General features: G+C 44.7%; 1 protein-coding gene across 1 annotated transcript; it reads right to left on the bottom strand.

Annotated features, from left to right (window-relative positions):
* Positions 1-51379: 51379 nt before the first annotated feature.
* Positions 51380-127898, bottom strand: LOC135376496 (galactoside alpha-(1,2)-fucosyltransferase 2-like). Its single transcript, XM_064609006.1, has 3 exons — positions 127856-127898; positions 53388-53551; positions 51380-52735 (listed from the first exon to the last, which is right to left on the bottom strand). The coding sequence occupies exons 1-3, from the start codon at positions 127876-127878 to the stop codon at positions 51816-51818; spliced, it is 1107 nt and encodes a 368-aa protein (XP_064465076.1). The 5' UTR covers positions 127879-127898; the 3' UTR covers positions 51380-51815.
* Between the last annotated feature and the right edge of the window lie 16281 nt (positions 127899-144179).

Raw genomic sequence — 144179 nt, 5'->3', positions numbered from 1 at the left:
ACACCAGTAAACTACCACTGCTCTTAATAAGTGAGACCACTCAACATCATCACCAGGCTTATGTAATACATGACCCTTTCTATGCTCATACATTCCCTGTCTGAGGCTACATCTGTGAGCAAAAAGGCGCGAAACCTGGAGGCAAAGTTCTATTCGCGCTCGACGGAGGACTAGACAGAACGCCGTTACGGGAACATGATTGCATTCCTACTATATAAATGATTATTGCATTGCAGTTTAGAAAGACTATCACAAAAAATCCGTACTACGCTCAAGTATAATTTAGGAGCCTTAAATTCTACTTTCTATGGAAACTACAATTGCTCTGTTTCTTGGAACACTATTAATCAAGCGCTCAAAGTTTTTCTTTCTTCCCATTTCAGCCTTGTCATGCAGTGAAGCAGTCTCACGACCAAAATAATTAATTTACACTGAGGGTGGCGTGCTAGGAATTTCTGTCCTGCGCTCAGATGCAAGCATTTATGCACAAATACCTATAACAGCTGACTTTCTCAACACACCGTGCTCCTAATTACATGTAACAAACAAAGAGCATACAAGCCCTCTTCTCACGAATTCAGCTGTACCATGCGACTTTCTTCTGCGTAAAGTCGGTGAAAAAGGGAAAGGGCAACAAAAAATTGTGCGCACTTATGCTTGAATTGCAATGACTTCAAAAACCGAAGCATTGTGAGGGTGGGGTGATGATGAGAAATGGAGTGACGATGAGAATGATGAAGGGATGGAGGTGAATAAGGCTGGAGTCACTGTGGCTACATAATGATAACTGGTTTATTGACGAACGGGAGAGCGTGCGTCCGCACGCGAGGCAAGGCAGGAGAACACTCTGACCAGCAGCGGGGGAGAGGGCGAGGCTTGGCACTGGGGCGCCGCCAATGGTAAGCGGGGGGAGAAGGTACTACGCTCTCAACCCACCCTTCTCCGAAGAGACCAAGTCCTCTTGGTGGCACAGTGCAAAGCTTCAAAAATATAACAAGAAATGCCAGAAACTGAAAAGAGAAAAAGGTGCCAAAGATACAACATGGCTGAAAAGATAATAATTGATGGTCTAGCAGAGTTCATAGTTGTGTAGGTGACTTGGCAACCTGCTCTTACGCACTGGACGGTCCGAAGAGGGTAGATGAAGCCCTGGAGAGGCACCAGGTAGTGCGTCGCTCGTTTGTTCGCTAGGAGTGCTGGAGCTCTGCTCATCCACAGGCTGGATGGGGACCATGTGATCCACTGGTGATACAGGCGGAACATAACGCTTGATTTGTGAAACGTGGACAGTCCTTGGCTGATTCAGAATGCGTGTGCTGCTGGGAGACACACGGAGGGCCTTGAATGTATAGTCTGTAAGCTGTTCCACTAGTTGGTAAATTCCTTTGAATCGTTGGGCGAGCTTTTCGTTTGAAACAAGCTCTTGGCGACGAACCCATACAAAGTCTCCAATGGAGTAGTTATGTGGACGATGGGTTCTGTCATAGATTTGCTTGCGTGATGTCTGAGCTACTTCAGAGTTAGAAGCTGCTTCGCGTCGTTGGGACGATAGGTCCAGGATACGTTCCATGAGTGAAGACTGCTGGACGGGGCAGTGCTGTTGCAAGGGGATCTTTGGAATATACCCAAACAAAAGTGCGAAAGGGGCGAAGCCTGCGCTGGAATTCACTGTCGTGTTGACGGCAAATGCTGCCTCCTGGAGCTTTGATTCCCACGTTGAAGATTCGATTGCACACAGTTTGCGAAGCGTTGAGACCAAAGTTCCATTGCTTCTTTCTACGAGGCCGTTGCCTTCGGGTCTGTATACAGTGGAGTAGTGCAGCTCAATGCCATGAAGGTGCATGAAACGCTTTAACTGGATCGACTCAAACGCTGGCCCATAATCCGAGATGCAGTGATCGGGGGTCCCAAAAGTGTAAAAAACATGATGCAGATGGTTAATAACTTCACTTGCTGCTGTTGACTTAACTGCTACTGGAATGATGTAACGGGTAGCGAAGTCAATTACATTGAGGATATAACGCACACTGTCTAAGGCAGGCATGGTGACATGGTCCATGGCAATAGTCGAGAAAGGTATGTCCGTTGTAGGCATGTGCCCTAGCAAACCAACATTACGAGAAGTGCGACGATTGAACTGTTGGCATATCTGGCAGGAAGACACATAGTTGCGCACTGAGGGCTCCATGTGGGCCACCAATAACGGTCCTGAACTCTCTTAAGGGTTCGTTGAATATCAAAGTGTCCCGCGGAGTCATGCATGGCGCTAAGGATGGCAGGACACATTGACGCCGGTGCTACAAGGACTAACTTTCCCGAGGGCAGCTGTCGGCAAAGAAGCTCATCGAGGACCACGAAATGGGTCTCACTGTCGGCACCAGAAACTTGTTCGAAAAAGCTTTGGCATTCAGGGTCTTGGCGTTGGAGATCACGTAGAGACTGTTCAGACTGCGTGAGAGCACATGAAAGACGCGACAGATGGTCAGCAACCACATTTTGACGACCCGAACAGTGCTGGACTGTGAATTCAAACTCAACAAGATCCATGAGGATAGTTGTGAAACGACGGGAGGGTTTGACATTTCTCAAGCATGCGATTGTCCAGTTATCGGTGATCAAGGTGAACTTCTTGCCAATGAGGTAATGGCGGCACTTAACTGTGATGGTCCAGTGAACAGCTATGCATTCCCATACGTTGCTATGCAACTTGCGCTCATCTGGAGTGAGGCTTCTGCTCGCATATTGGATGACCACTTCCTGGCCATTTTGTGCTTGGGAAAGAACCGCGCCAATTGCTGCTCCTGAGGCATCTGTAGTGACAGTTGCTGGGGCTTTGGGTTCGAAATGAGCCAAAAGTGGGGCTTCGGTCAATGCACGGCGAAGAGTCTGGAAGGCTTCTTCACACTGTTCTGTCCAGGCGAAGTCAAGCGACTTGATCAAGGCTTGGAGTGGAGCTGCAACCATGGAAAAGCTGGGAATGAACCTGCGGTAGAAGTTTGCGGTCTGGACCCACGAGAGAACTTCTTTCTGGATATGTGGACGGGGGATCCGAAGCATAGCTTCCACTCGGTCAGGGTCTGGCTTTTTCCCTTCACTGGAGAGAACAAATCCAAGGAATCTGATGCTGGGGAGGCGAAAATAACACTTGTTTAACGAAACCTTCAGGCCATTATACTGCAAGAGATGAAGGACTTCATCAAGAAGGCTCTTCAAGGTTCCAAAGGAGTCAGCATAGATCAGAACATCGTCCAAATAAGCACGAATGCAATGCTTGCCAGTATGAGGCTGGAGGTCCCGAAAGATAAACTGCATGATACGTTGAAACGTCGACAGGGCATTTTTCAATCCGAATGGCATGCGAGTCCACATAAAAGTGCCATGGTGGGTAATGAAAGCGGTCTTTTCATAATCCTCTGGGCGAAGGCTCACTTGCCAGCAGGCGCTTTTTAAGTCAAGAGAAGCGAAGAATCCATATCCGGCCATGTCTTGGATGATGTCATCCGCATGAGGCAAATGTTGAACAACACTGATAGTACGTTCGTTCAAAGGCACATAGTTCACACAAAGTCGCTTTTTGTTACCCTTGGTGACGACAACGACGGGGAACACCCAGGGGCCTGTAGCATAACGTATAATGTCTTGAGACAGGAGTTTCTTTGTCTGTTCCTCCAGAAATTTTCTGTCATCCTGAGCGTAGCGGTACGGGCTGCGGCTATAAGGTGTGGTATTTGGCAAAAGGTCAATGCGATGTTCAATGCCCGTGTAGTGGCCTATATCATCTTCATGGCGGGAGAAGACTTGATGATGACCTGTTAAGATGGACTGAACTTCTGACTGTTGGCTTGGCGACAGATGAGCTCCGATTGCGGCTGGTGGAAGCTCACTATGAATTGAGACCGAGATAACACCGGTGGGCTCGGCTGACGGCTGGGCTTCGGTGTTGGTCTCAGGCATGCTGAAAGGTACTTCCTGGTTGAAGGCTTTGCAGGGAGGTTCCTGCTCAGAAAGCAAGGGATCCGTCTGTAGGCAGTCTTTAGGAATGGGAGCACCAGCAGTACAGGCAAGGGCAGAACCTCGGAGGATAACAGCATTGGCCACGCGAGGTGCAACCTTGGGGCGTGCCTGTACGATAGCGCCAGAGAAGTTATGCTGTAAGTAGGTTGGCTTGGGTGGCTGGAAAATCAATCGAGCTTTGGCATTTTCGAACCAATCTTCACCAATGATGAAGGGCAACACATTGTTGGTCAGAACTGCTGCTTTGACCAAGCCAGAGACGTTTCCGATGGTGATCTCAAGGATGGCAGTACCTATGGGCAGCACTGAGGAACCACGTACTACATCCAGAGGAGGCTGCGTCTATGGAAGGAGCATGTGGGCGGGAAGAAGTGATTGGGACACGAGAGTGAGCTTGGATCCTGTGTCCGGGAATGCGTCGTGTGTACCAAGGCCTGTGATGGTGGCCTCAAAGAAGGAACACTGTAGCTAGGAGCCATCCGTAACAGCTGGGGTGCTGTGAAGTGCTGATTGTGACGGCGGTACATTAGTTCCATGAGCTTGGGTGGGCTGAAGGAGAGCCATAGAACCAGGGCACTTGGATGCCAAATGTCCCATATTTTTACATTTGTAGCACTTAGCGGTGGAAATATCTTGTCCTCTACGAAACGCTGGGGCTCCGTATTGGTCGGATATCGCTTTGTATTTCGCTTCCTGCTCAGCTTAGGCAAGGCAGAGATACGTTGGCGACGAGCAAGCAATGAGTTCGTGATGCCGTTCGCAGGAGATGGAAGAGTGTGACTAGGGGAGGTAGACGAAGACATGCGACCATTTTGAATCTGTGATCCAGTTGTTGATGTTCACGGTTGAGGTGGGCTGTCAGTCCGTTGCTGAGACGTAAGGCGATGACAACGTCGGGCATGTAGGAGGCTATTCTCGAGGTCAGTGACGATGTCAATAAAGTCTGCAACGGTCTTTGGTCGCTGGGCAACAATTGCTGCCACAAAGTTGAGGTCTTGAAGTCCTTGAAGAAGATAGTCAATTTGCTGCTTTTCAGTCAAGGGAACTGGAGAACGGGCAAGGAGCTTGAGTTTGGCGAACGTGTAGCTGTCCAGTGATTGTCCTGGACTTTGAACGCATTCAGAGATTTTTGCTTGCCATTCTATCAGCGTGAGATCCTCCCTGAACTGAGTCTGGAACGCCGTTTTCCAAGATAACCACGTTTCGTAGTGTTTCCCTAGAGCGTCGTGCCAGTTGCGGGCCGTTCCACGAAGTTTGCTTACAGCAATTGCTCGAAGGGCTTCGTCAGACCACTGTGCGAGCTTGCGTGCGCATTCGAGTTCGCCACTGCTTCGACGAGTGACGGCGGTTTCCCTCAAAGGTGTGGATAGACTGTGACAAGTCGGGCATCGTCGTGACTTGCAGCAACGACGGAGTGACTGACTGGGGAGAAGGCTGTGAAGACTCCGACGATATTTGCGGGGGGGGCGGCAGGTGATTGTTGGGTACGAGGTTGGACGGATAATGGCCAAGCGCCTCGTTCTTCTTGTATACAGTCGAATAGTCTGCGCATGAGGGCATTTTGACGACCATGACATGATAACCCACGATGTCGCAGTTCTTGTTTGAGGGCTTCGTCCGATATATCACCAAGTTGAGTGATACTGGACAATGCGTCCCAGTTGATGAGGGACGCCATCCCGTTTAGAGGCGAAGCGTGAAGCGAAGGCCATGGAGCGGAGCGGAAAGGGCAAATGGCAAGTCACGTGGACCCGCGACGACATGAACGGGGGGCCGTATACTAAGCTGCTATGCCCGGGCGGGGAAGCCAGGCGAGGAGGATGATGCAATGGCGGGACGAATGTTCAAGTGGCGGCCATCATGGAATGTGTAATGTCCGTCTTGGGTGGCGAGGCTGCCATGGGGACGGGTAGGGTTTTTTCAGCAGGGGACGGGGATGCGGGGCCGCTAGGCTTGGAGTGGTGATTGATGATCCTCTGAGCTTGTCTACTTATCGGCTGCGGGGTTGCCCATGTTGAGATTCGAAAGTAGACTACGCCATGCGAGGGTGCAGTCTGGTTTTGGCTTGAATGACTAGTGAACGCTGGATTCCCGAAGCAGAGATCCGTGGGTCGACTGTGCCATATGAGGGTACAGTCTGGCTTGGGCGGCTTGGGCTTGAAGGACTAGTGGACGCCGGATTCTCGAGGCAGAAATTCATGGGTAGACTGCGCCATGCGAAGGTACAGTCTGGCTTGGGCTTGAATGACTAGTGAACGCCGGATTCCCGAGGCAGAGATCCGTGGGTCGACTGCGCCATGTGAGGGTGCAGTCTGGCTTGGGCTTGAATGACTAGTGAACGCTGGATTCCCGAGGCAGAGATCCGTGGGTCGACTGCGCCATGTGAGGGTGCAGTCTGGCTTGGGCTTGAATGACTAGTGAACGCCGGATTCCCGAGGCAGAGATCCGTGGGTCGACTGCGCCATGTGAGGGTGCAGTCTGGCTTGGGCTTGAATGACTAGTGAACGCTGGATTCCCGAGGCAGAGATCCGTGGGTCGACTGCGCCATGTGAGGGTGCAGTCTGGCTTGGGCTTGAATGACTAGTGAACGCTGGATTCCCGAGGCAGAGATCCGTGGGTCGACTGCGCCATGTGAGGGTGCAGTCTGGCTTGGGCTTGAATGACTAGTGAACGCCGGATTCCCGAGGCAGAGGTCCGTGGGTCGACTGCGCCATGTGAGGGTGGGGTGGAGTGACGATGATGATAATGATGAATTCATGAAGGTGAATAAGACCTGAGTCACTGTGGCTACATAATGACAACTGGTTTATTGACGAACGGGAGAGCGTGCGTCCGCACGCGAGGCAAGGCAGGAGAACACTCTGGCCAGCAGCGGGGGAGAGGGCGAGGCTTGACACCGGGGTGCCGCCAATGGTAAGCGGGGGGAGAAGGTACTACGCTCACAGCATACGCTAATAAACTAAGAAACTAAGCTTGGGTACCCAACAGAGCAGTGCGCTCCCATCAACACGCCTTGGGCTGACCTTACACACCCGAAGCCTTTTCTGAATACATTCTGCTGGCGCTGGAATAAAAGATTTATCGCGAGGGTACTACAATGTGATAAAACAGTGCGCTCACTCGGGGAATCGGTAACGGATCGCGCGCGTCGCGCGTCCAAACCACGAGAACGGGCCCGCGTTCCGCTCGCCCAGTGTTGCGGATTTGAATCCACGGATTTGATTTAAATCCGGATTTAAATGCACCGGAAGGCTGGCGGATTTGATTTGCGCAAAAAAATATGGGCAGGATTTGGATTTGGATTGAATTGCATTTTCCACTAATGATTTGGATTTGGATTCAATCCCATATTCCAGGTATGATTTGGATTTGGATTCAATCGCATTTTCCACGAATGATTTGGATTTGGATTGAATCGCCCTTTCTTCAGCGGATTTGCGCGTGGATTTCGCCAAGCTCCCTCACAAGATGCATGGATTTGAAATTGAGCGAAGCGCCGTTTCGCATTCTACGCGAATTGATGTGACCTTGTCTGAAATCTGCACACGCACTAGCGGCGTCCTCTCTCCTGAGCGACAGGAGTAGCCGTTTTGTTCCAATCACTTCCCCTCACCGCACCGAGGGAACAGCAGGTGCAGTTCTTTGAACGCAGTTAACGTTAGTCTGTCGATTGGACGGCACCTTTCCCATGGACCTCTAGCTGAGACTTCAAGCACCACCCGTTTCAAGCTTGCCAAATCATGTCGCGAAATTCTTGGTCTTCGCCATCATATTGAACGCATATAGGTACACGCATTCACGTCAAAACAAAGTAAAAACGAACAAATATATCACATCCTATCATTTCGTGATTTCGGGAAGGCAAGCCTTTCCTACTCCCACGGACAATCATGGCAAGATGTGCCACTCTTCCTCGCATACCTTTTTTTTTTCTTGATTACAACAGTCTGTACTGCGCGAGGAAAAGTTTTACAAAACCCGAAACGTCAGCATTAAAATAGACATGTTAGTACATGTCTACATGTTGCTACATGTTTAGTATAAGTATTCGTAACATGTCCCACGATTTATTAACGATCCATTTAATTGTGACCCCCAGGGTATAGTAACCAACGACCTGTGGTCTTTTGAGTACTGATGGTAGAAATCGACGCAGGCGTGTGTTTTTGGGCGTAGCTGAGCCTAGGTCTGCGATAGGAATTCCTTCACTCAGGTATTCGCCCGGTGCTAATTGACGAGGAGGTTCCTGACCCAAAATCCGCTTTTGGGAACGTGTACCATACCTACCAACTCCACACTGTTCATGCCCCGTGAAGCCCGAGTCAACACCAACACGATACGTGATGATGGAGATGGGGGTTGTGCACCGCCCCTCTCAGAGTGAGCCAGTCATCTACGATTCAATACACTCTTATCAGTATCACTTTTTCTATTTTGATGTAACACAAAAATTTAAGGGCACTTAACGAATTACGTGTTGGCAATACAACAGAAAGTGCGGCTGATTTTCGATAAAGTTTTACTATTTTCTTTCTGGATGCCTTCAACTCAACTCCCATCATTCATTCATTACATGCATTTTCGTTGGGCTTCCCTTTGCGCCTCTCTCCCACTGGCATTGCGCAATTCCGCGCGGCGGAGTGGCCAGCTGTCGGCTACGCGCCGGCGAGGAGAGCCGTCTGAGCCAACGGGGAATTAAATGACGGAGGACCAGTTTTTTTTCGTGAGGAGGCCGACGCAGCTCTGGGCTCGGGCAATGCTCGGGACTGCCTAGCTCTGGGGGAAGTACTCATGCCCTCCAAAACGCGGCCGGTGTTAGCGTCCAGCTAATCGTACGGCGGCTGGTCGCGCGTGAAATACAACATCCACATTCAACGATCCCAACGATCCGAAATGGCTGCGCGTCTTCAACATTTAAGAGGGAGCACGCTCGGCATGCCCATTGCCCGCACGGGGCGTGCGAACGCTAGAGGTGACACAGTGAGGTCGCCTTCTGGCCACTCTTGGGTATTCCATTTGAAATCGACAAGGGTGGGAAATTGACAATTTTTCATTTCCATGAAAAAAATATATGTTAGATAGCATCTCGATTGATGACAAATGCAACAATTTCGAGCTCTATCCGATGAACCGTTTCCGATATGGGGAGGCGCAAGGTTGCGGCGGCGAATGTTGGTTCGAATTTTTTCCCAACTTTGACCTCATAGCAACGTGCTTCTTGTTTTACAACATCCATCAAATTTTGCTGATAAAAACTATGAGTTCAAGACAGCACGCGGAAAAAGTCCCGTGACGACGTGAAAGTCCGGTTGTTTGTTTGATTTTGTTGGGTGCACGATATGTGTGATGAAGTAAGCAGTGCTTAATTTTGCAGTTATATGGGTTTTTGAGCAGAAATGCCGGTATCTGAGCACGGAGTAGAAATTCCTATATTTCTCTGCTCCCTAAGAAAATTTGTACGTCGTTTTCCGAGCAGGAAATAGCAAACCGCGTTTAGTTTACGTGAAATAGAAAAATGAAGTTGTGTATGCTCTGTGCTTTTCTGTCGCAGGCTTAGGACTTTTCCCCGATGAGCAGTATTTTGTATGCGATGTCGCATGTCTGGACTTGTTCAGTAGTGTCCTTCTTGTTGCAATTTTTACCCTGCGCTAATATCTTGTTGTCGTTTTGTGTTAGCCGATGAGCTTCGTAGCGATGTGCGGGCGATTTTCCCGGTTCGTTTTGTGTAGACGCTTGGCCTGCGCTCTCTTTACGCAGGGACAACGCAGCTGTGTGTATCGCATTATGCAATAATTTTCTGATAGCAGAAATGAGTGTCTTTTTCTCAGTTTATTAGCGTGCGCTATGGTTTCTTGCATTTACAGCTATTGGAGCACAAGTGCGTGCAGTGTGTGTGTGCTTTTTTTCTTATTTGTGACGTCATCATGGCATGTCTGGACTTGTTTAGCCGTGTCTTTCTCGTTGCAGTTTTACCCGCCCCTAGTATCTTGTTGGTGTCATGTGTGCAAGCCGTTTCGTAGCAATAAGCGGCGATTCTCCGATTATTCCTGAGCGGTTCGACTTAAGCCTATTCCCTGCTCACTTAAAGGGACGGTCTCGTACAGATCGAGCGATTCCGCAACTTAGCTGAAATTATATTCAAGAGTGCTACAGAAACACAGTCGCGAAGTTTCAACCAGAACAACGAAGTGGTTTTCGAGAAATTTGCAGGAAGTTGCAGCTGGATTCAACTCCCTCTCATGCAACTTCACATGTGACGTGGTTATGGGATTTATGGTGGCAGGTCGTCTATTGGGCGACCGAAGCACAATGCACAATACAGTCGGAGGTGTGTGCGCTTTGCGCTTGGAAGTTGTCACGCGCGACGGCGTAATGTCTGACAGCAAATTTAGCAATCGTGACGGGTCCCTGTCACTAAGCGGTGAAGATGAGCTCATCGGCGCCGACCGATTGAATAACGGAGACGTCGATGAACCTTTAGCTGCTGACCCTTTGCCACAACTACGTGGTTAGCCAGTGGAAGTAGTGGATGATCCGGAATCGATTGACGCGTAAGACTCATCCATAAAGGCGCACTTTTTTGCGTATATATGTTCCGCCTGATCGTGACACCATTCTAAATTGTACAAACATTGCAGGTGTGTGTGTAGCCACTGCTCGCCAAAACCAGGATATGTTGTGCGCACAATCCGGAACCTGTTTCGATCCGTCACGTACACATGGCGTTGTATTCTCCTGAAAGGTGTTGTAAGGTTTGTTTTTGTTGCGCAGCTTTTGTTTACATATAAAAATGTGTGTTTCATGGTACGTTATGCAAAATTTCAGACTTGGGCATTTCGTCATATGTATCACAACTTGGATAGTCTTCTGAAGGAAGCTGCTCTCTCCATTCCCGCAAGCGGCAGGAGGTTGTCAACGTGATAAGTGAAGGCTTTCCATTCATGCCATTACACTTGGAGCAAATGACAAAATCAAGGATAAGCTGATCTACGTCAACGTCTTTAATTACCCCTGGCCTATGAAAAAAAAAAAGCCCTTTTCAGGACCATCCCACATGTCTGCATCAATGACCATGTTTCTGCATCGAATAAGCCCTTATCATCATTGATGATTATAATATTTCATATCAAAAATACCTAGACGTGCATTAGGAATGTGCAAGATGGAACAGCCTTATTTTTGCTAATGTTATGCGATGTGTTCATGAGCCCATACTGGCTCAGATTTTGATTGTGTCAGGGGTTGCACACTAAGATGTCCAGCACGTTGAATGTACAACATTGTTTAAAAACTTTCAAAAATATCGAAAATACCTAGACGTCCATGAGAAATTTGTAAGACGGAACAGCGGTTTGGAACTTCATGTCGTCTGCCTTATTGTTGCTCATGTTACACCGGTGTGTTCATGAGCCCATATACTGGCTCAGATTTTGATTCGATATCAGGGGTTGCACACTAACATGTCCAGCACGTTGAATATGAAAGATGTGAAAATGTTTAAAAAATATCAAAAACATCTAGACGTGCACAACAAATTTGTAAGATGGAACAGCGGCTTGCAACTTGTCGACATGTCGTCAGTCTTATTTTTGCTCATGTTACACCGGTGTGTTCATGAGCCCATACTGGCTCAGATTTTGATTCAATATTGGGTTGCACACTAACATGTCCAGCACGTTGAATATGAAAGATGCGGAAATCGCTACTGAAAAATCCCATATAGGACGCATATGGTTCCTATATCAGTTTGTATGGTTCCCGCCTACAAACAACAACAACTTTATTTCGGCTTTGGAGAGTGGGGAGCTTCATCGCCACAGGTGATACTCTACCCCCCGTACATGTTCCCGTACAGATTCGTATGGGTCCTATATTAATACATATGGGCCGCGTATGAAGTCATATGTAGGCAATATGGCATTATTATGGGTACCGTACGGAGTCATATGGAGTCAATATGATACTTATGTGGGCCTCGTATGAAGTGATATGGGACCGTATACCACATATCTTTCACCCGTATGAAGTGATGTGGCAGCAATATGGGTTCCATACGACTTCGTATGTAACAGCAATAGTACACATATGGGGCCGTATGATGCACATTAGGATAGTATGGGGGACAGGAATCACACATGACACATAATTCGAAACGTTGATTCTGCCACATACTTATGATTACAATTATGCCAAACTCGTTTTTGAAATGGGCCACCTAATTGAGTCACGCACTTACCTTATAAAAATGGATTGTGCGAACCAAATTTGTGTCACTGCCCTAGAGGAATGTGCAGATAAATAAACTCACTGCTTCGTTCCTGTGTTAGGGACTAAATAGTAACGGACGGACCGAATCGGTGCAGAAATAGGATACACGCTCCGAACGACACGTGAGGTGACACACATGACTAGGTTAGGTCAGGTTGGATGAGAATACAATTAGTTACACCCTAACATGGATGTGTCCTGCTTTCTAACGTGTTCCCGTACTCAAAGTATCGATTCTTCAGGTATTTATCTGGAGTACACGGATAGCCTGCTCAAGGCTTTTGGGGACCCTAGTGGTTCACGGCAGTAGTGAGTCTCTTTCGACTGATGGTGGTGTCGCTTGATGGGGTTGTGCGTCTAATATAGAGGCCTAAAATGGTCCTATCGTGACGCTATTTGTTGTGACGGATTCCTCCCCCTTCACGAGCACGCCCGAAGTTTGTGAGAAATCCTAACGGTAGCCGACAAATGCGGAAATTTTTGGCTTCCATCAGCACATATACGACACGTTCGGAGCGCCGTCACTCCCGCAGCGTTTGTCGGATTCACGCCAAAATTTGCGTCCAAATAGGTCTCGAATAGTTCTATGAACAGCCAAATCACACCGCGGTCCGGTCTTTAGCGGTTCGGAAATTGCGGGTGAAGATGCGTTCGCGACGCTGTTTTTGCAAACTTTGGGGTCATTTTTCGGAAGGAAGCTCGCGTCCAACGATGTTCATTTTTTGGGAACCTACTCTACATGACATACCAAACGTAAAAAAAATTGACCGCAGCTCTGTAACTTTAGCGGTTCTCCAGTTATCGGTTTCCGTGTTTGCACTCCTCACAATACAAGGGATGGGCGGCCGCATTTTCTTAAAACCGCCCCAGTTGCAGCTACATAGTCGTGTGAAACATAGTTTTGAAGGTCTGGACGCGCTCTTTTCAATCCAGTATGTCCTGTAGGCCCGCAAAGTTTCGTTCTTCAGGATAAGATATTGGCTTTGCAGTTTTTCGATGCCGGCCTGTCTCGGTAACGACCACCGGAAACGCTTCCCGCTCTTCAGTGTTGTAACTTGCTTACCTAACGCCCGATCAATCCAAAATTTTGTGTGTGCATGCTCCGTACCCTCCACTACAACTTTCCTATTCTGCCACCCGTCAATTTCCAGCTGTTAGGGCGTCATTCCGAAAATTCCTGACGCCGACCCCCATTCCGCGACATTTGTCGCAGTGTTTGGGTTCGAACCCCACGGCAGATCCAAACCTCCCTCTGATGGGCACACGCACTCAAAGCGGGCAAGGCGTAGGAACTTGCGACACCTTTCTATCCCTCTCCGTTCTCGAGTTACGATCCCGTGGCAGCGGCGGCTTACTTATACATGGGGCGCGGGGCATTTTTTTCGATATCGGGTGTTTCTTGGCGTAGAAAGGTGAATCAGGTCTCGTTTCGACGGGGAAAACGTCCTCTTTCCGATAGCATTGCTGTCGTGCTCGCGCCGCTTTCCGTTCTCTTGATATAGCACGAAGAGCATCGTGACAGTGGCGCCCCCGACGCCATCAGGCGCCCACAGCTCCCCATACAGCCCATAGTTTGAGATAATTCAGGCAACACTGGACATACGACCAATGAAAATGCGTCGTGATGCCTAGCAGCCAGCCAATCAGCAAACTCTCCGTTTGGCTCGCCTTTCGGCCGGCCCTGGCTACCATTGACTTCTACTGGTTTTCATACCTGGCGCCCGTTATTCCAAAATAACTAAGACATCTTTGATTTGCTAAATACATATTTATTGATGCAACATATGGACTCAAATGTTTGACTCATATATTCACCGTGCGTACAGGACGTTTCGTTCGTTGAATAGACTGCAACCAAACCAAGTTCGAACTTGCAATAAAGCACACCCACAGTCTACTTCTGGAGGCGAGCGAAGTCCACGAGTGGGTGCGTTTCACAGATAAGCATCTTCTCATACTGGCGATGCACCGAAGGTCACACAGTCACGGGAAATACTTGTGTCGTTACGAACCCTCTCTTCTAAGTCACTGTATTTGAAATTGCGACTTCGCTCGAAAGTGTTCCTCACGCGTCAGCTCACCAAGCATTCCAGTTCCGACCCGGCTAGAATGTCCGTAGGTTGATACTTTATCGGAGATCAGTACATGGCCAGAGTCACTATAACTCACAAACAAACCCGCGAATACACTTCCTCTTTGGTCGTTGTGGTCAACCGACATCGGCGAGCCGCGGAGACGCAGCGACCTTGCTTGGAGCAGCCCGCCCGGCCGACTGCCCAGACTGCCCGCGAAAAGTGAGCTGTCAGATATTTCGAAACTTTGTCAACCAATCCCGGAGCGCGCAACCTCCTTCGGCCAATGGGCATCCGTCATGATGCCTGACGATGTAATACCACGTGACTATGACGTGATTTTATTTTCTACTGCCGCAAATGCGGGGAGCTATGGAAGCCTGGCGTGACGCCAGTCCTCCTCAGGTACCCGCGGACGCGGCTGTAGAGTATGTACCACTGCGCCCATACACCATGTTGCAAGCCCATTGGCCCATTGGCGTCTTGACCTCACCGTCGCGTCAGCGTCCATCGCTCATCGGCTCCTCTGGAGTGTTGATGCGGACACCCTTGGCAGCGACCACCTACCTGTCCTGGTCGGCATCCCGCATGGCCGCCGATCTTCCAGCTCGCACTCCGTCAAGCGGACCGACTGGCCACGATTTGCGCGAGTGCTCGAATCTTCCCTTGCATATGACGGGCTAAGCAATGCGCAAGACTTCTGTCGCGCTGTGTCCACCGCAACCCAGGAAGCAACCACAGTGCACCGCGTCCCGCTTCAGTTTTCCGCTACAGACGCGGAATACGAGCGGCTCCGTGCACTCCGGCGACGCGCAGAACGGCGAGCACGGCGCACCCTCCTACTCCATGACCGGCAGGCTGCGAGACGGATTCAGAAGGCTGTTCAGCGACGCCTCCAGAAACTCACACGGGACCGTTGGCGTAACTTTGCATCGTCCCTATCGCCCCGCACACCTCTGTCTCGTATTTGGGGTGTGCTTAAAGGCCTTTCGACACCTGTAGCGCAACGCCACCCGTTCCGCTCCTTGTCTCTGGCCACATCACGCACCGAAATTGACGTTGCAGAGGACTTTTGTGCCCGCCTCACCGCCCTGCCTGCTTCAACTCAAACTGCTACTACTCCGATGCCATCTACCAGCAACACAGTCCTGGACTTACCTTTTACACTAGAGGAGTTAGACTCTGCCCTATGTGCCTCGCCCCAACATACCTCCCCAGGTGCAGACCAGATCTCATACAAGGCGCTCCAGCACCTTCCGCATATGGGGAAGCAGCACCTCTTACGATTCTTCAATGACAGTTGGCAGCAGGGGCGAATACCCGAGGAATGGAAATTGGCGATGGTTGTCCCCTTGCTCAAACCCGGCCAGTCGCCCCATCACCTCGACTCCTTCCGCCCGATAGCCCTTACAAGCTGCGTGGGTAAAACTCTGGAACGAATGATTTTCACCCGTCTCATCTGGCACCTTGAGAGTGCCCGTTTCTTCCCGGAAACAATGATGGGCTTTCGCTCAGGCCGTTCGTCACTCGATAGTGTCATTGCTCTGGTCAGTGAGACGCAGCAGGCTCGCGCAGACGGCTTCCTGACCGCTGCTGTTTTCCTGGATATCAAGAAAGCCTATGACAGTGTCCAACACAATGCAATCCTTACGGCTCTCCAGGACGCTAACGTAGGGGTATGCCCCCTATCATGGATCCGGGACTTCCTCACAGGCCGCTGCCTCTTTGTCCGCACTGCTGACGGAGATACCACCTTGTATCCCGTTCACCGAGGCGTCCCGCAGGGAAGCGTACTCAGCCCCCTCCTGTTCAACATCATTATGGCCTCCCTCCCTGCACAGCTGCCCAGCCACACCCACATCACAATCTATGCAGATGACATTTGTATTTGGACCTCTGCTCTTCGTCGTGATGTGATTCAACGCCGTCTACAACGCTCCCTGAACACAATCTCCAACTATCTTGCCGACCGCGGCCTAGCCATCTCACCCGCCAAAACTGTCGCCATGGCCTTTTCGCGGAGATCGTTCCACAAATACCCACTCTTCATCGACGGTTCGCCCTTAACCTTTGTGAAAACCTGCCGTTATCTGGGCTTCACAATCGACCAAGGCCTCACATGGTCATATCACGTGAAGGCGCTTGCCACGAAAGCCTCCAGCCAGGGCAATGTCCTCAAACGTATCGCATGTGCGTCCTGGGGCCCGTGTTGCCAGGACCTCCACCGAGTTCATACGGCTCTTGTTTTGGGCACACTGCGATACAGCCTCCCGATCCTTCATGACCTCAGCCGCACACGAGAGCAGGAGCTCCTGAACCTCCAAGCCCGCAGTCTCCGTGTTTGCCTTGGTGTCCCTCGAACAACGGAGACATATTCCGTACTCGCCGAAGCTCATGAGCACCCTATACCCATTCTGCGGGACTCAGCCACCCTTCGCGTCTACGCCCGCTGCCTGACGCAACCCTCTCATCCTCTTCGCCGCATTGCTGTGAGCTGCCCTGCATCCGCTTTTGCCAAAGCAGTTGCCCGCTTACGAGACTGTCTCCCGTCCTCGACACCTGCCACTACCTTTGCGCCAGCAATGTGGACCTTAAAACGGCCTCCCATTCACGCCACTATACCAGACTTTCCCCGAAAACAGGCAATCAGCCCTGTGGTAGCCCAACAACTCGCTTTGGCCCATCTCACCTCTACCCATCCCCATTGCCGACAAATCTTCACCGATGCTTCCGTAATGTCTGACGCAGCGGGCGTGGCCTTTTACGTTGCCGATACAGACCATGAACAGGTCTACAAACTGCCCTACCCCATGTCGTCCACCGAGGCTGAACTGTTCGCCATTCTTACTGCCCTAGAATATATAACTGACTTGCCACCTGGGAAATGGGTCGTCCTCACAGACAGCAAGGCGTCTCTCCTCCGCTTGATGTCGGCCCGCTCCAACCTCATACAGGGTACACCCAGCTTGATCATTCAGAGGTATAACGGACTCCGTGCCAATGGTCATGCTTTGTCCCTTCAGTGGGTGCCCGGTCATGTGGGCCTGACCGGTAACACACGCGCAGACGCGGCTGCTAGACGAGCCGCCGCAGCTGTTACCCCTGCCACTGCACGTCCACCACTTACACTTTCGGCTTGCCATTTAGCTATTCGCCGCCGGTGTGCAACCCGTGCCCAAGCATTTAGATCACAAGCAGTCGCCTACAACAGTCACGTGCAGTCCATCGACCCCTCGGTTAGCTTTTTCATTGCGTGTCGCTGCAGTCGTCAGGACGAATCATTGCTGCACCGCCTCCGTCTCAACGTTGCCCGCACCCCATTGCTCCTGTACAAAATGGGCCAATCCAGCTCCCCCTTGTGTTCCAGCTGTGGCGAGGTGGGCGACATTGCTCATTGTCTTCTGCACTGCCAGCAGCACATCCCGCAACGGCAAGCCCTCCATCGCCGTCTAATACAGCTGGGCTACAACACACTGTCCATGGCCACCCTCCTCGGTCCCGTCCCTCGGCCTACTCAGTGGGCCATCACCACAGCCCTGCTCCGCTTCTTAAATGACTCTGGCCTTGCGTCTGCCCTCTGACTGGACGTTCTTCGAACTTTCCTTCGTGCCTGTGCTGCACTGCACTGCGTGCCAGTTTTTCTGTCATCTTTTCCTTTCTTTTATTTCTTTTGTTTCACAGTTCCTTTTTCTTTTCTTTTCTTTTCTTTTCTCTCTCGGAATAGCAAGCTGGCAATAGCCTGGCTGACATTTCCGTTTTCCTTTTCACTATTAAACATATCCCCCCCCCCCCCCATTGGCCGAGACTGTGCGCGCGCTCCGATTGGTCGAGAACGTTTTGAAATCGCATTTTGTACGCGCGCATGTGCGTACAGCGTCTCGGCCGTTTCAGCATAGTTTTGAAATAGCATGGCCGGCATATCGTCCTATGTGTTCGGTGGTGTCAATCGACAGAACAGTTTGCAGAAATATGATCGCGGGTTTATTCGTGCGTCATTGTGAATCTACGCGTGTTGTGCTGTTTTTGGACACAACTATTATCCCACGAACAATTTGTCAACTGCGCTGCGCTACCGGAATGCTTCATGAGTTGGAGCGTGAAGAACAAGTTCGGGCGCCGCTGGATTTCGAGGACTGTCAACAAAGGCAGGATTACGTGCCACACAAGTGCTTTTCGCTTCGCTATAATGGATGCACGGCAGGCAGCGAAAGAAGATGCTCATCATGAAATGGTACGCACTCATGAGACTGGCTCGGTATTAGGCGTTGAACGGTGTGTTCGTTGTGCTTCATGCTCTTTGTCTCAGTGTGTCAGCAACGCAGTGGGCTTTGTACGCACAGTACACCCATGTATCAGATCTTTGAATTAGTGCTTTGTATCAAACAAATCTTTATTTTACCCACAAATCGCTTTAATTATTTTGAGTACCGAGTAACGGCGGCAGGCCTGAAATCCAGTAGAAGTCGATGGTAGCCATGACCGACCGAAAAGCCAGCCAGACATGGAGGCTCGTGATTGGCCGACTGGTTGTGCATAATATCCACCACGTCGCAATTTCATTGGTCGTGTGCCCAGTGTTGTGTGAATTATCTCAAACTATGGGCTCTATGGGGAGCTGTTGGAGCCTGCTGACGCCACACGCCGCACTCTGCATCCGCCACTGCTCAGTCGACGTTGGAGCGCAGGAGGTGAGCGGTCGCGTGTTGTCGTCGTTCCTGTTTCGGGTGTTTCGTCGTAGCGTTGGTGGCTCGGACTGTTTTGACTGTGTTTGCGCATTGCTAGTGATGGCTGGACCTGTTTCTGTGTGTGTACACCTTGGAAGATACGTCCAGAAGCCGTTGGATTTCGTGAATGGAAGGTTAGCTGTGAGGCTGTTGTGCCATGATTCATACACCTTTTGCTTGGTGACATTCCTAGCATGTGGGTTCCTATTACTTTATACACTCAGTGTGATTGCTACCCTCTTGATTCGTGTTACCTTATGCTCAACTCAGTGTGCTTGTTGCCGTAGTCGTTAACCGATATCGTCACTTAACATCGGGTGAAGCTGTCACATGTGATGCTCCAGTGGCCTGTTACTAATGTGGAATCTTTGAATTTCAGACGCTTTTGACAGATTTGTTTCTGTGCACAAGACAAATGGGCTGTCGCTCTCCCGGCGTGGGAAATGCACACACACACATCGCTGAGATCTTAAAAGACAAAGTAAGTTAAGCTACAGCTCACTGCAAATCTTTTTACTGAGCTGTGTTTACTGCGAAACAGGCAGGGTGTGCACTTCACCCATGCAACTCCAGCATCTGCTTCATGGCAGTGCAAGCTTTTACAACCGTGCCCTTGAATGTAACACGCCAAATAAACTGGATAACAGAGAAAAGTTTCCTGGTTCTTTTGCCACTATGTTCGCGTAAAGATATTCAGCTTATCATACATACATTTTTCTAAGATCTGTACTGCTTTCACAATGTATCCTCCCCTTTGGTGCTTTGTGTGTAGGTGGATCTTGGTTCCCCACTATGTGTCACTGGGTGCACCCTGTATAATCTTCACTCCGCATCGTCATACGACCGCTACCCGACCAGCGGCTTCTTCAACGTGGTACATAACCTTATGCTCTCTGGACCTCTCGTATAAGCGGTCTCATAATTCCATTGTGGCTCACACAATCATGTGGATATATGGGTCACATGAGAATTGTATGGGACACGTTTATACGGGATTGTTGGATATGGAGATTCCCGTATGGGTCATACGGGCCATATGAGGATCCCGTATGGTCTCTATAACCCATATGTCCATATGACACATAACCCCATGTTCAATAATGCCATATATATGGGACCGGTGTATATTCGATATGGTTTTTTTCAATAGGGATGTTTAACAAATATCAAAAATACCTAGATGTGCACGACAAATTTGTAGGATGGAACAGCGGTTCGCAACTTGTCGACATGTCGTGCTTATTTGTGCTCATGTTACACCAGTGTGTTCATGAGGCCATACCGGCTCACATTTTGATTCGATATCTGGGGTTGCACACTAACATGTCCAGCACGTTGAATATGAAAGATGTGGAAATATTTAAAAAATATCAAAAACACCTAGATGTGCATGACAAATGTGCAAGATGGACCAGTGGTTTGCAACATGTTTACATGTCGTCTGGCTTATTGTTGCTCATGTTACACCGGTGTTTTTATTAGCCCATACTGGCTCAGATTTTGATTCGATATCAGGGGTTGCACACTAACATGTCCAGCACGTTGAATATGAAAGATGTGGAGGTGTTTAAAAAATATCAAAAATACCTAGATGGGCACGACAAATTTGTAAGGTGGAACAACGGTTTGGAACTTGTCAACATGTCGTCAGTCTTATTTTTGCTCATGTTACACGGGTGTGTTCATGAGCCCATACTGCCTAAAGTTTTGATTCAATATCAGGTGTTGCACACTAACATGTCCAGCACGTTGAATATGAAAGATGTGGAAATGCTTAAAAAATATCAAAAATACCTAGACATGCACGACAAATTTGTAAGATGGAACAGCGGTTTGCAACTTGTCGACATGTCGTCAGTCTTATTTTTGCTCATGTTACACCGGTGTGTTCATGAGCCCATACTGGCTCAGATTTTGTTATCAGGGGTTGCACACTAACATATCCAGCACGTTGAATATGAAAGATGTGGAAATGTTTAAAAATATCAAAAATACCTAGATGTGCATGGCAAATGTGCAAGATGGAACAGCGGTTTGCAACTTGTCGACATGTTGCCAGTCTTATTTTTGCTCATGTTACACCGGTGTGTTGCTGACTCAGCTGACACCCATGCTGGCTCAGATTTTGATTCGCTGTCAGCAGTTGCAAGCTAACATATTCCAGCGCGTTGATTATAAAGGTTGCGGAAGTTGAGTGTTTATGTAGTCATCTTTTATTGTCCCTTGTTATAATGTACGTCCACAGCACTGACCAATTGTGTTAAAATTAGGTTGTTGGTATTGGGTAGTCATAATGATGCTCAAGCAGCAAGCTCTGAGCAACCTGTCGTCCTGTCCTGTCAACAAGGTTGTCTTGTCTTTTGCTGCTTGAACATCATATAATCACAACACTGATTTGTGGATATAACCTACATATTTATATTATGCAATACTTTTCTCACATCAGCAATGTGCAGGGAAAAATTAAATAGAGCCGTGAAGCCTGCGAATTTGAATTGTTATATTTGTGACCCATTAATAGGTGTTGATTCTGGCACAGGAAGGAGTGCCACTCTCATCAGTTAGTGTCAGCTACTGAAGGGGTACAAGACAACATTATTGAGCATAGTTTGGCGATATACTGCTCCGGTAGGTACCTTAGAGAGGCTATGTGCAAAGCAAACTGATGTAGCCTGCTGGATCAAGCACTTCCTCCTCGCAATACTACCGATGTACGCGGGACTGCAGTTTCGTGGGGTGCCGACAATTTCTGTACACGTCACTTTTGGCTATTATCAACAAAGTAATACCTACCTTTCAATACTGCGTATCCAGTTCTTTGGACACCGTTGCCGCTAACAGTTGACTGCGTGACGGTCGATAGGTTTTAGTTTGAGCTGCGTCCGGCGCCGTCCCATACATATCGTGCTCGCAGAACGTCTCTTACCTTATATGCATCGTGAACGAAACGTGCGGAGTACACGCACGCGTGTGACAATCAGACCTTTTGTTGAAGATGCTTCGAGTATGTGACTCCCAACAGGTGCTTTTCTATATCCACTTTCGTCACATTGTCGTCGACGAAAGAGTTGTTATACACCCGGGTTACGTTTCCACCACTTCCATACGGAATATTCTTTTCGCAGGTAAGACGAACTAGAAGTGCTCAAAATACCGAACGATACGAGACAAGTTAGTAGTTAGTCAACTGCCTTTATTAGGTGGAGTCATCCACGTAAACTCCCGCTCGAAATGAAGATGCGAGACGTATTGACATTGTTGTTCGGCCACATTTTACAATACGTGTCTTTCGTTTGACCAGACACCATGCAGCAAATTTATTGCCGTCGCCGTGATCCTCGAGCACCTTTTGGAAGTCGTCTGCTCTCACCGCTGCAAAAAGGCGCGAGAGCAGACGATTTGTTCATCCAATAAGCGGTCTGCCATCGTAGCGGATATCGCTGTTGCCAACAGAAATCGCGATATGCTGGCGCTGTTCTTATCAACTTAATTCGTTTATTTAATAACCGTGACGATTCTGGACGAGCGAATTCACAGTATTACGTTTTCAGCAATGAGGAAGCGAATGGTACGCTTTGTGGATAGGCCAGGGTGTACGAGACCGTCCCTTTAAGGAAATGTGTGTATCCCTGTCCCGTGCTTTCTTTACGCAAGGGCAATGCGGCTGTGTATGTGGCATTATGCAAGAATTATCTGGTGGCAGAAATGGGTGTCTTTTTCTCAGTTTATTAGCGTGCGCTACGGTTTCTTGCAGTTAAAGCTATTGGAGCACAAATGCGCGTAATTTTTTGCGGTTCTTTTCTCCTTTCACTGCTTTTACTCAGAATGTAGATGAGGGGAAACAGTCAGCATCGAGGTAGAGCAGAAGAAAGCCGCTTGGCAAAGGAGAGTTCATGAGAATTGAATTTGTTTGATTTTTTGTTATATGTTGTTGAGTGTCAGTATTCACATTGCTCGATATGTTGATGGAGTAAGCTGTTTGCATTTGTAGGTATTTGTGCAGAAATGCTGGTATCTGAGTGTGGAGCAGAAATTCCTATAAAGCACGTCTCCTTGTGCATTCCTGAGCTGCTGTCTGTGTGTGCGTGCTTTTTTACTTGATTTGTGACGTCATCATGGCATGCCTGAACTTGTTTAGCAGTGTTGCAATTTTACCCGCCGCTAGTATCTTGTTGTTGTTGTCGCCTTGTGTTAGCCGCGTAGCGATGTCCGGTGACTCTGCTATTATTCCTGGGGTCTTAAGCCTTTTCCCTGCTCGCTTAAAGAAATTTGTGTGCCCTAGTCCTGTGCTTACTTTACGCAAGGGCAATGCAGCTGTGTATGTAGTGTTACGCAAGAATTATCTGATAGCAGAAATGGGTGTCTTTTTCTTAGTTTATTAGCGTATGCTTCGGTTTTTCAAGTCATTGCAATTCAAGCACAAGTGCGCACAATTTTTTGTTGTCCTTTCTCTTTTTCACCGATTTTACGCAGAAGAAAGTCGCATGGTACACCTGAGATGAGGGTTTGTATGTTTTTTGTTTGTTACATGTAATTAGGAGCACGGTGTGTTGAGGAAGTCAGCTGCTATAGGTATTTGTGCAGAAATGCTTGCATCTGAGCGCAGGACAGAAATTGCTAGCACGCCACCCTCAATGTAAATTCATTATTTTGGCTTGGCCGTGAGACTGCTTCACTGCATGACAAGGCTGAAATGGGAAGAAAGAAAAAATTGGAGAGCTTGATTAATAGTCTTCCAAGTGACAGAGCAATTGTAGTTTCCATAGAAAGTAGAATTTAAGGCTCCTAAATTATAGTTGAGCGTAGTACGGATTTTTTGTGATAGTCTTTCTAAACTGCAATGCAATAATCATTTATATAGTAGGAATGCAATCATGTTCCCGTAACGGCGTTCTGTCTAGTCCTCCGTCGAGCGCAAATAGAACTTTGCCCCCAGTATTTCGCGCCTTTTTGCTCACAGGTGTAGCCTCAGACAACGAATGTATGAGTATAGAAAGGGTCATGTATTACATAAGCCTGGTGATGATGTTGAGTGGTCTCACTTATTATTTTAAAGAGCAGTGGTAGTTTACTGATGTTGTGATTCTAATGACCATGATGTGCCTTTGGGGTGAAAATCGCTAATATGCACGGTGTTTTTTTGTTGAATTTTAATGTAAGAATGAATATCATTAAGAGTAGGACAAAGGAAATAATCTTGCGATTCAATAAACAATAGGAGTCTTTGTCTTTGCCACTGTCTTCTTCAGACAGGATGTGATGACGTCACGCAGTCTGTAGCAATGCATTGACCGTTACTGAAAAAAAATGTAGCAATAGAAAAATGATGTGGACTGTCCTGGAGGGATTTACGATGAGCACTGTTCTTCGAATAAGAGGAATGCGTGTGTTTAGAAATAGTTTGATGTTGGTTTTCCGCTTTGTTCAAGTGTTTCTCTTCGCTTTTCCCCCCTTTTTGTTTGACAAACATGCGCTGACATGCCCTGACCTGTTCTGTCATGCTTTCCGTCTGCATGTAGTTTTTTTCTTTTTGACAAGGAACATTCTTATCTTGACGATAGTGCTGCCCTGAATGGAAGTAGTGCTAGAACGATTCTTAACAATTTTGCGATTCATTTAGTTCAGAGGGTAACCGCAAGGAGGACAGGTGCGTGGCTTTATCCAGTCAAGGAACAAAGCATCGAAATGCAACAACTCAGGGAAAAGAGGCGCTGACGCCAGGAATCGAACCTGGGTCTTCTGATTCCTGGCGTCAGCGCCTCTTTTCCCTGAGTTGTTGCATTTCGATGATTCCGGGCGTATGAGGCTTACATGTTTGTGTCGTCCCTAAGTGTGGTCTGCCTCGACCAAATCTCGTTGTCTACCGAACAAAGCATCATTATTCAGTTATCTTCCTGGCTCTTGGATGGTACCGGACATGTCTCGATTAGCTCGTTGTATGTAGCCATTGATGGTGTTAGGATATTTTGTTGTTTTGTAAGTCTCATTTAGTAAGACTTTGGGAATGAAATGCTTAATTCCTACAATCAGCTTTCATGCATGGTGTTTTTCTGCAATAGTTTCCTATGCAATCGTTATAGTAGAATAAAGGAAATAATCTTGGGATAGGGATTCAATAAATAACAGGTCCCCTGTCTAGAGCGTACGCGTCCTTGAGGCACACAGGTGCATGATGACGTCATACGGCGACTTTATTGTTTCAGGTGGACCTTGTCCAGAGGAGATGGGTTGGACATTAGTGGAAAAAACAGTGTAGCCCTGAGACAATAGGATGACGTCACGACCAATGAGAAAGGTCTGCAGACGGCGCAAGGAATCACTTCTCTCTTGGACACTGGCGGGTGTGAACAAGTTAATTCTGTTCCTAGCAATTGCGATGGCCGTAACTGGAGGAGCGTAGCTTCAGTGGGACTCCGTTTGCCTCTGATGGGTTATGGATGTGTGGTTGGTCACTGGTGAATGGTGTTCGACGATGTAGGTGGATTTTGTGACGAGCGGATATACAATGGGAGAATGCGGTGTATGTGAAAAATGATGGTGAGTGTCTTTTTCACTCTGTTCAAGTGTTTTTCTGTGTTTGCTTTCCTCTGTTGCCCAGCAGTCGCGCGATTTGTCCTCGTGTAATAGCGCTCCTGACATGCCCCGACATGCATGCTTTCCTCTGTTGACGCATCTAGCTTTGTATTTTTTTCTTTTTTGACAAGGAACATTCTTGTCTTAACGATGTCGATAGTGCTGCCCTGAATGGGAATAGTGCTAGAACAATTCTTAATAATTTTGCGATTAAATTAGTTCAGAAATCAACCGCAAGAGGGACAGATGCATGACTTTATAGAGGAGTAAAAAGCATTACGATTCAGTTCTGTGCCTGGCTGTCGGACGGAATAGACGTGTCGTTCTGCGCTCCTCGTGAGTGATGTGTTGTGTAACTAATTCTTTCGCCAACTTTGTCCCCGCTTTGTTTGCGATTTTCATGCCCGTGCATGACGGGCGCTGGTTGCTGTTGTACCTGTAAGGGCATCCCCGCCATGTTCTATCTTCCGCGAAAGCTGCCTTGGGAACGAGAGTAGCGCTGGCGTGATTCTTAATAATTGTGCCATGAAATTAGTTGAGAAAGTAACCGTTAGGGGGCTGCTGATGCGTAACTTTATAGAAGAGAAAAAAGCAGTATGAGTCAGTTCTGTGCCTCGCTGTCTGATGGAGCAGTCGCATCGTTCTGCGCTCCCCATGACTCCTGTTGTGGTGGGCTGATTTGTTGTGTAACTAATTCTTTCGCACTTGATAACTTTGTACCCCCCTTTTATGATTTTCATCCCCGTGCACGTCGGGCGCTGGTTGCTGTTGTCCGAGCATCCCCGCCATTTTCTGTCTTCTTCTGCCTTGGGAACGGGAGTAGCGCTAGCGTGATTCTTAATAATTTTGCCATGAAATTAGTTGAGCAAGTACCCGCTAGCGGAGTGCAGATGCGCGACTTTATAGAGCAGAAAAAAGCATTACGATTCAGTTCTGTGCCTGGCTGTCGGATGGAGCAGTCGCATCGTTCTGCGCTCCCCGTCACTTCTGTTGTGGTGGGCTGTTTTGCTTCTGTGCCTGATTCTTTTTGTTGATAGCTATTGATGGTTAGCATCTTTACTCTTGCTTTCACAGCCTCTGTATTACGAGTGTTTTTCTCCTTGCATGTCCAGAGCTGTCCCAACCTGCCCAGACATGCCATGATGACGTCACAGCTGACGTCACAGGATGTCCAGAACTTGTGGTCATAGCTGAAGATGCTTTGCAACCTGCCTCTGTGCTCCGTCGCCCAGCGATGGTCAGCGGACGTTCCGGACAGCTTTCTTCAAGATGGCGTCGTTGATCCTCAACTAAACTCCTTCTTTCCACTCTATCTCTATCTATTTTTTTTCTTTTTGACGGACACAGGTTGCTGCCAACTCACAGCTGGCCTGAACACGAATTAGACGCTCCCCAATTAGTGTGATGACTTATTGGATGATGCTGATTAATGTGGGGGTCCTAATTAACTCTAATTAATTAATTAATCGTGTTTAAGGCTAGTTGTGGGTTGGCGGCAGTCTGTGTGCATTCCATAGTACTTGTATTATCTATCTAATCTTCTGAACCATATGTGTGGCTGCATACGAAATTATGCAATTAAAAGTGGCAAAAAGCAATGCTAGACTCTACCATCATTGTGCCCCCTTAACTTTTCCACATTTATGTCGCTCGAACAGGGAATATCTCACTAGAAAAGACGACATTTGTGCATTACTTGGCAAGCAAATAAGTATATTTATTTACATTTTCCATCAATCAACAATGTTGTGACCTGGTGAAAATATTAATGTAAATAAGGAAAGTACTTACAAATTATTCGTGTGTACTCAAATGCAGATATGACAATTCTCTTTTTGTACCTCAGCACAGTACAGTTACAAAATTAACAAACTGCACAGGGGAATCACATAAAGCTCCAATAATAGGCTGGGCAATCAAAGCTCCAAAAGACAAAGCAGTTCAAGAAAAATCTGAATAATCGGTTGCCATTGTGATATGTACTACTATGTATGGTTCATGAATAGAACATGTTACCTCATTGCATTGCCTTCATGTGAGTACTAGAACAGGCAGCTTTCCAGGTCGCTCTTTTCGTGTTTTTCTATGGTCTTTCTTTTTTTTTTGCAATAGCGAACATGGCCATAGTGAAACACAAGCAGCCAAGGACAGGATGAGACATCTACAATGCGACTGCTAGCTCTCAACTGATATATTTATTAGCAGACTCTGGAATATACACATATATGCTGCTAAGGAAATGAGAATTTAACCAATAGAATAACAGACAAGAAAAAAGGTTATATATCTTCCCACTCTCCTCATTCTATTTCACAGGCAGCCCTAGTATCATTCTGAGTGTGCCCGTGCATCCCCTTTGACATAACGTATCTCGGACAGAAACAAATCCAACAGTGGACTGCTTACATATGCAACTATCTTGGATTTCTCTAACCACTTGTTGTTTAACCGCTGCCTTGAGCTCTGTGTTCTGGCAATTTAGGCAGCATCCGGAGTCCCTGCAATGTGTTGACATGTTTCTCGAGGGCAACAAAAGTCTGTCCTTGGCTGCCTGTGTTTCACTATGGCTCTCAGATACAAACTACCCCATTTCAACACAGTAGGAAACACAGATTTGTAAATAGCATATCTGTTTATTTTCACTGTACATACCCCCCATGTAAAGGATCATAGTGCGATCTCTACATCTTGTGCGATAATGTCAGGAACACAAAAAAAGCTAGATTTGAAACCACTCTTACGTCGTTGTAGTAGTATTTGTGTGAAGCTACGCAATTCCTGTCCTGCAAATAACTTAAACCACGTGTTTCATCTATCAGCATGGTGATCCCCTGAAAAGCAATTCTCACTTGGCTGGAACTACCGGTTCTGAACACCTATCCCTGATATGTGTAGCCATCAGGGAGCAAAACCAAGGGCTGCGGTGGAAAAGACAAACACACACGGGTTATGTTCTCACTGTGTATCAGCTGCTCTGGCTACTAAGAAGAACATGTTCCAAATTAATATAGCATGGCTTGACACGATACGCTGCGAAAGCTAAGAAATAAAATTAGTAGTTAAATGTACAATACATAAACGTTTGCCATAACATGACAGTTTCCTTCCTGCATTCATGCGCTACTATTCATCCGCTTAAAGAGTGTACTGAATTTTTTTATAGCATTACACGCTCGTTTGACAGAATTTGAACAAGATTACATAGCACACGATAAAAGTAGAGTGAACATAATGTGCAGCTTTCCATCCCCGCTTAATGGCCGCAGCAGTAATGCATGAAGGCCACTGCTAAGTTGTGTTGAGAAACACCACTTTCTGTTTGCCTGTCTAAATGAAACGTACCTGACCTGAACCAAAGTAACCGTTCTGAGTCTGGAACGCACAAAGAGAAAAACGCAACACACGCCACAACATAGGCAAATGAGCAGTGGCGAGCACCTTGGGACAAAGTCAACAAATAATTCACCAGAAGTCAAGAGTGCCTGAAATGTAACATCTGTGACTGGTAGCAGGACGGTCCACGTTCAATTCCTGGTGCTAGCACTGACTGACTTTTTCATGAATTATTAGTTGAAGTTTCGATGTGCTTGCGAACATGAACCATTCCTCAACCACTGTATCCTCATGAGGTGATGAGGGTTTGTCATCCCAAAGAGACTCCCATTCTTGCATGTGTCCTTACGGTTGCTCACCACTGCAGAAGAAAAAAAAAGGATTTAATGACAAGAAAGGGATAGTCATGTTTACCCTATAATGATTGTGCACAACGGAAAGAAGACTTTCGCACAGAAGGCTGTACTTCTTGAGGTCTAACATCAAGTTACAAAATTCCAGAATATATAAGACATGTTGCAAGGTAGAAAACAAGTAGAGTGAGGGTTGGTACAAATATACAAATAAAAATACAAACATAATATAATAAAATAAAAGAGTGTACGACGCCATCAGTTGAAAACAGACAAGGGATGAGTTGTGTAGTATAATACATGAATGACTATGGCGGCCAGATAAGTACTTGGCACAAAAGGCATTCAGGGGCGACACATTCATTGAAACAGTGCTACAGTGTCTTGTCAACTCACCCCTTGCCGTCTTGAAACTGATGGAGTTGTACCCCTTTTTATTTACTTATACAGGGTGTCTCAGTTAAATCCCCGGGCTAAATAATTCGCGAATGGGTGCACCAATTGAAGAACTTTCTGTCCTATACCACCTACAAGCCGCGCACCATGTGAATGAGGGCGAGTGGCTCAGTATTTAAATCAAAATTCAAATGAGTTTCGTGAAAAACATGACTTCTAAAGCAGGGCGCAGTCGGCATTAAAATGGGTACTACCCCTTTTGGGACCTTCGGTGGACACCTTTTAGAGAAAAATCTGTCACCGAAGCGGGTCATTTGTTGGAGTAATTAATTGGTTTCGGTTTACATATTTTTGTCGCGGCTGGTCGCGGTGAAGCGCAAAAGGATGCTCTTCCACTCCCTTATCCACCAACGAATTACGTGTTCTTGAGCTTACTTCGCAAAGGGGAGTGCTGAAGAAAAATGGAAAGCATGTGATATCAAGGTACTATGTGATTATCTGTGTTTCGCCCGTGCGATCATAACAGAGAAAGGGCGCATATCAGTCAGATAAGCGATGTGGGGACTGGCGTAGCCTGTCTGACGCTGTTACTTTTCCTTCAGCACTCCCCATTGCGAAGTAAGCTCAAGAACACGTAATTCATTGGTGGATAAGGGAGTGGAAGAGCGTCCTTTTGCGCTTCGCCACGACCAGCCGCGACAAAAATATGTAAACCGAAACCAATACATTACTGCAACAAATGACCCGCTTCAGTGGCAGATTTTGCTCTAAAATGTGTCCACTGAAGGTCCCAAAAGGGGTAGCACCCATTTTAATGCCGACGGCGCCCTGCCTTAGAAGTTATGTTTTTCAAGAAACTCATTTGAATTTTTATTTAAGTAATGAGCCCCTCCCACTCAGTCACACAGCACGCAGCCTGTAGGTGGTATCGGACAGATATTTGTAAAAAAGAAAGTTCATCGATTGGTGCAGGCGTTCGCGAATTATTTAGCCCGGGGATTTAACTGAGACACCCTGTATATGTTTGTATATTTATTTTTATGTCTTTACCAACCCCCGCTCTCTGCCTTACAATATGTTTTATATATTCTGGGATTTTGCAACTTCACGTTAGACATTAACATGAGCAGCCTTGTGCTTGAAAGTCTCGTCTCATTAAAATTTAGATCCTCTCAACATTCTTTGTGTTGTGAATCTCTATGGCAGGATACCTGCACATTGCTGTTCTACGTATTGTGACTTTGCAGTAAGATTATGGACTTTGGATAAGAAGACTACACAGCACTGCTCAGATATTTTTGCGTAGTGAATATCATGTATGCAGTATGCACACAGTATTTGTGCAGTGGACTCACTAAAAATGTAATGAATGTGGCAGTGCCCACAGTAACGCAGCAAGTTCAACACATTGTAGAATCCATGAATTTTAGCTGACATGCCAATCCAGTACCACTATCCAGTGTGAAGTTGTGACAAATAAATAGTTCCCATTTTTCTTAGCTCTCAGAACACAGACATTGAATTAATAAGAGTAGGCAATGTTAACATGAATTCTGGGCTATTCTTAAATCAAACATTCACAGATAGTAAAGGCACCTTCCTCAATGGACGTTGATGACAGTGAAAATTCTAAAACGCTATCAGAGACGACATCAGCTTCTGCGTGTCAGAAAGAATGTGTTTGTGCAAAAGACAAATTAACTGAACTAACGTAACGTACCTTCTATATCAGACAGAAGTTTGTACAACCCAATCAACAGGAACCAGTGTCCGGACAGCAAAAGTGCTTGAGATAGCAGCTAAACAGAATGGCAACCTTTGTTTTCCACCCTTAAAGCACAGGATGTAACGTTGAGGGCAGATTGAGTGGTGTCAAGATGGGGGTCTGCATGAGGGCGCCCATGAAAAGTGGAACATAGGTGAATACTCAAATTATAACATCATATTGTCATACCTGTTGGTGGCAGCTAGACTGCAACTAACGTGTCAGCAATTTGTTCATGCACCAGATGCAAGCCACATCCTACTTCATTTCCGCCTTCAGCGTGGACACCAGTCAGGACACCAGACCAAACCTGGTGTATTTTTCGACTGGGAATGGCAGTGTCCCGTAGCCGGTGAGTGGCTGAGGACTCATCCAACGCGAGTTCTGGGTGTAAGAGCGATTTTACGGTAAAATCCGGTGACGTTCGACTGCTTATACAGCTCTAATCATTTTATTTTACTATACATAAGGGAACCTCTCGAGCTCAAAGAGCCCGCCGTGCCAGCATAGCTCATGCTGACAGACAGCACCCCCGCTGGATGCAGAAAAACGATTCGCCGTCGGGCTCAGGGAAGGTGGAGCCACGGAAAATGCAGGGCTCGCTCTGGCTGCAGGAAAACGAATTATCAAAGTCCCGTTACCGCCGAATGGCCGAGTGCTCATCCAGCAACTGCTGTGAAAGAAACTAAACCATTTGCGATAGATTTTTGGGAGTATACGAAGGCGGAAAAATGGCGAAGCCCGCTAACGGCTGGCCTCCCCCTGGCGCCCTTGGCGGCCCCTGCGCACTTCTCCTTGTGCTCTGTATCGTGGATCCTCACACAACAGTTGCGTAATTTTCCATTCTTCTGCGGGACGCGATGCACTAGAGCATAAAGTGGCTTTTTGTCCTGGTCCTAGCCGCTATCTGTGGGGGCTTCGGAAAAGTTCCGCGACCGGATGGACCTAATCCCTAATTGGCCACTTGCGCGCGTCGTCTCTTTCATCGCCCAACGCCTAAATCCTCGGCTCTAACGGTTTCTCGTAAAGGCATCGTCGCAAAAGTGATGACGTAAATTGGAGACCCATGCATCCGTCACACAGAGACCCTGATGTACGGACGTATTGAAACGCTACAGTGCGGAATTTAGACTTTAGGCGTACCTATTCGTCTTGGACTACGAGAGGAGCGTCGCGTTTCTTCTGTTCGACGCCGCTCTGGCTGCCGCTCGCCAAACGCCGCGCCAGGACGCTGGATAGAACGCTGGAGAAACGCCTCATGCGGTTGGGCCTTTGACGTAGCCTCTCCGCTGTCATAGTCAATACTTCACCAACTGAAGGATACTCGCCGAGCTCTGCCTCAAGTATTGCCCTCTGTTGGCTTAGCTCACGATGAAGATGAGGGTAACTTGAGGCAACCCTTCATGTTACGCGAAGCAGATGTGTGAGGACTAGGGACATGGCTCAACAAATCAGGGTATAAGCTGATTTCTCCGAGAAGTGCAGAACGAAATGCTAGAGATGCGCTGTTTGAAACGATGATTAACGACAAGGCTTCTGACGTAAGCACGTAGGAGCAGCTATCCTTTTGCCTCGCACACCCTGCCCCATCTACAAAGTGTACCATTCGATTCCTCATGGCTGAAAACGTACTACCGTGAATTCGCTCATCAGGGATCTTTACGGTTAATAAATAAAGGAATTAAGTATATGAAAACAACGCCAGCATATCGCGTTTTGTGTTGGCAACGGCGATACGGTGGCAGATCCATACTTTGATGAAGAAATCGTTTGCTCTCGGGCACTTTTGCAGCGGCGAGAATAGACGACTTCCAAAAGCTGCCCGAGGATCATGGCTACGGCAATAAATTTACCATATGTGGTCCAACGAAAGACACATATTATAAAATGTGGCCGAACAACAGTTTCAATACGTCTCTTCCCTTTTCGAGAACAGCGGGAGTTTACGTGGATGTGATGTGATGCGAATAAAGAAAAAAAAAATGGGGATGTGAGTTTACGTGGATGACTACCTAATAAAGTAACTTCACACTTTATTTACGAACTTGTATCGTACCTTTCGGTATTTTGAGCATTCATCGTTCGTCTTACCTGCGAAAAGAACATTCCGTATGGAAGTAGTGGAGACGTAACCAGGGTGTAGTAACTCTTTTGTCGACGACGGAAGTGGTTATAGAAAAGCAGCTGTCGGGGGCGACATACTGGAAGCATCTTAAGCAAAAGGTCTAATTGTCACACGCGTGTTCTCCGCACGTTTCGTTCACGGTGGTAAGAGACGTTCTGCAAGCACGATATGGGACGGCGCCGGACGCAGCTCAAACTAAAAGCTGTCGATCGCTGCGCCAGGGGCGCGAAGCTGTAGTAGAAATCTATTGTACCTGAAAACTCACGTGACCTCCGGAGCTGAACCAATGACTGAGGACTAGCCACCCTATTTTTTTATTTTTTTATTATGTCGCGTATGACGTAAATGACGTGTCATGCGTTTCTCTCTCACTACTCCCCTCCTCTCTGCTCTGCTTCCCGTCCTCTTTTGTTGTTCCTTGTTTTTCTTCCATTCACTGTTCTTTTTTTTTTGTTCGCGTTTGTCGGAATGCAGTGGGAGTTACAGAAATACGACTGAGCCTTGGTTGTTTTTGTCACGTGAAGTATTTTATTGTGCGACATGCGGTTATACAAAGCAAGACGTATACAGCATGACTGCGGTAACGAAAACAACATGACATTAATATTGCTCCGGAATTTGCTTGAAGAAGCCTGATAATGTCGGACTGCCTCTTGCACTGGGGACTGCTACTGGGGGCTGGAGCTCAGTGGCTGCAAGATGAAAATTAGTATCAGATATACAGCTATGCATGTGAAAGTTGCAATTTAAATAGAAAGTATAAAGGTGCTATTGAACGCTAAATATAAGAACGGTGGTTGGGTTGTGAGAAGCTCGTAGCCATGGGGTGTGATGAACGACCTTAGTACAAAAAATACCTTTTATTGCGCTACTTCACAATGATATATTCATGCCGAATAGCCCGAGAAACTTGGCTTTGGCGCTATACGTACAGAACAGCTACTAAGTCAACGTCGGAGGAAACTTGTCGAGCGAAATCACCGAGAGTCAGGCTTACAGTAGCGTCATACCTTTATATGGTACGACGTGAGCGGATGTTTAATCATAGCATTTAGATGATATTGTTTCACGAACATAAATATAGTCTACCATCGTATCTGCAAAGCTACGCTGTCTGTCTCGGTCACAGCGTATTCCGGTCCCGATTTACGGACTGTTGAACAACTTATTTACGATACACGAAGTGTTGTAAGGCAACAAGCAATGACAAACGACTCACCTGTCGGCAGTGGTTGACCGGGTATCGGGTACGAGGCGTTCGGACTCTCGAATCGTTTCTACACCTAGAAGCAGAGCAGAAATGTTGCGCAGGCATCTTCCCTGGCAGCTGTGACTGTTCAAGGGAACTCACATGATACAGCTTGCGTTTTTAAACAGGAAAAATCATACTCCAACCCAACCACTACACAACACGAGCCGTCTGAAACGGACGCCGGCGACTCCGTGGACGCCGGTGCCAACCGGCACAGACGCCGCGCTGTCGCCTGTTTGAGCGCTCGCGAACAAATTTGAAAACGGCCAATCATCGCTCAGAAAACGAATTCATCCTCATGGGAACCAATCAGTAATCACTAGCCACCGAATGTCTCCATGACGTTCAATTTATGACGTTTTCTCACGTCCGATGACGCGAAACGCATGAAGCGCCTCACTTTATCCGGCAAAGGAACTGGCGAGTTTCGGGCCCTTCGCTGCGCGGTCAGCTGCTAGCGGCAACGATGAAAATAACTGGATACGCAGTGTTGAAGGGTAGGTATTACTTTGTTGGTAAGACACCAAAAATGATGTGCACAGAAAGGGTCGGCACCGCACGAAACGGCAATCCCGCATATTGCGGTAGTATTGCGAGAAGGAACTGATTTATCCAACAAGCAATGGCAAGTTGCTCTCCATACACCCAACGTTTGCCCAACGTATTCCCCCTACCGGAGCAGTGTATCGCCAAACTATGCTCAATAGTATTGTTTTGTACCCTTTCAGAAGCTGACACTAACTAGGCACACTGGCGGGGGTATTGCAGGATCGGCTCACGGTTGTTTACCACATAGACGTCGGTGCCGTCACGACTATAGTAAAAAAATACGTATGGAGGATAGAGGATTAAGGACGGAGATGCGCAGAGGGTGCATGAGTTCGTCGGGGAGAGCAAAGTGTTAGATGGCCTGGCTTCTGCAGGAAGAGAATAAGGTTTCCTGCTTTAGCGGAACGTTAGGCAGAGGAACCTCCGGGCTAGAGGATGTCCGCTAGCGTGCCCGATCTGAAGCGAGGGTCATTGGTTTCGCGCCCAGTATGGTATGCTGTGCAGTTTCGCCGGATGTGTACGATTGTTTGAGGTGGTCAGCAGTGGCCACAGCAGGCGTCACCCCTATAGCCGATATTAAATAGATAGTTGAGAGTTGGTTAACGCAGAACGAGCGCAGAGCCCATGGACCATAGTCTGCGTGCTTCGAGGAAGATTTTTTATGGGAAGAAAGGGGCGATGATGGTGCATGATGTCCCGTATGCCAGGGCGGCGCAGTTCAAAGCTGCTGATCGGCCATTTGCCTGTCAGCGTTGTCCGGAGATGGCAAATTATTGCTGCAGCCCAGGTGTGTCGGTCCGGCCTTTCGTTGCCGCCCACACCGACGTGGGACGGGATCCATTGGAAGAGATATCGCCTCCGGTTTGTTTATGCTGAGCGCACGATCGTCTGATGCTTCACGCTAAGGTGTTGTCACACATGGGCTTTAGCACGTCCAATAGAGTGCTTCTCGAGTCTGTGAGTGGGACAGCCCTGACGAACCCTAGCACCCGGGGCGTGACCAAGTTATCTAAGTACCCTCTAAGCTCGGAATCGTGATTGTTTGGATTTAATCCACATGGATTCTGTCCAATCGATTTTTTATTTTATCCACACAATTTCACCCGTATTTTTTAGAGATCTTCCCCAATGTGATGTGAGAGACAATCTGAATTCGACATCACACGGCAAACTCCCGGTTTATTTTCTTGTTTGCAAAAGCCCAGATACGCGCAACATTAGCTTTTAGCTTTTCTAGCTTTGCAACTTTTTAACTTATAACTTTTCAGATTGAACTTTTTCCCACTTTATTCTACTTCTGCCCATTCCGGGGGAGACTTTCTTCCGCTTCCTAGATGCACTGTACTTTACCGAAACACGACAGCTACTCCAGGAGAGTAGGATCCACACCGTTCAATTACGCATGCATGGAACTCCACTTTTCGGGAAACAATAGAAACTGATACAATGTTGCTGGGACAGGCAGTTCCGTCAGCAGAAACTATGAGAGGTCACCCGAAATTAAAAACAGGAATGCGCGTTTGTTTTGCTCTTGTCCAAAAATAGCCCAAAATATTGGTATGTTATCCAAAGAAGCCCATTGGAGGGGATCGTTTTAAAAATATTCTGATTTTTTCAGCCCTGCTCGGAATGAATACTAACGGGCTTTTCTTTAGCTCCCAGTTAAGGGACGGTTTCGTACAGCCGGGACGATTCCGAAACTTAACCAAAACTAATTTCACGAGTACTGTACACATACAACCGTCAAAGTTGGGTTCCACAAGGGGATCTACAACCGCACCACCGCACCTTGGGTTGAGGAATCCCCATTGCTCTCGAAATGGGGACACTCAGGCATATACCTCCGCGAGCGGAGAATGTAGTCCGAGCACTGACTGTGGGGTCTCCCATAATGTGGCGCACAATCGGATACGTGGAAGCGAAGTCACGTGCTTTCTTTCCGCGAGTATTTAATGCGTTTTTTTAAAATAAACACGTACTCCTTCTCCATGTACGTCGTTAGCGACACTTCATTTCGAAGCATGATCAGTGTACAACGGGGAGTGTAATGGAAGCGCGCGTAATATATTTTTGGTCGGAGCTGCAATGCGACCGCGCGCGCCGACGGCCAGCAACTTCAGATTTGTGATTGTGAATGGGGTTGTTCTGCGACTTTTAACTTGCCTCTGAGGATTAACATAGTTGTTCTGAACCACCATGCTTGCCACTACTTAGAATGCGCGTTTTTCACCTGAGAACTGAAAGAAAATGTACGAGAGTTGCCGCGGTGCCCAGTAACTTCTGAAAGTCGTCTGCTCACGCCGATGTAGCGCGCGCAAAAGCAGACGATTTCTGTATTCTATCACGGACTTACCCGCAGGGCCAGGTCCCCCAAACTCACCTCGGAAAAGCGTGCAACGAAGAAGGCCGCCACTAGATACTCCACTGTTGCCGTTCCGGATCACTTCAGCGCGCTAAGTTTAGCGGCAAAATGTTTTTGTTGTTTCTGCGAATGAATCTAGTCTTTATATGTCCAAATAAAACGCGTATAACAACTTTCTCTGTCGTGTTTCACTTTATGGTCCCGTTTTTAAACGTGTTGAGCGATCGGAAGGATCTAGTGCACGGCTGCGTGCATCACATAGCGTACCTGTCGTACCAGGCGCCGCAGGCGCAGTCGTCCATTTCTCCTTCGGTGACAGTAGTATACGACTTGTGCCAAACTACGACAATGTTAAACTACGACATGGACCCCTGGGCCCTGCCCTGAGCCCTCAGCGTATTTTTCCCTGCGCGGCGCCTGTGCGGAGGGTTGTCTGCGCGCTTATCGGCGGGGGAGGGTTGCGCGGGCGCTCATCGTAGCGTATTTTTCAGCCTGGGCCAACTTCTTTCATCATTTTTCAATCTGTGCCGAATTTTTTCGCGACTTTTTCCCGTGCGCGACAGGCGGCGCTCGGGTGGAGGGCTGCTGCGGTGGCGGAGCGTGGCCGGAGGGCTGCATGCGCTGACCGGCTCACATTTTCATCCTGGGCCGAGTTCATTCATCATTTTTTCAATCTGTGCCGATTTCAATCGCGTTTTTTCCCGTGCGCGACAGGTGGCGCTCGGGTGGAGGGCTGCTGCGGTGGCGGAGCGTGGCCGGAGGGCTGCGTGCGCTTACTCGCTCACATTTTTCAGCCTGGGCCGACTTCATTCATCATTTTTCAATCTCTGCCGATTTCAATCGCGTTTTTTTTCCCCGGCTACAATAGATGTGTGGTGGGCGGTTTACATGCAAAGGATAGCCATACACAAAAGTACAAGTGAAAATATATTTATTAAAGTCATTAGTGTCAGGAATTATGACTCTGTGTGAAGGAGAAAAACTTAGCCAAAAAATCTGATGCAATAGCATTGATGTGGTATTTTATTAGTGATAATCACGCAAGTTTTCAAATAAGCAGAAGGAGTAGCACATTTTAATCAAAGAATATATTTTTAATCAATACGATTACAATCAAAATTAAAAGTTTTATTATAAAAAGTCTAACATGACCAGCCTAGCGGAGTTTTAATTACAAAGTTCTGACAGATGTACGTAACTTCATCCACCACAGCTAATATTCCATTATGACACGAACACGAGAGGAAATAAAATATATAACACTACATTTAACCAAAGAAGATATTCTTAATCAAAACAACAGAGGAGGAGAATAATCTATCATTTTAACTATCATAAAATCATCCTCGTGACTTAATGTAGTCGAACCACATACAACTTTCATTCTAAGAGACACATTACTTTGTTTTATGAATCCAACACAGAAAATATATTAAAAAATGAGCTTCACCGCATAGCACGCTCCTAGCCAATAACCAGCTCTAATAATGTCTGAGCTGATTTGTTGAAGACGGCAGGCGTACACCTGACAGTTATGAACATTTTCGAGCGCAATAGGGAAGATTATTCCAACATTACACAATTAATCATTTTCTTATTAAGTAAACAGCATAGGCATACGGAAATAATGAGAAACACGATCAACAGCTAATAGAGAACCAAAACCTATCACAAAAACAACAGACAGATGCAGGAAAATAAATGAAAAAAGAATCTATCAAAACGATAAACATGCACGGACGAATAGCAGAGAAAAAACTTTGAACGGCACATGATGAATAATTTAATACATCACAGAGCTAACGCTGAATAGCAGAGAAACACTCTAAACGGCGCATCTGCCAACGTGTAAACAACAGACAGGAAAACATTACTGAAACAAGATCAACAGCTAATAGAGAGCCAAAATCCAACACGTAAACAAGAGGTACACAAAGGATAAATAGTTGAAGAACAATCTAACAAAACAAGAAACATGCACGGATGAATAGCAGAGAAACACTCTAAACGGTGCATCTACCAACGGTAAACAACAGACACATGCAGGAAAATAATTGAAAAAAGAATCAATCAAAACGATAAACATGCACGGATGAATAGCAGAGAAACGCTTTGAACGATGCATCTGTCAACATGTAAACAACACACAGGAAAATAATAGCGAAACAAACTATCAAACATTACAATTTGAAATAATATATCTTTTGAACTATCATAAAATCTACCTTGCGAGCTAACAACATAGAATTTTCATCCTACTCAGGCACTATAAACATTACCTTGACAGAGCTATCCAAACACGCAACACAGCTATGCTTTACACAGTACAAACAGACTCGAGACTCGGTGGGGTCACTCTCTCCATCTATGCAGCCTGGCGGGGTCACTCTCTCCATCTATACAGCCCAAACCGAACGTCCTTTGTCAATCTGTGGGGTGGGGAAACCCTCTCTCTTTTTCAAATTCTTTCCTTCAAAAGGAAATATTCTTAGGACCGGTGTACAGAGGCGAAATTTTCGATGCGGAATTATTCGATTCTCAAGAACACAATAAGAATTCTATCAAGAAAACAATAGCACGCAAAAAAATCTAGGAATAGACTTTCTAAGCAAACGAGAAATATTATCGGCGCAAACAATACCAAACGAGAAACGATGCATTTTAATGTATTTCAAATCTGGCACAACTATTATGGATACATTATTCTCAACTCACAAAATATCAATCGAGTGAAAGTCAAATTTATTTAATGATAGAAACAATACTCATTCGAAAACGAGAATCAAATTTAATTACATATTTTTAATGATAACTTTGCAATACACGCAGAAGCCACAAACAACTCATATGAAATGCAAAATTATTGTGTTTGCTACAGCGGAAATCAACGCACACAACATTCCCAACTAATAGAATATTTTTATTAATATCAATCGAGTGATCATCTGAAACAAAGTCAAAAGCAGTAATTAATTTAGGCAAACATTTTTCGTAACCACGCAGCGCAAATATACATCACAGAAACACGTCTTTTTCATTCAGGACCCACTAGTGTAAACGAAGTGAGAGAGGGAAGCTGAGTTCCCGTACACTTTCATTAAGGTTACGCCCGCAGGGAGTAGGGGAATCCAACAATAGTCTTGGTATACAAAGCCATAAACCGACTCCAGCAAGTCAAGTTAGGGAAGGAGGGGCTCTAGTGCTGTCTTGTACATAGAATCACTGAAAGCAAACGTTTTTTCCTTACACATCACATCTTTTTGTAAATTGAATTTCATAATTCTCACGGCAGGTGGAACATTCTAAACGCGATAATAAATTTTTAATAAATAAAATTACCACCAATATGATTTAATTAAATGTCGAAGCGCACTACAAAACAGAACAGACAATTGCTATACATTGAAGAGATGGACGGATTTTGTACTCGTTAACATACGTCATGGGAGGACCTGATAGAAAGCTGCTTCGAAAAGGAGGAGTCTCGAACGATTCAATTATCGCTGCATTTCAATACGTCCTAGACATGGTCGTATTCGGAGATATGGCGCAAATTATGGAATTAAAGATGCGAGAACTTGTATGCCGAATCTACAATAGTTATAAAAATATTTGCACGTCATCATCGGAAGGACCACTTGGATTGATGGTAGAGTTTTTGAGGTTTGCTAACGAAGAATTGAAATACACTAGACCAAACGTAATTGTAATCATTGCAATGGGCATTGCATTAATCAAGAAAGCAATCAGATCAAATTATTATATACAAGCAGTCTATATCGCACGATTCATTACGGATTTATTGAAATTACACCTAACGGTTGAAATCGAAAGTACATAAAAAATCTTATCACGTAATATATTCCACTAGAGCCTCTACACATTTTATTCTACCAGTCAAGGATGTTGAATGAACAGAAGTTCAATATTGTCGTGCAAGGTCTGATGTATCATCACTTATTGAAACTCAACAAACATATCAATTGTGGTGGGCCACCGGACGATTTTCATCTAATACTCTCTTGTACGCCATTCAAGAATCTTCATACAAAGAAAGGAAGCATCAATAAGAGACTGTGCAAGTTCGTCGCAACAAAGTGCAAGTTGTTGAAGCAATACAAACACGGCGACAACATATCAACTGCGTTAATCAACGTTGGATTCAAGCGCCCAATACTCAGAAGAAATTACTTGATGTCTTCGGAATTCATCAATCAAGACAACAAACGAAAGTTCGGAGTTTGGAATAGAACTGTAATTTATCGAAATAAACAAGTGTATAATTGAAATAATAATTGTATTCTTTGTCATCATTGTAATGTATTCTACACAGCGCAACGAAAACAGCTTATGACTAGATTGAAAATTGCTAAGGAGACACTACATACAAGGATCTTCGCATGGAATCAGCGGTGGCAATTAAAGAGATTTTTACACGACCACACTCTATACAACACCGACACCCGAAGGAAAGAATTGTAGAAGAATCGATAATAGAAATTTAGTGGCATGTTACATCAATCTTTGTTTACAAAGAGGATCACTAATATTTTGCGAAAGCTTATTTTACGAATTAAATTGCATAGTGTATATATTTTCTCAGACTATTGGACAGTTGACATTACTATATTGAAAGGAATCTATTATCAAATGACGCGATGCAAGTGATGGATATGCATGATGCGCTAGCGGAGTCTACAATTCTAATCATCATAACATGCGGCACACAATTCCAATAAGATTTTGGGAGAATCGAATCACGCAGCTGTCATCAGAAATGTTTAACCAATGAAGATGTGCAATATCCATAAGATATGTAATTATAATAAATAAATATTCCTTTTGCAAACTTAACCAAAGCCGCACACATAAACGTAGCTCCAATTCACAGAACGCCCCCGAGTTTTTTCATTAGCCATACTGAAAAACTATGAGTCTACTCACTATGTCACGGCATATCATGCACTACAAATAGGAAGGACATACATTAATTTTATAAGATTTTAGATCATAATGAAACAAAACGCAAACTCCAACACCAAAGGTTCTTGTTTAAATTTTCAAAGTCAAAACTGTATACTAATCTTTCTTACAATTTTTAATATATAGATTAAAAAGCTGTCTATATAGTCACACATTGTATACAATATATTTGTTTGTAAAGTAATTGCTAAAATTTATCAGATCACATTCCGGAGCAGTGGTGACTATCGGTAAGTGTTTAATTAAAATTTGAACTGCTGCCGCAATTTACGAACTGAGTTGTAGAAAGTGTAATTTCGCAGCTTTAGCTGGCTCACTTTGATACGCGAAGGTTTTAAGAACTCTTTCACGATGACAAAGAATTTAATCGAGTGTATTGATATTTTGTATATACTCTACAACATAATGTGAATTCTCCATGACGCGAATAGTAAAAGTTACGAATATTTTTCGAACGAAATTTACTTAAAACTCGAAGAAATGATCATCCGCGCTGTAATTTGATCTGATTGCTTTCTTGCTTAATGCAATGCCCATTGCAATGATTACAATTACGTTTGGTCTAGTGTATTTCAATTCTTCGTTAGCAAACCTCAAAAACTCCACCATCAATCCAAGTGGTCCTTCCGATGATGACGTGCAAATATTTTTATAGCTATTGTAGATTCGGCATACAAGTTCTCGCATCTTTAATTCCATAATTTGCGCCATATCTCCGAATACGACCATGTCTAGGACGTATTGAAATGCAGCGATAATTGAATCGTTTCGAGACTCCTCCTTTTCGAATCAGCTTTCTATCAGGTCCTCCCATGACGTATGGTAACGAGTACAAAATCCGTCCATCTCTTCAATGTATAGCAATTGTCTGTTCTGCTTTGTAGTGCGCCTCGACATTTAATTAAATCACATTGGTGGTAATTTTATTTATTAAAAATTTATTATCGCGTTTAGAATGTTCCACCTGCCGTGAGAATTATGAAATTCAATTTACAAAAAGATGTGATGTGTAAGGAAAAAACGTTTGCTTTCAGTGATTCTATGTACAAGACAGCGCTAGAGCCCCTCCTTCCCTAACTTGACTTGCTGGAGTCGGTTTATGGCTTTGTATACCAAGACTATTGTTGGATTCCCCTACTCCCTGCGGGCGTAACCTTAATGAAAGTGTACGGGAACTCAGCTTCCCTCTCTCACTTCGTTTACACTAGTGGGTCCTGAATGAAAAAGACGTGTTTCTGTGATGTATATTTGCGCTGCGTGGTTACGAAAAATGTTTGCCTAAATTAATTTCTGCTTTTGACTTTGTTTCAGATGATCACTCGATTGATATTAATAAAAATATTCTATTAGTTGGGAATGTTGTGTGCGTTGATTTCCGCTGTAGCAAACACTATAATTTACATTTCAGATGAGTTGATTGTGGCTTCTGCATGTAGAAATTACTGTTGCAAAGTTATCATAAAAAATATGTAATTAAATTTGTTTCTCGTTTTCGAATTAGTATTGTTTCTATCACTGACTAACTAACTTGACTTTCACTCGATTGATATTTTGTTTCCACTATTGGGTCCTCAATGAAAAAGACGTATTTCTGTGATGTATTTGCACTTGGTTAGGAAAATGTTTGCCTAAATTAATTGCTGCTTTGACTATGTTTCAGATGATCACTCGATTGATATTAATAAAAATATTCTACTAGATTGGAATGTTGTGTGCGTTGATTTCCGCTGTAGCAAACACTATAATTTACATTTCAGATAAGTTGATTGTGGCTTCTGCATGTAGAAATTACTGTTGCAAAGTTATCATAAAAAAATATGTAATTAAATTTGTTTCTCGTTTTCGAATTAGTATTGTTTCTATCACTGACTAACTAACTTGACTTTCACTCGATTGATATTTTGTTTCCACTATTGGGTCCTCAATGAAAAAGACGTATTTCTGTGATGTATTTGCACTTGGTTAGGAAAATGTTTGCCTAAATTAATTGCTGCTTTGACTATGTTTCAGATGATCACTCGATTGATATTAATAAAAATATTCTACTAGATTGGAATGTTGTGTGCGTTGATTTCCGCTGTAGCAAACACTATAATTTACATTTCAGATAAGTTGATTGTGGCTTCTGCATGTAGAAATTACTGTTGCAAAGTTATCATAAAAAAATATGTAATTAAATTTGTTTCTCGTTTTCGAATTAGTATTGTTTCTATCACTGACTAACTAACTTGACTTTCACTCGATTGATATTTTGTTTCCACTATTGGGTCCTCAATGAAAAAGACGTGTTTCTGTGATGTATTTGCGCACTTGGTTAGGAAAATGTTTGCCTAAATTAATTACTGCTTTGACTATGTTTCAGATGATCACTCGATTGATATTAAGAAAAATATTCTACTAGATTGGAATGTTGTGTGCGTTGATTTCCGCTATAGCAAACACAATAATTTTGCATTTCATATGAGTTGTTTGTGGCTTCTGCGTGTATTGCAAAGTTATCATTAAAAATATGTAATTAAATTTGATTCTCGTTTTCGAATGAGTATTGTTTCTATCATTGAATAAATTTGACTTTCACTCGATTGATATTTTGTGAGTTGAGAATAATGTATCCATAATAGTTGTGCCAGATTTGAAATACATTAAAATGCATCGTTTCTCGTTTGGTATTGTTTGCGCCGATAATATTTCCGGTTTGCTTAGAAAGTCTATTCCTAGATTTTTTTGCGTGCTATTGTTTTCTTGATAGAATTCTTATTGTGTTCTTGAGAATCGAATAATTCCAATGTCTATTTGCAATCAATAAACAAATTCGCCTCTGTACACCGGTCCTAAGAATATTTCCTTTTGGAGGAAAGAATTTGAAAAAGATAGAGTGTTTCCCCACCCCACAGATTGACAAAGGACGTTCGGTTTGGGCTGTATAGATGGAGAGAGTGACCCCGCCAGGCTGCATAGATGGAGAGAGTGACCCCATCGAGTCTCGAGTCTGTTTGTGCTGTGTAAAGCATAGCTGTGTTGCGTGTTTGGATAGCTCTGTCAAGGTAATGTTTATAGTGCCTGAGTAGGATGAAAATTCTATATTGTTAGATCGCAAGGTAGATTTTATGATAGTTCAAAAGATATATTATTTCAAATTGTAATGTTTGATAGTTTGTTTCGCTATTATTTTCCTGTGTGTTGTTTACATGTTGACAGATGCATCGTTCAAAGCGTTTCTCTGCTATTCATCCGTGCATGTTTATCGTTTTGATAGATTCTTTTTTCATTTATTTTCCTGCATCTGTCTGTTGTTTTTGTGATAGGTTTTGGTTCTCTATTAGCTGTTGATCGTGTTTCTCATTATTTCCGTATCCCTATGCTGTTTACTTAATAAGAAAATGATTAATTGTGTAATGTTGGAATAATCTTCCCTATTGCGCTCGAAAATGTTCATAACTGTCAGGTGTACGCCTCCCGTCTTTAACAAATCAGGTCAGACATTATTAGAGCTGGTTATTGGCTACACTCTTAAAAATGAACTTCACCGCATAGCACCCTCCTAGCCAACCATCATCTCGAATGATATCGTTTTCTGCCCTGATTTGTTGAAAACGGGAGGCGTACGCCTTTTCTGTGACAATTATGAACAGCATAAGTGTCACAAAATAGGCACCGCCCCACGTTTTCAACAAATCAGGGGCGAGAACGTTGTCAATCGGAATGATGGTTGGCTAGGAGCGTGCTATGTGGTGAAACTCATTTTTAAGAGTGTAGGAGCGTGCTACGCGGTGAAGTTCATTTTTTAATATAGTTTCTGTGTTGGATTCATAAAACAAAGTAATGTGTCTCTTAGAATGAAAGTTGTATGTGGTTCGACTACATTAAGTCACGAGGATGATTTTATGATAGTTAAAATGATAGATTATTCTCCTCCTCTGTTGTTTTGATTAAGAATATCTTCTTTGGTTAAATGTAGTGTTATATATTTTATTTCCTCTCGTGTTCGTGTCATAATGGAATATTAGCTGTGGTGGATGAAGTTACGTACATCTGTCAGAACTTTGTAATTAAAACTCTGCTAGGGTGGTCATGTTAGACTTTTTATAATAAAACTTTTAATTTTGATTGTAATCGTATTGATTAAAAATATCTTCTTTGATTAAAATGTACTCCTTCTACTTATTTGAAAACTTGCGTGATTATCACTAATAAAATACCACATCAATGCTATTGCGTCAGATTTTTTGGCTAAGTTTTTCTCCTTCACACAGAGTCATAATTCCTGACACTAATGACTTTAATAAATATATTTTCACTTGTACTTTTGTGTGTGGCTATCCTTTGCATGTGAACCGCCCACCACACATCTATTGTAGCCGGGGAAAAAAACGCGATTGAAATCGGCACAGATTGAAAAATGATGAATCAAGTCGGCCCAGGCTGAAAAATGTGAGCGGGTAAGCACACGCAGCCCTCCGGCCACGCTCCGCCACCGCAGCAGCCCTCCACCCGAGCGCCGCCTGTCGCGCACGAGAAAAAGTCGCGAAAAAATTCGGCACAGATTGAAAAATGACGAAAGAAGTTGGCCCAGGCTGAAAACTACGCTACGATGAGCGCCCGCGCAGCCCTCCCCCGCCGATAAGCGCGCAGACAACCCTCCGCACAGGCGCCGCGCAGGGAAAAATACGCTGAGGGCTCAGGGCAGGGCCCAGGGGTCCATGTCGTAGTTTAACATTGTCGTAGTTTAGCACAAGTCGTATACTACCGCTGATTTGGCATGGCTTGGATTGTGCTTCAACTGGATCTTTAGCGCGCTACAATCAAACGCAAGCCAACGTCTGGTAACAATGGGGTATCTAAGGGCGGCGTCCGGCATTGCACGCATCGGGATAGGAACAAATACATGGAAAAATGGCGACCTTGGGGGACCTGCGCAGGGCGACGTGGCCGTTCTTATTGTTGCCAACACAGATCGCGGCATGCTCTGCAATATTTATCAATTTAATTCGGTTATTTAATAACTGTGGCGTGTTTTGTCGGGTAAATTAGCAGTATTCCATTTTCAACAAAGGGCAATAGAATGGTACACTTTATGAAAGGGGCAGGGGGTACGAGACTGTCCCTTTAAGTCTGGGTATATTTCCAGAAAAGCTTGTTATTCCAAGCGCCGTCCTTATTTCTGCCCAATGGAGCCGCCCAAGAGCCTGCCATTGTGAGGGTACCAGATCTACGTACGGTGACACAGTGTACGAGAGAGAATTAGGGCTCTGTGCAGCGTCAGCAGCGAACTTGAACTGCTGCACCATGACTTGCCACGGATCCTTCGGAGTAAATTAAGAGTCATAAATTATGTGCCCTCGATCATTTGCCGGTAAAGGAGACTTTGCCAATTCGTTTATCTGCACCGAGAGCGAGCTCCGAATTTTTCGCCGCTCTGCCTCCCCTGGTCACGACGGCAGATCGTTTTTCCGCATCAAGCGAGGGTGCTGTCAGTCAGCATGAGCTACGCTGGTACGGCGGGCTCTGCGTGCTCGAAAGCTCCCCTTATATATAGTAAATTAAGACGACTAGAGCTGTATAGCCATTCGAGCATCATCGTACGATAGTTTACTTTTTACGACTTCCGGGCATCTGCTTCTGGTCTAACGTGACCTCCGGTGTCCCACTTACGTTCTATACTTGACTTCCGGTTGGCAACTTTCAATTTATATATGTAAGTCCATTTAGTTAACCTATATTTAAAGAGTAATTGAAAGTAATTGATGCTAATTAAAGGCTAACTAAATGGGCTTACGCATAGTAATTGAACGTGTTGAACCGGAAGTCAAGTATAAACTGGAGAAGACAACCGGAATCAGGTTAGACGGGGAGTGGTTGCCCGGAAATCAAGTATAGACGACCTGAGTCCCTACGCCATCGATTACGTTTTGCTGCCGCGCAAAGCATGCTGGTGAGCACTATCAGCTTTATCAGCCAATCAGGCAGTACATTTATCCCGCTTCTTGCCCACCACAGCAAAATATAACCTCGAACCGGTCGTGCCGTGACGTCACATGTTTCTGAACAGAGGGTCGTCTATGGACCGGAAGAGGAGCTTAATGCTAACGCATTGCTCCCGCATTTACCGGTAAATCGTTACTGAATTTTTTCTTTAGTGCTCTAACCATGCGTGTTCGTCCTTGTCTATCGAGCGCTACTTAAATCTGCAATATGTACCAGCGAGGCCAATCACATGTTTTAAGGCTCAAATAAGGTGTATAACTATAGGGGAGACTGTACGACAAGCCATGGAACAAGCATTTGTGAGCTCTTCCTAGTAGATTGTGATACTTCTTTCTTTAGTGTTCCGTTCTTGGAGCACCCAACAGATCATGTAACCATATTCGCGGAGTGTACAACGGAACGGTATAAGAAATCGCGCTGATTATTCACTTGAAGGAGAGCAACTTTAACGGTCGAGCTCATCTGCTTCTATCCCGTAATATAACACGAGAGAAAAACTTGTTTCCCCATCAGGCATGGCACACGTAGAGCCACGGACAGTGATATTACAAAAACGAAAGCGATTGGACAAAGATTATGATAATGATACGATGCCTGACTACTAGCCTGGGTTTTCCTCAGACGCTTTCAGACATATGTCGGCACAGTTCCTTTAGAAGTCGGCCCAGGACGCACATTCCCCCAGGGCGTGAGTCGTGACGTTGCCCACATACGTGAGGCCGACAACGGCAAGCCCTATCACCACCACCACCACCACCACCGCCTGACTACTAGCTCCCTCTGCATACGCATATGGAGCTAGTATCCTCAGGCAGCATAGACAATGACATTTTCTCACGCCATCTCACGAGTTCGTTGCACACTACGATGCAGCGACTTCCTGCAACCGTTGCCGGATCGAAGTGGCAGCAAAAGTTATACATCGTGTAAATCTGTCCTTAAGTTTGCCTGCAATGTCTTTCAACTGCACTGAAAACTTTCCAACTGTACTTCCGATGGGCTTGAATCTATGAGCAGCCAGGACGATAGATCGTACACGATGGCGGTTTTCAACTGTCACATTGGTAAGCTTGGACATGGCAGCTTCCTTTGTGACACCGGCTGTGCTGTCTTGGTGCGTTCCTCAGACGCGTAAGGCGATACTTTCCCGAGCAACATGCTGCCATTTCGGCAGGCAGATCGCTCGGCTATAAAACGCTACCAACCACCTGGAGTGCTTCGGACTTACAATGACGCCCTAAGTCTTATTAATTTCTCAAAGAAGCAGCCGTTTCACAAAGTGAAGTCAAAAGATACGAATCGTGGTATATTGTATTCCCTATTTGCTGTCGACTTGTGCTGGCTTACAGCGACGCTGTAGCAGTAAGCCACACTGCCCTGCCGTTCTCTCTAGCCTAGTAGCCACGAAATCCAAGGAGAAACACTGGAATACTGTACATCTTGATGCCCCGCAGAGCCGGCATTTCACGACACCGAAAGCAGCGATCTTACCACTCCACCGTATCCTTTTCCTCTGCTCGAAGGCTGAAGCCCGCCGTCTGGAATTGAGTGAACACGAATGCTGGCGCCACCGGTCGATTGTCGTTTTATACAATCATACATCAGCATACGTGTCCAGAAGTACGCGTTCAATCACAATGAGCGTTACGAATACTCCATGGAATGGGTAGCGCGATTGGCTGCGGACGACAACGCACGGACTTTCTTTATTTTCCTACGGCCTTAAAGTGCAGCTCCGCTGCTGTTCCGAAAGTATGAAGACGTTGTGATATTCAGAACCGTGGTCCCAACTTCATTCATAAACGCACATTGCTTTCCAAATTTCCATACTCCTTCGTGAGAAATTTGAGAAAAACTACCGGGCGGCGGTTCCACTTGTGACGTCATACTTGGAACTGCGCGGATTGGATAGCCACACCTAGCCAGCTCTGCCTGGCAACCAGTTTGTGTTTACACTCCGTCATGGCCGCTGTATCGTGCTGAAATAGCTGTCACGAGCTATCGGGGACCACCGCACCGTTTTATCACGTTTCTTATAAGAAATACTTCGTCTTCGAGCACGTTCTCGTTCTCAATAGCTTTGGTGGTGCTTTCTGCACGCGCAGCAAGTCCGCGCATAGTGCGCTGCCAAAGCTATTGAGAATGCGTACGAGCACGTCACACGTTAGGTGTTAGGTCTTGTTGGTAGCATGAAGCACAGTGCGGGCACAGAATGTCCGCTCACGACGGTCGTCGTTGCACAACGAGGCCATCCTGTAAGGCTTGTTAAAGAAGACCGGCAAAACTATCTTTGAGGCTATTAACGACAGCAATTATCACGGAACACACCCAAAACATTCACCTTCGCCCATAGATCTCCGCCATCGCATCGACGATTTGGCGTTAGCCAAGCCACGAGCGCGGCTAAGCCAGGACGAAGCCGGGATTGGTCAGGGTTTGCCGACCACAGGACCGCCGTGCCAGGGAAATTTTAAAAATTGTTTTCTTAAAAACTTCAAACAAATGGGTGAAAATTTTTCACATGTATGCTCCCTGTGCGGAAACGAACGCACAGCCCAAGCATGGCTCCATTCTGTCGCAGTCGAAAATCGGCGGAGCTGAGCTTTAAAGGAGCATGGAAGGCACTTGGAACATATATCTTTTACCCCCTGTGTCATATGAGCATACTACCTTCAGAAACCGTCACGCAAAATATTTCATTTGAGAAGTATGTCTCGTGTTCTGATACAGGATGTGTTGTCTGGTTGTGTTTCTGGCCCTTCCTCGGACGTTCCTTGTCAAATGTTGGCAAAGTTGCCCAGAAAGGCGGCCCACCCCCAGGGCAACATGGCAGGCAAAGAACTCGGTAAATCATAATGCTATTACCGCCACTATATGACCACGTAGCTAACGAGGAGCAGAAATCATCAAACATAAATGCCGCTGCTACTGGTTGATCTCTCGTGATGTCCTGTAACAGTGAATAGTCCTTGTGTTGCAGATCGCTGCGCCCTCTACAGCAAAGTTATTGCACTCTACATCACGCTTAACGCGTGCTTTGCTCTGGCTACCGATAGCTAGGTCATTCCTTTTTCATTGCAGCTGACTTGTGTTTGGACCTTGGTGTTGCAGTCATCTTTACGGGTTTAACGACTAGGTTGTGTTCACTCTGGAGAGGCAGGGTGCCAGATTCCATCCCGATCCATTCGGGCAAGTAATTCGCGAAGGGCTTGAAGAACCCCAACCAGGTCGAATCAGGAGGCGTGTAATTAGTTAAGTAGACAACTTCGCCGCCGGCTAAATAAGCAGCCCAAAAGCCAAAAGTTCCGATGGTCATTATAGTATGATTACAGTGAGCCAGAAGGGTCAGGTCCTTTATCGGCGAAGACACGTGCCAGTCGTTCGCAAAATAAACATCTCCACGGGACGCGTCGATATTTTCGCGGCACCATTGTAGTCCGTCACTGGATACCACAAACACGGGCTCCTGGTACCGGCCCCTGAAGTACCCCATTGCTTTTTCGAAGTACTCCTTGTCTGCGAGTACTCCCTGGTACTTCCTAGGCATCAAGTTGATGTAATCCCCCCTGCGAACATGGACTGCAATGAAAGTAGGGTTCCGTCGCCCTTTTCGCATCTTAGCCAGAGTGGACCAGGCTCGGAATTTCAGCTTTTCGTGGAACGTAAACTGCTCGAGGATCTCGTTCTTGATGTGGTGGAAAAACGTCCAGGAGTTGTAGTAACCACGAAGCTTGATGTGTGCTTCAGTCATGTGGCTATAGGATTCGGACATTATGTCGGCGCCACTGAAGTTCACCCAAGAAATGTTTTGCATTTCATTTCCCAATACTGGAAGGCTGAGTTTGAACAGAGGAGCTAGTCGGGCGTGCATCCGTGGATGAATGTAGGCAGCGTAGCGGTTGAGTTTTGCCAAAGAATACATGACTGCGTAAGACCCCATCTGGTTGCCGAGACGTCCTGCGTTGACCGCCGTCATCATACCTGGAATACGAGTAAGTCGATAAATTGAATATTTGTTTTTGAAACCGAATGTCAAAGTACAAAAAATGCATTTTGTATAGGAAACACGCGTTGCAAAAGTCTGCAAGGCGCGAGGGAGAATATGTTTAATAGAAAGAAAAGAGGAAATCTCATCAAGGCTCATGCCAGCTTGATATTAAAAAAAGCTGCAAACTAACATTTAAAACAGGAAAAACAGAGCAGCACACGCACGAAAAAGCCTGGTCAGAGGGCGGACACAAGGCCCGAATCTTCCAGGAAGCGAAGCAGGTCTGTGGTGACGGCCACAAATGCAAAGGTCGCGCGGAAAAGTGTCATTGAACCAGTCTGAGTACTGCGGGACCTGGAGACCTGGACTCCTTCGGTTACAGTCAAGCAGTGAATTATTCGTATAACTGGAATGGAGTTAAAGTGTCTGTTTTTAATCCTGTGTTGCCACTGCGAAGTAACTGTGAACTTGACCGGTGCCAGAAGACACAGTAGGAAGGAGAGGGAGGACTTCATAAGCCATGGGGCACCTGTTCAGAAAGGCGGGTCGGTCGTTTTGACCCAGGGAAAACCACCCTCCCATCAACACACCAGCGACCAGTGAATACTAGTACAAAGTAATGTTATGAAGACTAGTGGAAGATACCTCTGATAGAAGAGCGACGTCTGGTTGAATGAAGGTCTTGCGCTGTGCCGTCTCCCGGTGATCTAAGCCATCCTGCCTTGTACTCCTTGATAACGACGTACGCCAGTGCCAGGCACGCCAGTAGAACAGGAAATTTAAACCATCCAGTTCTTCCACCTATGGCACTGGAGGAAGATAAAAGGTGTAAGCATCAGTAAATCTTGTGCAAAACGCACTTCACAATTGACGGTCTGTCCTAGCAGCGTATCGTACACTGCGCGAATAAACCTCTATCCGAGAAACGTCATCATGACGTTGGTAGACACACCGAAACCAAAACAGATGGGAAGGGGAGAGCTGAGTTCCACGAATGGGCAATTGTTCGCTGCCTCCTATTGAAAGATAAGTGGGACCGAAGGTCGCGTCATTTTCAGAGACCATCATAATCCCTTCAAGACCGTGGCTTTCGGGCGCTACCTTGTTCGCCACTAGCTTTGAACGTAGTTCAACTCTACCAAACTCGTGGCGCTGTCGAACATTATGACGTCATTTGTTTACAAACAGGTAGAGGTCTATTGGTATTGAGCCTCACTTAGTTTCAGTTTCAGTTTAGTTTGTTTTATATCTGTACTTCCAGAAATAAGACCTTGCAACGAAACTAAGACAGCTTCTGCACACTTGAAGGACCGCCTTAGATGGGAGGCAACGTAACTTCCCCATCCATAAGAGTACGTCATGAATTAGTTGTGTCTTCGAATACAGAAAGCATGTCAAGGGTACGAAACTCGCGAGTTCATTAGCGAGATAAAGTGAGGCGCTGCATACTTTTCGCGTCATCGGCCGTCTGGAAACGTCGCAAGTATTATGTCACAATGACGTCGAGTGGCTGGTCCATATTTATTACACTCTAAAAAAAGGGGGAGTCAAACCCTGCCACATATAAAACCCACCTCCTGACGTCACTATGACTCCATCAAGACAGGGGGGTCATTTGATGCCATCAAGAGGAGTCATCTGACTCCCATTGGCAGGGATCTGTTTTGACTCCTACCGGCATCGAGTGACCCCATCAGGGGAATCACTTGATGCCCCAGGGAGTGGGTGGAACCTTCCACCCGCACACAAAAAAATGCACCAAAATGAAGCACCGTTGCAATAAATTCTGTTTCCCTGCAGTACTCGCTAACTACACCAGTTCTTGACCTGAACATACAAATATAAATTCCGTTTGATCACTTACGTCAAGGTGTACTGGCAGTGAGAAGATACTGCAGAAAGACATAATTTATTGCACATGGTATTTTGTATTTTTTACAAGTTACTGAATGATTCCAGACTACATGCTTAAGATCTCACTTTTATTGCTTTGACAGTTACTACTCCTTTGAGACAAGATAGCAGCAACAGGCTACAGCGAATAGATTACACACGCTTTGATCTTTAAATTGAATCACTTGAACCACTTGCTCAACTTTGACGTTGTTCACAGCCCTGCACTAATCTGATTATCCATAACGATTAAGAACTAGCAGTCGCTGAGCGTAGCGGGTATCGAGTGTCCTATATTTCTTGAAACCAGTTCCGTCCAGTTCAAGTAAGCAGCTGACTTATTCAAATTTTGACCAGGATGAATGTTTTTGTTCATGTTTTTCTTTTTTCCTTTTGTGGTCAATCGAAATGTGGTGCCTTCAAAACCACGCACGTCTGATATTTCATGTACTGCAGATACGGAAATGGTACCTGCGAATTTCCGAACTGACGAACGTATTCTCATTACCAGGAAGAAAAATATGAATGTGATTCGATATGAAAAGCTTCCTAAAAAATGCGCTAAACATAAAGAAAAGGTTTCTGACAACAGCATGAACGTCTTGCTGATGTGCTGGCTGGTGTTGCTGCTGCCCCCCCCCCCCCCAGAATACGAGTAACACTTGCATACTTTCCGTTGATGCTGCCATTGTTACTGTACAAGAAGTTTACCTGCAATACTTACGCGCTGTCTTCAAAATCTTTCTGTATGCCCTTTCATGCCTTCGAGTAACGTTTTGCTGCTATTCCAAATTAATTCCCAGTTTCTCCCTATGATAACGAGAATAGGTGCTGTGTTCTTGCAACCTCAGAGGTGTCCGCCACATAGCTGTAGGATATAAAATACTGAATAGAGGCGGGCTTTCCGAGGCAGCCCTCTCTACGATAGAGCTTTATCTGGAAATTAATGAAGCACAGCAACTAGTTATGGCAGTAGTTCTTAATCGATGTACATTATGAGGTTTGTGCAAAGTTTCAATCTGCATAAGCTATAAACGGTGATTCCACGTTAATGTAACAATTAAGAGGCCATACCAGTCGGGGAGCAACTCCGATTCACGATTTTCCCGATTCTAGATGACCCCAAGCTCGCCGTCCTTATCACGCCGTTCGCCTCCGACTCCCGAAATGATCCCCATTGTGCATGGTTGACCTCGCGAGTTTAAGGCGGCCCGCGTCCTCTGCGCTGTTTGTCGAGAGGTAAAGTGTCGGACTTTGCCACGAAAGGTCCGCAGTTCCATTCGACACATTCACGTCTTTTTGCTTGTCTCCTATTGCTATATGAGTACTTTATTTTTATTTTGTTGTTATATATTTATGCTACAATTATTGTTTTCATAAGTCACTGGCGCCTGTACTGACTGATTATGGAATTTTTAGTTGCTCTTCGTATTGTTTTACTAGTGCATACTTACTGTATGCCGACGTACAAGTGTGATCGGATAGTACGGATGCCAGTATCTCGAAGGCTCTCAACTGGATCTACCAGCGGCTGTAAATGAGGCTATAAACATTGCCTACACACAGCGCTTACAACGCCAGTCTAGAAAATCTAGTGCTCGAAACGGTATTCCTTTGTTTTTCTGCACTCGCTTACGTGCAATTTACCTTGATAATAACTCTATGATTCATGCAAAAATGACATTTTGATATGTATATTTCTGGTAAGTAAGCATTATCAAATATCTGAATTCATTTACAAGGCGTTGGTGCAAAAGACTTTTCAAAATTTCCATCGTAGAACAGACTTCTTATTATTACCCGGAAACTTCAGTCACATATTTGAAAGGCTCCTTTCCCCCATGTTCTCCCTTCTTTTTCTTTCGCGTTACACCTGCTCAGAAAAAATGATGTCAGTCGACAACCCCAGTGACAGTGGACTCTCTCTCTTCTGGTGTGCCAGTTTGCAAAACCGTACAAAGGAGGTGAAGGGCGATAAAGGCTTCGGATCGAAACACGGGAACCAACCAAAGAAGATATGAAAAGGTCGAGCGGCAAGGCCTCGCAGCGCCAGGGATGGGCAGTATTTAAATACATTGTAATTCAAATACTATTTAGTATATAACTACATGTATTTAGATTTTATATTTAAATACAGACTTGGAAAATTTATTTATAATTATATTTAAATACCAATTTTCGAGTATTTATTCTTGTATATACCTTATAAATACTCCTAAATACAGTATATACTGACTCATATATCTTAAAGTCCTCTCGCATTTAACCTTTCGGGAAGAAGGACGAGCTTGGGGTGCAGTTATGCCGTGTTTGCGCTAGCATGCGCATGCGACAAACCATTTGGCAAGTTTGTCACTGTTGTTGCGGACAACGGTCGCGACTGCCCAATTACCTTGTTTTATGAAATATCTTCGTCAAATTTAATACAAGCATTTGTTCATCGCCACCTGTGGAGATGCTGTTCTCCTTTTCGAATCTGATTGAACGGCCAAACAGAAGATGCCTAAAGATGCAGTCTTCGAGAAACTTCTAATATTAAAACCGGCACGATAATCTAACAAATAAATGCTATTGTTCGTTGCTGATTTGTTGTTATAGTCATCGTTATTTCTGTAATTTTCAAATGACATTTTCCTCACAGTATTTATGGTAGTAGCTAGTATTTAAATACTGTATTTACATTTTTGTATTTAAATACTCACGTTCAAAAGTATTTATGAACAGTATTTAAATACCCCTTTCAACAAAGTATTTTGTATTTATATTTAAATACTCAAAAAATGTATTTATGCCCATCTCTGCGCAGCGCGAGTCGCGATATTCCCCACACAGTCTTTTTTTGTTTTGTTTTCCTGGACGGCAAGAGGAACGATTCGACAAAAAATAGAAGGACACAGAGTCGAAATAACAATGGTCACCTGACAACATAACAGGTTCTTGTTTGAGTGTTGCAAAAAAGTGCAGTTCGGCCTTCTTATTATGTGGGACAAGATAATATATGCCTTCTTTTCTTTTTTAGAAGAACTTCTGAAGCGTAAATTTTTACTCCAGATTTCGTTGTGCTGGATGCTGAGGTCTCAGTTAATTCAATCCAAACTTGAAAACGTGAAATTCGGTCGTGGAAAAGCTGAAGAACTGGACACCATGTGAGCCAAATTTATGCGTATTTTAGGAAAATCACTATTCTTGAAGGGCAACACAGATGCAATTACAAAATTGGGGTTTCCAGAGATGAATATGAGCGATAGTGGCCCAATGAAGGAATGATCACGGAGAAGTCGTTTCATATAATCAAAGCTCGCCCGAGATGCCGGATTTTCCTCCCCCCAAAAAAATTTCCCCAGGAAGAACCGTCCCCAAGGAAAAGAGTCCCTCGGAGAAATCGTCTCCGCAAGAACGAAAGCCGTTTGATCGAACGCGGGACATTTGGTCGAAAGCCAGTTGACCGAACACCGTTTGATCGAAACGTCTGATTGATTTTTTTATTGCTTCGTTTGGAGCAGATGCATACTCTAAACAAGATTGAACTAAATTTTTATATGGCTGTTAATACAATATCTGTATTTTATACTATGGAGAAATTTCCTTCTTAGCATTCAGACTTCGAGTGCCTCTCGTGCACATATCACTATCCCATCTCGGATCCCAGCAATGAAAAGGGTGCCCAGAAGAAGCACAGACTATTGGCTGCTCCCAACTTGAAGACATTTTCTTCGGTATGTGTCCTACTGCTACGCGGGATACTTCCGCATTGTTCTATTCAATTCAATTCAATTTTATTCAATTTTATTTCCTTTCGGATGGGAGAGAGTTAAAAGCCAGAATAAGTCTGTGCTGTTCGTGAATGACAAAGGTCTGCAAATAACCAGTGGTCTCCCCTCTTTAGCGAAAATAAAAAGCAAGAAACAAACGAACAAACAAACAAAAAAGGAGATGACATTGATTGCCTCATACTCCATATGTTCGATTCAAAGGTTACAGAAAAAGAGGTGCTAAGGACACGCTGCGAGCTTCGAACTCCCTTCGAAAAAACGTCTTTCGGACAAATGGTATCGATCAACCGGCTTTCGATCGAACGGCTTGCGACCAAGCGGTCTTCAATCAAATGCCTTCTCCAAACAGCTTAGGATTCCGGAATAGCTCCTTGAACTCCATCTTTATGTATAAATGAACAAGATAAAATGAAAGGAACTTGACGCGCGACGAGGTCTCGGAGCACGATTTCCGTCTCATAATGCGCTGATTATTACCCGGAAACTTCAGTACTATATTTTTAGACAATCCTTGGTTTTCACAGGGTACTTCACATTACACCAGACCTTTCGTTCAGCGGAGACTTCAGCGGGGAATCCCCAGTGACCCGGAGCTTTTCCTTATCTTCTTCACCATCCAATGTATGTGTGTGTGTGTGTGTGTTCCTTATCTTCCTCAGAAGGCCTCCCTTTGTTCGCCGTGCAAAAGATTTTATCGCATTACGGCCGAAGTCTCATTACGGCCTATGTCTCAATACGGCCGAAAGTCTTAATACGGCCGATAATTCTTTTATCCCCAAGTGTCTCATCACGGCCAAAGTCTCAATACGGCCGAAGGCAGTCTCATAACGGCCAAAAGTCAAAATGTGTATGGTAACGTGCATTGACATGCAATGTTGCAGCCAGGTGTGGATATACATTCCAGAGGGTATAAGCCATGCAGTGTGCCCTTAGGGCCATTATCATATATATACACATATTGTGAGACAATCAGTATGTTATCATACCACGGCACAATGCAGCATATTGTGTAATGTGTACATGCCAAAGGTGGTGTTGATGTTGCTGTGAAGCAACAGGCTACTATGTGGAGTTAGCTACTTGTGGAGAGCTAGATGAACGTCGGCTTTGTTGTGACGTTTCTAGGAGTCATCCTACAGTCACTGGCCAAGAAGGAACACCTATCTCAGTCGACGTCAGTTTATTTCCTTTCGCTTTACAATGGTACAATTCTTGCTTCTGGAATGAGTTGACCTGCAAGAAGCAAAGAGCAACCGTGAATAGGCTAGAATACTTAAAAAAAACATGCATTTGACTCTACATGGATGGTTTTAATGTGCACAAGCTGCATACATGTTGATATGTGTCCATTATTTCATACAAGGCTCACATAAATCTTCATCTAGACAAAAAAAATGACAAGCCTTAAAAATGTGACTTCCAGGTAAACACAATGCATGACCATGAGATAAATTTAGTTGCATTAGCTCATTCACTTAATGGAAACATGTGAATATTGCCACGAATCATCTTCGAGAAACTTCCAGGGCAGGTACGAAACGGTATATCTCATCCCGGCGCGTGCTGAAGAAGAAGCAAGAAGCTTCCAGACAACTCGCCTCCTCTCTGGCAAACGCACGTGCTGTTCTAGACGCTTAAATGCTTGTGCGCTCCAGGCTGGAGCATTCCATTCTTTGGACTCAGTTGTGTTCAGAGAGCTATCACTCTTGTGTTTTGCTACCAAGTAGTCTAATAAACCGTTCGCTGTTTATTTGACGACTCGACGACCCATTTCGCTTGGTGACATATCTGGTGGAGGTGCCGGATAACCCCTGCTCAACGGCCTGGAAGAACAGAAACGACTGAGTCGAAGGATTTCTTGTGTTAGCCTGCTTGTAAATGCCGTTCCCCTATCGGTGATTAAGGCGGTCGGAGCTCCGTGCCGTAGTACGATGTTCTCGATGAAGAACTTCGCCACTTCTGTTGCTGTGCCCTGTGGAAGTGCCTTAGTCTCAGCATAGCGTGTCAGGTGGTGGGTGGCGACGATTATCCAACGAACGTGGGAAGGGAAGACGAACGTGGGAAGGGCCCGAGAAGATCCATCCCAATCTGCTCGAACGGCGCCGATGGCGGTGCGATTGGCTGAAGGTACCCAGGAGGTCGTACCGGCGGCGTTTTTCGTCGTTGGCATTCCCGGCACGTCCTTACTTAGTGGTGTACGGTCTTGGCCAGTTTTCAAAACTGGGCCAGTAGTACTTTTCCCTTATACGGGCCAGTGTCCGGCTGTATCCCAAATGACCTGATGACGGTTCGTCGTGGCAGGATTCAAGAATCTCGATGCGCATGTCCCCAGGCACAACGAGAAGCCACGTAGCGCCTTGTGGTGCGTGGTTTTCTTTGTAGAGAACACCATTACGTAGGGAAAAACTTGGGAGTGATCTTCTGAAGATGGGAGGAACATTGTCGGTGCGGCCCTGCAGATAGTCGACGAGTGTCTTCAACTCCGGGTCGTTATACTGCTTGGTAGACATGGTAGTCGCGCTCATTAGACCGAGGAAGGCGTCGTCGTCCTCGAGTCGTCGTCCTCGAGACTGTTGTCCTGTCGCTGGATCCCAGACAGAACACTTTCTCCTGTGGACGTCCGAAACAGATCCCAAGGTCCATCTCCGGAAATCTATATCCGTCGGATATCACTGGGATCCGCATACATGGACGTCCCAGGATCTGTATCCACAGGATGTCCGGTCGCGGCTGATTCAAGAATTGTCCGAGTTAGGTCCCTGTCGGGATGTTACACGGATCATTTATTGCGGGAGAGAGAGAAAAGGGTGGCAATGTAGCACTGGAAAGTTTGACTTTCGATGTACCAGCTGAATGTCTCTAACCAAAACCAGTAGGAAACACGGACGTTGTCTTGATAGCGAGTTAATACACCGAGCAATTGCTCACTTTGTTGTTGTATGCGTGCGTAATTGAATTAAGCTTGGACAACTCACCCATCATTTTGATTCACAGGCGAGAAGGTATCTGGAATATGGGGATGCTCGCGAGACAAGCAGTATATCTGTTCTTTCTTTGGAAGGAAGTGGCACTGCCTTTCAAAGTGAGCTTCTGGGACTGGGTGGTCCTGTCGGAGCTTTTCTATATATATTTTTTATTAAAATGCTACGTGCATTCTCCGTCACGGCATGCACGAGAAACAAAGAGGAGCAACAGAAATTAAAAAGTGCATAAGCGGGGATTAAAAAGATATGGCAGGCAGACAAATGCTGATTTCTACAAAAGCTGAGGATAAATGTCTATCTCCTCTGCTGATGTTTGTATATCCACACAACGTGTGCATGTACATAAGTAGATCCGTGCAATCTCCATGTAACATGCTGTGAGGACAAACGACGGATATATGTGGGAAGTCCGAACCGTGGCCACTCGGAGATGTGGGGGACGTCCGTAGGAAAAACGTCTGTCTCCCAGGGAGATCCGAATTTCCGTGAAGGGATATCCACAGGAACACCCCGTGAGGTTTTGTTCTGTTTGGGGAGTGGTGCTCGGGACAGGCAGTCGGCGTCGTTGTGTTTTCTTCCTGACTTGTAAGTGACGGTTACGTCATACTCCTGTAATCGGAGGCTCCATCTCGCTAGGCGTCCTGAGGGGTCTCTTAAACCAGCCAGCCAGCACAGAGAATGGTGGTCTGTTACCACCTTGAACGGCCGTCCGTACAGGTAGGGGCGCAACTTTGTGATGGCCCATATGAGTGCAAGGCACTCTTTTTCGGTCGTCGAATAGTTCTTCTCTGCCTTGGTTAGCGTTCTGCTTGCGTAAGCGATGACACGTTCGACGCCGTCGTGAAGTTGAACGCGCACGGCTCCTAGACCATCGTTGCTTGCGTCGGTGTGTATTTCTGTTTCGGCGTTTGGATCGAAGTGGGCAAGCACGGGTGCGGTCTGAAGTCGGGAGTCCGCCAAACATTCGTTTTGCGAAACGGCTGAGAGTGTGGCGGGACGCTCGGAGTAGGTTGGACAGGCCGAGGAGGCGTCCAACGGTTTCCGTAGTACGACGGACGAGTAGGTGGCACTTGTCTCACAGCGGCGGCGTAGGTTGGTCTCGGTACTTCGGCGTCGGGGTTGGCGGTTGACGATGTCTGGATTGCCTGCTGAACCTCGTCCTTGATGATCGCACCGATCGAAGACAAAGGGTTTTGAGCCTTCTCAGGACAGAGGAGAGCTCGTACTTCTTCGCGTACCACCTCTCGAATCAGCTGTCTGAGCGATCCGACATCGAGGCCAGCGGTCGTGGAGAAAGCCTCGTAGCCCTGGTGTCGTTCGTTGACGGTAGCGCGAGAGAGCAGGGTCCTCCCAATGCGGACGGCTTCGTCCAGAAAAGCGTCGGTTGTGGCGGGTGGATCCCGGAACAGGGCGCGAAAAATTTCTTCTTTTACGCCCCTCATGAGTCGCTGAACCTTCTTCAACTCGGATGCTTTCGGGTCAGCTCGCCGGAAGAGCCGCAGCACATCTTCGACGAAGCCTGTAACGCTTTCGTTTGCCAGCTGGATCCGTCTCTGGAGCAGATGTTCAGCGCGTTCAGCTCGTTGTTGAAAAGCGAACGCCTCGCGGAGTTTGCTTTTGAAGACGTCCCAGGACGTGAGCGAAGTCTCCCGGTTCTCGAACCATGTCTTCGCGGTGCCTTCCAGGGAGAAATAGAAGCTGACGAGCTTCTGGTCGTCACGCCAGTTGTTGAACTTGGCGATCCGCTCATAGTGGTTGACCTAATCGTCCACGTCGTCGTAATACTCCCCGCTGAATGTCTTCGGCGACCGTGCAGGGGCTATCGGCGTGGCAACAGGTTGCGCCACTTGGGTACTGGTCTCCGCAGTCATCTTCTTCTTGCGTTTAGGGGGTTCTAATGGACCGAATTCTGCAGGCAGACCAAGCTGTCTTCTGCTTTGTCGCAGTTGGTCTTCCAATCTGGGCATCAATGGAATCAATTGAATCAATGGAATCGTCTTCGAGAAACTTCCAAGGCAGGTACGAAACGGTACATCTCATCCCGGCGCGTGCTGAAGAAGAAGCAATAAGCTTCCAGACACGTCGCCTGCTCTCTGGCAAACGCACGTGCTGTTCTAGACGCTTAAATGCTTGTGCGCTCCAGGCTGGAGCATTCCATTCTTTGGACTCAGTTGTGTTCAGAGAGCTATCACTCTTGTGTTTTGCTACCAAGTAGTCTAATAAACCGTTCGCTGTTTATTCGACGACTCGCCGACCCATTTCGCTTGGTGACAATATGAAACAGTGATACATTACAATTCATGAAATGATCCGTGCATGACTTTCCGTTCTTCGTGTTTCTTCTTATAAAAGTAGTGCACGAATTAACACTCGTGCACTACTACACCATTTTTCACTTCACAACAGAACCATGTGATACATTGATAATCTTAACAGCTCACCCCTTCAGCCAAGACTCCCTGGGCAGCAACATCCTATTAGCCATGTTGTTGTTGTTTTTTGGAATCCTTCGCGTAACCACATAACATGACTGGAATGGAAAATAGCTATAAATAACAATGTACTTAAATGATTTCCTCTTGAAATATTTATTCTAATCAGATATGCTTCTGCGCTTAGTACGGTGTAAAAGCCTGCGCAACATTTGCAGATGTTCGCGGTAAGCAGTTCGAGGAGATGAATTCAAGTATGCCGACTTGTGCTTTCCCTTGTGAAAAAATGTTTGGTCAGCCAATAGACAAGTCATGGACAAACGTCCATTGAAGCTATAGACGTTCTATTGCCTTCCCATAGACCATCTTTGTTCACACCTCTTTCCTTCCCATAGACGGTCAATAGGAGATTGGCACCAACTGTCTATAGACAACCTACTATAGGAGGGAAAATGATCATCTGCCATTGCCTGTCTATTGACTTTCTATACACTGACCATTGACTGGCCACTGATCCACGATTGCCTTTCTATTATCATTATATTCACCCAATTCGGATTTATGAACTGTAATATGTTAAATATGAATCCGTAATTATGTTGAGTTCCTGTTATGTGAATATGTATTGATGTTTTTAACCTATACTGACAGGCAATACATGGCCGTCATTGGCATGTGTCCAGGGTCATAGTGGATCCACCATGACCTTGGACACGTGCCAATGACGGCCATGTATGCCACATAACGATTATCGGTAATCATTATGTGACATTCGCAATTACTTAATTCTAGTGGTTTCAGGACGTCCACCTCCTTCCTAAGAGAAAACAGATACCATATATTGCTTGACTTGCGAGCTTCCGCAAATTCGAGTGTCGTGCTTGCCTCTGAGTCAGAATGAAGGGTGAGGTATCCCTGCTTAATTCGATTACGCATCCATCCAAGAGCGAAGTAAGGAATATCTTGAAGTATTAAATCACCACCAAGATAACGCCTGTGTTTGTAACTGCATCCGGTATGAGACATTCAGTAGGTCCATTGAAGGTGAAACTTATACAGTGAGAATGCTGCCTGCATCAATGTGAACCTGCATGGACACTACGCACTCCACAAGTTTGTCTTTCAATGGACCTACTGAATGTCTCAGACCGAAAGCAGTTACAAACACAAGCGTTATCTTGGTGTTGAGTTACTACTCCAAGCAATTCCTCAACTTGGGGTTAGATGTATGCATAATTGGGTTAAGCTGGAACACCTCACCCTTCATTCTGACACGTCAGAGGCAAGCAGGGCACTCGAATTTGCGGAAGCCCGAAAGTCAAGTAATATATGATATCTCTTTTCTGCTTGGAAGCGACGACGGTGCTACGTCCTTGCACTGGTTAAGCTATTGCAGATGGCACTAAGGATTATTCTCAATGATCCTAGACGCGTGCCAATGATGGTCATGTATTGGTTCTCAACACAGGGGAAAAAACATCACTTTCGACCTCAGCAAAATTCCAGGTTCGGACTCAACTGATCACGGCTCATGAATCCGAATAGGGGCCATATAATGGTTGAAGGGGAATGTTGACCAGTGGCCAGTCTACAGAAAGTCAATACGCAGGAAATGGCAGATATTTGTTTCCTTTCTATGGCAGGTTTTCTATAGACTGTTCGTGCCAATCTCCTATTGACAGGCCAAAGAAAGGATACACGATAGTCCAAAAGATGTCTATAGACTTGAAACATACAGGCTGTATATTCAGTAGTCCAATGGAAGTCTATTCAGGAAATAGGACGTCCAAATGATGTCAATAGACTGGGTAAACTTATTTTTGTAAGGGTTTATTTTTGAACAAATATGACGACAAATTCTAACAAATGAAATATGACTCGCAATGATAAATGCTGCTGTACAGTGCGGCATTATCAGTGTCTTAACTTGGAATGAATTTGTTGTTCCTATGCGCGCAACGAACTACAAACGGTGCCAATCTACTAACACATACCGAGCTACATCTATTACAGGCACTTGGGCTGTTTTGATTCAGTCAAATTATTCGTATGAGAATGCAACTACGTGTGGATAACACACTGCTAAGCCAGACAGTCTACGAAAGCATAACTCACCAGAATTCTTGGTTCTCGGCCTTGGTCAACACTGCGCGATATACGTTGGGACTGTGACGATTCATTCAACTCAATTTTCACCGGAACAACACGCGCTGCTCGAAAGACAACGACGGAAAACAAAGAGCCGCTTAAGTCTGCTAATTTGCACGTCACAGCACTACAAATCGATAGACATAAACGCGTCGTAAACTACAACTGCTCGCTAACACAAAAAACGAGATACCCAACGTTGCTAGACACCATCCGAAGTGAGAGCGTGAGAGCACGTATAATGAGATATCAAAACACGAAAGAGTATTGATTCCCCCTCCTTCTATAGCATGCAAAACGTTATTAGTGCTGAGATGAACATGCATGCCCATGACGCGAGTAGTATGTAGTGGGTTAGAGGCTACGGGGGTGAGAAACTACAACCTGGACCCCTGACCCCTGCCCTGAGCCCTGCACGTATTTTTCCCTGCGCGGCGCGTCCCTGCGCGTTTTTTCCCCCACGCGGCACGTGTGCGGAGGCTTGTCCGCGCGATTATAACATGCAGGGACATGCAAGGAAGGGTCATACACAAAAAGTACAAGTGAAAATATATTTATTAATACCAATCAAGTTGAGATATATTTATTAAAGCCAATAGTGCTGGGAATTGTGTCAATGTGAAGGAGAAAAACCCAGCCGAAAAACATTCACCACCTGTAACAGGACGGTGCTCGGGTGGAGGGCTGCTGTGGTGGGCAGAGCGTGACCGGAGGGCTGCGTGCGCTCTTACCATTCACCCTGGGCTGACTTCTTTCACCATTTTTCTACTTGGCCGACTTCCTTCCCGTGACAGGTGGGCGGTGCTCGGCTGGAGGGCTGCTGTGGTGGGCGGAGCGTGACCGGAGGGCTGCGTGCGTGCTTACCATTCACCCTGGGCTGACTTCTTTCACCATTTTCCTATTTGGGCCGACTTCCTTCCCGTGACAGGTGGGCGGTGCCCGGGTGGAGGGCTGCTGTGGTGGGCAGAGCGTGACCGGAGGGCTGCGTGCGCTCTTACCATTCACCCTGGGCTGACTTCTTTCACCATTTTTCTACTTGGCCACCCTATTGGAAATTCCTACTTGACTCCATATGGTATTATGACACCAGGTCCTACATGATGAAGGAACCTACATACAAATAGGATCCTGTTTAATTGTGGGTCCTACATGCAAATGCGATCCTACATATAAACAGGATCCTATTTGGTTGTGGGACCTACATGCAAATGCGATCCTACATATAAACAGGATCCTATTTGATTGTGGGACGTACATTGGGTCCTACATGCAAATAGGTCCAAGTCTCTCGTGGTGATCCTGTATAATGTGTGCACCCTGTTGTGCTGTGTATATTAGGAAATAACAAATCATGCAGCTTCTATTTTTTATTTTTTATTGATATCGCTCATCATCCCTCTGACATGTCTGTTGAACAATCACACTCTTGCCTGATGTACAGCGTCTTCAACACCTTTACAGATCATGCTAGATGATAGCTCTAAGATATATTTCTTGTAGGCATCTGAAACAATAAAGTGAGTTAAGAAGCTAGATTTAACAAGGGATAATACATTATGTGTCACATAAAATATGCCAAACTTGCGCACAGGTTAACCAGACTTCCCACATATGCTGTTACTTGAGGTCCAAAGACAATGGTTTTGTTTGTTAGCAGTAAGATCAATTAACTATGACAACTGGGGCTACAGCAAGGGTGTCAGTAAGGCATTACCTGAACAGGGTGAAAACAATGCACGTTGAGTTATAATATCCGCAATTATTTACATTCTGTACATATTCCTTCCACACTCGGGGAAAATATGCATGACCCAAGCTGAGTTATTATGAATTAATAACCAAAAACGGAAGATTTGTATCTTTAGAGCACCGGTACCCTGTAGCAGGGTCGTTGAAGCATCACACATGATATCAACCTGATGTTAAGTGATGATACAGGTTAACCAACAGGGTAAGAGCACAAGATTACAGATGGAGGATAAGGAAATAGGTAACAATAGGGTAATAATCGCACTGAGCGGATAAAGTTATAGGAACCCGCACGCTAGGAAGAATACAAAGCAAAAGGTGCACGAAACATGGCATTACATGCACACAACTAACCTTCAATTCACGAAATCCAACAGCTTTCGGTCTTCCAAGGTACACACACAGAAACAGGTCCAGATACCACTAGTAAGGCATGAAATACAGTAACAGCACTGTGGGGCACCAAAACCACCAAAACTACGACGAAAGACGCTTCCCGAACGAGAGCTCTCTGGACATGCGTCCGAACGCTTCTAAGATTTCCCTTCCAAATGAGCTGGAGGAATTCCAAGTTCCAATGGCGCCACCTGGCTGTAACGGCTCTCCACCATGCTCTCCTCGCGCTACATCCAGAAAGCAGAAAGTCGCGCGTAATGGTGACCAGTGCCATTGGAAAGAGGACGTTTTTCCCGTCAAAATAAGTCTTGAATCGCATTTCTACGCCAACAAACAATCGACATCGAAAAAAAATGCCCCCAGCCCGAATGTATAACGAGACGCTTTTGCCATGTTGTCCTCACTCGAGAATGGAGAGAGATAAAAAGATCCCGCAAGTTTCTAGCCGTTCGTTGTTCGGAGTGCACGAATCCGTTAATAGGTGATTCAGATCTCCCACAGGGTTCAAACCTAAAAACAGGGCCGATGGTTGCCCTAAGGAATTTCGGGAATAACGCCATAACCTGTAGTAAATAGACGGAAGGTGCGAATTGAAAAGTTGTAGAGCAAAGAACGAAGAACACGCATCCAAAATTTCCAGTAAATTGGACGTTATGTAAGCGAGATTACGGCACTAAAGGAACGGCACCCACGGAAGCGTCTCCGAGCGGCGTCAGCCAGACTTGCTGGCGCCAGTGCCATGACCCCCTCAACTCCAAAGCCCATATCTGGGGAACGGAGAGTCGCGCGCTTACGGGATTAAAGCCGTTGGAAAGAGCACGTCAAGAGCTTCAAAACTATGTCAAACACGACTCTGTAGGTGCGATGGAAACGATTTTAGGGAAAAAACAGCCGGCAGTCCCATGTATTGGGAGGAGTGTAAACACGGAAACCGGTAGCTCGAGAACCAGAAGACTTTGACAGCTGTAGTAAATTTTGCCACGTTCACCGAGGTGAGGCGCGTACACTCCACAAAGATGAAAACTGTCCATCGCGGGCTTCCGTCCGAAAAAGGGCATCAAAGCTTAGAAAAACAGAGTTATGAACGCGTCTCTGCCCACAACCCCCGAACCGTTAAAGACGACCCATGGTTCCATTTGACCGATCGTAGAGCGACTCAAGTCCTACTAGGACGGAAATTCTGGCGTCGACATGACCAGCGGGGCGGATATGACGGAGCTCCGAATGTATCGGAAGTGCAGACGGAGGCCTTTAATTTTCAAGTATCTCGACTACTCTTAGGATTCCTGCGAGCCGTGAGCGTGCACGTGAAGGCGAAGGATTCGGGAATCCCTCACAACAAACCGCGTCTTGATAGAACCGGTTTAGTCCTAGAAATTAGACCGAGAACCCCATCGACACCGCAATGTCGCTCGATGGGGTTCAACCGCCACCTCGACCTGTTACGCACTGCTGTCGAAGTTTGTGCTTAAATAGCACTCAAAGGAATGCACGCATCATTGTATGCTTGATGGTTCGTTGACTAGTAATGGACATACTCTATGCATGTTCCGTAAATGAATGCAACCAGTCCATTCAGTTGTTTTCAACCTAAAAAATATATTCATTTGCAGTGGTTCTAATAGAATTCGCACTTGACAACCTGCCGTATGTGTGCGCGTTGGCAAACATGATTGAATATGACTAATTCGTTCTGGGCCCCAGTTTTGAAGGATATATATATGCAATCAAATAATGTTTGTTGCTCTGTTAATATATCACTTCCATATCTCAAAATAATTCCCCACGTCCTCCCCACATGAAACCAAACAGGTCACGTAAGATCTCCCATAGCTCCTTTTTGATGCCTTGTAGGATCCTACAAGTCTGCTACGTAGCCGGATATAGGCAATGTAGTGTCCTACAACCCTCCTATATTGCCGAATATGGGACAAGTAGGACACCACAACTCTCCTACATAGCCTAATATGAGACATGTAGGATCCTATGACTCACCTATATGTGAATGAATATAGGACATGTAGGATCCCACAACTTTCCCACATGATACAAAATAGGACATAAAGGATCCTACATCAATTTGTATAGGATAAATAGGATCGCATACAACCTATTTGGCTTTTTTTCAACAGGGGGGCCGACTTCCTTCCCGTGACAGGTGGGCGGTGCTCGGCTGGAGGGCTGCTGTGGTGGGCGGAGCGTGACCGGAGGGCTGCGTGCGTGCTTACCATTCACCCTGGGCTGACTTCTTTCACCATTTTCCTATTTGGGCCGACTTCCTTCCCGTGACAGGTGGGCGGTGCCCGGGTGGAGGGCTGCTGTGGTGCGCGGAGCGTGACCGGAGGGCTGCGTGCGTGCTTACCATTCACCCTGGGCTGACTTCTTTCACAATTTTCCTACTTGGGCGTCGCGTGGCCGGAGGGCTGCGTGCGCGTTTACCATTCAGCCTGGGCCGCCGACTTTCGTCATTTTTCAGCCTGAGTCGACTTGAATCGTAATTTTTCCAGCTACGACAGGTGTGCAGTTTACATGCAAAGGATAGCCATACACAAAAGTACAAGTGAAAATATATTTATTAAAGTCATTAGGAATTATGTTATGACTCTGCGTGAATGGGAAAAACTTAGCCAAAAATCTGAAATAGAAGGAACACAATACACGTAACAATACCTATTACAGGTATGATATATTAGCATTGAATAGGTATCACAAATCAAACACAATATTTTTATTAGTGGAAGTTTTCAATGAATCCGAATTGATAGCACATTTAAGATATTCTTAATCAATACGATTACAATCAAAATTACAAATTGTATTACAAAACATCTAATATTCCTATACGTGAGAACCATCAGTGCAATAGCGGGAAGTTCTGATAGTTGTATGCAGTTAAATGTGAACAGCAGAGACTCTGGAGGACTATGGGACACGAACACAAGAGGAAATCAAATCTATACCACTACATTGGTTAATCAAAACAACATAGTAATCTATCATTCAGAAAATCAGAAGAAAAAATCAAACTCATCAGAAAATAGACATGTTAAAAATGAACTTCAACACATAGCACGCTCCTAGCCAACAAACAGAACACGAACGACACGAACACAAGAGGAAATAAAATCTATACCACTACAAAGAAGATATTCTTAATCAATATGATGACATTCAAATTACAAATTGTATTATAAAAAGTCTGAGACGTGAGAACCATCTTTGCAATAGCGTGAATATCTGTCATAACATTCGAGCGCAATAGGGAGTCTCAGTTTCATATTCCAACATTACTCAACTTTTAATTTCTTATTAAGTGTGTAGAGGAGGCATCATCGTCGTTGTCCACGGCCCGCTACAAGTGAATAGCATAGACGTAAGGAAATAACGAGAAACAACACAATCAACAGCTACAATTAATAGAGAGCCAAACCTGCGCACCATCCAACACATAGGGAAATAATAGCTAATCAATCTATCAAAGGCGAAATAGCACAGACTTAACGCTGAAGAACAGGGGAACACGCGGCGACACGTAAACAACAACAGAGGAAAATAATCTATCATTGTACCATCATAAAATCAATCAATATACAATTTTCATTCTAACAAACACTACGAACCTTAATGGAGGTATCCAAGACGTAGGAAATATGCACTGTTTTCATTCTTTTCCTTAAAGCCGGGAGACTTTGTCTCTATCTATATAGCACTGTGCATGCTTTATCACTCAAAGGGTTGGGGGCTATATTCCTTCGTCCAGCAAACAGAACGCTCTAGAGGTCAGATAAGAGAGAGTTCAAAGGCGATATATTTATTGTGCAGCGCAAATAGATGTCGATATCACTCGCGGGGGTCACTATCTTTTCGCATCCTTTCACTGAAACGGAAATCTTTCGTCAAAGTGGTTGTCAAGTCGGCTAAGTTTGTAGGGATGCGATATTGTTATTGAAGATGTAGAGAAAGTCCAAATTATTAATTGGTAGCAACGATACTCAATCAAAAACGAGAAACAAATTTAATTACGTCAATTTTTGTAATATCTTGCAACAGAAATTTCTAATGAACCACACAGAAATATCAAATGTGAAATGCAACTCAGAGTTATGAGGCATTCCCATCTTGGAGGTACTTACTTATGTCAATCGAGTGAACAATTGAAACAAATACAAGACAATAATTATTTCAGGCAGTAAGTTCACAACTCATAGAGTATCAGTCGAGCGAATACTTGAAACAAAATCAAAACAATAATTCTCACGACAGGCGGAGATTATAGCATTCTAAATCACATAATAAAATTTTAATCAATAAAATAAACATAGATATGCTTTTAATTAAGTGTAGACGTGCACTTGAAAACAGAAGAGACAATTGCTCTACTTTGAAAAGATGGACAGATTTTGTACTCGATACCATAAGTCATGGGAAGATGTGATAAAAAAACTGCTTCGAAAAGGAGGAGCCGCGAAACGATTTCATTATCGCTGCATTTCAATACGTCCTAGACATGGTCGTATTCGGGGATATGGTACAAACTACAGAACTGAAGGTGCAATAATTTATATGCCAAACCTACAATACTTATAAAAATATCTGCACATCAACGTCGGAAGGGCCACTAGGATTGATGGCGGAGTTTTTGAGATTTGCTAATGAAGAATTGAAATACACTAGACCAGATGTAAATGGAGTCATTGCAATGGGCATTGCATTCATCAAGAAAGCAGTCGGATCAAATTATCATAGACAAGGGTCTATATCGCACGATTCATTACGGATTTGTTGAAATTACACATATCTGAGATGGAAAGTACATATAATCTTATCACGTGATATGTTCCACTACCACGGCAACGCAATTATTTTCTTCTACCAGTCTCTGCAACGATGTCGAATCAACAGAAGTTCAATATTGTCGTGCAAGGTCTGATGTATTATCACCTGTTGAAACTCAACAAACATATCAATTGCGGTGGACCACCGGACGATTTTCATCTAATACTCTCGTGTACGCCATTCAAGAATCTTCGTACAAAGAAAGGAAACATCAATAAGAGACTATGCAAGTTCATCGCGACAAAGTGCAAGTTGTTGAAGCAATACAAACATGGCGACAACATAGCGCCTGCGTTAATCAACGCTGGATTCAAGCGCCCAATAATCAGAATAAACTATTTAATGTCTTCGGAATTCATCAAAGAAGACAACAAACGAAAACTTCAGCGTTTGAAATAGAACTGTAATTTATCGAAATAAACAAGTGTATAACTGAAACAATAAATGTAATCTTTGTCATCATTATAATGAATTCTACACATCGCAACAAAAACAGCTTATGATTAGATTGAAGATTTTTAAGGAGACGAATATTCCACAATTTGTGTAAGAATTCTCATATGGAATGAGACCTGACCACTAAATAGGTTTTACTCGACTACACTCTGTACAAGTTCAGAAGGATAGAATTGCCGGAGAAGGATCGGACATTGAAATTTAGAGACATGATACATCAGTCTATGATTACAAAAAGGATCACTGATCTCCTGTGAAAACTTATCATATTTCATGAATTAAATTCCACAGTGCATGTATATTTCTCAATCAGTTGCACTAGCCCAGACATAGTAAAAGAAGAAGAAAAGGCGTCTTTGACAAGCAACCCGATTGGAGTGCGGAACAAATAAATAAATATTTTTTGTCAACACAGTTGTCCATTTGTATGACTGGATAGGAAAAATGAGCCGTCCAAGATAGCGCAAAACGGGAAATAAGGCAATATAACTCATTGGCGGCGCGATAAGTCAAAGCGTTCGCGACACAGTGTCATCGAGTTTTACAATCGCATTCGGGTTCAGTGCCTGGGAGATAACACGAAGCCTTCGCGAAAAGCGAATCTACTATCAGATGCCACAATGCAAACGAAAGATTTTACGAGCATGACGTGCAGGCCAAGTCTACATTTCTAATCATGTAGTCTTCGTAACACACGACACACAAACATATATGAAATAATTTCCAAGTGATAATCAGATTTTGGGAGAAGTGGATCACACAACCGCCATCAGAAGTGCTTAACCAATATACAATGAAGATGAGCGTTATGCATAAACACAATGGAAGATGTGTTATATTAATTATAATAACCAGATCAGGGCAGGTCACACATAAATGTAGATCCAATTCACAAAATATACTCGAGATTTCACGTAGCCATACAGAAAAACTATCACATTATTTTAATGTCATAGCATCCGAGCACTACAAATGGAAAGCCCATACTTTAATTTTATACGTCTTTAGCTCATAACGTTGTAAAACGCAAATTCCACACTGAAGATCATTTTCTTCTTTAAATTTTCAAAGTCAAAACTGCACGCTATTTCTTGCATTTCTCTAAAGATATAGATTAAAAAGTTGTGCATATACTCGCCGATACTATACAAGATATTCGATTGCGGATTAAATGCTAAAATTTATCGATTCACATTCAGGAGAAGTGGTGACTACCACACATCAGTAAGAGTTTAATTAAAATTTTAACAGGTGTTGCGATTTATGATCAGTGTTGTAGAACGTGTAATTTCACAATACGCAAGCTTTAGGTCGCTCACTTTGACGAGCACTCTTTCACGATGTCAGAGAAGTTATTCGAATGGATTGATATTTTCTGTATACACTATAACATAATGAGAATTATTTATGTCGTGGATATTAAAAGTTACGAATATTTTTCGAACGAAAATTTACTTAAGACTCGAAGAAAGGGTCACCCGCGTCGACGAACCCGTTTCCCGAAAAAGCAACACGCTCGCGTGCGGAACCGCGTTAACGCGTCGGGCGCAAAATCGCGTTCGGTTTCGGGTACGGCATTTGGAAAGCGCGGCCCGGCGTGTTGCCGAAACGTCTTCGACGACGCGGGTGACCCTTTCTTCGAGTCTTAAGTAAATTTTCGTTCGAAAAATATTCGTAACTTTTATCCGCGCCGCAATCAGTTATATTGCCTTATTTCCCGATTTGCGCTATCTTGGACGGCTCATCTTTCCTATCCAGTCATACAAACGGACAACTGTGCTGACAAAAATATTTATTTATTTGTTCCGCCCTCCAATGGGGTTGCTTGTCAAAGACGCCTTTTCTTCTTCTTTTACTATGTCTGGGCTAGTGCAACTGATTGAGAAATATACATGCACTGTGGAATTTAATTCATGAAATATGATGAGTTTTCACAGGAGATTAGTGATCCTTTTTGTAATCATAGACTGATGTATCATGTCTCTAAATTTCAATGTCCGATCCTTCTCCGGCAATTCTATCCTTCTGAACTTGTACAGAGTGTAGTCGAGTAAAACCTATTTAGTGGTCAGGTCTCATTCCATATGAGAATTCTTACACAAATTGTGGAATATTCGTCTCCTTAGAAATCTTCAATCTAATCATAAGCTGTTTTCGTTGCGATGTGTAGAATTCATTATAATGATGACAAAGATTACATTTATTGTTTCAGTTATACACTTGTTTATTTCGATAAATTACAGTTCTATTTCAAACTCTGAAGTTTTCGTTTGTTGTCTTCTTTGATGAATTCCGAAGACATTAAATAGTTTATTCTGATTATTGGGCGCTTGAATCCAGCGTTGATTAACGCAGGCGCTATGTTGTCGCCATGTTTGTATTGCTTCAACAACTTGCACTTTGTCGCGATGAACTTGCATAGTCTCTTATTGATGTTTCCTTTCTTTGTACGAAGATTCTTGAATGGCGTACAAGAGAGTATTAGATGAAAATCGTCCGGTGGTCCACCGCAATTGATATGTTTGTTGAGTTTCAACAGGTGATAATACATCAGACCTTGCACGACAATATTGAACTTCTGTTGATTCGACATCGTTGCAGAGACTGGTAGAAGAAAATAATTGCGTTGCCGTGGTAGTGGAACATATCACGTGATAAGATTATATGTACTTTCCATCTCAGATATGTGTAATTTCAACAAATCCGTAATGAATCGTGCGATATAGACCCTTGTCTATGATAATTTGATCCGACTGCTTTCTTGATGAATGCAATGCCCATTGCAATGACTCCATTTACATCTGGTCTAGTGTATTTCAATTCTTCATTAGCAAATCTCAAAAACTCCGCCATCAATCCTAGTGGCCCTTCCGACGTTGATGTGCAGATATTTTTATAAGTATTGTAGGTTTGGCATATAAATTATTGCACCTTCAGTTCTGTAGTTTGTACCATATCCCCGAATACGACCATGTCTAGGACGTATTGAAATGCAGCGATAATGAAATCGTTTCGCGGCTCCTCCTTTTCGAAGCAGTTTTTTTATCACATCTTCCCATGACTTATGGTATCGAGTACAAAATCTGTCCATCTTTTCAAAGTAGAGCAATTGTCTCTTCTGTTTTCAAGTGCACGTCTACACTTAATTAAAAGCATATCTATGTTTATTTTATTGATTAAAATTTTATTATCTGATTTAGAATGCTATAATCTCCGCCTGTCGTGAGAATTATTGTTTTGGTTTTGTTTCAAGTATTCGCTCGACTGATACTCTATGAGTTGTGAACTTACTGCCTGATATAATTATTGTCTTGTATTTGTTTCAATTGTTCACTCGATTGACATAAGTAAGTACCTCCAAGATGGGAATGCCTCATAACTCTGAGTTGCATTTCACATTTGATATTTCTGTGTGGTTCATTAGAAATTTCTGTCGCAAGATATTACAAAAATTGACGTAATCAAATTTGTTTCTCGTTTTTGATTGAGTATCGTTGCTACCAATTAATAATTTGGACTTTCTCTACATCTTCAATAACAATATCGCATCCCTACAAACTTAGCCGACTTGACAACCACTTTGACGAAAGATTTCCGTTTCAGTGAAAGGATGCGAAAAGATAGTGACCCCCGCGAGTGATATCGATATCTATTTGCGCTGCACAATAAAATATATCGCCTTTGAACTCTCTCTTATCTGACCTCTAGAGCGTTCTGTTTGCTGGACGAAGGAATATAGCCCCCAACCCTTTGAGTGATAAAGCATGCACAGTGCTTTGGCCATATAGATAGAGACAAAGTCCCCCGGCTTTAAGGAAAAGAGTGAAAACAGTGCATATTTCCTACGTCTTGGATACCTCCATTAAGGTTCGTAGTGTTTGTTAGAATGAAAATTGTATATTGATTGATTGATTTTATTATGGTACAATGATAGATTATTTTCCTCTGTTGTTGTTTACGTGTCGCCGCGTGTTCCCCTGTTCTTCAGCGTTAAGTCTGTGCTATTTCGCCTTTGATAGATTGATTAGCTATTATTTCTCTATGTGTTGGATGGTGCGCAGGTTTGGCTCTCTATTAATTGTAGCTGTTGATTGTGTTGTTTCTCGTTATTTCCTTACGTCTATGCTATTCACTTAATAAGAAATTAAAAGTTGAGTAATGTTGGAATATGAAACTGAGATTCCCTATTGCGCTCGAATGTTATGACAGATATTCACGCTATTGCAAAGATGGTTCTCACGTCTCAGACTTTTTATAATACAATTTGTAATTTGAATGTCATCATATTGATTAAGAATATCTTCTTTGTAGTGGTATAGATTTTATTTCCTCTTGTGTTCGTGTCGTTCGTGTTCTGTTTGTTGGCTAGGAGCGTGCTATGTGTTGAAGTTCATTTTTAACATGTCTATTCTCTGATGAGTTTGATTTTTTCTTCTGATTTTCTGAATGATAGATTACTATGTTGTTTTGATTAACCAATGTAGTGGTATAGATTTGATTTCCTCTTGTGTTCGTGTCCCATAGTCCTCCAGAGTCTCTGCTGTTCACATTTAACTGCATACAACTATCAGAACTTCCCGCTATTGCACTGATGGTTCTCACGTATAGGAATATTAGATGTTTTATAATACAATTTGTAATTTTGATTGTAATCGTATTGATTAAGAATATCCTAAATGTGCTATCAATTCGGATTCATTGGAAACTTCCACTAATAAAAATATTGTGTTTGATTTGTGATACCTATTCAATGGTAATATATCATACCTGTAATAAGTATTGTTACGTGTATTGTGTTCCTTCTATTTCAGATTTTTGGCTAAGTTTTTTCCATTCACGCAGAGTCATAACATAATTCCTAATGACTTTAATAAATATATTTTCACTTGTACTTTTGTGTATGGCTATCCTTTGCATGTAAACTGCACACCTGTCGTAGCTGGAAAAATTACGATTCAAGTCGACTCAGGCTGAAAAATGACGAAAGTCGGTGGCCCAGGCTGATTGGTAAACGCGCACGCAGCCCTCCGGCTACGCGACGCCCAAGTAGGAAAATTGTGAAAGAAGTCAGCCCAGGGTGAATGGTAAGCACGCACGCAGCCCTCCGGTCACGCTCCGCCCATTACAGCAGCCCTCGACCCGAGCACCGTCCTGTTACAGGTGGTGAATGTTTTTCGGCTGGGTTTTTCTCCTTCACATTGACACAATTCCCAGCACTATTGGCTTTAATAAATATATCTCAACTTGATTGGTAATATTAAATATATTTTCACTTGTACTTTTTGTGTATGACCCTTCTTTGCATGTCTCTGCATGTTATAATCGCGCGGACAAGCCTCCGCACACGCGCCGCGCGGGGAAAAAAACGCGCAGGGACGCGCCGCGCAGGGAAAAAATACGTGCAGGGCTCAGGGCAGGGATCAGGGGTCCAGGTTGCACCCCCGTAGCCTCTAACCCACTACATACTACTGACGCGAGTTACTTTCACTGATCAAAAAGAGGTCACGTGGGATTGCGTGACGCATGCGAAATGTGCAGCAATGTGCGGTGAGCATCATGGCGAAACGAAACTCGTAAATCGTGCATTGCGCTTCATGGCAGCTGCCAGAAACAAAGCAAACTTATGAGAAACTGGATTTCAGGTACGTTGGCATCTTTTTCATTCCTGCATATCATTTCACATTACACTGTACGTGAATACATGAGTGTCTCGCGATGCTGGGGAAGTAGTTGCATGAGGAAGTGTGCATGGTTCTACACTTTTAATTTTTGAACGTGTAATCGGAATATCGGCACCTCTCGCGTTGTGGCTTGCATGTGCCCAACCTAATGCTAAACTAGCGCTTCTTACAAACGGCAAAACGAAACATGTGGGAAGGTATATTTTTGATTACTCATGTATAACAAGAAAATGTATTGTTCAGGTTGCTGCCACTACTCCAAGTGTCCGCAATTGTTCTGCATGTATGATTACACTAACGACGTCGCCCACCACGGCGGAAGTGTTTTGCGCATACGTGTTTCAGCATGAAGCCTGCAGGTAACATATGATGCTTACCCTTCGGATATACTGATTCTGAATTTACATATTGTGGCTTAGTGGAATTCCGAATGCCCGGAGTGACACACGCTTATAAAATTGTGACATCAGTGCCGTGGCATAAGCACTAATGTAGTGCCCCACGAAAATGAACGAGGGGCAGTGATTTATCCAGAATCCCAAGCACGAGAGGGGTGTTGGAAAAAATGAGGGAGGGTGTCATCATTATAGTTACGTCATTACAGGTTAACATATCATTACAGACGTGTCTGAAGCTGAAATTGCAAGGGCACCTTCTGTAGGGTGTGCACAGGCAAAAACGTTAGGGGCTGTCACTGAACATTTGAGGCGTGTAGCGGGGTTTGGATAGGGGACTCCGCCACCGCATGGGATTTGGATAGGGGGGATAGGGAAAGGGGGACTCCTCCACCGCATGTAAAGCCTCATAAAACATCTCCTGATATATTTTCCTGCCTATGCAGCTGCATCATTATGATGTAATTGTCATTGTTGTCCATAATTCTTGAGTATGTTTTGAATATATGAAAAAAAGCAGTCTGCTTGACAGCATATGTCTTATGGTCATCATCAAACAAGAGCATATGTCGTTTTGTTCAGTGCCTTATGTACTTTTTTTTTAAATTTCAGGTGGACATAAATTGTAGAAGGCTGCTAGTGGGGGAAAAGATCATGGTCATAGGTCATGTGGCTCCTGGAGTTCCCAGTGGGCTCCCTTGTGGAGTAACTTTTCTGAACACACACACACACAGTTTGCTCACAGAACCAACGAGTAGGATGTTGCTCGAATACTGAGAGAAAATGGCGTAACACATACAAATATCGTGTGACACAGTATGACAATAAAAACATTTTTCACGAGGGATGCATGAAACACTCTCGCAATATTGTGTGCATGAACCATTGTGTGTGACACAAGCCGAGGGGGCACACCGCCACGGGCACACTTTAGGAAGCATAAAACATTTCTATTAAATAAATAAACATATTTATTTATTTATGTATTTCCGGAATAGCAAGCCGACGTCCCGTTTGGCTGACCTTTAGCCCGTTTTTTTTCCCCTTTTCGTCTAATAAATGTATCCCCCCTCCCCCGTCGCTGTCGTTCGTTGTCGTTGGTTTTCCTTGCTTCGCGAACGTGAATTTGGGTTCCAGAAAAGGCTGTTGCTCATTGCGTGGGCGGAAATAATTGTGCAGCGGCCGCTTGATCGATTTTTCTTATTGGTTCACGTGGAGCGTTCATGAAAAAAAGTAATAATAATAAAGATAAAAATACAAAAATCGATCAATAAAAGAAAGAAAGAGAAACAACAAATAAAGCTGCAGTTCTAACTGCCGTTATCCTAAGAAACATTTATCTGTGTGTGCGTAATCCGCTTGCTGGCTGTTTCAACATTACGAACATTACAGGGCAGTCCTGTTGAACGTTACGGGAATGTTTGTGAAGTCGGCCTTCCACTAACCGTAAATACGAGAGATTCTCGTTATGCTTATGAGACAGTTGACTGAGTAAGCACAAACTCGAAACGGCAAAATCGAGCAAATTGACGTTTCACGTGAAGCTAATAAACTCATCTCACTTCTCTATAAGCGCACCGAAAAAAGAAGAGGTTTATTGGTCTCGGTAGTCAACCCGGGCGGTAGCAGATCATGGTTAGGCCTCATATCCTCCAAATGCCTATTTCCACCGACGTCCCAAATCCACCAAAAGCTCATTTCATCCGAAAAAATGTTCGGAGGTTCTGGGCTTTCGGTTGATCTGGGCATGTGGGTGGCAGTGACCCATATCCCCCAAATGCTCTTTTCATCCGAGCGCCCAGAACCACCGAAAGCGGGATACTTGAAAGGACACGCTTGCCCCGTTTGTCAGGGAGAGGTGGAAGGGTGAGAGGTTCTTGGGTGTGCGAGAATCCAATGTACTTCCTGCAACTGGCTCAGAAGAGAAGTTTGCCAAGGAAAGGTATTATTGATGTCGATCGCTTTCAAGACGTGATCCGATCGGAATAGAGAGATATTTTCCATGTTAGTGACTGGAGTCCAGGAACTGTGTAGGTCATCATAGTGGAAAACGAATAGTAACAAAACGCCCACGGCACAGGTCCCGAAAAAGGTTACAAAAAGAACCTCCTCCTTTACCTTTCTTTAATACATTCTGTTAATACAGTTGAGACGTTCAGAAAACACTCCATATTAACCGGCTGAAACAACCCCAGATAAAGCTTGCAAGCAGTATGAATGCATGAAACCAACATATCGTCTGAACTGTAAATCTCTTCAGAAGGGTCACTGCCACCCGCATGCCCAGATCAACCGAAAGCCCAGAACCTCCGAATATTTTTTTGGAGGAAATGAGCTTTTGGTTGAATTGGGACGTCGGTGGAAATGGGCGTTTGGAGGATATGATCTGCGGTAGCAGATCATATCCTCCAAATCAGATCATTGTCCTCCAAACGCCCATTTCCACCGACGTCCCAATTTAACCAAAAGCTCATTTCGTCCAAAAAAATATTCGGAGGTTCTGAGCTTTCGGTTGATCTGGGCATGCGGGTGGCAGTGACCCATATCCCCCAAATGATCTTTTCATCCAAGCGCCCAGAACCACCGACAGCGGGATACTTCAAAGGACACGCGTCCACCGTTTAACAGGGAGAGGAGGAAGGGTGAGCGGTTCCCAAGTATGCGGGAATCCGATGTACAGCTCGAAGCAGAGTTAACTGTAACGCCACTTCGACTGGCGGAGCTAAACTCGGGGAGAGAGCAAACCTAGCGGCTCTTACGAGAAATAAAGGCAAATAGTGTTCCGACTGTCCCACTGTTGCTGTGTTGCTGTAGAGGTGTAAGCCTTGCCATGAGCTATTGACTCGGCATAGCCCTTAGCTGTGGTTATCGTCGCGATGTTTGTTTGTGTTTGCGGCGATTATGTGAAGGTGTACGCCGGCTGATATCGCACGGATACGATGCCTTTATCTCATTGATACACGCGAAAGTGCCCAAGCAGCACAATGTAGCGAAAGTCGAGTGCAATAGGGGTGGACGGTATGTGTCTTATCAATGTTCTTTAGTTTCACCAGTTCGTTCAAGGTCTTCCACCTACCCGTCCACCCCTATTGCACTTGACTTTCAGTACATTGTGCTGCTTGGGTGGTCGCGTTCGCTCAGTGGGGCATTTTCAGATTTGTGATAAAGCAAATGAGGATGCACGGGGTCTAGTGGAAAATTTATTGGAGTTGCTGTCCACCTTTGCGCGTATCAATGAGATAACAGCATCGTATCCGCGTGATGTCGGCCCGCACACACCTTTACATAATCGTCTCAAACCCAAACAAACATCGCGATGATAACCACCGCTGAGAGTAATGCCGAGTCAACAACTCATGCCAAGGCGGACACCCTCGCAGCATCATGGCGAGTGGTGGTCATGTGGTGGCAACTTTTCTTTTTTTTTTTTTTTTGACAGATCCCGAGCAGTCAAGCAATCTTGCATGTTCGCGTGGCACTTTCCGTGCGCCGGAATTTCCCAGCCATTACCTTTTTCGTCCGGTCCCGAAACGATCGAGCAGCGGGTTGCCCAACTATATCCGGTGTCGTCAAATCCGCACTGCAACGGTGGCGAGTGCTCTCATTGGACCGCACGTCGAAGTTCACGTGATTTAGCAGACGACGGAACCCGAAGACAGGCTACCGCGATGGCCCTAGTGTGATCCAAGTGTACGAACTCAGCTGCCCTGATTCAAAAGGGATGAGGCGAGCCTGATCCTGATCCTAAAACCGCCAGATCCCTGGCACTCATGTTCGGTGGCAACTGTCACATGATCCAGCTCCGGAGCCGACCGAGCAATTTCCGAGCGCCAGGCAGTGTTGTAATTAAATGACCACCACAATTCGCCATAAGCAGGACAGTGGAAACATTATTTCCCTTTATTTCTCTTAAGCGCCGCTAGGGTGATTCTCTTCCCGATTCAGCGGTCGAAGTGGCGTTCCCGTTAACTCTGCTTCTTTCGCTTTGCTTTTTTTTCGAAATGGCTATAGAAGTTTAATAAAAACCTGTTCAAAGAGGGAGGAGAAAAATTGCGTATTTTTTTCGCATTCGTGACGTCGCCGTAAAATACATACGACATGTATGAGAAATCTAGTAGCATAATTCTCTTCGTCTCGTCTTCCTCTTTATGGTGAAACCACCCGCGTCAAAATCTGCGTGGTGGTTACCGAGAAAAACCATAAAAACTGTTCCATAGGAAATACATTGGGACGGAGAGGTGGTATGCCCTCTTAATCAGTTAATCTCCAGGACTGTGCACAACGTTCACGGCAAAGAAGGTGGCGACCAGCAATGCCGCTGCGTCCTCCATGCAGGATGCCCGACCATGAACCTCTCCTTCAAAACATAGAAAGATGGAGAAATTTGCAGGTCATCTCCTGTGTGATGGATGATGGTAGGATACATATTGGCCTCTCCCAGCTTCTGCAAGTAAAGTATTTAAAGAGCGAAATTATGAAGAGTGACAGAAAAACAATACCACATTATCAGATAATAATATAATTTCATAAGTTCAATCTCTTCCGCAGAAAGTACATACCACAATTCAGGGATTAAAAAATTTAACTTGTATTTGCTGCCGTGAATGGAATAAGTTTAAATGAGGATGTTTTTCATCAGCACTACAGTGATGTGATTGACGCAAGCCATTTTAGGGAACCTAGTGCAGCAGGAAAAAAAAACCTTTTCACCTTTTCAAGAGAGAGAGAGAGATTATGGGTTTAATGGCACAAAGGCAACAAAGGCCAGAGAGCGCCAAAACTACGGTGAGTATGTGAGATATGATGATGATGTGAGAGAGAGTGTGTGTGGTAGTTAAAGCTATCTAGCTAGCTAGCTTTTCAATCCAAAAAAAAAGTGCTTTTGAGCAAATATGCTACATCATCACTCACACACTATATACCTTATTTTTAATATACTTTCAAAAGAAAGACGTAGATGTGGTCATCGAACCCGAAGCCCATCTCCTTGTAGTGATTGTCATATACTGGAATCAGTTGAAGTAGGCTACCTATATTGACAACAATTAGACCAGTGTTCGTAACAGCGACAGAGCGGTGTCAAAATTCGAAAATTCCAGGTGCAGTACAGTAGACAATTAAATACAGGTAACTGCGAATAATTTCCCATTAGTCATTTTCTGTCGATATGTTGCAGTCACAGTGCCATATATAAACGAAATAGTCAAAGCAAATGCCAAAGCTGACTTAGTGTTGCAAAAGTACTATGTGTGCTCCTAACACTATGACATCTTTTTTAGTTATTTTCGCACTCAATTTGCGCACTGTGTTTTCACGTAGTGCTAGAATCGCATAGGCTGAACATGACTAATATTTATTTCAAGTGTCTCTTCACGACACCAATTAATTGATCGTCTATTACGAGCCGCGAATCTTTTGCGTTAGGTACGTCATATTTCATCTGCGGTAAGTAGCGGAAACACAGCACGGAAATACAGCAATGACTTGAAAAATGAAAGAAAGCGTGATAGTGGTCTTATCTCTATCTATTTCCTGGCCCCAACAAGTAGGAGACAAACTCACAACCAGTTTCACGCTTGAAACAATACGTGTCAGGAAAGGGTTTCTTAACAGCAGGATACCGGACTGCAAAACACAAGCGAAACTGACGAATAGGAGACGCGCCTACTGTCCCGCGATGAGTTGCGCTTCCCGCTAGACACGCGCTAAACAAGTCTCAGCTGGAGGCTTACATTCGCTTTTAACAGCGCAAGGCCTGGCGCGGATTCCTGATATTTTGCGACAATGCAGTAGGCTGTAGCAGGGTTGGCTGTATGGGGCAATTGGCGGAGCAGTCACATCATTGGACTGCAGCAGCCGTAGCGACGTACTCACGACGTACTCGCCGGACGATTGTAGGACTTTCGGAAATTACCTTCTGGAAACGTTTGTCACCATTCAGGAAGGTTTCGGACAATTTTTAATGTGTAAAATTTATTTGTTTCAATTGAACTTTGAAAACTGTCAAGCGAATCTCACTTTATTTTCGCACAACAGTATCGCAACAGAAACAGTCCCAAAAAATTGGTGAAATTTCCGCTTTGTCTCCGCCTGCTCGATTGTCCAAGAGAAAAGCGCATGGAAAATACGGGGAGACACGGAAGTGATCCCCTGGAGGGAGGAGGAGGAGTGTCGTTGGGAGGAACCCGAGAGGTCTGCCTGCCTGATGTTTCTCGGGAAGGGAAAGGTGGTGGAGAGGAAAGGGTGAAGTGGAAGACCGAGCGGAATCCGCTCGGGGGGAGGATAGCTGCGTCCATGGGCCGACTTCAGGGGAACTGTGCCGGCATACGCCTATTACACATCTGAGGGAAACCCAGGAAAAGCCCCAGACGGCACAGCCGGCCCGCGGATTCGAACCGCGGACCACCCAGTCTCCAAGCGCACGCGTTACCGCTGCGCCACCGGAGCTGGTAGAAGTGATCCCCTCTTGTTTCTTTCCCCCGCATTGACCTTTACGCTGGGGAGAACCGTCTTATCACAAAGAACGCAAAACAAATGAAGGCAGGGACACTTCCTCCTCGAGACCAACATTACGCGCGCGCTTCTTTGTGAAAATCAAGCGGGCTTGGCTAAAGCGTAATTTTTACTTGTTTTGACGATTTCAGTTGCGATACTGTACACAGTTTTTGTTGGGTCTGTCGGGCTCTTATCTGTCGAAGACTTCATATTTCTGTAAAAAGAAAGTGAGGTTCGCTTGGCAATATATCCAAGTTCAATTGACTAAAAATAAATTTCCTGCATTTAAAAATTTTCCAAAGCACTCCTCTGTGGTGGCAAAAGTTTCCAGAACTGGTAATTACCGAAAGTTCCACAATCCTCCAGCGAATACGTCGCCAGTTCCATTTTTTATCACTTTACACGAAACACCCTGAATATGCTCTACACATTAAACCATAAATGTGTACTGTAGCACACAAAAAAAACTTCTAGTATGACCTCCCAAAGGGCATGTTAACTGCACTGAGCACAGATGGGCGCTCCAACTCTAGCCCGACATTACCTACTCCTAAAATGAATAATTCAAAAATTTAGCTAACTGGCTAACTCCGATATCCTACAACTCCAGTTGTAGGGCCCAATGCCAGTAGCCTAGGGGCAGTGATAGAAACTACCTAGAATAAATAATTCTATCTGCAAATAAATACCTGTATTCAGTAAAAACCCTCTATATTATCCTAATGTATACATGTTTGCGCATAATCTCAGTATGCGCCTTCGTGTTCATTATGACAGAGGTCACACAATGGCTCAGATAGGTGCACAAATATTCCACATATCTTGGAGACCCACCCACCCCTTCTCAACAAAATAGACCTGCAGCACAAAGAGCACTGCTTACCAACTTGTTGATGACTCCATCTGTCTTCTCTTAGCAGTGCTGGCCGGAGGCGGAACGTAGCACTGACCAGGGCATCTAATGCGAGGAGCAAATTGCAACAGCCACTAAATATTCTGAAGTGACACACCTGTAATTTACACCACAATAAATTGAGATTGTGCAGTGCCATACCTTCAACACAGGACCACAGCATTCGGACCAACAGACAACTTCATCACAGCAGGAGGTGTATCACTGAGAAGAAGGAGGTATTCACATGGTTCTGGTGTACCAAAAAATTATCTTAACAGCTAGAATAGATGAGTACTGCATAGGAAGCTAAGCTCTTCAAAGCGGGTGCCAAGGTCAACAGCAACGAAACCATGGCTCCAGCTCCCTCCTCCCATGCATGGGTGTTGGCGCACGCTTGCTGTGCTTCTATTCTAAAGGCAAGGAGCTGGAAAAAGACAGAGATGCTTAATGCATGAAGATATAATACGCAATCTCAGCTGATGCGGTGTGCTGAACTACAGTTCACATGAAGCTGTATACTGAACAGACATTCATACTTCACACACAAAAAAAGAAAAACTTTCCATAAGGACAATGGAATGGCAGGGGGGGATATATTTATTAGACGAGAAGGAAGAAAAACGGGGGAAAGGTCAACCAACCGGGACGTCGGCTTGCTATTCCGGGAAGAAAGAAAGAAACAAAGAAAATTAAGAAATAACAAATAAATAAAAAGAAAATAATTAAAGAAAGAAAGAGAGAAAGAAATAAGAAGGAATAAGAAATAAATAAAAAGAAACGAAAATTAATTAGGAAATAAAGGATACACTAACAAAGGATGAACGAAGGATGGGGTAGATTGACGACAAAGATGACACAAAAAATGTCTAACAAACGGCGAAAGAATGATGAGATAGATCACAGGAGATGACTTTAAAAGCATGACGTTAATGCGTTGAGGGTAAGAGTGGGGCACAGAAGAATGATATTGCACGACTGAGTTCACAGGCTGTTTATAAGACCTGAATCTCTCAACGAAGTCAGAACTGCTTTGGTCACAGACCGCTGTGTGTGATCTCGTACTGGGCCGAGCAGAGTGGCAAGAGAAAAGTCCGTGCACCGCAGCTCGAGTAGGCGTCGTCTCAGCGTGGCTCGAGGGATGTCGAAATCTGTGACAGTCGACGAGAAGGTGTGGAATATCAGCTTCAACAGCGCAAGTGGGGCATTTGGGCGACTGGAGAAGACCCATTTTACAGAGAAGTAGCGGTGCCCTGGCGGCGTAAAGTCGTAGTCGGCGTAGAATGGACGCTGCTTGAAGCGAGCAGTGGTGTGTGGCAACGAAATCCATCAACGGGCCGATAGACCGAAGATGGTCGTTCAGTCGGACAGCGTCCTCTTGAAACTGCCGACTGCCGTTATGACGGAGTCGCTGTGTCTGTAACCGACACGATGAGGCTGAAAGTGGTAGGAGAAACAGTTATTGGAGGTGCCGTCCACAAGCGGCAGGGAATTCAACCATCTCAGGGAAAAGAGGTGCAGGGATACCTACAGAGATGCAGGCGCCATTCCAAGTAGTATAGTCTGAAGTGGTACTGTCATGTACAGTTTTCATGAAATACACTAGAGTGAGGTACGCACGTACATATTGTGAGGTCGAGAGGGAAGCTTGCCTGCATTTTCTCGACAGGTATTCAATATTGAGAGATATTCTATCTGTATCTCTCTCTTCTTTCCATCTAAGTATTCTACCTGGAGATATGCGGTGCGAGTTTGTAGTATCACATAACGCACAAGTCTTACATTCTGGGCGTGAACCTGTGAACGTAGTAAATCACACGATCTGCACATTAATATCAAAATAGTAATGTCGCATTTTCTAGTAGAAGCTATTCTAGCAGCTGTATTATATAAAAATGAGACATTACGTGAAAATCCTGTCCTGCGTTGAACTGGTCGTGCAGAGGAATGCATCAGATGAAGGAGTCTCATTGAATGAGTCCTCAAAAAGGGTCGTCAGCCGAATTGACGACGCCGAGGACGTGGAGTGCCGTGCTCTCACGAATGTCCACAAATTCCCCAACCGCTCTGTCTTTCACCTGAATAATGCAAAGGCAGCCCACAATCACCAGCAGATTCGAAAAAACGGAGTGAGAAAGAACAAATGATTTGTATGCTCAATGACACAGCAGCATGCAAAAAGACGCGACACTATTTCAACATGTTCTAAGCCCGGGTGTTTGTCTGATCGACGTGTTCTCTCCTTTGCATGTCCCATGGCCACCCCAAACGCGAGTGTGGAACAGATGCAACCTCTATTCAAATAATTATGGTGTTCCTTTTCAGTATGTGCACTTTTGTGTGGGTGGCGAACGCTCCACAGCTCGTTATCACTTATCTTCAACGACAAAGCAATCCGAAGGTACATCAAACGTAAAGCGTATACTCTTAGACACACACCCCACACAGCACAACTGTCCCTGTATTCATTGTGCAAAGAAGCGCAGAAAACGCATGCAATCCAACGAAATCAGAAATCCATTTACCTGCATCAGTCCGTTACGAAAGCGTGAGTCCCGTAATGCCTCCTTTACGTCATCTGCACGGTGATCGCCTCCCACTGCGATTTTGCTTCTTCGACGACTTGTACATCACAAATAGAGTGACACCCGTGCTATCCTCACGCAAACGTCTGGCGAAAATGATAAACGAAAAGCTACAAAACTACAAAAACCATGTGCAAGCATCCTTGCAGCAGTTTCAAAACCATTGGTATAAAAAACTGAAAATCGCCATTGGTATCAAAACCGAAACGCGGAGCGGCGAAACCTGGAGCCTCGAATATGAGTTGGGATGCGCATTATACGTGTATGTGCATGTTTTCGCTTTTTCATTTTTTCATTTTAGTTTTTAACTCTCTAGGAAGTTGCACAAATCATTGTTTGTGTATGACTCATTGGCAGAACAAACGTTTTACTGCATGCGAGCAGCCGTTTCACGCAGTCTCACGTTTTGAGGACACTGCTGGCTGCTCCACTGTCCTCCCGTTCTCGCCCGCTACCACAGGGATGGCATCCAATGTTTTGCTCCGTAGACAAAAGCGTGCTGGGCGAACGCAATGCATCCTGGACAGGTCCTGGTCGCACGTCACGGCAAACATCAAGGCACACGTTACCTTAAAGACGACGGCGCCTGTGAACGGCGGCCAAACCGTTTGGAAGCAATGCGGTTGTTGTTTCTGCGCAACGTTTTGGATGTCTTTCGATCACGGTAATTATTTTTATCCGATAATCTCGCAGTAAAACGCCAAGTTTTGCACATAAGGCCTCGTACTGTTGACGACTTCCAAAGATGTGATGATGACCGCGCGTTAAGACTCGCTGAGCCGATGCGATGCCAAGGAGAAATGCACCACCATGTTGCGGAAGAAGCACCTCATAGTTTACGCTGGCAAAATACGTTCATCCCTTGGCGTTATGACGAAGGAAATAAGTCGGTAAGCCGCAAAACGACATGTAAACAAAGTTGCATGACCCCAAAATCACCTTTTATATGACGTGCGACCAGGACAAGATAGCACTTTTGCCAAAAGCACCCGCTTGAGGGAAGTTACAACAATGGCGGGTTTGTGTCACTCCTGTGCCCGCAACAGATTCCGCCCGAAAGAGTGCAAGAAGAAAGGGAGGAGTCATTGTCAGAGAAACAGCGAAAGGGAGTAAAGCGCGCATTTGACGCCTCGCGACTCCCTTTTTTTCTTGTAGTGTAGTTCCCAGAAGGATGCATTTGTTTTCTGAGTGATGATTCACCGTTTTCAAATTTGGGCGCGAGTACTTAAACAGACGACACCGCGACGGCTGTGCCGTGGCTGGAGCTGCAGTCACGGAAAGGAGCCGGCGTCTCTCTTGGGTGTTTCATGGCGTGTGTAGCGGTTTGTCTATGAATCCCAATGTTTCCTGTTTAAAAACCCTGGCCGGACCATTTCAGTGTCTTCCAAAAGTCACCACAGAAGATGCCTCGTCAACACTCCTCTTCTGCTGTCAGGTGTTTTATCCATTCAAGAGTTCCAACACTTGGTTCCTCCGTTACGCGGTCTACGACGATCGACAGGTAAGACATTTGCTACCGCTTGTTGCATTACAACACCGCATTCCCTTTGTGGTTTGTAGATATAAGTGTAGATATAATGGACCAACGACATTCTCCCCCCTTCTATGTTGAGCAGAGTTGATCCAACGCTCGCTTTCCGCATGCCACGAAACTGCATTAATCCACCGAATGTGACTCGATGTGGCCTTTACAGCTTTGACTCTCCCACCTGCTGCCACTGTGGTGCTCTTGATGATCTGGAGCACATTCTTCTTCATTGCCCCCACTACCAACCTTCCCGAACCGCACTCTCCGAGTCAGCTGGACTCTCGCTGGAGGTCAGAACATGCTTAGATTGAGGTTGTTTGGCGTCTCACGGGACGGCAGCTTCTTTCAGAAGTTGGTCTATACTAAACGCGAGCTGCAGAGGCCTTCATTTATGTGCAGGAGTCTTGAATTTCCAGTGGAAGCGTGCTGCCAGACCAGCATTTAGAAGATGATTGGGAAAATGAGCTTTGTGCACTGTCTCTCTTAGTGGTGCATGTCCGTTTGGGACATTGTTGCTATAATTGCTTTTAAAAAGGAGCTATGTACCAAGCAGATAACCAAGTACGACACATCAGATTTCTTCTGATGTGCCGTTGCCTTTGCATCACCAAGAAAATGGCATATGATGCAAGGAAATCGTCAAATCATCACAGAAAGTCTGGTTTTGTGTGTCTCCAAGAAAGGGGCTCTTCCTCTTTCTTTGTGTGAACAGCCAGCTCCACATGACTTCCATCTAAAAAGGTACGTATCCGTTCACCTTTTGTTGGGTTTACTGAAGGTACACAAAATGTGAGTAGTCACAGGTGCTCAAATGCTTTTTTATTCCGTTACTGAAGAGGACCAGCAGCTAAGCAGAGAGTCATGTAGTAAGATCATCCATCGCTACTCCATGCTGCACAAACGCGCATATACGGACCCGCTACGTAACTGGGTAACACACCGCATCAGAACACTCCGCTGTAAAGTTCGGGCAAGTACTTGAGTATTCATATGTACAAAAGCGACGGAGTCCCCGAAATTCCGCAGTTCGACGTGAGATTCAGTCACGAAGTTGCAGCTACGCCGAGCGTGCTTATCCGATGCTCTTTGCTCGTTGTAGAAGACAATAACGAAGTTGTCCGAAAGAAACTTTCGTATAACGTTAGCTTCGTGAGCTCGGCTGTACATTCTTCCTGCTCGCCTGCCATGCTAAAAAGCTTGAATCGCAAATTTCCCGACTTTCCATCTGGTCCCGTTACAGGAAATCGCACATAGCGCGTCCGCCCGAATACTCAAACATGACGCCGCCGCCACGAGATGGCAGCACTTATGAATAAGGCGTATTCCAGCCAAGCAACGATCTGCTCTCAAAGCTCTTTTGACATTTCTGGACACCATCGGACTTCGATCGTTATTGTGAAGGGGCTTATTATTTGATTCCCCACCAGCAATGGGGTAGAGTATCGCCTCTGGTGATGAACCTCCCACTCTCCATTTCAAGTTGTTTGTTAAGTAGCGCAACAGTTATTGCAAATCTCAAACTACGGTGTCACCGGCGTGTAGCCTTGCAGTTACGATGGTAGATTGTATTTCTTTTCGTAAAACAATACCATTTTTTAGAACAGTATCATCACAAAATAAAGTTGTTGTTTGTGAGAAATATGATTTTCATTTTGTGACTCAATAACCTCGCGCCGTAACGCTGCCGGTATGACACTACTCTTAGTCTCAGATTCTAGGCGATTTAGCTCGACAAGTTTTATCCGACGTTTTTGACCTACTAATTGTTCTGTAGCTCCAAAACAGACTTTGCCTGGGTATTGAGCTTGGATTTATCAATGTGAGGCGAGCGCGGTAGAATATATTATCTTGTACTTAGATCACTCATCACACCTCGTCGCAACGAGCCTCTCACAGCCCTATTTTAACCGTTCTTTATTCTCACATGGAATATCTGCTTTTATCCTTGTAGCGGTTATACATTTTGGTCGTGCAACTTTCATAGCTGCATAGCTGTATCTTAATTTTAATTTTGCAGCCTCTGAGCTCCAGCCTCCCATAACAGCCTCTGAGTACTACAGCCCGAAGCGGTCGACCGACGTCTTCAAGCAAATTCCGGAGCAATACTAATGTCACATACGAGCTGCGGACATATTGCGTACCTGTTGCTTCTATAAATCTATGCCGCAGAATAAAATACTTTGTGTGACAAAAATTCAGTGACGATTTGGGGGTAGATGCTAGAGAAATGCGTTAGCATTAAAGGAGCATGAAAATGATTGGAATAAAATATGGCGGGAGAAGTAGAAATTACGATTCCGAGCGACCAGCTCCCGTGGCTCAGTGGTTAGCGTGCTAGCCGTGTCACGTCGAGACTGGAAGGTACCCGGGTTCGAATCCCGGTGCCGGCTCTGCTGTCTGGGGTTTTTCCTGGGTTTTCCTCAGACGCTTTCAGACATATGTCGGCACAGTTCCCCTAGAAGTCGGCCCAGGACGCACATTTCCCCAGGGCGTCAGTCGTGACGTTGCCCACATACGTGAGGCCGACAACGGCAATCCCTTTGCTTCTCGCGCCCTTTGCTTCTCAAGCTTTGAATCTCACGGCAGAAATTCCCCTCACTCGGCTGCGAGCCGCTGACGTCATGTGGCCGCGCTGTCTTCTTCTTTCTTTTTTTTTTGCAATTTCTCCGTCGTCGCGGCGCCGGCAAGCCGATCGAGCAGTACGCGTTGTTGTCCATTGGACGTCGTGGAAAGGACAGGTGACGAACTGAACACTCTTTACCCGACACGTCTGCTCTTCTTGACGAAACGTTTTATGGAGTTGGAGCCTAAGCTCCGCCAACTTCGATTTCGCCACACGAATGTACCGGAGGCTGGTAAATGATGCTGCTAAGTGTGAACGAACATTGGGATTGAAATATAGTGCTTATTCTTGGTTACAAATGCATAGTCATGAAGACGCGGCGCGGTGACCAGTATTTTCATTTGAAGAGGTCGTCGACCATATTGCCTTTTCTGTGTTGTGGTCAACACTATGGGCTCTGAACCGCATGGACACTGGCATCTCCGAGGCGAAAGAGCGGACCGATGAATGCATAGCTGTGTAACATTGCGCTTACCATATCTTACTGATACCGGGAGCGCAACGTCTCCACAAGCGCAACAACATGGATACCAAAATAAAGTCAGTAGAGTTCATGTGCTAGCGATCTGTAGGAAACCCCAAAACATGGCCAAATAAGCGTTTTCTTTTTTGAATGGTCATACGCAGCTTACAGCAATGGCACATGGGATAAATCTCCACGTGACAGGAATGCATCAGATATATGCTGCACACACAGGCACAATACTGTTCACTAATTAACGACATCTCAGCACAATCCCTTGTGAAAATAAATTTGGCCTGTCTATTGACGCTGTTTGGACACTTTTTGGCCCCTTTGGCTTTTCTTTTTACCTTGCCTTTTTAAAGACAATTGTACAAATAATGTCTAAAGACGTGCTTTTGACACCTTTTTTCCCACATGTCCAAACCACTCTGCCAAAGGAAGTCTATAGACGTTCTTTGAAAATTCTTTTTCTCCACATTTAATAGACAATAGGAAATAGAAATACAAAAGACAGTTCATTCGATAACTTAGTGAAAGGAAAGACAGAATCGTGCTGCCTTCATGCTATTTCAGTCGCTTCCGTTTTCACATATACAGCACATTTTCAGACGCTTGATCATAATTTTTAATTTGTGTTTATATGTACATGGATGTGTGACTACCCCATGTAGAAAGTGTTGACCCTTGTGAAAAAATGTTTGGTCAGCCAATAGACAAGTCATGGACAAACGTCCATTGAAGCTATAGACGTTCTATTGCCTTCCCATAGACCATCTTTGTTCACACCTCTTTCCTTCCCATAGACGGTCAATAGGAGATTGGCACCAACTGTCTATAGACAACCTACTATAGGAGGGAAAATGATCATCTGCCATTGCCTGTCTATTGACTTTCTATACACTGACCATTGACTGGCCACTGATCCACGATTGCCTTTCTATTATCATTATATTCACCCAATTCGGATTTATGAACTGTAATATGTTAAATATGAATCCGTAATTATGTTGAGTTCCTGTTATGTGAATATGTATTGATGTTTTTAACCTATACTGACAGGCAATACATGGCCGTCATTGGCATGTGTCCAGGGTCATAGTGGATCCACCATGACCTTGGACACGTGCCAATGACGGCCATGTATGCCACATAACGATTATCGGTAATCATTATGTGACATTCGCAATTACTTAATTCTAGTGGTTTCAGGACGTCCACCTCCTTCCTAAGAGAAAACAGATACCATATATTGCTTGACTTGCGAGCTTCCGCAAATTCGAGTGTCGTGCTTGCCTCTGAGTCAGAATGAAGGGTGAGGTATCCCTGCTTAATTCGATTACGCATCCATCCAAGAGCGAAGTAAGGAATATCTTGAAGTATTAAATCACCACCAAGATAACGCCTGTGTTTGTAACTGCATCCGGTATGAGACATTCAGTAGGTCCATTGAAGGTGAAACTTATACAGTGAGAATGCTGCCTGCATCAATGTGAACCTGCATGGACACTACGCACTCCACAAGTTTGTCTTTCAATGGACCTACTGAATGTCTCAGACCGAAAGCAGTTACAAACACAAGCGTTATCTTGGTGTTGAGTTACTACTCCAAGCAATTCCTCAACTTGGGGTTAGATGTATGCATAATTGGGTTAAGCTGGAACACCTCACCCTTCATTCTGACACGTCAGAGGCAAGCAGGGCACTCGAATTTGCGGAAGCCCGAAAGTCAAGTAATATATGATATCTCTTTTCTGCTTGGAAGCGACGACGGTGCTACGTCCTTGCACTGGTTAAGCTATTGCAGATGGCACTAAGGATTATTCTCAATGATCCTAGACGCGTGCCAATGATGGTCATGTATTGGTTCTCAACACAGGGGAAAAAACATCACTTTCGACCTCAGCAAAATTCCAGGTTCGGACTCAACTGATCACGGCTCATGAATCCGAATAGGGGCCATATAATGGTTGAAGGGGAATGTTGACCAGTGGCCAGTCTACAGAAAGTCAATACGCAGGAAATGGCAGATATTTGTTTCCTTTCTATGGCAGGTTTTCTATAGACTGTTCGTGCCAATCTCCTATTGACAGGCCAAAGAAAGGATACACGATAGTCCAAAAGATGTCTATAGACTTGAAACATACAGGCTGTATATTCAGTAGTCCAATGGAAGTCTATTCAGGAAATAGGACGTCCAAATGATGTCAATAGACTGGGTAAACTTATTTTTGTAAGGGGAGGGCAGATCACGTCACGAAAAATGTGTTGTGCTCTCGCAATGATGAAAACTATGACAATCCATTACAGAACAATTTAATGCATTTAAACAGTTGTGCCACTGCACACACAAAAAAAAGGGGGGAAGGTCAAACAAACACTAAGGTCATTACATACACAATAACATGCGAAAGCGGTTGACACGCAGAATTGCACAAGAGATTAAAAAATCTAGATTTCAGAAAAGTTCTGTAGATTAGTACGACCCACTGGAAATCTGCAGATATTCATACAACAATGCTTGGCACTGTGAGGCGAAGGCCACATGTATCAATCGTGGTTATCCCCAATGTGGGTCAACGGGGTCATCCAATGAGTCGACGGGACAGGTTAGCCTCCCATTCAGGGAAAAGGCACCATTGACAAAGGGACAAAGTGACCTATTTTGCCATTTGTCGTAGGTGTGCCAGGATGAAGAGGTCTGTCTTGCCGTGTTCCTTCACAGATTTGCCTTGCAGAAAATGCGCGTTTTAGTGAAGTGGCCCCATATGGAACCAGCTCCGGTGGCGCAGCGGTAACGCGTGCGCTTGGAGACTGGGAGGTCCGCGGTTCGAATCCGCGGGCCGGCTGTGCCGTCTGGGGTTTTTCCTGGGTTTCCCTCAGATGTGTAATAGGCGTATGCCGGCACAGTTCCCCTGAAGTCGGCCCATGGACGCAGCTATCCTCCCCCCGAGCGGATTCCGCTCGGTCTTCCACTTCACCCTTTCCTCTCCTCCTCTCCACCACCTTTCCCTTCCCGAGAAACATGCCGCCTAATCAGGCAGGCAGACCTCTCGGGTTCCTCCCAACGACAGTCCTCCTCGCCCCATATGAACGCTTTGGATGTCTACCCGGTGGACCGAATATTTGATGTGGACATTGGTTTGTTGTTGTGGTTGTTTGTGTTTTTGGACATTGGTTTGCACGATGCGTTGGACAGAAGTTGTGGTGGAACGAAGCTCCCCGTGAAATGAGATCTGGTCGATGAACCGTCCGAAGCTTTTATCGTTGCAGCTGCTAAGTTACTTGCTTATCTGAATCTCTTGGTGCCGTGTGTGCCGGTACATTTGACGCATTTTTAGGAAGGTGTTCTCTGCTGCGTACATGCGATTCATAATATCTTCTATTGGTACAGGGGATGCTGCTGCCTTGGAAAAAGTGAGGTTAGGAATCCTCAAGGCGCTTGAAATGGTTGCCGATCTATGTGGAAAGTACGTAAGTACTCCACGATCGTGATTAATTTATTCTCTCATTGGTTGCCATCCGCAGTTTGGATGATGAAAATGGCTACACGCGTGGCTTGCGTGAAAACGGGATTTGCCGACGGAATGCTCCAATAACCGAGCGTCCATGGGAATCCATCCCAGTACCAAATTTAAGAATGCAATACGTAACTAGAATCCGTGAGTTTGTTGAATGCATTCGTTCATTAATCAATCGTAACCTTAAAATACCTCCTTCGAACTGCCGTACGGAAGAGTGAAAGGCTCACCGTTGGCCATGCTTACATTTAACGATGGATAGGCTAATAGAGCGGCAATGCCGGAGCTCTAACAGCTCTAGCTTTTGCCCCTTTTTATACTTGGATTTATTTAGACTGGAAAGTGATTGTGACATCGTAAAAATTCAGAGAGGATGATTTCAACTGTCATGGGCGGAAGCCCGAGAAGGTGACCTTTATAAAGTCTATAGCATGTCCAACGAAAGATTATCTTTTGCTTTCCGATAGCACAAATGCTATAGAATGTCCGTACTAAATAGCTAAACGGAGGAAAAAGGAAGGAAAGTGGTGTGTCCAAACGGCGTCTATATGCCGTCTATTTGTTGTCTATAGCCTCTTTCGATTTTTCTCTATAGAAATGCTATAATATGACCATATGATTTTTCACAAGGGATCGGAACAGAAACCACAACAGCATACGATCCACCTCAACCCGTGCCGTCACGGCAACACAGAGGCCTAGCCACACCTTTTGCACTGCCCGCAGTCTTGTTTTATGCACACAGATCATGTAAGCCCTTGTGAAAAAATGTTTGGTCAGCCAATAGACAAGTCATGGACAAACGTCCATTGAAGCTATAGACGTTCTATTGCCTTCCCATAGACCATCTTTGTTCACACCTCTTTCCTTCCCATAGACGGTCAATAGGAGATTGGCACCAACTGTCTATAGACAACCTACTATAGGAGGGAAAATGATCATCTGCCATTGCCTGTCTATTGACTTTCTATACACTGACCATTGACTGGCCACTGATCCACGATTGCCTTTCTATTATCATTATATTCACCCAATTCGGATTTATGAACTGTAATATGTTAAATATGAATCCGTAATTATGTTGAGTTCCTGTTATGTGAATATGTATTGATGTTTTTAACCTATACTGACAGGCAATACATGGCCGTCATTGGCATGTGTCCAGGGTCATAGTGGATCCACCATGACCTTGGACACGTGCCAATGACGGCCATGTATGCCACATAACGATTATCGGTAATCATTATGTGACATTCGCAATTACTTAATTCTAGTGGTTTCAGGACGTCCACCTCCTTCCTAAGAGAAAACAGATACCATATATTGCTTGACTTGCGAGCTTCCGCAAATTCGAGTGTCGTGCTTGCCTCTGAGTCAGAATGAAGGGTGAGGTATCCCTGCTTAATTCGATTACGCATCCATCCAAGAGCGAAGTAAGGAATATCTTGAAGTATTAAATCACCACCAAGATAACGCCTGTGTTTGTAACTGCATCCGGTATGAGACATTCAGTAGGTCCATTGAAGGTGAAACTTATACAGTGAGAATGCTGCCTGCATCAATGTGAACCTGCATGGACACTACGCACTCCACAAGTTTGTCTTTCAATGGACCTACTGAATGTCTCAGACCGAAAGCAGTTACAAACACAAGCGTTATCTTGGTGTTGAGTTACTACTCCAAGCAATTCCTCAACTTGGGGTTAGATGTATGCATAATTGGGTTAAGCTGGAACACCTCACCCTTCATTCTGACACGTCAGAGGCAAGCAGGGCACTCGAATTTGCGGAAGCCCGAAAGTCAAGTAATATATGATATCTCTTTTCTGCTTGGAAGCGACGACGGTGCTACGTCCTTGCACTGGTTAAGCTATTGCAGATGGCACTAAGGATTATTCTCAATGATCCTAGACGCGTGCCAATGATGGTCATGTATTGGTTCTCAACACAGGGGAAAAAACATCACTTTCGACCTCAGCAAAATTCCAGGTTCGGACTCAACTGATCACGGCTCATGAATCCGAATAGGGGCCATATAATGGTTGAAGGGGAATGTTGACCAGTGGCCAGTCTACAGAAAGTCAATACGCAGGAAATGGCAGATATTTGTTTCCTTTCTATGGCAGGTTTTCTATAGACTGTTCGTGCCAATCTCCTATTGACAGGCCAAAGAAAGGATACACGATAGTCCAAAAGATGTCTATAGACTTGAAACATACAGGCTGTATATTCAGTAGTCCAATGGAAGTCTATTCAGGAAATAGGACGTCCAAATGATGTCAATAGACTGGGTAAACTTATTTTTGTAAGGGAGAACGCAAGTGAATGTCAAACGCAAATAAATAGCCGTCTCAGTCGGTAAGTCACCACGATTCCGGAGCTAGCAGACGATTCTGGTGGGGAGCGGACGCTTCGGCAGCCAATGAATTGCTCGGCTGCCTGACGTCACCACACGCCAGACTCGGCTTGGGGGAGACTGTCGCCGCGCAGCGCATTCTTGAAAACTAATTTTCTCAGGAAATTCGCGCATTTCGAGGGAAATATTTTGCGTGACAGTTTATGCAGGTAGTATGTTCATATCAAGCGGTGAAAAATATATGTTCCAAATGATTTCCATGCTCCTTTAATAGCCTTTTCTGGTCCATACTTGACTTTCGAGTATCCACTTGCGGTCAAAACGCGGTTGTCCAGCTCCGGTCTATACTTGATTTACGTTTCGACGCTTTCAGTTACTATATGTAGGTTCATTTAATTAAACTTTAATTATCCTAAATTACTTTCAGTTACTATTTAATTACCGGGGGTAACCGCATGCTACTAAGGTTCTCTTGAATATCATTCAATTCACACTACGGTTACTTGCTTTAGTTACTCTCAATTTCCATTTAATTGACGTCAACTAGCCTTAATCACATTTAATTACATGCGGTTACCTGTGGTAACTTCTGTTAATATTTCTCTTAATTGCATATATCTTATATTCATTAAGTTTAAACTCTACTTTCTTGCTTTAATCACCTCCGATTAGCTTTAATTGCTCGAACATCTGTACTCTTAATTGTCTTCAACTACATCAATTTCAAATCATTTACCTCCACTTCATTTGACCTTCTTCTATCCCCTTTACATGTTCACTTATACTTTTATCTCGGTGAGGCTACACCATCCCATACAGAGACACCACACACACAAATAAATAGAGCTTTGCCATCTTGACACTAAAGCCACCCTATTTTTTCTTTCTTTTACGCGCTGGCATTAGGACTAACGCTAATGTATAAAAGAAACACAAAATAGGGTGGCTAGTCCTCAGTCATTGGTCCAGCGCATTAGGTCGCGTGAGTTTTCCTCTACAATAGGCTCCTATGACACTTTCGGGCGCTTGAACATGGGTTCCTGAACCTACTCCAGCAACTCCAGAGTAGTTAACCCACTTTCCAAACCTACCCCAATTACTCGATGACATCATCATCTATCGCCCAAAAGTAGGTAAAGCTGACCAGCTAGTGAGACGACTCTCCCCTAACCAGTGTGTAGGTGCAGGTAGTGACGTCACGGACGCTGTCACCTGCTAACCTCCCACCGTTTTGTCAACACTACCTAGATAGAGATTGCCTCCTCTCCCTCCTTCGCTACGTAGACATATATAGTCAGAAGTCGTCTGTTCACTGTTCTGCGAATTCAAGAACCCGCAAATGATTGCAGCTCACCTGGAACCTGCTCACCTATTTAGGCAACAAGTGCAAGACGCTTTCCAGCAAATCGCTTTTGAGAAAATTGAGACCATTTTGCGCTTTATTTCCAAGTTTTCCCGTTTAGTACGCGGGGACGTTCAATCACAACTCGCAGACGACGGTGGTTCTTTTTCATGGCAACGACCGTTGAAAGCACGATCGTGATTGGCTACGGCCGTTGAAAACACGATTCTGATTGGCTGACTCTGAATTCTTATGTCAAGTAGACGAGTGCGCAGGCTTTCTGTATCTAGGTGGTGTTGGCCCTGTCCGGGCTCTATCAGCTGTTCTCCCTCCAAATGGTTTATTTATGAACAGTGTATGTCAGCGTGCTTTCGGTGAAGAGACTTTTCCTTATAAAAGTGAGGCATTTCCCTGAGCAAGCAGGAAAACTGTGCGGTTGCAAATTGGTATCTCTTAGAATAAAAATTCAGTGGCGATTTAGCGCTCAATGCGAGAGGAATGCGTTGAGATTACGCGCCTTTTCCGGTCCCTGCTTGACTTCCTGGTATCCACTTCTTGTCTAAACACAATTTCCGGTAGCCCACTTCCTGTATAAAACACACTGTTGTCCGGTTCCCGGCTACACTTGACTTCCGGTACCCACTTCCGGTCTATACTTGACTTCCAGTTTGACCCTTTCCATTCTTATATGTAAGTCTGTTTAATTAACATTTAATTACCCTCAGTTACTTTCAATTACCCTTTAGGAGGGGATATCACCGAGGAGTCATCTCCGATTCACGCCAGATGGCGCCAGACAAACATCTGGTTCAGAGCCCTATATAGAGAGAGCCATCTTTTGCCGCTTCACGGGAGGAGCCTGTTTTGACGTCACAGTCGCCGTTGCACCGCCCAAAAAGGCTGAATCCAATCGAAATCCCCTTATCAGCCAGCAGATACAAGTCATTTTGATGCAGTCCACTGGCTAGTCGACAGGTGCTTTTGTCGCGCTCAACGGCTCTGTCTACCACAATCGCCTGCTTATGACCCACACTTGCCTGTGGTAAGGGAGGCTTTGTTACCAAACTCACCCCATTCAAGGATTCAAGGGCGAAGGGTTCTCGAAGGACGCGATACGCACGTGTATTTCCCCTAGCATCGTGAACTGCGCTTTACATCAACATGGCGTCGAGCCGGGTGACGACTGGACAACAATAGACCGCATCCAGGGAGGTCATTCAGCCCTGACGTCGCATGATGAGGTTTCACCAAAATGCCCACCTATGCACGTGAGCGAAGTAAGTGAAGTAATAAACCCGCCGCCGATAAAAAGTTAACGATCGGTATGAAGTGGAATTTTGAAATCCGCTCTCCTAATTTAGGACTAACATCGTCAAAGTTAGTGATGTCAACCTTGGCAGCTATACACAAGTCACTTTCCGATCCAAAGCTAACAGGAGGTCGTGCACAAACAGCTGTTACCTCCAGCAACAAAAACGACGCTGATTGTGCGTGGTACTTTTAATACAGCCCCTAGGGCCTCTGTGCTGCCGTTGCTGGTTCTGACTGATACATTTAACGACTTGCTGCACACTACAGTGATCGCTGGTACTTGTGAACGAGCTTTGTGTTCCTAGATTACTGTTAAGTGTTTCCTGTTAAAAATGCATCCATCATGTTTGTCTTCTAAACTAAACTGGGGTCTCAAGAGGGAGGGGGGTTCCATGGAGCAGTTATACCTCCATCTGACTCTGGAAAGGGCAACATATGGAGGAAGCTCTAGATCGCCTTGGAAGCTTGATTTGCTTGCCGAGAAAGATGCAAGCCCCATAGGAAAGCCCTATTGTGTTCTGTCATTATGAAAGCACTAATGTTTTTTGGAAATCGCTATGAGCATGTTTCTTGGCACAATTTTGTGCTGGTGAGATCTGGCTATGGTTATCGGCTTCAATGCAGGGTGCTGCTGTATATGTCGACTGGGAGAAATTTTGACAAAAAACCGTGTCTTTAGGATGTCAGACTTGGTTATTCGATAAAAGTACAGGTACAAATATCCCGCAGAGGCATACAAGGCAATATTGCGAGCAGTGTTTTGTGTCAACGAATTTGTATGGACAAATGAGAGCCTTCACGGGGGCATATGAACTCAACACTAGAGTGTCAAGCAGCCCATGTAGTCAGGATGTTGATACCGCTGTGCTGCGTGCAAAATTGTGAGCAGGTTTCACCTTGCCGTTTCAGGAGAAAATCCACAGAGAAGTGAAGGTCTCAAAATTTTATAAGGACGCACATGTAAGTACATGTATAACTAACATGTATGCTCTACCGCTTCCAGCACACCACACCAGAAGGGGAGGGCAAATATGCCAACAACCAACATTTCTGCAGTGATGATGTACCGTAATATTAGAAAATATTCAAGGTGACAGCTACTTGCTTTTATGCTCACATTTATCATCTGCAGTAGATGTGGCTTTGTAGACTGCCACCGCAAGACACAAAACACAAGAAACCTGGCTGCGGACTTTCTCAAAGCTCAAGGGGGTCTGCTCAATTTACCATTAACAAAAACTAATTACGGTACGCACTCATTTATTTTCCGCAGTGTATGCGAGTGGAATCATTTACCACCTGAAATAAGGAGGATTGCTAGCCCCAGAGCGTTTAAACTCCAAACTAAAAACTTCTTACTATCCTCTTTACCTATGTAATGAGTTGTTATACGGATCTCTTTTTTGTGTACATTTTGCTGTCTTACTGCTACTGTTAGTGTCTTCTAACCAGTTTTCAGAAGCCTTCTAGAAGTGTAACACCGAATTAATGTATGTTAATGCTTGGTGAACTGTCTTTGATGTATTTGTTAATCACTATGGAGAACCCTTTAACGGGGATTTTGTTTCCTACTGGGTTCTCCACCTGTATGTAAATATGTATGTATTTTCTACTAGAGTTGACTAATAAATGTATTGAAATATATTGAAAAAGCAACAGATTTCTGGGATGCGATTACTGCCAATACAAGCCCATGACCATGATTCACACAGTGTTCCCCTTCATTGTGTGAGCAGCACTGTGTATGCCCAACACTTTGTTTCTTTTCTTCCAAATTATCAGTTATGGGCACAGCAGTGCCTGTACCTCATGCTTTTGAGCTGTTTCTTTGCATTAAATCAATAAAACTTGTTACGCATTTCCACAAGGATTATTGTTATTAAGGATATCAACTATTAGTTGTGGAGTACAGATGTTTGTCCCATGCCACATGCTATGGAAAAAAGAAATATTTACTACATTGTGCATGGAGACACAACTCCAATACATTGATAGTGCAACAGCGCAGAATTCTATTGGGCAGTTTAGCATGAAAAGCAGAAGCACTAGCTGACACTCTTACTGGAAGTACCAACACTGAACAGTTGAAATTACTGCTGTACATTGGACATGAAGAGTGATTGAATACCGGAAATGCTGTCTGTTACACATAACCAACAAATAGAGATCATGAAAAAGGGAACTGTGATGGAAGGACATGTAGGGTGTGTCTGAGCCGGTGAAAGAGAACCAGTAACACAATTACCAGTACCGTGGAATATAGGTAGATCACAAGGACCTGTTGTTATTGGTAATGCTGTTTTTCCACCTTGTACTGCGGCGCACAAGTACATCGATCTGTCTGAAACGCAGCTATGGTGAGGACAGTCATCACGTGGCAGATTGACATTTGTATCGTCTGTGCTAAATCATGGGTATCATTCAATAGTTCAATAGTTTATTGATAACATCAAAAACGTACATATGAGCAAATAAAGGACCGAGAGGGAAGGCCCTGTAAATCGGTCCTTATAAATAATCAGTGATGTATAAAATGAACGTGTGGGGAAACATTATTACACGTAAAAATTACATTCAGCGTTACATAAGACAGTACTACATGCTACAGCATATTATTATACATATTACAATGCTGCTATAAAAAGAAAAAAAGAAGAAGAAGAAAAAAAATAGAAAAAAGAAAACATATGTCAGTGTCAGCTAAGCATTACCACAAGGAAATGTGAACAGTAGACCGAACTAGACTCATTGTCAGGACCCGTGACGGATGTACTATGTGTCGCGAAAATACATTTTACAATGGCGTTGAAATAATTGGAAGCTACCTAACGAGCGTATGGAAATCGGAAGACGAAAGATGAAAAAAAAAAAAACTCGTAGTTAGTACGATATGTTGGACATTGAAGTGATAGGAGCTGATTTCTGAGAGGGTAGGGCGTGGCTGCATCTGATATCTAACAGAAGATCCGTAGAATGCGGCATGCATCAGTTGAGAGACTTTATATCTTAGAAGATTAGATATGGTTGGAACACCTAACTCAGAAAAGGCAAAAGACACCGATTCCCTGGAACCAATGAAAAGAATAGTGCGTAAGGCCCTTTTCTGTGCCATGTACAAGGGTCAAGGTTGGAAGGATAAGTGAGAATTCCTTATGATGTGACTGCAGATGCATGACAGATCACGTGATCTGAGAACACAGGCATGCTCATTTTTTGCAAGATTTCCTGGCAAATCTCACATGCTATACATTGTTGACAGCTGTCATGACACTGATGTCATGACATGGTGGCGACACGGATGTCAACGACACTCCAGCTTTACACTGGTGTGACCTGTGCACTTGTTGTGTAGTCTCATATGCTGCAAGGCAAATCTTGAAGAGTAGAAAAACACGTTCCTGTGTAATCAGGTCACAAGATTTATTATATGCATCTGCATTCACATCCACATTGCAACCATGCCTCTATTTATCATGAATGTCCAAATGCCTGTAATTTCGTTCTGCTGTGTCTGTCTTCAATGTGTTCTAAATAGCTGAGTTCGAGCAATAAGTATAGAATAGTAGAAATTGTAGTAACACTGCATGAACCAAACCAATGGCCACTTCTAATATACACTTCACTTCTGTACTTTCAATTATGTTGCAACTTCGTTCTCCTTACACCAGTACAGGAACGTGCTAAGTGCCCACGGTTCTTCCTTTTTCACATGTCCTGTATATTACCTGATAGGAACAGGTACTCCCATTTCATACTAGCTCACCTCTGCCTTGACTCACACTCCACCCCTAAATGCACACCAGTGAATGAAGGATGAACGCAATATGGGCATACTACCGTCACAAAATTCTGATGTAATTAAGAGTGTTGTTATCAGCATCATTACAAATGATTCTAATGTGTATGAATCTGTCACTCGAAAGTCCACAGGAAAGAGTGCCTAGATGCTGTTACAATGTAAGACACCACGACACTCATTTACATTTGGAAAGATTGAAGCTTCCTTCCTTCACATCATCACGAGGAGAATATGTGGTGCCTCAAGCGTACTAGTTTTACTGCATAACCGGCACAAAATGCCTGTGACATATGATACACCTTCTTATTTAGTTTGTCTCAGGAAAGCAGTTCTTCAATGCAATACGTGAAGAAAACTAATTGTCGTATAGATATGTGGCTGGAACGTGACTAACCCTGCTGAAATGCATGAAAAACATGTCATTGTAAGAGTAGAAAGCATTGCTTCAGGAATATTGTGGTTGTGTGTGCGGAATTTTTCCTTTCTTCTAAAGAGGAGTTTCGCACTACCTCTACCTCTGTTTCTTTTTGTAACCCTGCCCCTTCCCACGCTTTTTTTTTTTTGTAATGCACCCATATGGGTACATAAAGTTCAATAAAGTGTAATGAAATAACTATGTGCCCTTCATGTGCGCCAACATAGATGTGTTTGCCCAAAATCTGTGAAACTGTTGTTGCTGTTGGGTGCTGCTAACCTGCAAACCATCCCCCTCCTCCCCATACGTCACCTATTAATTTCCAGAATACACCAGCTGAAGACATCGCATGTTCATCACTGGCTATTGAAGTTAGGTGGTCAGCCATGCAAAAACATGTATGTTATTTTTCTGCATATTAAGCAATGTCCCGCATTTCTGCTCCCAGACTTTGTCCTTGATGATGCAGTACACTAATATACTGTCTGGTTGTGTAGCTTTGTGCTGATATAGCTGAATGAATATGTCGGCTTTTGCAAAGTTTCAACTGCCAAAGTGTCTCAAAAGATAACAGAAAATGTGGAAGAAAGATATACAATCCTGTATTTCCTAAAAAATAATAGCAGCACATTGTAGATAAGGTGCATCTGATTTCAAGTTTCATTCTTTTCTTTATATGAGCTTATTTGCATTGCATTCATTTGTCCATTCCAGCCTTCCACTTACTGTCCATTAATCAATACAGAAAGCTAGCAGACAATGATCAGTGCTGCTGTTTGCTTTCATATTCCATGGCCTTGTTTCTCAAGAAATAGCACAATCTCTCAGCACACAGCTGTGCAGTTTATAACTGCGTAACTACGCAGTGCACAAATGCACGGGGCACATGCACAAATTTTTCAGAGCTTTACCATCTGTATTTCAAGTTGTCTGCAATACAGGACAGTGTAGAAAACTGGGAACAGTCAGAGAACTATAGCATGACTTAAAAGCTAAAAAAAAATTCTCAAGAACGCTACGACGAAATAACGACGAAGCGCGGGAGCATGCGCTAGCTCTGCTCCTGCCGCGGCTTCCTTTTTCCTGGTCTGTTTTCCTTTTTCTTTTCCTGTTCCCTGAGCTCGACGGTTGTCCATTCCCTGTCTCTCGTAGCCTATGCTACAAGGTCACACGGGCCTCTCATGTGATTTTACTGTCAAAGTTCAGCTATCTGTGTCAAAGTGAAGTGGTAACTGCAACTGCATCACCATAGAAATTATTTCTGAACAAAAAGCCTAAATTAAAGCCTTAGCTGGCATATTATAGCATGGCATCAGCTGTGGGGAGTTTTTAGGCGTTGGTGGTGGTGATTGTTTGGCATGTAATGGTGCAATGGTAATGGAAGTGAGATTGTTTACAATGCCAGGATCAAGTCAAGAGAGGAGCTTATAAAGAATGAGTGCAGAAAAATACCTAAGTCCCTGATCAGGTGTGATCAGGTGTAAAAGTGTTTCCTCAATAATATGACTCTGAACAAGCAAGCACAATGCAAATAGCAGCACGGATTTGCTTGTAGCTGATGTTGCAGCTGCTGTTGTATGTGTTTGCCTTTGTCCATTGTATGTTTGCTCCACCCTTGAAACACCATTATTGAGATAAATAAGACCTTCTGTACGAGATATTTTATCCATTTTAACAGCAAAGAGAAGGTTGTTTGTATTTGATGTATGTGGTCTCAATAAACAACAAATTCTGAATGGCTCGGATCTATTGTAACGACACTAAAGTGTGCCCTTTTATTTTTGCAGATATGGCATTTGTGATATCAAGTGCGCTCAATATATGACTCTAGGCCATGTGTGTACACTCCCATTATATTAAGTTCCAACAAGTGATAGTCACAGCACAGCCAGTCTTTGTTTGCTAAACAGAATAAATCAATTCAGTGCTTGATGATTTGTACAGGAATGTGATATGCTGAGATACGCAGATAAAGGAGGTCACAATTAACCATAGCACCGCACTGATAGAAGGACAGGAGGTCACGACACTGGCAACTTCCACGCAACTCACAGGCAGGGGCACCCTGGGTAACACAACAAAAACAGCGCTAGCACACACACACAGGACGCGGATGTAAACAGGACTGCACCGTTCGTTTTCCGTCGTGCACCAGAACAAACGCAGCCAGCGAAGCGATGCTTTAATGCGTTGCAGATTTGTGACACCTTGTAAAGTACTACGTCAATTTCTTGAAACCATAACACTATAAAAGTTATGCGTGTGGGTGTCCGATGCAGGATATGGCCACACTTGCATCAATGTTATTGCTGTTTACTTACAGGCAGCCTACCGTGATGACACCAGACTTGAAAGCTTAAAAACACGTTGCTGACATGCCCCAGCGACCAAAAGGCTATCTTGATCATTGCAATTCACCACACTGGCCGCACAACAAACGATAAACAAGCGATGGTCCATGGAGGTGCAGTTATTATACGCAACCACAATCGACGACCGAACACTGACAAAAGTACGATCGCCTCCACGAGAATACGTACTCCTGCCTCTTCAATAACTTGGCAAACGCACTCTTTGTACATTGTTTTAGCGATCATATTGACAAACACAAAGGCAGGCTTAACCGCCGGCAACCCACACACCATCACGCAACCACCTGTAGCAGCCTGAACTTTTCTTTATCAACCTCATAGCAAAAACAAACATAAGCGGGCATATTCCTCTTCGCGGCCCTTCCGTTGTCTGCTAATTTCTCCCTCCCCTCAACCATCCCGTGACAATGTGAATAATGCGCATGCGTTGTGGTCAAAGGGCTTCAGAGCTGGAGAGATCACGTGATCAACTTAAACCAGACGCCACTAAACCAGTGGCTAAGTGTGACTGGTGAATACGGGCATAAGTCTCTGTTCGACTTTTTTTTCTTTTTTTGCATAGCCGTTTCCAAGGGAACAAATGGTTCTTAATTACGACCTAATACGGCTAAATTTTCCGAAGTTCTGTCGCCTTTTAGAAACACTCAGCGCGTTTTGCACTTTCGAATACAAGAACAAGAATTTGCACAAGCAAATACTTGTGCATTCGATTCCAATTCTTTTGGTCTTTCAAAACTGTCGAGGAGTGATGGAATATCCTCCCACCAGCTGTTGTGTCCGTCTGATCTCTTCCAAGCTTTGTCAACGAGATAAAATCTTTGTCGGCATAGGGTCATTTCTTCTTATTTTATATTTTTGTATTTTTGTTCTTTATTGGTTGTAGGTTGCTTTCTTGTGAGACACATTACGGTGTTTGTTAACTTTATGTAAGTTGGATTGTAACTGCTTGGGCCCGAGATGGATCCGCGGTACGGCTAAAAAACGACAATAAAAAAAACGGGTCCACACACACACATACATAAATGGAATGATGATGTGGTGGGTCATGCGGGTCCAATACGGAATACTACATCGGAATTTCGAATCGAAGCGATTGCTGTTCGAAACAGAATATATTAATAACCAAATTGTATTAATATAGTGTCATTTGACCTTTGGGGTACCATGAATAAATGCATAAATAAATATTGGAATAGTTCAGAAGCTGCGCTTATAAGCCCGAAAACGAAAACAAAAAAAGAATCGTGCTCCTATAGCGTCAGTAATATAACATGGTGATTTCACGCCGTATCAGGCAGGGTGGTCCGGTCGACCTCTCCGTTATTTTTTTCTTTCAAACATATATTGAAGCCTTGTCCCTAGGAGGCATATTGGCGCTCAAAGTAGTTGAAAATGATTGGTGGACATTTCTTAATGAATTATCATTGCGCTTCCTACGAAGTTTGACACCACGTATCTTCATAACTATTTGACATATTCAGCTGATTTTTTTTTTCACAAATTGTCGGGTGAGGATAGCATAAGCATTACATTCTAAGTTTCGAAGATTCTAAGGTTTGCCTTTGAGGAGATAAAAAATCGCAAATTTGACTCATTTGTAAAATGTGGTACGTTTTGAGAACCTCACTAGTCCTCTCCCAATTGTGATACCGAAAGTAATCTACATCACCGTGTTCGTCTCGAAATGCCCTTTCTTCTCATAGCAAATACTTCGTATTGTGATTTCGTGCAACGCACCCAACAGTCTTTTTGTGAGGGGTGTCTACCGAAAATGGGTAAATTGGACAGCGCGCATCCGATATCTTCCCACTCGTGACGTCGTTCATTTTACTCCGAAACGCTCATGACGACTCAGAACAGCACATAAAAAAAAAAAGAAAACGCTTCAGAGATGGTCGAAGTTAGGTTGCGAACGATGTTGCGTTACGAACGTAACTTATATTAAGAGCGGGACGTACATTTTTCTGTACCAGCTCGCGTGGAGTAGCGGTTAGGATGATCGCCTTTCATGCCGAGACTTGGAGCTGGCTCGTGTTCGAGTCCCCGTACCTGCTGACGTTTTCACTGGGTTTTCCCACACACTTTCCAGACGAATGTCTGCACGCTTCGCCGTGAAGTCGGCCTGGACGCGTACTAACCCCCTCTCACCCTTCTTCCTGCCTCTCCTCTGTCCACGCCTGTACACCGCGTACAGCAACAATTGCTTCACGGCGCTAACACGGAAAAACATTTTCTCTGCTAATTAACGCAAATGTGAAGTGTCACAGAAAGGCGTACGCCGCCCAGTTTCCACAAATCAACAGAGAAGATGTCATTCGGAATGGCCAGAAGCATGTCAAGTTCTTTTTTAGAAGTGCGTGGATCGACGTGCAGGGTGATGTGTGAAAAGGAAAATAAAATGGGGGGGGGGGCAGCGAAATTGAAATGCAAAAATGCATTTCAATATGTCTAGCGGTGTCCCGCGTTGCGTCTTGGGAGCTCCTTGACTGTACAGGCCGCTTTATTGCAAGAAACAACGAAGTAAATGCACCAAAACTGACCCTGGTCACCCACAGCAACCCCCCTGGCAAAGACATGCTATGTGTGAGTAGTCATTTTAAAACCGAACTGAATACGAATAAATTAAGCGACTCGTTGAATAACCGCATCGGATACATATACAGCATATGTTGGAATATAAACATGTACGGTACGTATACGTAAGTGTGTAGCTGATATAGCGCTCACTCTGTTTTACGCCCTCCCTGTGCCGCCCTTACGTGTGCAGCTACGTGACTATTCAAACATATCCGTTTTAGACGAAACATCAATTCGGAATTCGAACATTGAGTTCCATATGTGATACGGAAATGGAATACGATATAGGATTACTCGCTCCGGTGTTCCAAAAATCCAAATATTCACACCGCGTCCTATAGTAAAAAGTCAACGTCCGAACTCAACCAGTCCACGCGTACCAAAAGGAATGTTCCTCAGGGGACATTTTTTCCGAGAACACTTTTTCCGTGGGCATTTCTTCCGTGACATTTGTAGATAGTTTTAAATAAATATTTTGGTTAGCTTATTGTCACAATCACTGCAATGGTAGTAGTAGAAGGAGGAAGATACGCTGAACCAAAGATACTGGTGACCACCGGTACCCTCCGCTCCAGATAGGGAGATATTTTGAGCAAGATACTTTGCGTCAAGGAGGAGCGCGCGCCAAGACCGCCCCGCGCGTTTCGCAGCCGCGCGCCGCGTACAGAGGGCTTGTCACATTCGAGCATGCATGAACATGCAAAGTACATAACCACCAACCAAAATGTTATTGCCCGCCCATCTTATTCCCTCTCCGGCCCAGTTCCACATACAATACATCCTCAGTGAGGAAGTCCACTCCATGGAAGAGTGTTTCATCTCCCCATGCTTCCCCTTAACGTAGCGTACTTTCCTTCTCGCGCCCAGACATGCAACCAACAGACATACACATTTGTACAAGTGAAAATATTTTATTAATCTAAGGTACTAGCAATCAGCATAGAGAGGTGTAAAGTTGAAACAAACAATTTCTGCTGCAAGAACGTATGCTATTTTTCTTCATTTAATACTTTACTGGCTTCGCACTGGGCTTTCAGAGGTGAGTCACTCACCCTGACGGGAGGACATCACGTTCCACGTGACCTTCTGACGCCACTCGCTCAAACGTCGTCCACCTACGCATTGCTGATGAAGGCCCAATAAGGCCGAAACAGCTGTCCAATGCTGGTGTGGCGATGTTTGGGACATATAAACATATGTTCAACGTGCAGCCAAAGACGTATGCTATTTTTCTTCATTTAATACTTCACTGGCTTCGCACTGGGCTTTCAGAGGTGAGTCACTCACCCTGACGGGAGGACATCACGTTCCACGTGACCTTCCGACGCCACTCGCTCAAACGTCGCCCACCTACGCATTGCTGATGAAGGCCCAATAAGGCCGAAACAGCTGTCCAATGCTGGTGTGGCGATGTTTGGGACTTATAAACATATGTTCAACGTGTAGCCAAAGTGCATATGCTATTTTTCTTCATTTAATTTCTGCAGGCAACATTCACATCCTACACACACACACTACAAATTTTATGATATTGTAATATCTGCAGTTAAACCAATTTAATATCAAATGGATATATTCGATAACTCGAGCAGGCAGACAATCACTTCCCCACAGCAGATAATATTTATTAAAGGACCTTTAGGAACACAACTTTTAATTAAGGAAGGGATTCTTAGTCCATACAATAATAATTAAAATTTAAATTTCTACCATAACAAGTCTGAGCTTCTTCTACGTGACCTCCATCTTCATGTTGTAAACCAACATAAAAAAATCACATGTAAATAATTAATTATTCTACGCTCAAATCATTTCAATGCTATTAAATACGAGTATTTTCGATTGAAGAGCACAACAGGGGGGACACACCGCACCATCCAGGAAAGCACTAATTAAACAAACAATAGTTAACACTGTCAGAGGGACATCATTAGCACAACTTTTAATTAAAGTATCTTTAACTTCAAAGCTTGCTATCAACACGACCTGAGCTAGGACGAATGCCGAGGAACACGAATTATATATGGAGGACAATTTTCATTGATATGAAAGATGATACAGCCCTCACTTTCTTGTGCATTCAGAATCATTACATGTACACACATTAAATACAATTCCGACTCACATTTACGCATTTTGCCGAACATTTCCATGAGAAGAACACAGTGACACACACACGCACACACACACAAGCTCAGATAAACTTATTTCCTTACCCCAGTCCGCTAGAACCGGTTTCACCTCTCCTTTCACACATCCCTCTTTCACTCTTTCCTCGAAACGCGCGGGAGATCTCCCTCAACCCCAAGTAACACACTAACTCCACTCATTAGAGTGAAGGAAACCACAAGTAACACCATAAATGCAACGACTGATCTTGCTGTTATATGAAGGCGATATTTTTTTATTATCCTAATTGAACAATATACAATGATCACAAATACTCTCTGTAAGCATCTTCAGGGTGGCCAATTCGAATTTTCTTGTAACTCACACCCCATTTTTGCAATGTTTGTTTTTTTGTTTCTTTATCAGATCACCATCACAAATAGGTGTAAGGAAATAATAATTAACTGCTTATATTAATCAAAAGCTACCAAATACGAATCTACCAAGTGAAGAGCAAAATGCAGGAACATGTGGATAGTTGGAGAAGTAGAATCAGACACACGATCATAGCAACAATTATCATTAGTCAACACTACAAATATTATGCTAAAAGAGGAAGAAGCACAAGTTAAGAACATGTATATAGATGGAGAAAGTATGGAGGAGTAAAATCAGACACACAGAATCGTAGCAACAATTAGCAATAGTCAATGCTTAAAGCATTAATAATAATTATCTACTTATATTAATCGAAGGCTACCAAATACGAATCTATCAAGTGAAGAGAAAAAAACAGGAACATATAGACAGATGGAGGATTTATATCAAACACGCAGAATCGTAGCAACAATTATCAATAGTCAATGTTAGAAATAACATGCTAACAGGGGAACATCGAATAATCATTAAAGGGATAGAATCACGGCGAGCAGTCATAAAGGTAATTAAAGCAATCAATAGTCAATGCTAAAAACTGTCAGAGGGATATTATTAACACAACTTTTAATTAAAGAAGAGTTAACTTTTATGCATGCTGTCATTGCGACCTGACCTAGGGCGAACACCAAGCAACACGAATTTCTATAGCAGGACAGTTTTCATCAATCTGAAAGAGGCTACAAAGCCTACATTCTTTTGCATTCGGGATCATTACATGTGCACAGATTAAACGCAATTTTGACTCACATTCTCGAATTTTGTTGAATATTTCCATGAGAAGGACAAAATAGCATACACACAGAGACAAGTTCACTGTCCCCCAGTCCCTACAGAACCGGTTTTCCCCGTCTTGCCATTTGTCCCTCTCCATTCTTTTCTGGAAACCTACGGGAGAAGTCGCCCACCGCAACCTAAGGTTTCCCCAAGGCTGAAATTCCTGTTGCATGGCAATATCAGTGGACTGAAGGATGATATCAACGCACAAGTAACGTCATAGATTTTTCGACAATACAATGGGTAAAAGCAATCAACATGCTTTACGGTGAAAGATGGAAGCTGCTTTAATTGAACGTAGAATCCCCAAGTGAAGAAGTTGTAACACAAAGTAAACACCATCGCTTTTCTTTGCTTTTTCTCTCTGTAGCATTCATTATCACTACAAATTTTAAATATACTCATACCGTTTTTTTAACATAATGGATAAACAACCGCTTCACATGTATCGAACCATTATTCCCTCCTTTAATCAGGAGCATAAATTTGAAAATGAAAGAACATATGATAATACATCTGTAAGCTTACTTTTACTTATTTATTTTTTTAGAAGTTTCATGGCTTCGAAGACTATTTCAAGATAACTGCCAAAATAGTCCAATACATAATTGAAAGAATGAGCATGACCTCATTTATCAACATGCAATGTAAGGATCACTGTCCCAAATTTACATCACAGGATACAAATGCAACGAAAGCAGGCAACATGAGAACAACGAACATGACCATTTAGTGATGGGAAGCTCTTTTTTGTATACTTAGACAGTCATAAACAGCCTATGTCAAAAACTGATTTTCTGACGGTGAAATCACAAACCATATGCATATCTAAGCAACAAACATGTATTTTTCATTGACCTACAAGAACGAGCTGGACTGGAAATATTCCTACAAAACCCACGAGTTCTCTCAGGTATTCCTCGCTGCATGCAAGCAACCTTTTCTCCGTTGTGAGAAGGCACAGACAAAACCTTTCTAGCTGGCTACAACACAATTGACCATAAGCTCCCCATCCCGTCAACAAGAGAACGTGGAGATGTACAGTCTTTTTACGACTTTAAACGCCCCACGGATGGAAGTAATCGATGTTGGGGGAGAATCGGTACACAGGATGACGATAAAATTCTCTGCACCCACACCTCAAACCAACGCTTTTCTTCTTTACACATTACTATCATGTTTCAAACTTAACAAAATATCTCAATCAAAAATATTTTTGAGTGTCAAAACAGACCAACCAATGCTATATGAGGACGAACTGTTTACATCAGCATGTGGACTCAACAAGACAAGCGGGACGGGCGAAAGCTTTGTGAGGCTTCTAAAGCAACTGTGAAAATAAACAATTCCACAGCTGGAAAAAAACGTCTATAGATTATTTTCTCTATACATAGCAAGTCAATGAATGTTCAATTGGAATCTTGTAAACTACTCCACTTCTTTGCCAACCAACCAAACGAATTTGATTACATTAGAAGGAGAAAGCATAATTATTAATCATCTTTTCCAAGTCGTACGGAGATTCATAGAGATGCTCCCCAAATGCCACAGTCGAGGCCTCTGTTGGAATCAGCGCGCAGACGAAATAGTGTTCTCACATATATTTCGTGTAAACTGCTCTAACTTTGCCCATCATCCAAGTGAATTTGATTTCATTAGAACGAGACAATGTAGTAATTTTAGACAAACACCCAGAATGGCTTAATTTAGAACTCGTGAAAATAGATGATTATTATCTATAACGGTCTTTCAAATTCAAAATAGTATGCAGATCCACATAAATATCCTAAATACTGCAATTGAATCCGTTTTCTTTTTTCTTTTACTTTTAGAGAATCAGCATTCAGAGGGAATAGTGTTCCTACACAAAACTATTGTCACATGATGACATTGTCGTTAAGGCATTTGTCATCCTAGTAATCTAGTGTTCACATTAGAACATTCCCACTTTTCTGTGTGTGAAAACTTGCAACAATATGTAATCTGGATGTCTGAAAGCAACAACAATATAGCGGACGGAAAAAGTGATTTCATGATCGACATCAAATCTCATTCATGACAATCATTTCAATTCAATATGGTGAGCATGTCAAAGGATGTGTAATCACAAAAGGCCTTTGCATCTCAATTGTCTCGTGACGTAAACCCCCAGTTATTATTATTAAAAGGCCTCATCAATTTGGGACAGTGATCCTTACATTACATGTTGATAAATGAGGTCATGCTCATTCTTTCAATTATGCATTGGACTATTTTGGCACTTGTCTTGAAATAGTCTTCGAAGCTTCTAAAAAAATAATAAAAATAATTAAGCTTCTAAAAAAATAAATAAATAAAAGTAAGCTTACAGATGTATTATCATATGTTCTTTCATTTTCAAATTTATGCTCCTGATTAAAGGAGAGAATAATGGTTCGATACATGTGAAGCGGTTGTTTATCCATTATGTTAAAAAAACGGTATGAGTATATTTAAAATTTGTAGTTATAATGAATGCTACAGAGAGAAAAAGCAAAGAAAAGCGATGATGTTTACTTTGTGTTACAACTTCTTCACTTGGGGATTCTACGTTCAATTAAAGCAGCTTCCATCTTTTATCGTAAAGCATGTCGATTGCTTTTACCCATTGTATTGTTGAAAAATCTATGACGTTACTTGTGCGTTGATATCATTCTTCAGTCCACTGATATTGCCATGCAACAGGAATTTCAGCCTTGGGGAAACCGTAGGTTGCGGTGGGGGACTTCTCCCGTAGGTTTCCAGAAAAGAATGGAGAGGGACAAATGGCAAGAGGGGGAAACCGGTTCTGTAGGGACTGGGGGACAGTGAACTTGTCTCTGTGTGTATGCTATTTTGTCCTTCTCATGAAAATATTCAACAAAATCCGAGAATGCGAGTCAAAATTGCGTTTAATCTGTGCACATGTAATGATCCCGAATGCAAAAGAATGTAGGCTTTGTAGCCTCTTTCAGATTGATCGAAACTGTCCTGCTATAGAAATTCGTGTTGCTCGGTGTTCGCCCTAGGTCAGGTCGCAATGACAGCATGCATAAAAGTTAACTCTTCTTTAATTAAAAGTTGTGTTAATAATATCCCTCTGACAGTTTTTAGCATTGACTATTGATTGCTTTAATTACCTTTATGACTGCTCGCCGTGATTCTATCCCTTTAATGATTATTCGATGTTCCCCTGTTAGCATGTTATTTCTAACATTGACTATTGATAATTGTTGCCACGATTCTGTGTGTTTGATTCTACTCCTCCAGACTTTCTCCATATATCTACATGTTCCTGTGTTTTGCTGTTCACTTGACAGATTCGTATTTGCTTTCGATTAATATAAGTTGAGAATTATTATTCCTTCAAGCAATGACAAACGATAATGGTTGCTGCGATTCTGCGTGTTTCATATAAATCCTCCATCTGTCCATATGTTCCTATTTTTTCTCTTCACTTGATAGATTCGTATTTCGTAGCCTTCGATTAATATAAGTAGATAATTGCTAGTAGATAACTATCGCTAATTGTTGCTACGATTCTGTGTGTCTGATTTTACTCCTCCATACTTTCCCCATCTATATACATGTTCTTAACTTGTGCTTGTTCCTCTTTTAGCATAATATTTGTAGTGTTGACTAATGGTAATTGTTGCAGTGATCGTGTGTCTGATTCTACTTCTCCAACTATCCACATGTTCCTGCGTTTTGCTCTTCACTTGGTAGATTCGTATTTGATAGCGTTCAATTAATATAAGCAGTTCATTATTATTTCCTTACACCTATTTGTGATGGTGATCTGATAAAGAAACAAACAAACAAACATTGCAAAAATGGGGTGTGAGTTACAAGAAAATTCGAATTGGCCACCCTGAAGATGCTTACAGAGAGTATTTGTGATCATTGTATATTGTTCAATTAGGATAATAAAAAAATATCGCCTTCATATAACAGCAAGATCAGTCGTTGCATTTATGGTGTTACTTGTGGTTTCCTTCACTCTAATGAGTGGAGTTAGTGTGTTACTTGGGGTTGAGGGAGATCTCCCGCGCGTTTCCAGGAAAGAGTGAAAGAGGGATGTGTGAAAGGAGAGGTGAAACCGGTTCTAGCGGACTGGGGTAAGGAAATAAGTTTATCTGAGCTTGTGTGTGTGTCACTGTGTCCTTCACATGGAAATGTTCGGCAAAATGCGTAAATGTGAGTCGGAATTGTATTTAATGTGTGTACATGTAATGATTCTGAATGCACAAGAAAGTGAGGGCTGCATCATCTTTCATATCAACGAAAATTGTCCTCCATATATAATTCGTGCTCCTCGGCATTCGTCCTAGCTCAGGTCGTGTTGATAGCAAGCTTCGAAGTTAAAGATTCCTTAATTAAAAGTTGTGCTAATGATGTCCCTCTGACAGTGTTAACTATTGTTTGTTTAATTAGTGCTTTCCTGGATGGTGCGGTGTGTCGCCTCTGTTGTGCTCTTCAATTGAAGAGACTCGTATTTAATAGCATTGAAATGATTTGAGCATGGAATAATTAATTATTTACATGTGATTTTTTATGTTGATTTACAACATGAAGATGGAGGTCACATAGAAGAAGCTCAGACTTGTTATGGTAGAAATTTTAATTTTAATTATTATTGTATGGACTAAGAATCCCTTCCTTAATTAAAAGTTGTGTTCCTGAAGGTCCTTTAATAAATATTACCTGCTCTGGACGCGAGAAGGAAAGTACGCTATGTTAAGGGAAAGCATGGGGAGATTAAACACTCTTCCATGGAGTGGACCACCTCACTGACGATGTATTGTATGTGGAACTGGGCTGGAGAGAGAATAAGATGGGCGGACAATAACATTTTGGTTGGTGGTGTTCATGCATGCTCGAATGTGACAAGGAAAGCCCTCTTTACGCTGCGCGCGGCTGCGAAACGCGCGGGGCGGTCTTGGCGCGCGCTCCTCCTTGGCGCAAAGTATCTTGCTCCAAATATCTCCCTATCTGGAGCGGAGGATACCAGTGGTCACCAGTATCTTTGGTTCTGCGTATCTCCCCCCTTCTACTACTAATGGTCCTCTCTTCTGAGATATGTCTCATTGCGTGTGTACACAAAGCAGTAGGTTAACAGGGAGGCAATTAATTCCTCTCCAAGAGAAGACTGCCCAGGACGCAGAATATCCAGGGGGTAGCTTGGGGCTGCCGAACAAAAAGACAATGAAGTCCTCTTGACACAAGTCGGCCCAGGCCCAAACTCAACTTTCTTGCTTCAATTGCCTTTAATTTCCTCTAATTACCTTCAACGACACTTACCTCTTACTCTTAGTCGAATGTAATTACAATTACATTCGACTACTTCAATTTCCAATCATTTACCTCCATTGACATTTACCCTCTTATATCCCCTTTGCATGTCCACTTATACCGCTGTCTCGGTGTGGCTTCACCACACGGACACACATACATACAGCTATTTCCATTTTGACGCTCCTAATCCTAACGCATTAAAAGGAAAGCGTGTTGTGATGGCGTTTCTTTTTCGGCACACCTCGCACAGAAAGCTTTCGCATTTCGGTTTGCTTTATTGTGCTTTAACTTAACTCAACAATCACTGTGCTTTGATCGCAGCAGATCTTCCCAGCCTCTTTATATTCCACACTCATAGGGCCTTTACCCCACGTACCGCAGTTCTGGATAGCTTAATCTGCGCTATTGCACGTGTCTGATATGACTGCCTATTTTGAACACTTTCAGACAATCGAACTCAGATGTTACATCTTCATTGAGGTCGTTGTCGCAGGAAATGTGCAGTCGGCGATGGGTACAATTGCAGAGTGATTCGTCGCTGCTACATCGCATAGATGCGTAGCTGAAGTTATGTGTTCCGTCTACGTTACCGCGCTCTGTTCAGACATTTTTACACGGTGTCGGCTGAATGTGCCTTATGGCCGTCATTTTCTTCATAAAATTGGAAGAGCCGACTCATCGAATTATTCAGTTTGTGCATCGGTGGATGATAGTGAGCATTTTATAATGTACTGCACTAGGTATGCATCTCAAAGAGCTACCCTGAAAACTACACTCGATCGACGAGACAGCAGGGTCCTGGATATAGTTAAGGTGTTGGGACTTTGGGCATCGAACACGAGGGATGCTGCCTTGGCAGCACTTGTGAAAGTTGTGCGGAGCTGTGGGATGAATACACCCTTCTAGAATACTCTCTGCATGATCTAGGGATAATTGTAAATAGTGGACTGCTAGCGAACATGTGAATAGCGAACTTTCGAGCAGAGCACATGAGAAGTACCTTTCGAGGGGAAGTTAGAATTTATGATAGGAGTAGCAGAACAAATCTGGAAACCAATTCAAGTTCTATTATGTTTCTCTTTTTTTTTTTCGTATAAACAAACAAACAGTCATCAGCTTCCTTTTCTTCCATTTTGATCTCGTTAAGGTAGTTTCACTGCCTGCGGATGTATCAGCTATAACCATTTCAGAAACCACATAAATTCATGCTGTTGTGACTAGATCGTCTCTACACAGCAGTCGCGGTCAATAAGATATTACTGGCCACTGTAGTGACCTGATAGGCTTGTGCACGGAGCCACCAGATCAGATATAGTGCAACACACTTGATGGCTGCAGTATGTTATGCTTACTTGTGTTGGCATTACACGGTTAATTCCATTTATCTAAATCCGACCTCTGTACGCATAGTACGTACCCCTGCTGGGCTTCGTGAAAAGGCTATGTTGTGTCAGTCACACAGGCGAAAGACAAATGAATTAACTTAAAACGCAAATACCAAGGAATTGTCAAGCAGAACAAAAAGAGTGGCAATAATCGGTAAACATGTTTGCCTGGACCACGTTTCGAGGCGAGAATCGATAGAAGATTGTCAGAATTGGCAGCATAACACTTGCGCCATGATGCAGTTTCAGCTTGGCGCACTTTAATGACATATGTGAGATTTTATCCGAGAGGCTAAAAGCTACACTGCTGATTGACGCAGCCGGATTCAGTAACCTGCTAGTTTGTGCGAAAACCCGTGACCCAAGAAGCACAACGTACACTCAGTCGAGTGCAATGGGGGGTGGACGGATAGGTGGAAGGCCTTGAACAGACTCGTGAACATAAAGAACATTGACAAGACATATACCGTCCCGACCCCTATTGCACTCGACTCTCAGTACATTGTGCTGCTTGGGGAGCTTCTTTGTCTTTTCCTTTTCTTTTCTTTTCCTCTTTGTCTTTTTCTTTTCTTTTCTTCTTTGTCTTCTTCCTCTCTTTCCTTCTTTTTCTTTTCCATTTCTTTTCTTTTGTTTTTGCTCGTTTTCTTTCCTTCTTTTCCTTCCCGTTTCATTCCTTCCCCTTTTTTCCTTTTTTTGGAATAGCAAGCCAACCTCCGTCTGGCTCACCTTTCCTTTCTTAATAAACATATTCCCCCAGTCAGCTAGACCACATGGGGACACGCTGTCAACTACATGGTCACATTAAACGCCCATTTGTTTCTCATTAGGATCGCAACTTAGCATATGGGAAGAGCTTCATGGCCAGTGGAAGTGGAAAAGTTGGGCCGCCCGAAGTAGAAATGTACGAATTAGTCGCTTTGTCATCCATTGTCGCTGTCCTGTCGGCTGCATGAACAATTCCAAACAAGACAATTAAGTCGTTTTCCTGTAATCGTTTATTTTTATTCCCAAAAATACAGTATGCCAGCAAAATGTGATTATTTTGCCCTTTTATTCGTTCTTCGCTTCTTAACTTTGTTTGTGGGCCGTAATCGCGCTTGGAAGCCGGGAGTCTCGGCCCACTGCATCGTCTCTAAAGCTGCTCAGCACTAAGTTACTCATTTAGTCACGTGGTACAACATGGTCATGTGACTACAAGCTACACGAGGGTTTGTTGAGGAACGCACCCAAGGTAAAGACGAAATCTACATGACCTGAGGCAGTCGTGGTGCCAAAGCTAACTTCTTGGAGGAGCAACGCGTTGAACAAGCCTCAACAAGCGTTAAAGATAACAAAAACGGTTCCGTCGATTTGATCGAACGCCGTCTGGTCGAAAGCCGTTTGACCGAACGTGGGACATTTGGTCGAATGCCATTTGATCGAACGCCGTTTGATCGAAACGGCAGCGGTCGTTTGATCGATTATATTTATTGGATCACCTGGAGTGTTGAAAACGAAAAAAAAAAAAAAAAAAACAAAGCTGCAGTTCTAAATGCCGTCCTAAGGAACATTTAACTGTGTGTAATCCGCCTGCCCGCAAACGCGTTCCTCATTAACGATGAAAGATGAAAGTCTTTAATCTTTCGCCGTTAATTTCTTAGGCAAATTGAGGCTTTGTATGTATTTGTCCCTGCTACGTTGTTCCAGCCTCAGAACGTCAGTTCTTTCACTTTCATATTCCTCATGCCAACCCACTTTTTCGTATCCAAAAAGCGGTCCAAGGGCCTGGGTTGTCATTCAACTACATCATCATGACTTATTTGTTGTTGTTGTTGTTCATCCTACGCCGTTCGACAACCTGATAGGTTTTTCCGCTCTGACACATAGTGACTAAACATGCCATACATCTTAATTCCCTTTGTCAAGTAATAACTGATGTCACACATTAAACACTTTTGGCAAATAAATAAATAAAATAAATAAATGACATTTTTTGATGATTTATTGGAGTCGAACGTGGACAAATTTTAACAATATATTGTTGTTTGTAATCAACTGACCATTGCATAGGAGAAAGCAAAGTTTCAGTATATTTACCTTTCGCCTATGTGCAAGTGAATCTAAATTTAGTTCTTGCAACAGACATGTAATTCGAAGCCTAGACAAGATAGGCAGGGCAGCAGATCTTTGTACTTTCTCAATTTTTTCGAATAGCGTGCATGTGTAGTGACCCAGACTGCAGATGCATACTTTAAACAAGGGTGAACTAAGGTTTTATATGCTATTAATTTAACATCTTTCGTTGTACTATGGCGAAATTTCCTTCTTAGCATCCACAGACTTCGAGTGGCTTTCGCGCACATATGGCTATCCCATTTCAGATACTTCCCATTAAATATGTCGCCAGCAATGAGACGGGTGCCCAGAAGAAGCATAGACTATCGGCTACTCCCAACTTGGGGCAACCTTCTTCAATATGCCTCCTACTGGCTCGTAAATGACAAACGTCTGCAAATAACCAGTGGTCTCCCCTCTTCGGCTGCAAAAAGTAAAAAAAAAAAAGCAGAGGCAATTGATTACCTGCTCCGCATGCCCGAGTCAAAAATTGCAGAAAAAGAGGCGCGGACGACACAGTGCATGTACCTTTGAACCAGACTTGTACGTATCTTGAGTACGTACTCAAAATACAGTATTTTAAATACTTTTCCCGGTATTTTCGTACTCTCCTCAATACTTTTTGCGACAAGTATTTTTAACGTACTTAAAATACCTTTTTCGGTATTTGCTATTCAGTACTCAAAATACTTTCCTTCCTCATTAAGCACACTGTGTCAAGATTTTCAGCTCACTGGAACTTAACCTTCTTTTTTTCTTTTTCGGGAATTCGGGAATCTGTCATTTATCCTCCTGTACAATAGGCTGGTCCCACGCTTAGCCTTGTTGTCAGTAGCGAACTTAGTCAGAAAACGGTTCCTATTCATATTGCCAGGGGGACTAGGTGCAAGAGAATCCCGGAATTTATTTCGTCATTTGACGCAATTTGGTCACCAAAGCAATAAACACGCGCCGGAGGTTGAAAGTCGCGAGCTGACATGCACCAGGGTATACAAAGTATTGGGTCAGAAAATATCAACAAAGTTTACTTGGGTTCACCAAAGTTCACCAAGCATTACTTGACACAAGACCTTGAAAATGAAAAAAATATGCTTAAGCATGGCAGATGAAGTTTATTCCTTTCACTTGTACTGCCACGTTCAGAATACGCGTTTCACTTACTGCTAATACTAAAGTACTTTAACGAGTATCTTAAATACTTCTGAGAGTATTTCGTACTCTACTCAAATTACTTTCAGTTTTGAGTATTTTGTACTCTATTTTAAATATCTTTTACGTAGAGTATTTAGTATCTTATTTTAAATACTTTTGCGCAGTATTTTGTACAAGTCTGCTTTGAACTCCCTTCGAACAAACGTCTTTTGAACAAAAGGCGTCGATCAACCGGCTTTCGATCAAACGGTTTTCGACCAGGCGGCGTTTGATCAAACGTCTTGGATCAAACGGCGTCCGTCCAAATGGACGGACACCAACAAAAACGTGGAAAATTAGAGTAAGCGCGGAGCATTGTACATCAGAAGTGTGGATACATACAAAAAAAAAAACCTCACCGATGAACAGGACCCCCAGAATAGAAAGGCAATATGTCTACGGGTACCGAACACATTTCACGTAGATAGATGCAAGTTATATGTTTCACAGCAAACTGTCAATTGGGCGAGGCCAGAGTTCGAGGTAACTCGTTACTGTAACTAAGTTCCTTTTTTTATAACTTGTAACTTAACTCGGTACTTTCACGCCGTGGTAACTTTCAGAGGAACTCGTTCCTTCTTCAGGTAACTTGCCAAAGTAACTTAAGTTAAGTTCCAAGTTACTTTTAACTCGCTTTTCACTCACGTCCACATATTTTCTTGCTTTCTCTCCGGTTCCTTCGTGGCATTTTTTGCCAGAAAACGTGATATTCAATCAATGACAGTATTTTATTCAGGAAGTAAGAACCGCTGCCATTGAAATGAAGCTGAACCATTGCGCGCCCACAGGGAGTAAGATGTAAAGCGTTCGAATAGACCTTTACCAGAGAAACGTCATCATGACGTTGGCAGACAGACTGAAACCGAAACAAATCGGAAGGAGAGGGCTGGTTTCGGCGAACGGGCACTTGTTCTCCGCCTTTTATTGAAATAACAGTAGGACCGAGCGTCGCGTCCCTTTAGGGGGGGGGGGATATGTTTATTAAGAAAAAAGAAAGGAAAGGTTAGCCAGGCAAAGAGCCGGCTTGCTATTCCGAAAAAAAAAGGGGGAAGGGGCAAACGAAAAAGAAAAGGAAGGAAAAAGAAAAAGGGGGATCGAAACAGAGGAAAGAAAGAAAAACAAAAAGCAACAGAAAGAAAGGAAAGGGAAAGAAAACAAGAAACAGAACGAAAGGGAAGGAAAAGAAAAGAAACAAAAAGAAAGGAAAGGGAAAGAAAACAAGAAACAAAAAGAAAGGGAAGGAAAAGAAAAGAGAAACGAAAGGAAAGAAAGGAGAAACACAAAGAAAGAAAAGAGAAACAGAAAGAAAGAAAAGAGAAACAGAAAGAAAGAAAAGAGAAACAAAAAGAAAGAAAAGAGAAACAAAAAGAAAGAAGAGAATAAACACTAGCACAACGTTACAGGCAGTTCACGAGTCCTGAGACTCGGAGAAAACCGAGGAGAGCGGCAGTGACAGCCCACTGGTTGGGGTGCAAGACGGGGCCAAGAAGAGCGGCCAACGAAAAGTCGTTACAACCAATCTGGAGCAGACGGCAACGGAGGGTGTCCCTATGTTGAAGGTGCTGCTGGCAATACAGGAGTTGGTGTGGGATGTCCGCTTCCACTCCACAGACATTACAGTTTGGTGAATTTAGCCGACCCATCTTGAAGAGAAGTGAGGGTGTACGGGCAACATTGAGACGTAGGCGGTGGAGAAGGGATTCTTCTTTACGGCTGCGGTGGCAAGTGATGACGAACTCCATCAATGGGTCGATAGACCGTAGGAATGAATTGTAAGTCGTTGTTTCGGCACGGAACAGCTGAGCACATGTGGCACACCGACGGCGTATGTATAGACGGCATGTTGAGGCTGTAAGCGGCAGAGGTGCCAGGGCCGAAGTGTCATCAGACCCAGCGCGTCTCGCTACTGCGTCTGCTCGGGTATTTCCATACACGCCTACGTGGCCAGGGACCCATTGAAACGTGATGTTGTAACCAGTGGCGAAGAGTTCATTGAATTTTTGAAGCGTCATGGTATGCAAATCGCTTATTATGCTGGGGCGAGATGACGACAACATATCTAGTGATGCCTTGCTGTCTGTAAGAATGACCCACGTTCCGTGCCCGGATTCTGTAATATGCTCCAGTGCTGCCAGGATACCAAACAGTTCGGCTTCTGTCGAGGACACTGTATAGGGGAGTTTGAAACCGTGGCCCAGGTCTTCATCCGGAATGTAGAAAGCCGCGCTCGAACTACCTTCGGTTACCGAGCCATCTGTGTATATATGACGACTTAGTCGATGTGTTGAGGCGAGGTGCTCCAGTGTGAGCTGGTGGGCCACGACCGCCGCCTTTAGGGGACCATGTCGTAATCTCCTCAAGACCGTAGTTTTCGGGCGCGACCTTGTTCATCTCTAGCTTCGAGCGTAGTTCAATTCTACCAGATATGTGGTGCTGTCAAACACTACGACGTCATTTGTTTACAAACAGGGAGAGGTGTATTGCTGGACATAAACGAAAACGATCTAAGCGTGTTGCACTCCTCCGCAGGCAACTCAAGGTCTAACTCAACTGCTCACGCGTGGCACCTGCGTAATGCTATTTTGTGTCCGAAGTAACTTGGAAGTAACGCGTTCTACTGGAAGTAACTCAGTAACTGCGAGTTACATTTCAGGCTAAAGAACTTCGTGACTTAGTTACATTTTTCACACCGTAACTTAACTTGTAACGAGTTCTCTTTGACGGGTAACTTCTCAATCTATGGGCGAAACCATGCATCCGCACTTGATTTCCGTGGTACATGAACTTCTTGAAGAAAGTGGGTACTTACAGAACGTTGCTTGACGGACCCATCAGCAGTTGTGACTCCTTTCCGTGTGGGGTGCCCGCAAAACGGTTGAGAACAGGTGTTCATGTCACAGCCGTACGTACACACAGCTGCGCATAATGACACGAGCGACGTTAACAGTAGCAAGAAATTTTCCGCCCCGATATATCTATCATTGACTAACATAATTGGGTTTGCCATCTACATCTCATGGGAAAATATTGAGAACGCAATCACGGGCAGCTGTATAAAGAGACATCCATTAGATTCGAGTACGAGCAGCTGAGCTACCGTAGGACGTGTCGTCTTTGGGCAGAATTGCATCGAGAAGGGATTCGCAGCAATCGAAATTCGCGAAAGATGTTTGAGACATTTTCACCTCATATCACTTTTTTCACGGCGACGTTTCAAGAAGAGTGTCAATATTCAATTCCTGGCTCCTGCATCCATTCGATGTAACGACGGCATTTGTAGCTTTCTATAGCTGGAAGTACGTGTGAAAATGGTTGTGAGTAAAGCTGTGCCAGTTAGGATTTGCCCGCTGTTATTTCCCTCCTTTGCAAAACTGGGATGCGCATTTTCTGCTAATATCTCCGTCTATCGACGATGTTTCTTTTTCCTTTCCTTTCTTTTTTTTTTCCGAAATTCGTCCTCCTGTCATTCACGCCGCGTGAATGACAGCAGGTTCCCTGAGCTGTCTGAAGACGTCACATTTATTCTCGTACAGCTGGGTCTGGATGACTGTGACGTTTTTTAGCAGCATCTTGTTCGCGAACCGCGTCTAAATTCTTCAGTGGTCGTCGCCGTGACTGCCCATGTAGCCGAAGGTGAGATAATGAATGTCTAATCGACGTCTAAATTTGGTTCTAGTAGTAGATTAAAAGTAGTAAATTAAAGTAATAGTAATAATAGTAAATTAGTAATTAAGTAAAAGTAATAGTAATAATAGTAAATTAGTAATTAAGTAAAAGTAAATTAAAGTAGTAAATTCTAGTAGACGTCTCCCAATAGCCTCAATGTCGAGGGGAGTTCCTCTAGCCTTCCACTAGGATAGCTAAGGCTACATCACCCAGACGTCTCAACTTAGACATCCAACGGCTACCCAACTTGAGACGTTTTATATACCGGGCTGAGGCGGCTTCTAGCCCTGTTCTAGCCCATCCTTTCCTTTTAAAGTCATCTTCTGTGATCCATCTGATCATTTTTTCAGCGCACAGGGACCTTCACCGTTTGTTAGTCATCTTTGTCTTTAATCTACCTCATCCTTCTTTCATCCTTTGTTAGTTTATCCTTTATTTCCTAATTCATTTTCTTTTCTTTTTATTCATTTCTTATTCCTTCTTATTTCTTTCTTTAGTTCTTTAGTTCTTTTCTTTTTATTTATTTCTTATTTCTTTCTTTCCGGAATAGCAAGCCTACGTCCCGTTTGGCTGACCTTTCCCCCGTTTTTTTTCCTTTTTGTCTAATAAATATATCCCCCTTGTAAGCTTTTAATTAGCCGTAATGTGTAGGATTCATTAGCCTTTACTTAGGTCGTGTGTACTGTTACAGGAATGTGTGGTGTGCGTGTAAAAGTGACATGCAGTAGCTCACACATGAAGCACATTGTGACAAAACTTCATTTTATGTAAAGCTATTAAAACACTGCAAAAGTGATCAGCGTGTGCGCTTTACGTTCACGCAGCATTGCGACAAGAAAATAATGGTACAGGCACTTATTAAGGGCTAGGGTTGTTGTTTTTCGTAGCTTTTTCTCGAAGTAGCAGAACTTGTCAGGTGACAAGTTCAACCTCTCCGTATTATTTTTAGTCCGTCCAACTCAAACTCCAAGGGCTAGTCAGTGACTACATAGTAATGTATATAATATCACAACACATATCGTTGAACTTCTAGAAATAATATTGAAATATATTAAACTCCTGTAACTTGTACTTCCTGATGATAAATCTGCAGCTCCCGTAAGCTGACTCTAAGTCGTCAAACGCAAAATATCAAGTTCAAATAATTTACGAACAAATTCCGATAGATACTGGGCGCCCAGAAAAAGCTGTCGAATGTTCTACCTCCTTCGTCTCATGCCTGCATGCTCAACGCCATCCAGGTGACATACAGAAAGCCATTGAAAATATAGTAATGCTATGTTCATAACACCACAGTCCAATATCTGTCAGTTGGAAATTGTTATGTTGAGTTGACAAATATTCGACCAATGTATATTAACCCTATGAAAATAACGACACCAGGCAATCCTTATGGATGATTCATTCGACAAATGATCGAAACGCACTCGTTGCATGCCTGCCAAACTGACGAACTCAAAACTTGGGGCCTGCTCGCAGCGCGACCGGGGAAAGGAGGGATCATTCGAAATAGTACTGCCACTGTACTGCAAGCCACTTACATGGTGGAGCTTGCGAGGCGCTATCGTTGCTTCCGTCAACCGCAATTGCGAAGACTCATCATTTCAGGACATGGCATTTCGCGCAGCCACACCCATTTCAGCGACGATGGCAGTGGTCGTTGTCCTTCCACACCTGTAGCCCTTCGCTCCGTCACTTTTTGGGAATATCTTCTGGAACAGCGATCACACGTGGCCGCTTACGTTCCGCGGCTGGTTGTACTCAACCAGAAAACCCGTGAAAAGGCACTTGGGGGGGGGGGGGTATGTTTATTGAGAAAAAAAAGCAAGGAAATGTTAGTCAGGCAAAGACCGACTTGCTATTCTTTTCATAAAAAGGAACGAAAAAGAGGAGATAGAAAGAAAACGAAAAAAGGAAAGAAACCAAAAAGAAAGAAAACGATAAAAAAGAAAGAAAACGATAAAAACAGAAAGAATACGAAAAGAAAGGAAAGAAAACGAAAAAAAAGGAAAGAAAACGAAAACACACACAAAAGGGCCTTAGAGGCTGGTCGAGAGACCGGTGGCACGTAGAAAGCTCAAGAGTGCAGTCGTAACTGCCCCCTGATTGTGCAGGACCGGGCCGAGCAGGGTGGCCAAAGTGACGTTAGGGTAGCCAAGCTGTCGCAAGTGGCGTTAGAGGATGAGTCTTTGTGATAGGTACCGGTTGCAGGATAGGAGGTAGTGCTCGATGTCGGCTTCCACACAACAAGTTGTGCAATTGGAGGTGTTCGTCTGGCACATTTTATACAGGAGTGAGGGTGTCCGTGCAACATTCATTCGAAGACGGTGGAGGAGTGATTCTTCAGCTCTATTGCAGGCGGCAGGCAATAGTGAAGTCCTGCATGGGGTCAATGAGACGTACGAAATGATGATATGAGGTAGAGTCCGCTCGGAACTGCCGGGTACGGACACAACGCCAACGGCGAACGTGCAGGGAGCAGACAGAGATCTTTAGGGGCAGAGGGGTGGCAGGGAGAGCTCTGTTAGATGTTTCGTCTCTTGCTATTGTGTCTGCGCGGGTGTTACCAAGGAGGTCTACCTGTCCCGGGATCCATTGAAGCGTCACAGAATGGCCAGGTGCCGCAAGTTGTGTCAGAGCTTGTAGTATGAGCGTGTGGAGAGTGCATATGGTGCTGGGCCGAAACGAGAGCAGCAAATCCAGTGAAGCCTTGGTGTCAGTCAGAACAACCCACTGTGCAGCCGGCAGACCGAGCAGGTGCTGTAGAGCAGAGAGGATGCCGAGGAGTTCTGCTTCTATAGAAGACATTGGGTATGGGAGGACAAAGTCTTGCTGAAAGTCACTATCAGGGATATAAAAGGCAGCACCCGAGCTGTCTGCCGTGACTGAGCCGTCCGTGTATACCTGGCGATGGTTCTGATACGTGGAGTGCAAAAAATGGAAAGCGAGTTGGAGGGCTACAGGTGCGGGAGTGTCACGCTTGCGCTGAAGACCGGGGATGGTGGAGCAGATATCAGGACGCGCAAGGGTCCACATTGATGGCGCATAATTCGTAGTGGTTGAGAAGGAAGGAAGATGATCCTTCAGGCGGGCGATGGTCTTGCCGAAAGCTGAGTCAGGGCATTCGTCGTCAATATGGCAAAGATAGTGGTGAAGGTGACTGGTGAGATAGCGAGAATATACTCGAAGTGTATCAGCATCCCGCAGAAGAGGGACAGGAGTCTCCCGTGCTTCAGCAAGAGTGCCGTAAGTCTCTGATGTTCGTGGTACTCCAGGACAAATGCGAAGGCCGCGGGCTTGGATGTTAAGTAGCTCTCGCTCCTGTGTTTGGCTGAGGGCATGCAAGACAGGGAGGCTGTAGCGTAGTGTGCCCAACACGAAGGCCTGATGGACGCGATGAAGATCAGAGCAGGACGGGCCCCAGGACGCACCAGCGATACGTCTGAGGACGTGAACTGAGGCAGCCGCCTTTGTGGTAACCATCTTCACATGGCGGGACCAAGTTAGGTCGCGATCAAGGATTACACCTAGGTATCGGCATGAAGTGGCGAAAGTCAGAGGGGAGTCGTCAAGGTAGCCCGCCAGAACGTCGACTCCAGCAAGTGACCGGAGGGCCACGAGACGGCGCGCAGATTCTTCAGATGACACATGCACAATGAGGGTACCCTGTTTATTGATGCGGTGACGGAGCACCGTCTCTTGTGTTGCCGACAGGATGTCGCGTGCGACGGGGTTGCGGTCCACATCCTAGAAAGAGGCCAGAGGGTTCACACAGCGAAAAACGACCGGGATGCCGTCAGCACGGCTCTTCTTATACCGTACTATTTGAAACCCATCCTGAGGCACTTTACAGTCATCCACTGGTCTTGAGTCAGAAGACTGAACCTCCATGCGCTGGAGAATGTCGTCCTGCTCGTGAAATGACGCGCTCATGGTGCCGAGGTCAGTAAGAAGCTCGGTGCGTGAAGTACGCGGTGAGACAGACACAGCATCTTCGCTTGTCGTCCTTCCCACTGGAGACCGACTTCTCGCCGGCCTGGGTCGTTGCGGACCGTCGTCTCCCTCAGGATGACCAGTGGTTGCCTCCGCTCCTTTCCATTGGTACGGGGGAGATAGGGAAATGCTCCGCCAATATCCGAGAAGCCGAAAGAAAGGCAAAAAAGGAATTTCGTGAGAACATGTCAGATCAGTGCAACTTGGTCGTCGTCGAAAAAACACTCGTCGAAGGCACTGGGCATGTATGAGGAACAGATATTTCTTCTCTTTGGAGAGCGCAATCGGAGGAGACGGCACTACTGTACCAGAGTGGACCGACGATAGGACGATTGCACGACTTTCCGAGAAACACTAACACAACGAAACACGCTATCTGCCGCCATTACCAGCCATGGATGGTCATGCCGCGAAACACGTGTTACGGACTGTCTAATTCTTTGGGAGTCTGTTCGCGCAGAGAAGAAAAGCCCAGGCCCCCAATTTTCCGGAAGACTGAAGGGCGCGATTGAAAAACAGTACCATAGATAATCGGCCCTACCAATACGCATTTGCCAAAGAGGTGGCGAAAAATATTTAACAGCTCTTCAGTTTCGAGGATCAAAATTTACACGGAAGACGTAAACCATATTACCAAGGAAGATGCCGAGAGGACCCGACTTGCCCAAATGCATGAATCTGCAGATATCGTAACTGCTGAAAGGTTCCATATCTTTTAGTTAAATTTCAGCAAAACGCCTGTTGGTCTAACGAACTTTCTTTTAAAAAACTGAGGGGGTTAGTACCTTCGGATCATTCGGCGTAGAATGACGCTGATGTAAACATCAGTCTGCACGAGCGTAGAAATGCGGGGTAGTTGGTAACTGTACATAATGATAAACGGAACGCAACCAGGGACACGGACGGGGAAGTGCACAGACGGACTGCTGACTCTCAACTAACAGAAGTTTACTTGCAACACACATTTAAATACAAAAACAAGACACACGGAATGTGACGACACCTTATCACAATAGCAATACAGAAAACTCAACACATGATGGTTGCGATCCGGGCACGTTCCAAGATATTCCATATCGGCTGATAAGAGTGACAATGACGGTGTGCTAACACAGTGATCTTCCTCTGACGATGTGATTAGAAGGTCTCCAGAACTTCCCCAGCAACGCGCGTTTTGAACGCACCCTCTATTGTGGTATTGTTGGGAGCACCCACAGGTCTTGCAGTGAAGAGCCAGGTGTCCTGATGGAGTCGTGCTCCGCCCTATGTTCGTTCAGTCTAGTGTTAATGCAGCGCCCAGTCTGGCCTATGTAAACCCTCCCGCATGTTAACGGAATGCGATAAACCACATTCTGCCGGCATTCAACCGAGGCATTCTTGTGCGAAATCTGACAGCCCCTTTTTGTAGGAGAACCATTCACCTTACCACAAAGAGTTATTAACTTAACTGGCGCTGAGAGGACCACAGGTACGCTATGTCTCTCTCCCACTTTTTTGAAGTTGTGTGACGAAGTGTGTACACACGGTATGGACACGGTCGACCTGGTAACCTAACGTGCTTCTTCTTGGACACACCTTTTACCATAACCAAGAGTGTTTCAGAAATATCATAGAGCATTCCTACTGGGTGCTGCACTTGTGCTGCAAAATTGCCATCTACATAGTGTTCGCATGACCTGTCCAAAGCAGCCCCAAGGGACGCTGAGGCGATGGCCCTTTTTACAACTTTTGAGTGGCACGAGTCTGCACTAAAGCACAGGTTAAGCTAATCACGTGAGACAAGGAAGGGGGTTTCGTTGTGGTGCCCACGTTCCTGTATCTGGAAAAACGAGACCAGGCTCTGTTAAAGAATTTTCGCCCTGCTACACAACGGGAAGCTAGGGACACTTATAAGGCTGAGCTCGAATTGTGCAGCTACAACAATCTGGGCAACTTGTGTCGCCGTGTGAATTCTTCATCAAAACATTCTTTAGAAGTTTTCTATACTGCGAAGACACACAAGGAAGGAGTGCCTTTTAGAGCAATTGTTTCGGAAAGAGGCACTTGGCAACGGTATGTGAGCACCTTTCTTCTGCAGCAGCTCAGGCAGCTTGACGTTCAGGACCCCTTTGCTATTGATAACTCGCTTCCGGCCATCGAGTTGTTGCAGAATGAGGGCAATGTTGATGTGAACATGTTTTCTATAGACGTTGAAGCCTCTTTTATTCCATTCCACAAAATGCCGTGATTTCATCTGTGCGAAATGCCATTGAGCGGTATGGCCCTGTTTCAAAATAATGCAGGCATCCCTGTGACAGCGTTCATTGATTTACTACGGACTTACCTGTCTTCCACTATCATCAAGGAGGATGACAAACTGTTGTTGCAAAAAGGTGGCAGCCCAATTGGGTCCAGGGTTTCTCCCATTGGTTGCCAAATTTTCTTGGCTGATTTTGACGGATTGGTGAGTGGTGCACTTGAGGGCAGGTGCAGATTCCGCATTTTTAGGTATGTCGATGATTTTTTAATTTGTACTGGCAGAATGATTGTTGTTCACCGCAAATCTCTGAGAATCATTTCTTAGATGTCTTTAGGTTGCATTCAAGGGGCATGAGGTTTACATTTGAAATGCCTAGAGCAGCCTGCCTACAGTTCCTTGACCTACGCCTAACGATATCTCCCTATGATGTATGCTGGACATACCGTCCCAGATCTAAAAAGGCAGTTCTGCCCTTCGACTCGTGCCACTGAAAAGTTGTAAAAAGGGCCATCGCCTCAGCGTCCTTTGGGGCTGCTTTGGACAGGTCATGCGAACACCATGTAGATGGCAGTTTTGCAGCACAAGTGCAGCACCCAGTAGGAATGCTGTATGATATTTCTGAAACACTCTTGGTTAAGGTAAAAGGTGTGTCTAAGAAGAAGCACGTTAGGTTACCAGGTTGACCGGTGTCCATACCGTATGTACACACTATGTCACAGAACTTGAAAAAAGTGGGAGAGAGACATAGCGTACCTGTGGTCCTCTCAGCGCCAGTTAAGTTAATAACTCTTTGTGGTAAGGTGAATGGTTCTCCTACAAAAAGGGGCTGTCAGATTTCGCACAAGGATGCCTCGGTTGAATGTCGGCAGAATGTGGTATATCGCATTCCGTTAACATGCAGGAGGGTTTACATAGGCCAGACTGGGCGCTGCATTAACACTAGACTGAACGAACACAGGGCGTTGGTCCGGAGCACCACTCCATCAGGACACCTGGCTCTCCACTGCAAGACCTGTGGGTGCTCCCCGCTATTCAATAATACCACAATAGAGGGTGGGATCAAAACGCGCGTTCCGCGGGAAGTTCTGGAGACCTTCTTAATCGCAACGTCAGAGGAAGATCACCGTCATTGTCACTCTTATCAGCCGAAATGGAATATCTTGGAACGTGGCCGGATCGCAACCATCATGTGTTGAGCAGCTAGTTTTCTGTTTTGCTATTGTGATAAGGTGTCGTCACATTCCGCGTGTCTTGTTTTTGTATTTAAATGTGTGTTGCAAGTAAACTTCTGTTAGTTGAGAGTCAGCAGTCCGTCTGTGCACTTCCTCGTCCGTGTCCCTGGCTGCGTTCCGTTTATCATTATGATCAGTCTGCAATTTGCTACCTAAATGCTGCGTGACGTCGGAACAGCAAGGTCCAAAGTCATTCATTCACACTGCGCCTCTTGCACCTTCTTCGGCAAATTCGTAGCAGCATCAAAACAGCCTCAAATCACACAACTGCCATTTACATGACTTTCAGAGGCGCGAGCATTCATCGAGGTGAGGATCGCTTACACGAAACAATAACCAATTACAACACAAATGTGCGTCAGCACTTACATGTATTTCAAAGCTACCCTTGATCATCAACACACACGCCGTAATCAACAAAGCATGAACTCGTGGGGCCCGTATCCGCAGTATCCAATCAACGAATAACGACAAAACATTTTGGTCAAGCAGTCAACTCCTCGGCGATGGTTTTCTCCTGTCTTTTTGTAGACTTCGGGACTTGTCGAAGTGCGTAGTGGAGAGGGGGAAAATGGAAACCCAATGCATAAACTAAGTTTTTTTGGGGGGTACGATAGCCCAACCGCCCTTCCCCCAGATCCGTCACTGCACTTACCAGAGTATAAAACCAGAACTGCATCAAGTTAGTAGCTTGCTATTGGACTGCTTCATTACAGATCCCTACTTTAAAGGCGGTAAGAACTCCTATCTTCATGTATTTAGTTACGTGTTTAATAGATGTAGTATTGTTCTGCTACGCTTCGTAATTCTACTTACAAGTTATTTCATACTTTCGAACGGGGATAGACGCTCCCTCTTGTGCGCGTTGACTTCGCCTTGGGCCTATCAGGAATGGTGTCACGACGTCACCCGGTGGTCGCTTCTGAATGCTGTTGATCCAACTCTATTATTTGAAATGCCAGGCGGTTTCCCTCGCCTCTTTACGTCTCTCGTGCGTCGTTTACGACTTAGCGTTGGATTTACCCCTGCATTCGGGTATAGGCTCGGCCACAGCAACACGGCGCTGTGTACAGCTTGTGGTTTCCCGGCAACAACCCGACACATTATAGAAGACTGTAGCCAGTACGTATGCGAGCGACGGGCCCTTAAATGTCAGCTTGAAATGCTGGATCAGAGGCCATTCAACATCTGCAAAGTTCTCGGCCCATGGAGTAACCCTGGACATCAGTGCCGTGCACTTGGCGCTTTTGTTTCCTTTCTTCCACCGGCCTCCTCCAAGAACTGTAGGGATTTCCTTTCCTCGTCATCCTTTCATGTGAACCTTTTTGGAATGGGGTAGGGTCCTGTACTCAACGCACACTCCCACTCCCACATCATCATCATCATCACCCATTCATCTATGTTGTTGTTGTTGTTATTAACTTATTGTTCAATTTTTCTCCTTCATAACTTGTGCACCGTTAATACAAAAACGCACTCTCTTTCGTATTCGGGCGAGTAGACGCACCGCCGTCCAGTATACCTGTATCAATCGTTACGTCATCTGAAGAATTGTGGCACCAAACCAGACGCCAACGCGGAGGTACACATAACGTTCTGCTGCATCCTCTTCAAGATGAGGGGGAGGGGGGGTAATGGCAGGATAGGCTCGCCGTTGTTGGCCACACAGAAGTGGGCATCGTCACGATCGTGCAAAAAAAAAAAAAGCACACAAAACGAAACGCAAAGGAAGGACGGATGAAGGATGGGGATGCGGTGAGGGTCCACGGGTTCGTCGGGGAGATCAAAGTACTAGATGGGTCGTTGAGCAAGGTCTGTCTTCAGCAGGAAGAGAATGAGGTTTCTTGCTTTGGCGGAACGTTCGGCAGAAGAACCAGCAGGGTAGAGGATGTCCGTCAGCGTGCCCGAGGTGGAGCGAGGGAGATGGGCTTCGCGCGCAGAATGCTCGGCAGTCTCGCAGGATGTGTTCGATTGTTTCGGGTTGTTGACAGTGGCCACAGCTGGCGTCACCCCGATCTAGAGCCGATCTTGAACAGCTGAGAGTTGGTGAACGCACACCCAGTGCGGAGCCTATGGAGCATGGTCTGGATGCTTCGAGGAAGTTTTTTCATGGGAAGAGGGGGGCGATTATGGTGCATGATGTCCCGTATTCCAGGGTGGCGCAGTTCAACAAGGTGCTGAACAGACATCTGCCTGTCGGTGTCGTCCGGAGTTGGCAAAATATTGCTGCAGCCCAGGTGTGTCGAGGACGCCAGCTGGTCCGCCCTGTTGCCGCCGACACCGACATGGGACGGGATCCATTGGAAGACGATATCGCCTCCTTCTTGTTTATGCTGAGCGCATGATCTTCTGATGCTTCGCGCTAAGATGGTGTCACACATGGGGTTCATCACGTCCCATAGAGCGCTTCCCAAGTCTGTGAGTAGGACTGCTATGGCAAACCCTCGCACCTGGACCGCAGCAGCTGCATGCAGGAGAGCCAGGAGATCAGCAGTCGTGGAGGACATCGAATAACGCGATGATCCCCTTGCCAAGACACGTTCACTGACGGGATGTGGAAGGCACACGTGGCACTTTTGGTACGGTCGTCAATTGAGCCATCAGTGAATACCAGAGTATGTGAGTGGTAGACGTCAGTTATGAGGTTCTCAGCCGCCGTTCTAGCGGCCAGGGGGCTACATTCCCTCTTTTTATGAGTGCCCGGAACGTCGAGCGTTACACCTGGTACAAACTCCCGCCATGGCACCGAGGGTAACCCAGCAGTAAGTTGAGGCGATCGCTCACTGTGGGCCAGGGCGCTAGTAGCGTATACGCTGGCCAAGCGGTCGAGGGACGTGTGTGACCTTTTTACGAGGGCAGAAAAAAGAGAGTGCTTGCTTCTGGACGTGGCCAAGTTGTCTAAGTGGCGCAGCCCTCTAAACTCGGAGTGGATACTGACAGCCTTTTCCTTGGCTTCCAGGTAGGTCTGGGTAATTCCAGAAAAGCTGGATATTCCAAGCGCCGTTCTTATCCCTGCCCGATGGAGGCGCTCAAGAGCCTGCCATTGTGAAGGTCCCTGATCCACGTACGGTGACACGTACAGGATACGCGAGAGAATGAGGGCTTTGTGTATAGCGTGAGCAGCGAACTTGAACTGCAGCCCCATGACTTGCCACTGATCCTTCGGAGTAAATTAAGAGTCTTCTTGCCTTTACACACCGTTTGGTTTACTAGCCTAGACCAGCGTAAAGAGCTGTCAATGGCGACGCAGAGATAACGGCAAAGCTCACATCTTGGGATGGGGGTGCTGTTGATGGAAAGATTACGGAAACCCTTGCTCACGTACTTTCGGCGGGTAATGCAAACCAAGCATTGAGACTTTTCTGGAGATACAACAAGCCCCCTTTCAAGAAGTGCCGCACTGTGGCCGTTCAATGCAATTTCGGCGGTGTTACGAAGCTTCTCCTTGTTGTCTCCCACAACGCGGAGGCAGATATCGTCCGCGTAGATGGTAAGCTGAAGGGTACTGTAGAAGTCATTTTTTCCGCGTGGAAAATATTTTCGCGTTTCCGAACAGAGCTGGTTTGAGGAGTTATTCGCGAGAACTTCAATTCGCGACACAGGGTTCCGGGGGTGCTTAGCTCTTGCATATCGTGCCGCCGTCAACACTCCGGCATGTTTCGGCAAGTACTAAGACATCCGTTGTTCACGTGGATGGCGGCATTCTAGGGCAATTCCTTTCTTCTCCTCACAGACATGGGAGGAAATGCCCTGTACAATGGCCTTTAGGAACCCTGCAGGAGGCGATAATACTGGCCGTGTGCAGGTCAGCCACCTGATTTTAGCAGTTCTCATTCATTATCACTCAGGGCACTGAACAGTTCGGCTGAGGTGTGGTAGTATCATAGAAGCTGGTTTTGAGAATGCGAGAAAAGGCTTCGTGGTATAGTGGTATACTGTATGTACAGTGCAACGGGTTTGTATGAGTAAGGGTTTGTAGGGTGATCGATTTTCATTTCCTTACATCTAGCCTGATGGGATAAAACAATCTTCTGCGGCTTGCTTAAACTGCCTACACTGCATGGAACAGAAAGGGTCAAGGTAGTCACGGTGCAGCGTCGAACGCCGAACGATTTTCGCCCTCATGTGGCCAGAGTTATTCGCGGGAACTTAAATTCGCGATTTTGGAGGAGTGCGCGAAAAACGCGAAAAATAATTCCGCGCGAAAAAAACAACTTCTACAGTATACGGAGATGGGCGAATCCTGCGGTGGACCCCGGCCATGATCAGGTTGAATAGAGTGAGAGAAAGAACACTGCCCTGTGGGGCCCCACGTTCCAACTTTTTCTTTGAGCTCATGCGCCCATTGACGCACACATCGAACGTATGGCAGGCGGCCCTCGATACAAGCACCTTGTATCGCAGCCAAACATGCTGCATGAGTCATAGGCCTGCTTTACATCAAGGAACAATGCGAGGGCATATGCATTTGACTCCCTTGCCTCTTTGAGCGACGTAGTCACTTCTGCAATGGCGTCAGAAGCAGACCAACCCTTTCGAAAAGCTGTAATGTGTTCGGGGAACACTCTTAGAAATGAACTTCACCACATAGCACGCTCCTAGCCAACCATCACCCCGAATGACAACGTTCTCGCCCCTGATTTGCTGAAAACGGGAGGAGGAGCCTATTTTGTGCCCATTATGCACGGCACAAAATAGGCTCCTCCTCCCCCGTTTTCAACAAATGTGGGGCGAGAACGTTGTCATTCGGGGTGATGGTTGGCTAGGAGCGTGCTATGTGGTGAAGTTCATTTCTAATAGTGAAGCTATTGTCGCGCTCCAGGACCCAACACAGCCTCTTGTGAATTATCCGTTCCAATAGCTTGCCCTAGCCAGCCATCATCTCGGATGACAACGTTCTCGTCTCTGATTTGATGAAAACGGGAGGCCATTTTGTAGCCGTGCATATAATAGGCTCCGCTTCTCGTTATCAACAAATCATGGACGAGAACGTTGTCATTCGGGAAGATGGTTGGCTAGGAGCGTGCTATGTGCTGAAGATACACACCTGTCAAATCACCTAGACGGCAGTTTCCTGGAGACCAGCCATCTTGCTTGACCTCACCTGGTTGCCATTACAGCACTGTGGGGGCGTCATAGCCGCGCCCACTGATATGTGCCGCAACCAATACCGCAGTTCCCTCGAGAGGAGCTATTTTGCCTGACGTCACCCAGTCGCCATTACAGCACTGTGGGTGCGTCATGGCCGCGCTCGATGATATTGCGCCGAAAGCACCGTATACAAAAGGTGTCACAGACAACACGTTGAAATCGCCATTTGGAGCTGACACAGCCGGCGGGCTCGCTTGGTAAGGTGAATAGCTCCTTGAAACACGCGCAATGAATATTCCATCACTAAATGCCTATCAGGAAGTAATACGAAAAAATATCAGACGCACACAAAAAACATCACTGTCGTCCTTCCGATTCACTTTGTGTTTCACTTCCCCCTGGTAACTTGTCGTGCGTGGCGCAACCATGACATTGTCACTTGCTGAACTTCTTCAAGAGTGGCATCATTCAAGAAGCACCTTGACTTTCTGTCAAATAGCCTGGGAACAAAGCAAAAATATACTAAATATATGCAAAATGCACACCTAGTCATATGTATCATTATGTAAGTGCGACAGCAAATGAATCCTTAGACGGTAATTGTGGACAAGTTTACCTTCAATTTACTACTTGGAACACGGTGGCCTTTACTCGTCAGCACATAATAAGCACCAGCAATGACAGGACGATCAATAAATGTACGGCAACAAATCGTGGCCTAAATACCGTGCGATCGTATATCCTCAACACAACGTTCTGTTCTGACGCCTGTTCTGTCTGTACTTTAAGTCCTCGTCTTTCGAGCCCCCAACTATTGCAATATGCTGTCCCAATAACTATCCCGACTTTCTGAACTTGTTCAACACTCCGAGTTTGTTTGTTTTTTTAGAAAACTCAGAGTAATCTCTCCACAGGGGACACTTCCCGGGACCTTCAGCTTATTGCTTGGAAATACGTTGAACCTCATTTCACAGCACAGAATAAGCATTAACAATGACAGGATGCTCAGCAACAAACTGCCGTCCAAATACCATGCGATCCTAACCTCAACACCCTTATTTTGTTTCTTTCGGGAACTCCCAGTAGCCTTTCCACTGGAGACATTTTTTCCGGGGACATTTTTTCCGACTCCCAAAAAGCTTACGCCTTCGTGTGGAAAAACCATGGCGTTACTTCTGTTAGAAAAGCTCAAGGTTGTAGTCGCATTCGCATTGAGTCAACCGCTGATATGTGTAGAGTTATGTAATCACGTTGGATATTCCCTTGTCACTTGTTTCACGCGCTTAATATCCAAATATTATCAGGTGAACTACTGGAAATTGTGCAGAATCGTGGATGAAATGTATCGCATTTCACAGCTGGAACAGCTGGCCGCACCTGTGTGACCTTTCATTCGAGAATCCGCCCGTTTCAACGACTTCCTTCGCTCCATCGACCCGGCGGTGGAGTTCTCCCCACCACGACGTCTCCAAAGACCACAAGAGACACTCCTCCACCGACTGCGCCTCAACTTGGCATACACGCCACCGGTCCAGCGCATGATGGGGAGGCAGATCTCGGCCCTCTGCGATGCTTGCGAAGTGGTTGCGGACACATCACACCTCCTGCTGACCTGCCCCAAGTACACCAACCATCGCGATACCCTTTTCCGCTGCCTCGAACGTTTCGGGCACAACCAGCTCACGCTGGCCGCACTTCTTGGCCCTGTGCCTCAGCACCAACAGTGGGCCGTCACAACTGCTTTACTGCACTTCCTGAAGTGCACTGGCCTGGCCTCTAAGCTCTGAGCTGCGCGCTCCAGGAGCCTCACCTTCGTTTTCTTTCTTCTTTTTTTTTTTTTCTCTTCTCTTTCTTCTTTCTTCGTTGCTATTTTTTTCCTTCCCTTCTTTCTTTTCGTTTTTGTTTTTCCTCCTTTTTACGGAGACTCACCTTTTCCTCTTCGTCCTTTCCTTTCTATTTATTCTTCGTTTTCTTTTGGTTTTTTTTTAATGGAATAGCATGCCGACCTTGGTCTGGCAGACCTTTCCTTTCAATAAATATATATCCCCCCCCCCATTTTTCCTTTTTTTTCTATTTCTATTCTATTCTATTCAAACTATTCTGGTAACAAAAGTGAGTATCTGTTGGAACAGTGTAAAATCTGTCTATATGTCCTCGTGTTCACAGAAGCATGTCGCAATGAACAAGTCGTTGTTAGCTTACCTGGCTATCAAACATGCTTTCTAAATCATGCACTAAAAAGGGAGACGGCGTCTCACTCCATGTTTAACAAACAATGATTGTGAAGTTCTCGCTGCACTAAAGACTCCGAAGTGCATTGTTGTCCGGAAATGATGTGTTCCGTGCAATTTATCGCGTTCCGCTCGCGAATTCTTGCTCTACTTGGAAGGTCTATTGTCTTATATTTTTGACAAGAAACTCACATTCTTTCCTGGTGGAGACATTAACACAGGTATGTCAAAGACCTCTGCATGAAAAAAAATGACACAATTGCTTGAATCAAACGGATTCACGAACTTGAAATGCTCTCCTTCAACAATCACGCCCAATACTTGTACATGATGTAACTAGCGAGACATTAGTCACCAATATCAGTGACCATTTGCCCTTTTTTATTTTTGAGCTGTCTCAACTACACTGTAAGAAAATATTCCGTTTCAAAACGGGAACGAATGCTGCTATCCGTTGATGCCAGCCAAGTGCCCGTAGTCTTCCGTTACGGCTCTGATGGTAGACGGCGAATGTACAGGAATGCATCCGTAACTGAGAAAAACGGTGTTGAGTCTGTTGTGAACTGCCAACGGCTACCACTCAGTAAATAGTACATCATCACCGAAGTGCCGTTTGGGCAAGGTACTGCTACATATCAGTAAGTATAGGAAACTGTACTCGTGATGTGCCTCTTCATTACG

The sequence above is a fragment of the Ornithodoros turicata genome, unplaced genomic scaffold, assembly GCF_037126465.1.
Source record: "Ornithodoros turicata isolate Travis unplaced genomic scaffold, ASM3712646v1 ctg00001136.1, whole genome shotgun sequence".
Lineage (NCBI taxonomy): Eukaryota > Metazoa > Arthropoda > Arachnida > Ixodida > Argasidae > Ornithodoros > Ornithodoros turicata.
The sequence above is the reverse complement of the archived record's forward strand: the minus strand, read 5'-3'. Positions and strand labels throughout refer to the sequence as shown.

What these genes read in the sequence shown, in the direction of transcription:
- LOC135376496 (XM_064609006.1), bottom strand. Translation starts at nt 127,878, where the DNA reads ATGGGTCCGTCAAGCAACGTTCT. An exon ending in GGTCCGTCAAGCAACGTTCT is followed by an intron (nt 53,552 to 127,855) that starts GTAAGTACCCAC and finishes ATCTTCCTCCAG; the next exon opens with TGCCATAGGTGGAAGAACTG. An exon ending in ACGTCGCTCTTCTATCAGAG is followed by an intron (nt 52,736 to 53,387) that starts GTATCTTCCACT and finishes CTCGTATTCCAG; the next exon opens with GTATGATGACGGCGGTCAAC.